At 42.4% G+C, this 144,179-nt stretch overlaps 4 protein-coding genes, 1 long non-coding RNA gene and 1 pseudogene across 6 annotated transcripts; 4 read left to right on the top strand and 2 right to left on the bottom strand.

The window, feature by feature from the left end:
- Positions 1–4,428: 4,428 nt before the first annotated feature.
- Positions 4,429–15,372, bottom strand: LOC119912745 (L-amino-acid oxidase-like). Its single transcript, XM_038732037.1, has 8 exons — positions 15,332–15,372; positions 14,880–14,944; positions 14,082–14,305; positions 13,133–13,245; positions 12,569–12,770; positions 12,061–12,129; positions 7,641–7,777; positions 4,429–5,290 (listed from the first exon to the last, which is right to left on the bottom strand). The coding sequence occupies exons 2-8, from the start codon at positions 14,908–14,910 to the stop codon at positions 4,483–4,485; spliced, it is 1,584 nt and encodes a 527-aa protein (XP_038587965.1). The 5' UTR covers positions 14,911–14,944; positions 15,332–15,372; the 3' UTR covers positions 4,429–4,482.
- Positions 15,373–53,406: 38,034 nt separating this feature from the next.
- On the top strand, positions 53,407–62,927 carry LOC119912608 (zinc finger protein 850-like). The gene is made up of 2 exons (XM_038731882.1): positions 53,407–53,667; positions 57,870–62,927. Exons 1-2 carry the CDS (start codon positions 53,599–53,601, stop codon positions 60,312–60,314), a joined length of 2,514 nt encoding a protein of 837 aa, XP_038587810.1. The 5' UTR covers positions 53,407–53,598; the 3' UTR covers positions 60,315–62,927.
- A 5,951-nt stretch (positions 62,928–68,878) lies between these two features.
- On the bottom strand, positions 68,879–87,630 carry LOC119912615 (L-amino-acid oxidase-like). Of its 2 annotated transcripts, none has more exons than XM_038731894.1 (8): positions 87,367–87,630; positions 85,253–85,317; positions 84,680–84,903; positions 82,378–82,490; positions 81,764–81,965; positions 81,053–81,121; positions 73,261–73,397; positions 68,879–72,402 (listed from the first exon to the last, which is right to left on the bottom strand). In XM_038731894.1, the coding sequence occupies exons 1-8, from the start codon at positions 87,432–87,434 to the stop codon at positions 71,616–71,618; spliced, it is 1,665 nt and encodes a 554-aa protein (XP_038587822.1). In that variant the 5' UTR covers positions 87,435–87,630; the 3' UTR covers positions 68,879–71,615. The 2 variants fall into 2 exon arrangements, with proteins under 2 accessions (XP_038587822.1, XP_038587823.1); XM_038731895.1 differs by lacking the exon at positions 87,367–87,630 and adding an exon at positions 85,730–86,106.
- LOC119912770 lies at positions 87,084–87,678 on the top strand. Its single transcript, XR_005446223.1, has 2 exons — positions 87,084–87,251; positions 87,357–87,678. It is a non-coding gene; the product is annotated as an uncharacterized LOC119912770 (long non-coding RNA).
- Positions 87,679–104,144: 16,466 nt separating this feature from the next.
- On the top strand, positions 104,145–116,885 carry LOC119912039 (annotated as a pseudogene).
- Positions 109,948–139,553, top strand: LOC119912751 (zinc finger protein 658B-like). Its single transcript, XM_038732041.1, has 4 exons — positions 109,948–110,296; positions 121,288–121,543; positions 125,550–126,412; positions 138,232–139,553. Exons 2-4 carry the CDS (start codon positions 121,475–121,477, stop codon positions 139,259–139,261), a joined length of 1,962 nt encoding a protein of 653 aa, XP_038587969.1. The 5' UTR covers positions 109,948–110,296; positions 121,288–121,474; the 3' UTR covers positions 139,262–139,553.
- The last annotated feature ends 4,626 nt before the right edge of the window (positions 139,554–144,179 follow it).

The following is a 144,179-nucleotide window of genomic DNA, read 5'->3' as shown; positions in this document are numbered from 1 at the left end:
TGAGACACCTGTAGTTAGGCCTACTGGTGGTGCAAAGTGCCGTCCCCTCACGAAAATCGTACAGTTAAGTATAAATAAAGCATAATTGCAAACGATAGATGTCTTTCTGTCGTCAAAGGAGAGATAGGCTATCGTCATGGGGTGGTGATGGCGCAACGAATAATACTCATACCTTTGGTGTGAGAGACCCGTGTTCAATTCCCCACTGTTACCCATCCACCAAGGTGTCCCTGAGCAAGACACTTAACCCCTTGTTGCTCCAGAGGCGTGCGACCTCTGACATATATAGCAACTGTAAGTCGCTTTGGATAAAAGCGTCAGCTAAATGAATAAATGTAAATGTCGCACAGCCCTAGGTGCCTTTTAATACCACAGGGCACAGAAGTCTGGGGCAGCTAAACAAAGGAAGGAGAAAGGAGTTGGTTACCTGGCTGAGAAGGTGGAGGTGTGCAGCCTGTCTCATGCAGCTCTTTTTGCTCCTGACTGTTACGCTGTTGACTGTTGAAAACGACTGTTGTCTTGTGGAGACGCATTTTTCATTGAGAGCAGTCAGCGCTAATCCCACTTACTAACAGCATTGACTGACTGCATTTCCTGATACTGCTTCAAAATAAACAGGGTACCCGCAGAGTCTTAAAAGTATTAGTCTTAAATTTCATATTCCAAAAATAAGGCCTTAAAAGTATTCAATTTAATTTACAAAGTATTAAATTTCGTTTACCAAGGCCTTAAATTGTTTCTTGTCCTTTCATAGGATTTAATTAATGCCGTAACGTCATAAATGAATACTTTGTGTGTGAGACTTCATAATACACTGTTTGGTGTGACTCTGATGTTATACGGCAGTACAGGTAACGTTACTGTTTACGTCAGTGTTTACCTTTACGCTCTGGACTGTGAAGTGTTCACGGTGCAAGAGCTCTGGCATCAAAGCTCTGCGCGAATCAATCAGTTGTTAGAAAAGAAAACGTCTCTGACGTGCTACTAACGTAAGCTCAACGACTCAGAATGGGCAAGTGTCTGAAATTCAGAAAGCCAGAGATACGAACAAGTTGGCGGACGATGCTGAGGTTAGCACGACAAGCTGATCGACGTGCGTTATGTGGATGGAAACATAAAACTAATGCACATTAAACTTACATCACCCAGATGCGCCAATCACGGGAACGACGGAAAAACAAACCGGAGCCCAACTCCTTATCCCCGCTGCTTTCAAGCCAATACTATATAATACTATATTTCAAGCAGCTTTAGAAGCTTTAGATGCTTTAGAAAAACAGAACAGGATGAATAATCACTGACGCAATTGGCATATTATATTACATTACCTTATCTAGTCGAGGTGTAACTAACTGTAACAACTCATAGCACACAATTTTTATTTATTATTATTTATTTGCACAATAGAACACATGCAATGGGCGGCTGTGGCTCAGGAGGTAGAGCGGGTTGCCCGTTAATCGGAAGATCGGCAGTTCAATGCATTTCGAAGTGTCCTTGGGCAAGATACTGAACCCCTAATAGCCCCTGGCGGCTGTTCCACCAGTGTGTGAATGGTGAGTGGTCTAGAAAGGCGCTAAACAAATATGGAGTATTTACATTTAGAATGCAATTTAAAGAGAAAAGAAACAAATCTGCATTGTCCAAAAAACGTTTACGCTAAAAAAATCTCAGTCACTGTATTTAAATAAAGACAAGTCTATCATCAGTTGGTGCAGAAAATGTCTTCAGAATGCAGGAAAATAAGTGTTTAGTGCTCGAAATTTTCTAGGCGTGGACCCCCAGACACCCCATTTAAATATATTTCAGCATTGAATATTTCATCAAATTGTGAAATATCATCATGTCTTGTTCTCATGAACCCAATATTTTAAATTAAGCATATGAGTGAAACGTCACACCCCTAATCTGAACCTCTGTCCCCACCACTTTTCCCAGCAGCGGGAAATCTTCAGGTTGCATTAGCAGCATCGTAAAACTGCATTTTTTTCACAGCTTACACTGCATCATAAAGCTGTTGCACTATTGTCTCTTGCACTTGAAACCAAAGCGGTTTTAAGATTTTTCTTGCACTTTACTCAGTAACGAATGTGACTGAAAATGTAGCGAATTCTTGAAACAAAACATAAGTAAAAGTAAAATTGCAGATTTAAAAAACTACTCAACTACCTTACAATTGCTATACATATCAGAGGTCGCACGCCTCTGGAGCAGCTAGGGTTTAAGGGTCTCGCTCAGGGACACATTGGTAGATGGGTCACAGTGGAGAACTTGCTCCACTGTGACATCTCACTTACTGTGTTTCTCTCTGTTGATATAGTGAAAGAGAAAAAGAGAGGGACTCAAATGTCACCGCTGTCAGCACTGTGACAAATCCTTCACAAAAGCTGGAAATTTAAAGGTTCATCAAAGAGTGCACACTGGAGAGAACCCGTACAGCTGTGACCAATGTGGAAAAACTTTCACTTACATTTGTTCTCTTAGGAGACACAAAAGCATTCACACTGCATCGTGCTGAACATTTTGTTTTAGAGCTCCTCCCATTGCCCTGAATCCAACCACTTGTTATCATGTGACTATGGAGTAGTGTCATGTGATGACTAGGGGTGTGACGAGACACTTAGCGCATGTAATATCATCCTTGCTGAGTCATGATTTAGTCTTCCCACCTCTTTGTGTCTTTGTTTGGGGAAGTAACCTCTTTGAATGTGCACATGGCTCCTTTTCACCTCAAATAATTAATTTTAATTCAGTTAGAAAAACGTGAACTTTAATAGCTCCTGTGTTTCAGCAGGTTTCCTGCTCATGTTCAAATGTTTCTGCACATTTGGAATCTCTCCCACATATCTGTCTTCTCTGACATGTCCAGAAGTATAACGTCATCATTTAGTGAGAATTCATAATATTTTAAGTCTACTTGCACTTAACTCTGCTGTGCATTACGTTTTTGCCCTGCTGGTAGCTTTCAGACCAACTGACCGAACCAGTTTGGGACTTCATGTTGGTCTGGTAGAAATCTTTCCACCAACTTCAGCACCTCGATCAAGTGCAGCTCACGGTCCCAACCAGAGCAAAGTATTCCAGTTACGTTACCACTCGGTCACAACTGTAGGAACCTGCATCGTCTGGTTGCAGTTAATTTGCTCCACCAGTCGATGTTATCAGTTATACATTTGTTTTCCCCTGTGAGATAATTAATCAGAATCACGTTATACTCACTTTTGTGAGATACTGTACTTGTGAAAGGGGGGTCGCGGTGACAAAGCCCACATGAATTCCTGACAGGTTTCAGTGCTGGCCAAAAATCCCACTTTTCATGTAATTTGTGAGATTTATTTTATTATCTGAGATGTTACTGTTAAGCCACATTTCAGAGATTAATGATGGGACAAGACTCCTAATATTCAACTGAAAGATTCCTTTAATATTATCCATTCAGGAAAAAAAACTTAAAAAAAACATTTCTGCTGTCACCGATCAAACATGGGTTTGATCCAAAAATGAGTAGAGATAACAAGATTCATTTGTTACAGTAAAACAAACACCACCCATAAAAACACACAAACCACACCCTTTTAGAAAGTCCCAGCAAACCAAGACACCATATTCCAGACCATTTCGGTGTATAATCCAAAGTGTTTATCATTAGACTGTCTCTTGCTATTCACAAGAACTCAACTCAACAACATAACACTTTGCAGCCATTAGTCATCGTTGTAGTTTTATTTCTGTGAGGTTAGGTAGAGTCAAAGATCACAGCCACAACCATTGAATTATTATGTATAATACAGAAATGTTGGGGTGGAAAACCAAGGCAAGAAAAGAAATAAAAATGAATGAACTGTCACTTCAAATCCATTGTCTGGTTGGGTTCTTTCTTGCTCTGGTGTTCTCCCTCCCACAGTCTAAAGCTTGATTTATACTCCTGCATCGCCATGCATTTATATTTGTGCGTTGGTGTCACCGTGATTCTGCATTTACACCGCCAAACGCTCGGCTGCTGTAGCGTACAGCGTCCACTGCGTAGCCCCCTACCCTAGCCCCCTACCCTACGCCGTCACCTACGGCGTAGGGCAGAGGCTACGGCGTTGATTCAACGCAGAAATATAAATTACACTTAAAGACGTACAGGTTAGGTTATCTGTTGTCTGTAGGTGTGAATAGTAACATAAATGGTTGTCAGTCCTCTTATATAGTGACAATCTGGCAATGTGCACTGGGATAGGCTCCAGTATCCCGCAACCCTGCCCCGGATAAGACGGAATAGCTCATGGTTGGGCAAAGGGGGGAAAAAAGTGTATTGTCAATGTACAGTATTGGAATCATTTTTTTTCAATCTAGTTTAGAAATATGTAATTTCTCTTTTGTGTACACTTAAGTCAATTAAAGTGGTATTTAACATAATAGGCATTAGCTAGAGATATTACAGCTTTTGGTATTCTTTTTATTTTATACCATAATACTAAATCAATTCTTCAGACCCTAGAGCTCATCTCCTCTTGGAAATTTAGCTGAGTCTTTGAGCACCACATTGTTAATGTTGATAGCAGCCCTGATTGCAGATTTCATAGACGTCTCCATCCAAGCGTGAGGGAAGGCTGTGTGTTCACCAGCAAAGTGCACCCGGCCTTCACTTCTGAAGAGCTCCTCAGCGTACTCTAAATGTTGGTAGGGCGTGAAGAGGGCGAAGGCCCCCAAACTGTAAGGATCCAAGGTCCACTTCTTTACCACCACCCCTGTGCAAAGAGACCTAACATGGTCGCCGTGGATCTTTGACAAATCTCTCAGAGCCAGCTCTTTCAGGGCTTCATCGCTCGCTCCCTGGAAGAGGAGGGAGTCATCAGCCCAGGTGTAGGAAGCCAGGAGGACGCCGATGGTCTTATTGTTTGAGAAAATGTGGCTTGGGTAGTAGATGAAACGAGAGGGACCGTCAGTGATGCTCTTTCCTCCGAGGCCGTTCTTCTCCCAGAATTTCTCGCTGAAGGTGAGGATGATTTTAGTAGAGCTGTCATAGTGGACCCCCCTTAGGGCCTCCATCTTTTGGATGGATAGAGGTGGATTGAAGTCCATGAAGAGGGCTGCTTTCGCTGTGGTTGTTACCAGGACAATGTCAGCTGGAAGGTGAGTAAAAGAGGGCTGTTGGCTAGGATCTGAGGTCTGGTACGATACATTTACACCATTATCAACCTGGCTGATGCTCTTAACTGGGGAGTTGAGGAGGATGCGGACATTAAGGACTTTGAGAAAAGCTTGAGGGAGAAGGTCTGATCCACCAGTCACTTCATAGTACCTTAAAAACAAAAACACACATTTTTAGTGTCATTGAATTGAGCACAAATGTATCTACATGGTTGCCTTGTTTGTATGTATTATATGATTTCAAAACTGTTTAAAAATATATAAAAAATATATTTGTATAATTTTATGAATAAAATTATAAGTAGTAGTTTGCAGGTGTTTTGAGTTAATTAGCTGATTAGAGTGTGGCACCAGGTGTCTTCAATATTGAACCTTTTCACAATATTCTAATTGTCTGAGCTACTGATTTTGGGATTTTCATTAGTTGTCAGTTATAATCATCAAAATTAAAAGGAATGAACACTTGAAATATATCAGTCTGTGTGGAATGAATGTAAACATTATACAAGTTTCACTTTTTGAATGGAACAACTGAAATAAATCCACTTTTTGATGATATTCTAATTATATGACCAGCACGTGTGTGTGTGTGTGTGTGTGTGTGTGTGTATATATATATATATATATATATATATATAATTAGGGGTGTGCATCTTCACTGGTCTCACAATTCGATTACGATTATCAGGTCTTTAATTCGATTCTATTTTCCGATGCGTCAGTTCAAGGGTGTGAATTTCTGGGCACCTCATTGTCTCATCTAGTGTAGTTACATGTTTGTGTCCTGTAAGTTGATTATTGTACCATCTACTATTGAGCACCATGGGCCTTGAGAAATGGCACTTAGTTCATTGTGTACTTGATGTGTGGATGAATGACAACAAATGAAATAGAACTAGCAGCAAAAAAGCGTCCTGCTCAGCTTTCAGACCGCAGTCTGCAGCCTGAAGAGGACATGTTAGCGAACTTAGCGCTAACTACCTTCACATTTCCAGCAGTTGGAAAACAACAGACAGAAACGGACATGCTTTAACCTAACGTTACACTGTAGATTTACAGCCAGACTGAAACGTAACGTTCATCTTTTCCTCTGCTCCGCTACTTTCACCGTCACCTACTGCCGCCTGTCACCTAGCTGTCCTTTGAAGAATGAGCAGAGGACGCTAGCTGGGCGCTACCGAGCGGCACAGTGTGCGGGTGAAAATCATTAACATTAGTTGCGCATTGATTTTATTGATCGTGTGTTAGTTTAGTAGCAGCCGTTACTCATTTAATCAACAGCTGTCTGTGCCGAACAGGGAGAACCACACGTCTACATTGTGTGCACCGCATAAACGGTCCGGAGCTGCACTTCCGCATTTCCGAGTTCCACCTTTTTTGTTCTGTCAACATTATGTTATCAATTAACCTTTAGAGAATTGATTATTGACATTTGTGAAGCGATTCATAATTGTCCAAGTCTGCATCGCAATGCATCTATAAATCAATTATTTTCCACACACCACACCCCTAACAAATAAATAAATAAATAAATATATATATAAAATTAGAGTTGAAAAGTAACAAATTACATTTACTCGTGTTACTGTAATTGAGTAGCTTTTTTGTGTACTTGTACTTTTTTAAGTTGTTTTTATAAGACACAGCCAGGGAGAGACGTCAGTGATCGTTCCCTCTGGCTGGATGAAGTCTGACACTCCTCATTTTACACAGGATCCATGATGATACGGAAGATTTTGAAACGAATGGCAAAAGTAGCATGTGATGGGTTATAAAGAGGAGCCAAGCTCCCCCGTAGTTCGCACCCTGCTTGGTAAAAGATGTTTTCATAGTTTGGTAAGAGTCTTTGCTCAAATTAGCCAAAAACATATTGGTGCATGACATCGTTAATGTCAGTTGGCACCTGCTGGTTACTAGTTAATAATGCTTAGGCAAAATTTATGCTAATGCGTATGAAGGCACATTCAAAGTACCACCTGTTTTAATGTAGCCTAAAGAGGGATATGACTTCATATACAGTGCAGTGTTTCCCGTTTTCCCAGTCCAGTGCGGCCCGCCATAGTTTAAATTGTTCCGCCACAGTTTCATAATGAAGCAAAAACATTCACTAAACTTCTCATAATAACATAAAAGTTCTCTAACGTTGTTTTGCGCCATTGCTTTAGCAAATAATCTGTCAAACGAACTGATCTGACATTGTGGCCTCAAGACTGTGATTTATTTAAATAAGTATAATAAAAAGAACTATAAATAAGATATTAAATCAGTATATATGTTTAGGAGCTTAAAAAAGTAACTAAGTCACTCCAAATTTTAATGAGCTACATTTTACTTTTACTTAAGTAGATTTTAGTAACTTTACTTGTACTTAAGTAAAAGTTAATCAGTATAACAGTAATTTTACTTAAGTACAATATTTTAGCACTCTTTCCATCTCTGATATAATACACTGTGCAAACAATGTGCCTTTTGAATAGACAATGTAGGATGTAGGGCCTCACCTCACGTTGTCATTGATATCTGACTGGTCATAGATCATCTCAGTCAGCGCTGTGTACATAAGGCTCTGTTCGTTAAGCAGGTCTCCAATCATCCTCACAGCTTCTGGACTCAGATTTCCTACTTCTTTCAGATACTCCTGTTAAACAAAGTCATGCAGTCAGAAAGAGGGATTAAAAGGAATTAAAAGGTCAGCAGACTCATTGAACTCCTTTAAGTCCATTCTTAAAATATACTGTTATCAATAATAGTAATAATAATGAACCTTTCCTGATTATATTTTCCTTTTAACTTTTAATTAGTGGTTTTTATCTGATTGGTTTTCACGGCCTCCCCGTGTGGATGAGCAGTGTAGGGTTCCTTCAGGGTTGGACTTTCCTTCCGGAGGTCCCTGTGGTCTGATTTTATTTTTGTATAAGTAAGCACATCGTGAGTAATGTGCAATCCAGAGTCAAAGGCTGCCTTGCCTCTTTTATATGCTAGAAAAACTCTTTTATGTTAATAACTGAAGTCCTTTTTGAAAGACTATTAATATAGGATTGTATGAAAGTGTGATCAGTAGTGAGGAGCTAACTCACCAAGGTATTCTCGTGCTTGTTAAGGACTAAGAGGTGCCCCCCCCCCCCCCTCCATTTTATGTTGCTATCTTGTTATGCCATTTATGAAACTGAAACTTACACCAACGTTACCTATAAATCATTGAGCTACATTTTAATTATGTATAATGTATCAATACATTTTTCAGATTTTTATAATTAATACTGATAATAATTGACACTGACAATATAAATTTGGTGAGGGGGTCTCATAGACGCACCCGGTGCGTCTCACACCGATGCTAAACTGTACCTTCAAAATCAAATAACTGCGGATTGTCACTTTTTCTGAAAACATTGGTATTGGACATCCTGCGATGAGAGCGGTCTGTTTATTGGCCTTTCTCTTTCTCTCACTCACTCACTCACTCAATCACTCGCACAACAATATTGCCAAAGCTATATATACATTCCATAAGGACAATTGATTTCATACATTTCAGTACATAAGTAAATAAAAGAGTAAAAGTTATGTTTGTGTGTAGAATAATAAAAACAGTAGGCTAAGTGTGTGTGTGTGTGTGTGTGTGTGTGTTAATGCGTTAATCCCTTTTTATGTGGACGCTCTGACCTACAGAGTTTTCATTTAGCAACTTATACGCACACAGAACGGCAGGAAAGTGAGCTGTTTCTGAGAGCCACATGGTCAGTTAGCCGCAAATCTGGAGTGCACTCCTATATGAGTATTTACGGTAAATGCTCCCACACGGAGCAGCTCATTGCTCTGCTCAGCTGCTGTTTCAACAAAAACGCCATTCAGGGTGAAAATTCAACCGTGGTGTTGCGTCGGGAGATGCAGTAACTTCACCAGCGGTGAGTAAGAAATATGAATAATACATGTAATCTGTTAAGATATGAGGAGAGTAAAAGTCCGCTAGCCGTTAGGGTTATTTATGTAGTGCTAATATCATATAGGCTAAAGCTCTTCAGCTAGTGGTGGTGACTAACAAATAAACTAATCTTGACAGTTACTACTAAGAAGAATTTTATGCTTCTGTTAAATGTGAAATGAGCCGTGTTTTGTGTGTGGTGGTGAAGTCAATTTAAAGTTAACTTTACTGCACTTAACCAGTCAAAATTATTTAATGAACGCTAACGTTAGTTACTGTACTTCTATGTCTTACACAGAAAACATAGGAGGAGGCATGCGGAGAACATAACCATATTCTTCAGAGGAAAAGAAGGAGGAGAAGGAGAGCAACAAATAACCCCCAAACAATAAAATAAAGTCCTTTTATATTTCCCTGCCTTGTTGTTTATGTGTACATACAGAGGAAGAATGTGAGAACAGCACACATTTCATCGTTACTGTGTGTTAGAGCATGGGAGAACAGTGGATACTTTTAATACAGCCCACACCCCTAATACTGTGTAACTATAACAAGTAGAGAACAGAAGAAAAAGATGTTCTTTCTTTACAACTGTCTGCATAGCTTATTCATATTGTGTAATGAATGAAAATAAATAGGCCTACTAGGCTTCTCTCTACTTTGACATTTAAGATTAGCTTGTTTGATCCACCTTCATACACATGTGACATTACTGTACAACTTGAGAAAGGTGAGTTGTTTTCTGCTCCAGCCTGCCTAAAAGAAAAGTGTTTTTGGGATTAAATGGACTTTATTAGCTGCTGCAGTGCAGGATGAACTCAGAATAGACCCATTTCTCACCTTATTATTCTAAATCATGCAACGAAGAAGAAGAAATGCATAAGAAATCCTGGGACAAAATCTGTAGTCAAAATCTGTCCACAGCATGTAGTCTGATGAACAAGACTTGTGTTATAGCTGACTTGGGCAGTGAAATGTTTAATTTTTTAAATTCATGTGGTCATAGTTGTCCACAGCTCAAATCAGAATATAAGAAGAAATGTTTTATACCACCTCAAGAAGGCTTCCTATCAGAAAGGTAGGAAGGTATTTCAAATGTAAAACTGCAGTCCTGAAATCTAAGTAAAGTAATTTCCCTGACATTTTTGTGTTACTTTACTTTTAATAGACGCATGTAACAGGTTTTATACTTCCTGTGAGTATAATCCAATCAATCTTATTTTCATACTGTATATCCGTTGTGTAATTTGATAAATTGTGTTGTATGTCGTGCTCGCATCTCAGAGAAGACTCTGACTGCAACATGCGTCTTTGTAAAGAGAGAAACAGACAGAAAAAGTCTCTAACTCTGCCTGTCAGCTCGCTCTGCTCCGTTAAAACTGAATACAGAATTGAATACGAGTGCACTCCAGATTTAGCTGCAGCCAGCTGACCGTGTGCTTCTCCCTATACCGCAGTTCTGTGTCCATGCATGCAGCAAACTGAAAGCACTGTCTGTCGGAGCGTCTACGTGAAAAGAGAAGGAAGACATGGCTGGTAGTGTCTTCAGAGTTGTTAAACACCTCAGCGCACTGAAGGAAGCCATCTGACTGTGTGAGGGGCAAGATCGTTGATGTCTGCAGGCAGAGTAGGAGCTCTCCTGTCTGACTGGTCCACCAATAGCAGAGAAGATGACCCCTTGAGACACAGCCCCTCCTCATTTGCATAATGAGGCAGAAATGCATACAGAAATGTAAAAAGGACAGGCAGAAATAAATACCATTAGAGAAATAAATAGGGTAGAAAATGCAACGGAAGAATAAAACGCACACATAAATAAATACATTTTAAAAAAGAAGTAATTAACAAATAAAGTTGAAGATTATAACGGACAATAAATAAATAAGGTAATTATTATACATTATTACAAAGGTGAATAAATAAAGCTAATTAAAATAGACATACTCATGTCTCCTTGTATAATTTAATTACTGCCTACATTTATTTATTTACTTTATTTTTTTGTGCATTTAATCAGATGCTTATTTATTAATTGAGCATTTATTTATTTCTGTATTTATTTCTGAATGTCAGAGTCAGTCCTCCATACTCAATGCAGGTGTAGTCCAGAAAGTGGGTTTACTGACAAGTTTGTTAACAAAGAGAAGAGGGAAACACTGCGTTCTCGGTTCCAGAAAGAGCAACTTAAACTCCCCTCACAGCCCACTGCAGTGAGAGAAGATAATCTGCTCAGACTGGGAACTGATCAAATAAGTTATAAATTCCTTAGTGCTGATCCCAAATAGTCTATGCTTCCATGGGTGGAGCCTGATTGAACTGCCAATCTAACGTGAGATCTTCGCAGCGGCATTAGGAAACGAGAATCATACCATTTTTGTCACGAACCCCCCGGTCTTGACCCTGACCTGCCTGTTGGTATGTGTGTGATTGTACTCTTTGAGTTCTTTTCCCCTTTGGTATGGCTGCAGTGTGCTTGGTGTGTTTTGTTTTTTTGTCTGTCTCTGTGTTCTGCTTTCTCCCTCATGCTCTGGGGCTGCATCCTGTCAATTAGCACACCGGTGTCTCATCCTGCAATCAACTCACCTTTAAGGACTCAACCAGCTCAACCTTCCAGTCACCGACGGATCGTTGTACCATACAGTACGAACACGCCAGCCTGTTTTTTGTCCTGAACTACCAGCATCAAGTCTCTGTCTTCTGCTTAGTCATAAGACTGGGCGGTGCAGTGGCAGTTAAACTGTTTGCTTTTTTAATTATTGATTCGGTTTACTTTTTCAGGTCAAAGCATGTGACTCACCATAGTCAAGCATTAACATGTAGTAGTAACCTGTTTTTCAGATATAACGTTAAGCTCAACTAAAGGTGTTTTCTTATTCAAGTTAACTATTAGTTGACTGTATGGCAAACATTTGGAAAGGGCATTTGCACTAAAAGAAAGCCAAGTCATTCTCAACACACAGTTTTCTTATTTACAATGAGATCATGCCGTGTTTTACCTTCACAGAATAATGGTCGTATTTTCTCAGGTATTCCTCGCAGCCATTAGTCTCCACATAATCTTTAACCTACAAAAAAAGAATAAGATTATGCAAATTCCATAATTATCATCTCCAAACATATTGCATGTAATCCTGGACTCAGGGACAACGTGTCTCTGTGGGAAGATATGCTTGATGCTGAAGCTCTCCTTACTCACGTGTTTGCCTGAGCTGTTTATTTGAAAACTCAAATTGCCATCACAGTGTTTAAGGATCAACATTTTCAGGAGGAGGAGGCCCAGACCCCCACTTAATGTGTGACCCCTCAAATGTTGAAGCTAAACCTGCGCTCTTGCTTTTTAACTAGAAAATGACTCACTAGAATGCAAGAAAACCGTCTCTGGGATGACAGGTTTTCTGAAGGGAACAGTGGTTAAGTTTCATCACCCAGTTTAGGCAATTATGTCTTGAAGTTGGCAAGTATGCTGTTCATAATTATTCATCACTGACCGTGATTATTACATACCTCCTGCAAAGCTTGCTGTAGCAGCTCTTCAGCTGACTTCCCTTTCTCACTTGGGCTCACATTGTATTTCAGGACATCAGGGTTTTTTTTCACTGTGGATGTTTTCTCCAGCAACCCGTTAACCAGATAAAAGGTGTTATCGTTAACCATGATGAAGTCATTAAGTGGGACCCCCAGATCTTTAGCAACCCAGAGGACGATCCTGTTGACAGAGGTGATGGTGGCAGAGTCAGCTGGTGACTGCAAGTGTTCTGTACTGTGTTTGAGCCAAGACAGTAAATGAAAAAGATTCTTCTGATGCTTAGCGGCTACATTTCTACATCCCCTTTGATCTTTTAGTTAAGTAACAAACACAACAGCGACGACCTCTTCTGGATTCTATCAAGCTCCATTTTCAGCTTACCTTTAATGTAAAAATAAATTGCTAGTATCCATGTTTGGATGGTATCTTTGCAAATCAACCTCATAAAAAGCTGGAATGCCAATTTGTACACTTTTCAATGTAGCTTCAAAAGTTTCTCTTTTACACAGTCATGTTGGTCTGAGATGGGGAAATCAACTCACTTGTGAAAACTTGGGATCATCATGGCTCCCAGTTCAGTATACCAGCCCTCTTCTTCATTCCTGTAGGTCTCCACCCGTCCTCCAACACGGCCGCTAGCCTCCAATATCGTTACCTTGTCAGTACAGGTGAATATAAACAGATATTACAAATGAGGCAGGTCAAGTAATGTTTCAAAGGTACTAGGTGTGGTTATACTACCGCTTTTGCTTTTCCTACTGCTTCTGGTACCACAATAACTATCGCTACTATTACTAGTCTTACTACAACTATTAACAACTTCTGCTACCAGTACTGAAAATAATTATACTGCTAATATTGCTGCTGATTCCAACACTACTGTTAATGCTACTACTACATTTGATGGTGAAACTACTACTAGAAGTAATAATCCTGTTGTTGAATCTGCCATTGTTATACTACTTGTACTACCACTGCTGCTACTACTACTATTCTACTAAACTGCCACAACTACTGCTGCTGGTACTAATAATGCAGTTTTTACTATGGCAAATACTGCTACTACTAGTATTGCTTCTGCTGCTGTAAAACATTTGCTGTCACTATTCTAACTATTCTTGCTACCTTCGTTACTACTATTAAAAATAATTACCCATAATTTGTTTTCAAAAAAGTTAGATGTCCCTGATTTAAAAAGCTACATGTGTAACGGCTCCAAAGGCCGTGAATTAGTTTGTGGTAATTTGATTTATTGTAAATGTAAAACACATAACATGAAATGAATGGCAGGGCCCTTAACATGGCTCCTGTGTCAAAATCTAATTATTGCAAATTATCATAAACCAGTGTGGTTACAGGGGTTAGGGAGAAGTTAAAAGGAGCCCTGCATGTAATTTATTCCCCCTAGACTCCATATTGGGTTAATCTGCAGGCCCCCAAACCCCCAAATATTTTGGTAGAAATATTATCTGTGTATGTGTGTGTATGTACCGTGTGTCCGGCGTCTTGCAGTAACTTGGCAGCTGTCAGTCCAGCCATGCCAGCTCCAACAATAACAACATGATGAGGTGTTTTAGTTTTTGGAAGGCCCGTCTGCACAGTCTGCAGCAGCTCATCGTAGTCATCATCGTTCAGACAATCATCCAGTTGTTGCTTCAGGTTGTTTGCAGAAGTGTGACTGGGGTACAGTGTGAGCAGCAGCACACTGACAGCAACTGGAAAACACACACACACACACACACACACACACGATCCAACTTTAATCAAATTATTTTTAATTTTTATTGATTCACTGTAGTTGCTTTTTCCGCTGAAGCAAAGTTGTAGAGCCAAAATCTAGTTGAGCCGCTACACCAGAGACACTCAACTGTACTTGACCCTGTTTGCATCAAATTTACAGTGAATACGTTTCTGTTCCGACATTTACAGGCTGGAGTTTCCTCGGTCGAATCTAATTCTTCTAGACAAGCAAAAATTGACCTCTCGTCATTTAATCATAAACTGATGAAAACCAAACTGTAGAAGTATAAACCTCACAGAGCAGAAGTATAACTGTCTTCAGTGGGTTTGAATCACAGGGAAAAAATCAAAGGACTGCAGAGAGGAAATGTGCACTTTCAGCACATATTCTCTTTTAGGCTACTCGTGGACAGAACTCGACACTATTTACTACCAGCCAGATCAGGTTGCCAAAAGTGTTTACAGAACAAAGTGTTTCAAAGACAGTAAAAGTTAAAAAAATTAAATAAAAGTGTTCCTTCAATATTAATTTTGCTAGAAAATACTCACAGAATTTCCATTTTGGCTCTTGCAGATCCATCTCAGTTATTAAGACTATTACGTCTTCTTTCCCTCTTCGGTGACATGAAGAGGATGGAAGAAGAGAAATATACACAATAGACAGCAGGTTTTAATCCTGGAACATTGTGACTTGTCTCTCTGACAAAACTGTGTCATTTTGTCAAAGACATTTACTTTTGCATTCAATGTAATTTGATGATCATATTATTCAAACATGTACAGAATTTATTTAACAAAAGAAAACCTGAAGAAACTCTCAAGAAAAACACAATCATGTGATTGTGAGTGTAACTTTACGTTTTGAGAAAATGTTATGGATTTTACAAATTCTGTAAGTTCCTTAAATGTACATATTTGCTGTTAAATTCAATATATGTTACTATTTGCACATTTGAATTATAGTCTAAGATAAAATTTCGGGAAAAATTACATATTCTTACCCTTTGAAGAGCTAAAATGTCAGAATCTGCCGTTAGAGTAACTTGAAAGGAAACCGTGGCCTCTTAAATACGTTCTTGTCAGTCAAGCATGACTGCAAATGTTATGCCCTCGTGTTTTTTTATAAGTTTGTCCTGGTATGCATTATTCACCATCCATCCATCCATCCATCCATCCATCCATCCAGCCAGCCATCCATCCATCCATCCAGCCATCGCCAACCGGTTAATCTGCGTACAAGGGCGTGGGTGCATTAGTCACCAATTCCTCAGAATCAGGTGAGAGAGAACAACCAGTCTAGAAAAACTAAAACTTAACATTATCAACAAGGCTGTGTGTCATCTCATGAAAACTCTACCAAACATGAACTGAAAGGAGTAAATAAAGTATTATTTCATTTACTGATAATTCTTGCTCTTTTCAGCTAACCACATGCTTGTCATTCATGTCTTTTTTTGTACACTTTGTATTTAGTTTAACTGTCCTAGCCTCCTGATTCCATCTCTGTGGATACTAAATGTTTACTGATCACCTGACAGCGGTAAATGGTGGCAATATAAAGGCTCGTGCCTCATGACTACACGATTTTCAGCGTCGGACGATGGCCGTGCTGTTCACACTACACAACTTGCCGACTTGTGACGGGAGTCTTGAAGTCATTGTGGCGTTCACACTAAATGACTGATCGGTGGCAGAGGGTCACACACTACACGAGCTGACACCGGCTCTGTCACCCGACGCTGGTCCACAAACCACTTTTTGTCAAGTGTTGTGAACTCAACCAGACGCACTTCAAAGAAGGTCAGATGGTGTCAAAAGAGGGAGGGAAGTTTCCCGCCCCGAGAGTTGACCTTTTTCACATGTAAAACCCAGAGACATCGCCTGGTGTTGGTAAGGACCGAAAGAGACTCAATCAGACAATGAATCGCTTAAGGATTGTGTATTCAAAGAGCCTTAGTGAACCTTTCTAGCCGTAAAGATGTCGCTAAAGACAGTCCACAGGACAGGAAAATGGGGGGGTTTGACCCCTTCTCCCTCCAGCAGGTCACCTCCAGCTCAACCTGACTCTTTTCTCTCCACAGAACGGCTGAGCCATAAACCACCATTTCATTCTCTGATAACCGGTGCGATAAGCCAGGAATGCAGAGAAGAAAGACCATAAAAACCCCTGTTTCTCGAACCAAGCAAGGTTCCAGTATAACTGTGTTTATTCTGTTTAAATAATAACCTTGCTAAGTGAGCAGCGGTGTTTGCCTCTGAGTTTAGTAAGTAATGACCCTGTTGTTATCCTTTAGTGATGTTTGAAGACTAGCAGACCCATAAGAAAGTAATCTTGAACTAGTTTTCTAACCTTTTTTCTGTGTTGTCTTAAGTCATCCCTGTTACTCCCTAGTAATCACTGTCTATTCAATGCTAACTAATGCTTTAGTTAAATGTTTCATATACAATTTCTTACTAAATTATCCATGGAAACGCTCGTAGGCATCACCAGCCTCTCAGTTAAAGTGGAATGTCTACTCTTTTCTTGTGTGACCCGAGCGCCACCAAGGGGACAAGAAAGGTATAACATGCAAGTGTTTAAAACTCGGCTTACACTGACAGAATCGTTAAGTAGGCCTAACTATCACCATGTAATTGCATAAACGAAATTTTACTGTCATGCTTACATCTAAATTGTCTCATGAGTTAAAACCAGTAACCAGCAAGTATACTGAGGACATGTAATCAAGCTTTGTTACGTTTTATATGACCATTATAACCTTTTTCCATAGTGTTTAGCCTTGTTTTAACTGTCTTTATCCAAATGTTTAGAACTAAGTATTTTTCCAAATGTCGATATTGTGGAGAGACAGATCAAAGAGAAATACACGCAACGTATATTTCTTTATCCCAAAAAGTTAACACCTTAGCGACGTTTGGGAGACCATCCCCAAAATTGACGTCACTACCTAGCGGGATCAATAAAAAGGCCCTGCTGTCTTTTGTTCCAGCTTCTTCCTCTTCAAAGAAAACTTTTTAACTTTCTGGAAACTAAACGTATACGTTCTCTTAACTTCTTTTACTTTTGAAATTCCGATTTTCGTTTCGTACTTAAATCTCCTTCAGATGAGCTGAGAAAGCTACGACCCTGAATCCCCAAATTTCTTAGCGGGAGATTTGATTTTTTTTATTCTGTTTGGAGCTGTCTGTTTAACCTCAGCAACATTAAATAGCCTATATTCCCGAGGCCTTGGGAACCTACGGTGAATGTGTGAGTTTATTTGATTTTGTTGTTGCAACCTCATCCGACCGTTGTGAGCAACTTTGGACCAGAAACTCAGAAGCCTTCATTTATGGCCTTGAATAAATGAAACCACGGCTCTGACGACAGAACCCTGAGTGGCCCTATAGCGACACCAAACGAACTGAGATCAGACCAAAAGCCTTGGCTGACAGCCCCGTTGCTGCAAGCGCTTCCCACAAGAGGACTCCGGACCCAATCCACCGGTTTCAACCCAACTCGAAAACGCCACTGGGGTCGGGCCAGAACCGACTTCCCGAGCCAACCGGCAGTCGAGCCTCGCCACGGGACCTGCGGCAACGGTAGGCCAAAACAAACAACGGGGACTCCATCCACAGTTAATAACCCTTATATTAGACAAATTAAATCTGCAACCCAATTTTGGTCATTCATTCCCTCATACTCGTAGAATTCTCTCCCTCTACAATATAAACTGAAATTCAATCGAACCTTACACAGGCTACCCTGTTTTAGTACCTCCTGGTTGTCATATTAACTGTTATCCCTGTAATATCACCACATTTACCCACTATTGTACCCTCTTTTGTTAGTTAATAAATTCACCTTGAGCACAGCGACGTATGTGTGTGTGTTATTCAGAATCTAGAGTCCCTATACATAGAACTTACGCTCAGATCTGAGACTGACTGATTGACCTTACGATTTCAGAATAACAACTAATGAATTAACCGAACTTCGTATATTTCTCAGGTTATACTCAAGGACCTAAAGCCTTGGGCGGACAAGCAAATCTTTAGGTGGTGCTCCTAATTTCGAGGTATAAATTAATATTCCCGGAAATATTATTTTTCATAACTGTATTAAAATTTTACGTAGCCGAGGTCTGCTACAAATGGTTCCCCCCGTGAGGCGTGTAAAAACTCTTAACTCTGATAGTACACACACATCCTTGACGCTGTGAAATTATAAATTGAAATACTGAAATTCTCCCACATATATTGGGTTTTAATACCAACAGTTAACCAATAATGAAGTCGCTCCTCAGAATGCTTTCTCTCTGCTAGATGTCTGACCTATTGCTGAAATGTGTGTGTAAAGTGGCCCTCTACTCCTTAACCTGCTTTTGAAATTTAATGCAATTGAATGGCCGCCGCGCCTGTGTTTATGATTCAATAATCTGTAATTGAGCTAAACTGTACCGCGTTCCAGCCGCGGAACTAATGTCTGATTGAGTAAGTTACGGTAACCGTATGAGATTGACCTACATTTAATTGTCTGCTGACGAGTAGCTTTGACGAAATAAATTCGAGAACTAAGATTGTGAATTCACTGTGAATTAAGGCTGGTTATTGTTTTGGCAAAAATTATAGCTGCGCTGCGCCAGTATAATTTGTTTGCAGCTATAAATAACGATTAGACGCGCGGAGCCGTTGATCGTTAGGTTATTAGCAACTACTCCCGTTTCTATTTAAACTAGCTACTTAAATAGTAAACAGCTGCTTGCAGTGGAGTTATACAGCGTCCGAAACTTGACAAGGAGGCGTTCCTGCCCCGAGCCAAGCTACGCTAAAATTGAGGCTTGGATCAAGCTGAATTAAATAAACGGGAGACAATCCCCTTTTGACCCCGCGAACGGGACTTGTATCGAGAGCTGGGGGGAACTAGTGCGAACTCTGATTGGTGAACTATTGCGTTGCCACGGCAACGATCTGCTAACTGCGTTAGCCTGAGGCTAACAGCTACTGGGTCCGAGGACCATAATCAGAGAGGAAGCCTCTCTTCTTCTGCTATATCGTGAAACGAACCGACCCACAGCGCCCCAAGTGGCAGGTCAGGTCCATTGAACGAAACAGCCCTAAGCTGCGCCACAGCTCCCCTCTGGGCTGGCGGAACAAATTACATGCTCTGCACTAAATCGATTTCTACGTCCCTAGTGGCAGAAGTGAGACTATAGAGTCTGGCGAATTACACCAGACTTTTGTGATCAAATTTGGATAACTGACTTTCAGACACATAAGCCAGTGTGTTAAGTTAATTTGGAGTGTTGCTCCCTGAGTGCAGGATAGAGCCCAAGCTCTCCTTCTTTGAATACCTACTAATTTTAAAGATCTCTTAGGTGTTGCTTTAGCAAAAGGACTGAGCCAACTTTGCACCCTAACCGGGAACTACACTGAATAGTTCTAATAATTTGATGCAATCTTTTATTCAAAGTTGGCTTAGCAAATTTAGATCCAGCTATGTTGGAATAAAAGTTTATTCTCACTACTGCTGCAATATCCCTGATTTGAACTTTCCCATTTTGAAGCCTTTTCTGTAGTGCTATTTTTGATCCTGGCAGGAATAAGATAAATACAGAATAACATCTTGATTTGAATTTTGTTAACCTTTTGTTATTTGGACTGTTGGAATTCGGAAGCCCACATTAAGCTTGATCATTTGGATTGATAGCTTTCTCACTAGGCTTTCTTTAATCCCCATTCATTATAAATGTAATTTGGACTCTGACTTTTATAGCAATTGGAATTTTGATAACTTGATAATTACCAAAGGGTAATTAAGACTTTCAGTTTAATCAGTTTTGATTGTATCTTAAATTTAACCCACATTAATCAACTTGGGGTTTTTGTTAATTTGACTCTGAACTTTGATTTTAGAAACCTAATTTTAATCTCAAATTGTATTTTAATAATCTTTCTCTTCAATTTGGAATTTGATTTTAGAAATTTCATTAGTTTTAATCTCAGAATTTTAATTTTTCCAATTTTGAACTTGATTCCAAAATTTAATTATTATTTTTATTTAATCTCAAACAATTTTTTTCCTCCATCTTTGACTTTGATCATTAAGGACTTTGAGCTTTGATTGCCAAACCAGTTGTAACCTTAACTGTGAGTTGATCTAGAGCATTTAACTTTAATCCCAAGTGTGATTTAATTTCATAATTTTTCCATATTTGTTTTATTAATTTTAAAGTTTTATATTTCTTTTATTTTATTTTCAGTCCAAATTTGTTTTGTGTTACAGTTAACCATTCAAGTCTGATTTGAAAGTCAGCTTTCTCCAACCTGACACACCTTTTGTTTTCCCCAACTAGTAAACACACTGCGGAACTAACATACTCAGGCCTGCTGTACCAGCAAACACCTGTAGTTCACTAGATTCCCTTAAAGCAAGTTGTATAATTGAGAGTCCATAGATTTGATTTCAACACTTCTTTTCTTCAGATCCCCACCTTTCAAAATAACTAAAGGACCGAATACACAAGTCCAGTAAGCCATAGCAGCAACACCCCTTTTAATTTAAGAACATCTCCTCTGAGTTAACACACTTGCTTATTGTTGGGTTGAGACCCAAAACAAAATCCCTAACCAGAAGGTGCGATCACCTGTTTTCAACATGGCAAACCAAGGCACATCGGAAAAATCTGTGAGCAGTGGGGGAGACCCGCTGGACAACTTAGATCCAGCACTGGCAGACATGACTGATAATTTGATACCTGGCTACTCAAATGACATCCAAAACGTTGATGCTGTTGAACTTGAAACGATTCTGGCACAGCTGGTATCAACTGCACTAGTCACTCCACTGAAAGACAAAGCCCTTGCCCAGATGCTTGGGAAAATGGCGATTGTGACGTCCGCACAATCTAAACACACACATAAACTGTTAGCACAGTCAACAGCCGCACAAAAATCTGCCCTCCAGGAAAATCGAGCCCTTAAACAACAGCTGGAAAGCACCCAACAGCTGCTCAATGAAGCACAAGAATGCATCACTGAGTTGCAAGCTCCTTGTACCTCCCAAAGCGATGACGAGGATGACGAGGAGAAATCTGAACTGAAGGGAAAGAACTCCCAGCTTGAACATTTACTCCATCAAAAAGAACAGGAGTTAGAAATAACTAAATCAAAACTTAACGACACAACTAAGACCCTTGGCCGATCAGAGACCCTCCTTAAACAGGCAGCTGGAGAAATAAAAGACTTAAAATCACAAGTCAAAGTCCACAGTAAACACAGAGAAGCTGAACAAAAACGCACACACGATATGCAAAAACAGCTAGGGACAGAATAGCACAATTACTGCGACAGCAGGAGATCAAGGAGGAGGAGTTGGCCGACGCCAGAAGAGAGATCCAACTCTCACTTGAAATAGGCCAACATACAAACTCCTTTTTGCAGCCCCTGCCTGAAAGGGACAGTCCTCGCTCCCCTTTACCAGACTTAGAAGACTGGTCCTCACAACCACTCCCCCTAATCCCTACAGACCACATGACTGAGCCCCAGGTAAGGAGACCCCCACCGGCTCAGGTTAAAACGACTCACCTACCTCGGCCGCGTCCACCGCCCGCTACTGACCACAGTTTGAGCCCTTCTGATAGGGACCTCGACAAAATCGCTCGCCATATAACGCGTTTCCAACCTAGCGCTGGGGGCTCAAACGAAACCAACATCTATCTAAAAGACATCGACTACTACTTACGTAAATTCCCTGCTGCCACAGTAGATGATAAGATTTACCTCATCAAGGTAACCTCTAGTCGAGAGGTTAGTAGTTTCATCGAACGCCAACCTAGGTATGTCAGAGAAGATTATGACATACTCTGCCAAACGCTGGTGGAAGAATATTCTGATTTGGGATCACAGGCAGGGTTGGCAGCTGCAATTGCAGTTAAGCAAGAGCGTTCAGAGCCTCCTCAGCAATACTATCACCGTTTGCAACAAGCGTACTTCGGTACCAAAAATGAGCCTGAAATGGAGGAAGAGGTAAACTTTAAATGCCTTTTCATTCAGAATCTCCATCCTACAACTAGTCACCATTTGGGTGTCGCGGCATGCCCCCGCACCCAAACAAGTAGGCAGCTACGTGAGTTAGCCACAAAAGGTTTCGAAAAGCAGAGACATACCATGACTCGGCACTCTGAACCTCGGGGCGTCTTAAACGTCAACGTTAAGTCCCCCCATATGGAGCTGGAAGGAGCTTCGGGTGGCGAACCACCTGCCTCTGCCACCCATCCCTCACAAGCTCCCCAGCCGACTCAGGATCAGAGGCACGCACCGCCTCGCCGACCTGAACAAGGTTGGGGCCACTCGTGGCCACCCTGGGCTGATAAGAACCAGAACTACCAGAGGTCTGAGTTCCACCGACCTATGCACACGGCCAACCGCTGGGGCAATCGGCCCTTTCACGAAAGAGGGGGGAGATACAACCAGCGCGAATCCCAAAACATTTCTAGCTGGAACAGGCGATCGCAAGGAAACACACGCCCAAGATTCCCCAATAAGGACAAAAATAAAGACGACACTGAAGGTAAGTCTGACGCACCTGCACTCAGTGGGGAGGAGCTTAAAACCCTCAAACGGTGGCTCCAAACTCTGCCTAAAGATGACAACAAAACCGTGCACCGGTGGGGGAAAATAACTCCCCCTAGCGCAATCCTTGTGCTACAGTCCGATTCAAAGGGAAGCCCTCACAAAGAAAATTCCCCAACCATTCAAGGCAGCCCACCTTTTCAACAGTTCTTGTGTCACCTGACTGAAAAGGGAGTGGCACGAAAATTCTTTCTCTCAATCACACTTGAGGATGAACTGATGCATGAAGCACTCCTTGACACCGCTGCAGACATTACCTTAATGTCCTATGCTCTTTTTAACAAACTGCAGGCCATGGTTCGAGCCTCTAACAGAAACCTGAAACTACAGACTTGCGCCCTTGAGGTCCAACCATATGGTCCCGCAGGGACCACTCTAACAGCCATGGCATTGATTCGAATGACCATTGGCCCGATGGTACTCGTTCACCCGGTGTACGTGTCTCCTTTTAATACCATTCCCCTGCTCATCAGGAAGGATTTCCTCAACCGCTTTGAACCACTTCTTGACTTCCAGAACTTGAAATTCTGGGCACAGGTCAGACAACCTCTGCCGATCTCGCTTACTCAACCCGCCACAGCTCACTGCTGCATCCTCGAAACTGATGCCTTGCAGGCCCCCTTGTGGCCTCAAAATGAACTTCTGGCCCAGCGCGAGACCTTCTTGTGCGCATTCACTGCCCCCAAAGGGACAAATATATACCAAACCCTCTGGGGCTATTGCTATCTTTGCCTCCCTGCCACTAAACGATGACTTTGTTTGCAGAGTCGACCTTAATCACGACAGCCACATGGTTCTTGAAACAATCAGCGTCACGGCTATTAACGTGTTGCCAGAACCACAGTCAATGCCCCTCCCACAACACATGGGAAGAGGGCCCGGCGCCACTCCACATGATGTCACTGCTGAACTTGATGCAAAGTTTACAGCTCAGGTAGACCAAATCGTGGTGGAAGCCAACGCCTTGCATACTGATGAAGAACGCACAAAACTCCGCGACCTCCTGTTCAAATACAAAGCGTCCTTTGCCAAAGATTCCCTTGACTGTGGTCTAACCACACTTCATTCGGTGCGCATTCCCACTCCTTCGGACGCACCACCAACTTTTGTGCGTCAGTACAAAATACCACTCGCATCTTACAAACCCGTTCAGGAAATCATAGACGACCTGCTGGAGAAAGGGATCATCCGACCCTGTAACAGCACTTACTCGGCTCCACTCTGGCCGGTGGTGAAACCAAATGGCAAATGGCGACTGACCATTGACTACCGCCGGTTAAACCAACAGGTTCCCCTGTCCAGGTGGCCCATGACTCAGTTGGGCCAAGAGCTCCCTAAAGTCAGGGATGCCAAATACTTTTCGTCAATGGACGTTGCTTCTGGATTCTGGACTGTTCCAGTCCATGTCGCAGACCAACACAAATTGGCTTTCACCTTTGCAAATAAGCAATACACCTTCACCAGGTGCCCGTTTGGCTACGCCAACTCACCTGCTGAATTCAACATCTTCCTCAACAAGGCGTGTCCCGATGCCGCTAGTCGAGGTACTCTCATATGTCGATGACATCTTGATGAGGAGTTCTACTCTGGACTCCCACTTGCTGGAAATAGATCACGTGCTCGGACAGCTAACCGCCACCGGCGCAAAGATCTCACTCTCCAAATGTCAATGGTGTAAAACCAAAGTCAACTACGTCGGCCTCCTCGTAGGCTCCGCTGGTGTAGAGCCACAAGCAAGTCGCGTACAGGGCATCTCCAATATCAAAGCCCCTGCGAACGTGTCAGAACTCCACAGCTTTCTGGGAGTCTGCAAATATTCCCGAAAGTTCATTGAAAATTACGCAGACCTAGCCAAACCGCTAACAAATTTGCTCAGGAAAGATGTCCCCTTCACCTGGGACAAACCACAGGAGCACGCCATGCAGGCGCTAAAGGAGAAACTTGGTACAGCTCCCTGTCTAGCTTACCCCGACTGCTCCAAAGAATTTCACTTGGAAGTGGGGTTTTCTGCCCACTGCTTGAGCGCTGGCTTGTACCAACTGCATGACATGGACAAACAAGTGGTTGCATATGCCAGCAAAACACTGCTTGCCCCAGAACTGAAATACACTGACTGCGAAAAGGCACTTCTAGCCACGGTGTGGGCCGTCAAAAACCTTTCCAACTATCTCGGTGGTCAGAAGGTAATCATTGAAACCCATCACCACCCGGTGACTTTCCTTAGCCAACGCATTAGGGATGGGCCCGCGTCGCCTCGTGGTTGATGGCTCTTCAGAGTTTCGACATAGAGGTGCGTTATGCACAAAATAGGAAATCACCTTTGGGCACAGAGCTAGCAGCCTGCTGGCGCTGCTCTGACGATGCCCTCTCACATGCCGCGGTACTTTGCAACCCCGCACCCCCCAGGGTCACACGCCACCACTACTTAGATGATAACGTCTGCAAAGGCATGATCATGGCATATGTGGACGGCTGTTCCTTTCACCACGAGACACATGTCGGTGCTGGCGTGGGCGTGGCATGGATCCATGACACCCCATACGAACCCCGCCGGTTCCACTTGGGATCTCAGTCATCCCAATACGCTGAAATAGCGGGCGTCCTGATCACACTTGAAATGGCAGTTGCACACAACGTCAAAACTCTTGTGCTGTGCACCGACTCCAACTATGCACGCCTCAGTTTCTCTTGTCACTTACCAACATGGCAACACAACGGTTTCCTGACAGCAGGACGGAAACCGGTCAAACACAAAGAACTGTTCATAGCTTGCGAATACCTAGTAAACACACATGACTTGCGAGTTTACTGGAAGAAAGTTAGGGGCCACTTCCGAGTCCCTGGCCAGGACAAAGACCTGAACGATTTGGCAGACGCATTAGCCAAACAAGGCACCATCGACGGCACACCCTGGCAGTTCCAGGCAGACTCATGCCCGAACCCGCCCGCCCATACAGTCTGCGCGGTCACCAGGTCTCAAGTGGTCCATGTGCCTCAGACAACTGCCCCTCAGCCAACTACGGTCTCCGTAGCTCCCGCCTTCACAAACTCAGTCTTGGTCACTCTGCAGGCTCAGGATCCTGCCATTCACAAAATGGTACTCTGCCTTACTGAATCGGAAACTCCCAGCACCTCGGTCAATGACCTTGCTTCCGTGCCCGGTCTCAATGATCTCTACCGCGTACGCCGGTCTCTCCGCCTCGTCAAGCGCCTCCTTGTGTATGTCTCTGAGGCCCTCACTTCACCTGCGTTCGTGGTACCTCAGAGCCATAGGGGGGTTATGCTAATACACGCCCATGACTAGCCATGCGCGGGCCACAAAGGCACCAACGCAACACATCACGCACTCAAACAGGTAGCGTATTGGCCACACATGCGAAAAGATGTAGCAGACTACATCAAAGGCTGCCTGGTATGCTGCCAATTCCAACCTGCAACACCGCTTCACAGAGTCCCGTTACAACGGAAAGGCATCTCTTTCCCCTGGTCAGACTAATGTCGTGTAAAAATTGAAGACTTGGGCCAGATAAGAAAGCTTGAACCTTTACCAACATTTTTATTATCAACAAAAACAGACACCAATTAGAATACAAAAGTTCCACCGGAGTGTGTCAGAGATCGGTGCAAAATAGAGTCCCATTCTGTTACCAGAACAGAGACCCGAGTCGACATGAAAACCATGTAACGACTGACTTTCACCTCCTTTTGGACCTCCTTTTATAGCTCTGTTTCTTGGCTTTACATCATCTCTGGGCTCTCTTTCCTACTGCACCTGGGTCTGGGAAAGTCCAAGATTTTCACGTGCCCAAGCATTTGGTGGGAAAGTCCCTGACTGCCTGCTCCTCCTCTCTGTGTATTTTGCATGCACTCTGCTTGATCATGCCATTTCTTCCATAACCTGACTTTTATGGAATAAACTGGTGTTGTTTGTGCTCTGTGCTAGAAACAGGACATTCTTACTGTGATGGACTATATTGATGTATGTTTTGTTATACAATTTGCACAAAATCTGCTTCTATAGTTTACTTTGCAGGTATTTTTGATGCTATCTTACTGTGCTCCCTCCCTTTTCTCCCAAAGCACACGAACTTGCTCACACACACACACACACATGTGCCTGGGCAGTTAGATACAGAAAGGAGCACACACACTCAGAGCTGTAGAGTTTTAACACTGTGATCCTAACTTTACACTATAAAATAACACTTTAAATGATGACAATGTAGAACATTACTCTAGTAATTAATGATAACAATTTAGGCTATAATGCTCCAAATTAATTCACAACAAGACCTACAGATCGACTGGGTGGGGCCTCTAACCAAATCAGCCAGAGGAAATAAATATTTCCTCACAGTCACTTGCGCATTCACCAAGTGAGTGGAGGGCTTACCGGCGCCTAACGATACGGCCCAAACCACCGCATACTTGCTAACGAATCACATCTTTTCACGATTTGGTCTCCCCTGTCACGTTGACTCAGACAGAGGCACGCATTTCACAGCTGAGGTCATGCGACAGCTGTGGCAGCTGCTCGGTGTGGAAGCCAACTTCCACATCAGCCACCACCCTCAGTCCTCTGGCCAAGTGGAGCGAGCAAACCGAACAGTGGTCAACATATTAAAGAAATATGTGACTGCTAATCACAAGGACTGGGATGTAAAACTGCCCCTGGTACTGATGGCAATCAGAGCGACACCCCACACGACAACAGGGATCTCTCCCTTCAAAATGATGACAGGCAGACAAATGACTCTCTCATTGCACCTGCTCTACCAGCCAGGCGAAGCTAGCATCGCCACTGCATATACTGTACGACACACCAGTATATGACCGATCTAAGTAAACACCTCAGGGACACGTTCGCCTTTGCCCAACAAAACTTGAACAAAAGTGCAGAAGGGAGAAAAGCCTACTACGACCAAAAGGCGTCCCACCATGAGCTCCAAGTGGGAGACAAGGTGTGGTATTTCAATTTCGCCCCACTAGCGCAAAGGGACAGCCAGAATGTAGGAAGGCGTGCTCGCAAGTTGTTCCCCCACTGGACAGGCCCTCATGTGGTCACAGACAAACTCTCACCAGTCGTGTACCAAATCAGAGTACAAAAGGGTCACAAGGAAGGGCCACCTTCAAATGGGTTCACCGCAACCAAATCAAGCCACACCAAAACCCCATGGGACACGTCGGGGACGCCAGCGTCCATTTGAATTAATAATTAATCAGTAACGAGAGCGGGTAGTGGTTAAAGAAAGAGATTCTTTGTGCGTGCCAGGTTAAAACCTAACATTGAGAAGCCAGGTATCTCTTACTCGGGCTACCATTAACAGCTCTAACCACTGCCAAGGATTCCTCTGCGAGGAGTCCACCCACCACTCAGGTACGAGTGGGGGGGTTGTCTAATCAAACTTCGAAACACACAGATTCCCAGAATTCACGATCTCGTAGGTAACCTCAAGCTCTCATACGGGCCAAATAAAGGAAAGGGGGGAAACTCCAGCCAATAGAACCAGTGAAATCCATTAAGACTGACTTGTACTATACATTCAAAATGGCCCTAACCGCGTGCGTTCTTTCCAAACAGATGACGTTTTTGCTTGTTCTGCTGACACTCAACCTGGCAATCACCACCATCCATCCTGGGATTGTGGAGCCAGGGCCGAATTCTGGGGTGGTACTTAAAGGACAGCCTGGGCTGTTGATTACCAATTGCCGCCTGCACACACAGAAAGTGTTTGTAAAACTGAGACCTAAGGAGGTATGTAAGAAAAACCTCCCAACCTCGGCCAAAGAGGCCTCCTTCTACACCAGCCGCTGGTCCAGAGTGGTCGCAGAACACACGGAAGCAGATATAACACACGTGTTGCGGCAACTGCAAAAGTTCACCCTAACCCAATCAGAACTAGGGGGTACAATCACCGATCCAAGCGGTTCATCGGAGGGCTGCTCACTGCAGCTGCCGCCGTTGGAACCCTTTTCAGTATAGGACTTTCCTCAGTCAACGCCGTTAGTCTAAACACAATCAGGCGCCACGGCGAACTAGAGTCTGAACTCCCAGAGATCAGGAAGCAAGTTTACTACCAGCAGCGGCAAGTAGAAACTCTAGGAAAGACCTTAAAGGACACCATTCTAGTCGTTAACACCCACAGTGAAGCTCTAAACAGAACCCTGCTAGCAGTAAACGATCTCATCCTGGCAGTCAGGGCAGATTATGCCCACACACTATTGGTCAGCATGCTAATGGCAGACATGTTGCGAGAGACTAGCTCCTCCGTGGATCAATTGGCCATGGGAAAAATCCCACCTTACTTAGTGTCGGTCTCTCTAGTGCAGGACCTACTAGCGGCTGCCACTAGAGACACTATTACCCCACTCCAAACACACTTGGCTTACACGCTGGGTAGTGCCGTGCCCATCCACGTTGACCCGGAAGAAAGGGAAGTAGCCTTCCTCGTCAATCTTCCCATAATTAACTCGGAAAACATCTATAGACTCAAGGATGTGGTAAACGTGGGGCTCTGGCAAGGTAATACACACGTTAAAGTGGAGACACCTGCTGTCGTTGCCTACCATGACAGCGACCCTGAACTACACCTAGCTCCAAATTTACATATGTGCACCCTCACCAGAGAAATCCACTATCTGTGTCCCAGTAAGCCGTTCCTTCGCCACAACACGGATGGGATCTGCGGCCTCAAACCCATGGCGGAACACACCCGGTGTCCCACAACACTCACACCCCGGGCCCAAGTCACTAAGACTCAGGCCGAAATAATTGGGAACCGCTGGCTAGTAAATACCCCCGCTAGAACGGCCACCCTGACCTACGACCTGCATGACACCGCCACTCGTATCCAACTACCCGACCAAACCATGTGGGTAGACGTACCAGAGAATGCCATTCTACACATAGAAGAGGTAGCCCTCTATCATTTGAACCCAGAGCAATATGAGAGCGAGATTGAAGTACCTGACTTCTTTGGTACCCGCTCTCTAGAGTTGAACCCTGACACTATCACTCAGATACAATACAAAGGAGCCCAAACAATTGATGTGACCCCTATTGATGACATGCTCCGTGAAATTGCCACCACAAATTACACCCTTAGTCAACCCCTAGCCCACTCATGGTCCGGGCCCGACTCAATCTTAGCCACCACCATCATTCTAGGTTACTTGTTCATTTTTTGGGTTGGCTTTCTTCTATATCAAGCGTACCCAGGCTCTGCAAGGCAAACTAGACAAATGCACCCGGGGAGTGGCCGCCCTAGTAGGTAACAGGGCCTCTAAACGAAGACCAGCTGCAGATCTAGAAATGGTGGAGGAGGACCGTGAATACAGCAGACCAGAAAACATAATGGCCCCTGCTATTCTAGAATTAGTATAATAGAGCCACTCAACACTTAGCGACTCTAGAAGGACACCAACCTGATCCCAGACGTTGTTGTGTTTTGCCACCTGTTCTCCCCTGCTTGATCCCTTCTAACTCACCAGCATCTGACCAACACCTGATCAACACCGGACCAGCATCTGACCAACACCTGATCAACACCGGACCAGCACCTGTGCTGGTTGCTCCTCATCTTCGACCCGGCGAATACCGGCTCGAAAGGGGGGACTGTTGTGAACTCAACCAGACGCACTTCAAAGAAGGTCAGATGGTGTCAAAAGAGGGAGGGAAGTTTCCCGCCCCGAGAGTTGACCTTTTTCACATGTAAAACCCAGAGACATCGCCTGGTGTTGGTAAGGACCGAAAGAGACTCAATCAGACAATGAATCGCTTAAGGATTGTGTATTCAAAGAGCCTTAGTGAACCTTTCTAGCCGTAAAGGTGTCACTAAAGACAGTCCACAGGACAGGAAAAGGGGCGATCTGACCCCTTCTCCCTCCAGCAGGTCACCTCCAGCCTCAACCTGACTCTTCTCTCTCCACAGAACGGCTGAGCCATAAACCACCATTTCATTCTCTGATAACCGATGCGATAAGCCAGGAATGCAGAGAAGAGAGATCATAAAAACCCCTGTTTCTCGAACCAAGCAAGGTTCCAGTATAACTGTGTTTATTCTGTTTAAATAATAACCTTGCTAAGTGAGCAGCGGTATTTGCCTCTGAGTTTAGTAAGTAATAACCCTGTTGTTATCCTTTAGTGATGTTTGAAGACTAGCAGACCCATAAGAAAGTAATCTTGAAATAGTTTTCTAACCTTTTTTTGTGTTGTTTTAATGCATCCCTGTTACTCCCTAGTAATCACTGTCTATTCAATGCTAACTAATGCTTTAGTTAAATGTTTCATTTACAATTTCTTACTAAATTATCCATGGAAACGCTCGTAGGCATCACCAGCCTCTCAGTTAAAGTGGAATGTCTACTCTTTTCTTGTGTGACCCGAGCGCCACCAAGGGGACAAGAAAGGTATAACATGCAAGTGTTTAAAACTCGGGTTACAGTGACAGAATTGTTAAGTAGGCCTAACTATCACCATGTAATTGCATAAACGAAATTTTACTGTCATGCTTACATCTAAATTGTCTCATGAGTTAAAACCAGTAACCAGCAAGTATACTGAGGACATGTAATCAAGCTTTGTTACGTTTTATATAACCATTATAACCTTTTTCCATAGTGTTTAGCCTTGTTTTAACTGTCTTTATCCGAATGTTTAGAACTAAGTATTTTTCCAAATGTCGATATTGTGGAGAGACAGATCAAAGAGAAATACACGCAACGTATATTTCTTTATCCCAAAAAGTTAACACCTTAGCGACGTTTGGGAGACCATCCCCAAAATTGACGTCACTACCTAGCGGGATCAATAAAAAGGCCCTGCTGTCTTTTGTTCCAGCTTCTTCCTCTTCAAAGAAAACTTTTTAACTTTCTGGAAACTAAACGTATACGTTCTCTTAACTTCTTTTACTTTTGAAATTCCGATTTTCGTTTCGTACTTAAATCTCCTTCAGACGAGCTGAGAAAGCTACGACCCTGAATCCCCAAATTTCTTAGCGGGAGATTTGATTTTTTTTATTCTGTTTGGAGCTGTCTGTTTAACCTCAGCAACATTAAATAGCCTATATTCCCGAGGCCTTGGGAACCTACGGTGAATGTGTGAGTTTATTTGATTTTGTTGTTGCAACCTCATCCGACCGTTGTGAGCAACTTTGGACCAGAAACTCAGAAGCCTTCATTTATGGCCTTGAATAAATGAAACCACGGCTCTGACGACAGAACCCTGAGTGGCCCTATAGCGACACCAAACGAACTGAGATCAGACCAAAAGCCTTGGCTGACAGCCCGTTGCTGCAAGCGCTTCCCACAAGAGGACTCCGGACCCAATCCACCGGTTTCAACCCAACTCGAAAACGCCACTGGGGTCGGGCCAGAACCGACTTCCCGAGCCAACCGGCAGTCGAGCCTCGCCACGGGACCTGCGGCAACGGTAGGCCAAAACAAACAACGGGGACTCCATCCACAGTTAATAACCCTTATATTAGACAAATTAAATCTGCAACCCAATTTCGGTCATTCATTCCCTCATACTCGTAGAATTCTCTCCCTCTACAATATAAACTGAAATTCAATCGAACCTTACATAGGCTACCCTGTTTTAGTACCTCCTTGTTGTCATATTAACTGTTATCCCTGTAATATCACCACATTTACCCACTATTGTACCCTCTTTTGTTAGTTAATAAATTCACCTTGAGCACAGCGACGTATGTGTGTGTTATTCAGAATCTAGAGTCCCTATACATAGAACTGACGCTCAGATCTGAGACTGACTGATTGACCTTACGATTTCAGAATAACAACTAATGAATTAACCGAACTTCGTATATTTCTCAGGTTATACTCAAGGACCTAAAGCCTTGGGCGGACAAGCAAATCTTTAGGTGGTGCTCCTAATTTCGAGGTATAAATTAATATTCCCGGAAATATTATTTTTCATAACTGTATTAAAATTTTACGTAGCCGAGGTCTGCTACAAATGGTTCCCCCCGTGAGGCGTGTAAAAACTCTTAACTCTGATAGTACACACACATCCTTGACGCTGTGAAATTATAAATTGAAATACTGAAATTCTCCCACATATATTGGGTTTTAATACCAACAGTTAACCAATAATGAAGTCGCTCCTCAGAATGCTTTCTCTCTGCTAGATGTCTGACCTATTGCTGAAATGTGTGTGTAAAGTGGCCCTCTACTCCTTAACCTGCTTTTGAAATTTAATGCAATTGAATGGCCGCCGCGCCTGTGTTTATGATTCAATAATCTGTAATTGAGCTAAACTGTACCGCGTTCCAGCCGCGGAACTAATGTCTGATTGAGTAAGTTACGGTAACCGTATGAGATTGACCTACATTTAATTGTCTGCTGACGAGTAGCTTTGACGAAATAAATTCGAGAACTAAGATTGTGAATTCACTGTGAATTAAGGCTGGTTATTGTTTTGGCAAAATATTATAGCTGCGCTGCGCCAGTATAATTTGTTTGCAGCTATAAATAACGATTAGACGCGCGGAGCCGTTGATCGTTAGGTTATTAGCAACTACTCCCGTTTCTATTTAAACTAGCTACTTAAATAGTAAACAGCTGCTTGCAGTGGAGTTATACAGCGTCCGAAACTTGACAAGGAGGCGTTCCTGCCCTGAGCCAAGCTACGCTAAAATTGAGGCTTGGATCAAGCTGAATTAAATAAACGGGAGACAATCCCCTTTTGACCCCGCGAACGGGACTTGTATCGAGAGCTGGGGGGAACTAGTGCGAACTCTGATTGGTGAACTATTGCGTTGCCACGGCAACGATCTGCTAACTGCGTTAGCCTGAGGCTAACAGCTACTGGGTCCGAGGACCATAATCAGAGAGGAAGCCTCTCTTCTTCTGCTATATCGTGAAACGAACCGACCCACAGCGCCCCAAGTGGCAGGTCAGGTCCATTGAACGAAACAGCCCTAAGCTGCGCCACAGCTCCCCTCTGGGCTGGCGGAACAAATTACATGCTCTGCACTAAATCGATTTCTACGTCCCTAGTGGCAGAAGTGAGACTATAGAGTCTGGCGAATTACACCAGACTTTTGTGATCAAATTTGGATAACTGACTTTCAGACACATAAGCCAGTGTGTTAAGTTAATTTGGAGTGTTGCTCCCTGAGTGCAGGATAGAGCCCAAGCTCTCCTTCTTTGAATACCTACTAATTTTAAAGATCTCTTAGGTGTTGCTTTAGCAAAAGGACTGAGCCAACTTTGCACCCTAACCGGGAACTACACTGAATAGTTCTAATAATTTGATGCAATCTTTTATTCAAAGTTGGCTTAGCAAATTTAGATCCAGCTATGTTGGAATAAAAGTTTATTCTCACTACTGCTGCAATATCCCTGATTTGAACTTTCCCATTTTGAAGCCTTTTCTGTAGTGCTATTTTTGATCCTGGCAGGAATAAGATAAATACAGAATAACATCTTGATTTGAATTTTGTTAACCTTTTGTTATTTGGACTGTTGGAATTCGGAAGCCCACATTAAGCTTGATCATTTGGATTGATAGCTTTCTCACTAGGCTTTCTTTAATCCCCATTCATTATAAATGTAATTTGGACTCTGACTTTTATAGCAATTGGAATTTTGATAACTTGATAATTACCAAAGGGTAATTAAGACTTTCAGTTTAATCAGTTTTGATTGTATCTTAAATTTAACCCACATTAATCAACTTGGGGTTTTTGTTAATTTGACTCTGAACTTTGATTTTAGAAACCTAATTTTAATCTCAAATTGTATTTTAATAATCTTTCTCTTCAATTTGGAATTTGATTTTAGAAATTTCATTAGTTTTAATCTCAGAATTTTAATTTTTCCAATTTTGAACTTGATTCCAAAATTTAATTATTATTTTTATTTAATCTCAAACAATTTTTTTCCTCCATCTTTGACTTTGATCATTAAGGACTTTGAGCTTTGATTGCCAAACCAGTTGTAACCTTAACTGTGAGTTGATCTAGAGCATTTAACTTTAATCCCAAGTGTGATTTAATTTCATAATTTTTCCATATTTGTTTTATTAATTTTAAAGTTTTATATTTCTTTTATTTTATTTTCAGTCCAAATTTGTTTTGTGTTACAGTTAACCATTCAAGTCTGATTTGAAAGTAGCTTTCTCCAACCTGACACACCTTTTGTTTTCCCCAACTAGTAAACACACTGCGGAACTAACATACTCAGGCCTGCTGTACCAGCAAACACCTGTAGTTCACTAGATTCCCTTAAAGCAAGTTGTATAATTGAGAGTCCATAGATTTGATTTCAACACTTCTTTTCTTCAGATCCCCACCTTTCAAAATAACTAAAGGACCGAATACACAAGTCCAGTAAGCCATAGCAGCAACACCCCTTTTAATTTAAGAACATCTCCTCTGAGTTAACACACTTGCTTATTGTTGGGTTGAGACCCAAAACAAAATCCCTAACCAGAAGGTGCGATCACCTGTTTTCAACATGGCAAACCAAGGCACATCGGAAAAATCTGTGAGCAGTGGGGGAGACCCGCTGGACAACTTAGATCCAGCACTGGCAGACATGACTGATAATTTGATACCTGGCTACTCAAATGACATCCAAAACGTTGATGCTGTTGAACTTGAAACGATTCTGGCACAGCTGGTATCAACTGCACTAGTCACTCCACTGAAAGACAAAGCCCTTGCCCAGATGCTTGGGAAAATGGCGATTGTGACGTCCGCACAATCTAAACACACACATAAACTGTTAGCACAGTCAACAGCCGCACAAAAATCTGCCCTCCAGGAAAATCGAGCCCTTAAACAACAGCTGGAAAGCACCCAACAGCTGCTCAATGAAGCACAAGAATGCATCACTGAGTTGCAAGCTCCTTGTACCTCCCAAAGCGATGACGAGGATGACGAGGAGAAATCTGAACTGAAGGGAAAGAACTCCCAGCTTGAACATTTACTCCATCAAAAAGAACAGGAGTTAGAAATAACTAAATCAAAACTTAACGACACAACTAAGACCCTTGGCCGATCAGAGACCCTCCTTAAACAGGCAGCTGGAGAAATAAAAGACTTAAAATCACAAGTCAAAGTCCACAGTAAACACAGAGAAGCTGAACAAAAACGCACACACGATATGCAAAAACAGCTAGGGACAGAATAGCACAATTACTGCGACAGCAGGAGATCAAGGAGGAGGAGTTGGCCGACGCCAGAAGAGAGATCCAACTCTCACTTGAAATAGGCCAACATACAAACTCCTTTTTGCAGCCCCTGCCTGAAAGGGACAGTCCTCGCTCCCCTTTACCAGACTTAGAAGACTGGTCCTCACAACCACTCCCCCTAATCCCTACAGACCACATGACTGAGCCCCAGGTAAGGAGACCCCCACCGGCTCAGGTTAAAACGACTCACCTACCTCGGCCGCGTCCACCGCCCGCTACTGACCACAGTTTGAGCCCTTCTGATAGGGACCTCGACAAAATCGCTCGCCATATAACGCGTTTCCAACCTAGCGCTGGGGGCTCAAACGAAACCAACATCTATCTAAAAGACATCGACTACTACTTACGTAAATTCCCTGCTGCCACAGTAGATGATAAGATTTACCTCATCAAGGTAACCTCTAGTCGAGAGGTTAGTAGTTTCATCGAACGCCAACCTAGGTATGTCAGAGAAGATTATGACATACTCTGCCAAACGCTGGTGGAAGAATATTCTGATTTGGGATCACAGGCAGGGTTGGCAGCTGCAATTGCAGTTAAGCAAGAGCGTTCAGAGCCTCCTCAGCAATACTATCACCGTTTGCAACAAGCGTACTTCGGTACCAAAAATGAGCCTGAAATGGAGGAAGAGGTAAACTTTAAATGCCTTTTCATTCAGAATCTCCATCCTACAACTAGTCACCATTTGGGTGTCGCGGCATGCCCCCGCACCCAAACAAGTAGGCAGCTACGTGAGTTAGCCACAAAAGGTTTCGAAAAGCAGAGACATACCATGACTCGGCACTCTGAACCTCGGGGCGTCTTAAACGTCAACGTTAAGTCCCCCCATATGGAGCTGGAAGGAGCTTCGGGTGGCGAACCACCTGCCTCTGCCACCCATCCCTCACAAGCTCCCCAGCCGACTCAGGATCAGAGGCACGCACCGCCTCGCCGACCTGAACAAGGTTGGGGCCACTCGTGGCCACCCTGGGCTGATAAGAACCAGAACTACCAGAGGTCTGAGTTCCACCGACCTATGCACACGGCCAACCGCTGGGGCAATCGGCCCTTTCACGAAAGAGGGGGGAGATACAACCAGCGCGAATCCCAAAACATTTCTAGCTGGAACAGGCGATCGCAAGGAAACACACGCCCAAGATTCCCCAATAAGGACAAAAATAAAGACGACACTGAAGGTAAGTCTGACGCACCTGCACTCAGTGGGGAGGAGCTTAAAACCCTCAAACGGTGGCTCCAAACTCTGCCTAAAGATGACAACAAAACCGTGCACCGGTGGGGGAAAATAACTCCCCCTAGCGCAATCCTTGTGCTACAGTCCGATTCAAAGGGAAGCCCTCACAAAGAAAATTCCCCAACCATTCAAGGCAGCCCACCTTTTCAACAGTTCTTGTGTCACCTGACTGAAAAGGGAGTGGCACGAAAATTCTTTCTCTCAATCACACTTGAGGATGAACTGATGCATGAAGCACTCCTTGACACCGCTGCAGACATTACCTTAATGTCCTATGCTCTTTTTAACAAACTGCAGGCCATGGTTCGAGCCTCTAACAGAAACCTGAAACTACAGACTTGCGCCCTTGAGGTCCAACCATATGGTCCCGCAGGGACCACTCTAACAGCCATGGCATTGATTCGAATGACCATTGGCCCGATGGTACTCGTTCACCCGGTGTACGTGTCTCCTTTTAATACCATTCCCCTGCTCATCAGGAAGGATTTCCTCAACCGCTTTGAACCACTTCTTGACTTCCAGAACTTGAAATTCTGGGCACAGGTCAGACAACCTCTGCCGATCTCGCTTACTCAACCCGCCACAGCTCACTGCTGCATCCTCGAAACTGATGCCTTGCAGGCCCCCTTGTGGCCTCAAAATGAACTTCTGGCCCAGCGCGAGACCTTCTTGTGCGCATTCACTGCCCCCAAAGGGACAAATATATACCAAACCCTCTGGGGCTATTGCTATCTTTGCCTCCCTGCCACTAAACGATGACTTTGTTTGCAGAGTCGACCTTAATCACGACAGCCACATGGTTCTTGAAACAATCAGCGTCACGGCTATTAACGTGTTGCCAGAACCACAGTCAATGCCCCTCCCACAACACATGGGAAGAGGGCCCGGCGCCACTCCACATGATGTCACTGCTGAACTTGATGCAAAGTTTACAGCTCAGGTAGACCAAATCGTGGTGGAAGCCAACGCCTTGCATACTGATGAAGAACGCACAAAACTCCGCGACCTCCTGTTCAAATACAAAGCGTCCTTTGCCAAAGATTCCCTTGACTGTGGTCTAACCACACTTCATTCGGTGCGCATTCCCACTCCTTCGGACGCACCACCAACTTTTGTGCGTCAGTACAAAATACCACTCGCATCTTACAAACCCGTTCAGGAAATCATAGACGACCTGCTGGAGAAAGGGATCATCCGACCCTGTAACAGCACTTACTCGGCTCCACTCTGGCCGGTGGTGAAACCAAATGGCAAATGGCGACTGACCATTGACTACCGCCGGTTAAACCAACAGGTTCCCCTGTCCAGGTGGCCCATGACTCAGTTGGGCCAAGAGCTCCCTAAAGTCAGGGATGCCAAATACTTTTCGTCAATGGACGTTGCTTCTGGATTCTGGACTGTTCCAGTCCATGTCGCAGACCAACACAAATTGGCTTTCACCTTTGCAAATAAGCAATACACCTTCACCAGGTGCCCGTTTGGCTACGCCAACTCACCTGCTGAATTCAACATCTTCCTCAACAAGGCGTGTCCCGATGCCGCTAGTCGAGGTACTCTCATATGTCGATGACATCTTGATGAGGAGTTCTACTCTGGACTCCCACTTGCTGGAAATAGATCACGTGCTCGGACAGCTAACCGCCACCGGCGCAAAGATCTCACTCTCCAAATGTCAATGGTGTAAAACCAAAGTCAACTACGTCGGCCTCCTCGTAGGCTCCGCTGGTGTAGAGCCACAAGCAAGTCGCGTACAGGGCATCTCCAATATCAAAGCCCCTGCGAACGTGTCAGAACTCCACAGCTTTCTGGGAGTCTGCAAATATTCCCGAAAGTTCATTGAAAATTACGCAGACCTAGCCAAACCGCTAACAAATTTGCTCAGGAAAGATGTCCCCTTCACCTGGGACAAACCACAGGAGCACGCCATGCAGGCGCTAAAGGAGAAACTTGGTACAGCTCCCTGTCTAGCTTACCCCGACTGCTCCAAAGAATTTCACTTGGAAGTGGGGTTTTCTGCCCACTGCTTGAGCGCTGGCTTGTACCAACTGCATGACATGGACAAACAAGTGGTTGCATATGCCAGCAAAACACTGCTTGCCCCAGAACTGAAATACACTGACTGCGAAAAGGCACTTCTAGCCACGGTGTGGGCCGTCAAAAACCTTTCCAACTATCTCGGTGGTCAGAAGGTAATCATTGAAACCCATCACCACCCGGTGACTTTCCTTAGCCAACGCATTAGGGATGGGCCCGCGTCGCCTCGTGGTTGATGGCTCTTCAGAGTTTCGACATAGAGGTGCGTTATGCACAAAATAGGAAATCACCTTTGGGCACAGAGCTAGCAGCCTGCTGGCGCTGCTCTGACGATGCCCTCTCACATGCCGCGGTACTTTGCAACCCCGCACCCCCCAGGGTCACACGCCACCACTACTTAGATGATAACGTCTGCAAAGGCATGATCATGGCATATGTGGACGGCTGTTCCTTTCACCACGAGACACATGTCGGTGCTGGCGTGGGCGTGGCATGGATCCATGACACCCCATACGAACCCCGCCGGTTCCACTTGGGATCTCAGTCATCCCAATACGCTGAAATAGCGGGCGTCCTGATCACACTTGAAATGGCAGTTGCACACAACGTCAAAACTCTTGTGCTGTGCACCGACTCCAACTATGCACGCCTCAGTTTCTCTTGTCACTTACCAACATGGCAACACAACGGTTTCCTGACAGCAGGACGGAAACCGGTCAAACACAAAGAACTGTTCATAGCTTGCGAATACCTAGTAAACACACATGACTTGCGAGTTTACTGGAAGAAAGTTAGGGGCCACTTCCGAGTCCCTGGCCAGGACAAAGACCTGAACGATTTGGCAGACGCATTAGCCAAACAAGGCACCATCGACGGCACACCCTGGCAGTTCCAGGCAGACTCATGCCCGAACCCGCCCGCCCATACAGTCTGCGCGGTCACCAGGTCTCAAGTGGTCCATGTGCCTCAGACAACTGCCCCTCAGCCAACTACGGTCTCCGTAGCTCCCGCCTTCACAAACTCAGTCTTGGTCACTCTGCAGGCTCAGGATCCTGCCATTCACAAAATGGTACTCTGCCTTACTGAATCGGAAACTCCCAGCACCTCGGTCAATGACCTTGCTTCCGTGCCCGGTCTCAATGATCTCTACCGCGTACGCCGGTCTCTCCGCCTCGTCAAGCGCCTCCTTGTGTATGTCTCTGAGGCCCTCACTTCACCTGCGTTCGTGGTACCTCAGAGCCATAGGGGGGTTATGCTAATACACGCCCATGACTAGCCATGCGCGGGCCACAAAGGCACCAACGCAACACATCACGCACTCAAACAGGTAGCGTATTGGCCACACATGCGAAAAGATGTAGCAGACTACATCAAAGGCTGCCTGGTATGCTGCCAATTCCAACCTGCAACACCGCTTCACAGAGTCCCGTTACAACGGAAAGGCATCTCTTTCCCCTGGTCAGACTAATGTCGTGTAAAAATTGAAGACTTGGGCCAGATAAGAAAGCTTGAACCTTTACCAACATTTTTATTATCAACAAAAACAGACACCAATTAGAATACAAAAGTTCCACCGGAGTGTGTCAGAGATCGGTGCAAAATAGAGTCCCATTCTGTTACCAGAACAGAGACCCGAGTCGACATGAAAACCATGTAACGACTGACTTTCACCTCCTTTTGGACCTCCTTTTATAGCTCTGTTTCTTGGCTTTACATCATCTCTGGGCTCTCTTTCCTACTGCACCTGGGTCTGGGAAAGTCCAAGATTTTCACGTGCCCAAGCATTTGGTGGGAAAGTCCCTGACTGCCTGCTCCTCCTCTCTGTGTATTTTGCATGCACTCTGCTTGATCATGCCATTTCTTCCATAACCTGACTTTTATGGAATAAACTGGTGTTGTTTGTGCTCTGTGCTAGAAACAGGACATTCTTACTGTGATGGACTATATTGATGTATGTTTTGTTATACAATTTGCACAAAATCTGCTTCTATAGTTTACTTTGCAGGTATTTTTGATGCTATCTTACTGTGCTCCCTCCCTTTTCTCCCAAAGCACACGAACTTGCTCACACACACACACACACACATGTGCCTGGGCAGTTAGATACAGAAAGGAGCACACACACTCAGAGCTGTAGAGTTTTAACACTGTGATCCTAACTTTACACTATAAAATAACACTTTAAATGATGACAATGTAGAACATTACTCTAGTAATTAATGATAACAATTTAGGCTATAATGCTCCAAATTAATTCACAACAAGACCTACAGATCGACTGGGTGGGGCCTCTAACCAAATCAGCCAGAGGAAATAAATATTTCCTCACAGTCACTTGCGCATTCACCAAGTGAGTGGAGGGCTTACCGGCGCCTAACGATACGGCCCAAACCACCGCATACTTGCTAACGAATCACATCTTTTCACGATTTGGTCTCCCCTGTCACGTTGACTCAGACAGAGGCACGCATTTCACAGCTGAGGTCATGCGACAGCTGTGGCAGCTGCTCGGTGTGGAAGCCAACTTCCACATCAGCCACCACCCTCAGTCCTCTGGCCAAGTGGAGCGAGCAAACCGAACAGTGGTCAACATATTAAAGAAATATGTGACTGCTAATCACAAGGACTGGGATGTAAAACTGCCCCTGGTACTGATGGCAATCAGAGCGACACCCCACACGACAACAGGGATCTCTCCCTTCAAAATGATGACAGGCAGACAAATGACTCTCTCATTGCACCTGCTCTACCAGCCAGGCGAAGCTAGCATCGCCACTGCATATACTGTACGACACACCAGTATATGACCGATCTAAGTAAACACCTCAGGGACACGTTCGCCTTTGCCCAACAAAACTTGAACAAAAGTGCAGAAGGGAGAAAAGCCTACTACGACCAAAAGGCGTCCCACCATGAGCTCCAAGTGGGAGACAAGGTGTGGTATTTCAATTTCGCCCCACTAGCGCAAAGGGACAGCCAGAATGTAGGAAGGCGTGCTCGCAAGTTGTTCCCCCACTGGACAGGCCCTCATGTGGTCACAGACAAACTCTCACCAGTCGTGTACCAAATCAGAGTACAAAAGGGTCACAAGGAAGGGCCACCTTCAAATGGGTTCACCGCAACCAAATCAAGCCACACCAAAACCCCATGGGACACGTCGGGGACGCCAGCGTCCATTTGAATTAATAATTAATCAGTAACGAGAGCGGGTAGTGGTTAAAGAAAGAGATTCTTTGTGCGTGCCAGGTTAAAACCTAACATTGAGAAGCCAGGTATCTCTTACTCGGGCTACCATTAACAGCTCTAACCACTGCCAAGGATTCCTCTGCGAGGAGTCCACCCACCACTCAGGTACGAGTGGGGGGTTGTCTAATCAAACTTCGAAACACACAGATTCCCAGAATTCACGATCTCGTAGGTAACCTCAAGCTCTCATACGGGCCAAATAAAGGAAAGGGGGGAAACTCCAGCCAATAGAACCAGTGAAATCCATTAAGACTGACTTGTACTATACATTCAAAATGGCCCTAACCGCGTGCGTTCTTTCCAAACAGATGACGTTTTTGCTTGTTCTGCTGACACTCAACCTGGCAATCACCACCATCCATCCTGGGATTGTGGAGCCAGGGCCGAATTCTGGGGTGGTACTTAAAGGACAGCCTGGGCTGTTGATTACCAATTGCCGCCTGCACACACAGAAAGTGTTTGTAAAACTGAGACCTAAGGAGGTATGTAAGAAAAACCTCCCAACCTCGGCCAAAGAGGCCTCCTTCTACACCAGCCGCTGGTCCAGAGTGGTCGCAGAACACACGGAAGCAGATATAACACACGTGTTGCGGCAACTGCAAAAGTTCACCCTAACCCAATCAGAACTAGGGGGTACAATCACCGATCCAAGCGGTTCATCGGAGGGCTGCTCACTGCAGCTGCCGCCGTTGGAACCCTTTTCAGTATAGGACTTTCCTCAGTCAACGCCGTTAGTCTAAACACAATCAGGCGCCACGGCGAACTAGAGTCTGAACTCCCAGAGATCAGGAAGCAAGTTTACTACCAGCAGCGGCAAGTAGAAACTCTAGGAAAGACCTTAAAGGACACCATTCTAGTCGTTAACACCCACAGTGAAGCTCTAAACAGAACCCTGCTAGCAGTAAACGATCTCATCCTGGCAGTCAGGGCAGATTATGCCCACACACTATTGGTCAGCATGCTAATGGCAGACATGTTGCGAGAGACTAGCTCCTCCGTGGATCAATTGGCCATGGGAAAAATCCCACCTTACTTAGTGTCGGTCTCTCTAGTGCAGGACCTACTAGCGGCTGCCACTAGAGACACTATTACCCCACTCCAAACACACTTGGCTTACACGCTGGGTAGTGCCGTGCCCATCCACGTTGACCCGGAAGAAAGGGAAGTAGCCTTCCTCGTCAATCTTCCCATAATTAACTCGGAAAACATCTATAGACTCAAGGATGTGGTAAACGTGGGGCTCTGGCAAGGTAATACACACGTTAAAGTGGAGACACCTGCTGTCGTTGCCTACCATGACAGCGACCCTGAACTACACCTAGCTCCAAATTTACATATGTGCACCCTCACCAGAGAAATCCACTATCTGTGTCCCAGTAAGCCGTTCCTTCGCCACAACACGGATGGGATCTGCGGCCTCAAACCCATGGCGGAACACACCCGGTGTCCCACAACACTCACACCCCGGGCCCAAGTCACTAAGACTCAGGCCGAAATAATTGGGAACCGCTGGCTAGTAAATACCCCCGCTAGAACGGCCACCCTGACCTACGACCTGCATGACACCGCCACTCGTATCCAACTACCCGACCAAACCATGTGGGTAGACGTACCAGAGAATGCCATTCTACACATAGAAGAGGTAGCCCTCTATCATTTGAACCCAGAGCAATATGAGAGCGAGATTGAAGTACCTGACTTCTTTGGTACCCGCTCTCTAGAGTTGAACCCTGACACTATCACTCAGATACAATACAAAGGAGCCCAAACAATTGATGTGACCCCTATTGATGACATGCTCCGTGAAATTGCCACCACAAATTACACCCTTAGTCAACCCCTAGCCCACTCATGGTCCGGGCCCGACTCAATCTTAGCCACCACCATCATTCTAGGTTACTTGTTCATTTTTTGGGTTGGCTTTCTTCTATATCAAGCGTACCCAGGCTCTGCAAGGCAAACTAGACAAATGCACCCGGGGAGTGGCCGCCCTAGTAGGTAACAGGGCCTCTAAACGAAGACCAGCTGCAGATCTAGAAATGGTGGAGGAGGACCGTGAATACAGCAGACCAGAAAACATAATGGCCCCTGCTATTCTAGAATTAGTATAATAGAGCCACTCAACACTTAGCGACTCTAGAAGGACACCAACCTGATCCCAGACGTTGTTGTGTTTTGCCACCTGTTCTCCCCTGCTTGATCCCTTCTAACTCACCAGCATCTGACCAACACCTGATCAACACCGGACCAGCATCTGACCAACACCTGATCAACACCGGACCAGCACCTGTGCTGGTTGCTCCTCATCTTCGACCCGGCGAATACCGGCTCGAAAGGGGGGACTGTTGTGAACTCAACCAGACGCACTTCAAAGAAGGTCAGATGGTGTCAAAAGAGGGAGGGAAGTTTCCCGCCCCGAGAGTTGACCTTTTTCACATGTAAAACCCAGAGACATCGCCTGGTGTTGGTAAGGACCGAAAGAGACTCAATCAGACAATGAATCGCTTAAGGATTGTGTATTCAAAGAGCCTTAGTGAACCTTTCTAGCCGTAAAGGTGTCACTAAAGACAGTCCACAGGACAGGAAAAGGGGCGATCTGACCCCTTCTCCCTCCAGCAGGTCACCTCCAGCCTCAACCTGACTCTTCTCTCTCCACAGAACGGCTGAGCCATAAACCACCATTTCATTCTCTGATAACCGATGCGATAAGCCAGGAATGCAGAGAAGAGAGATCATAAAAACCCCTGTTTCTCGAACCAAGCAAGGTTCCAGTATAACTGTGTTTATTCTGTTTAAATAATAACCTTGCTAAGTGAGCAGCGGTATTTGCCTCTGAGTTTAGTAAGTAATAACCCTGTTGTTATCCTTTAGTGATGTTTGAAGACTAGCAGACCCATAAGAAAGTAATCTTGAAATAGTTTTCTAACCTTTTTTTGTGTTGTTTTAATGCATCCCTGTTACTCCCTAGTAATCACTGTCTATTCAATGCTAACTAATGCTTTAGTTAAATGTTTCATTTACAATTTCTTACTAAATTATCCATGGAAACGCTCGTAGGCATCACCAGCCTCTCAGTTAAAGTGGAATGTCTACTCTTTTCTTGTGTGACCCGAGCGCCACCAAGGGGACAAGAAAGGTATAACATGCAAGTGTTTAAAACTCGGGTTACAGTGACAGAATTGTTAAGTAGGCCTAACTATCACCATGTAATTGCATAAACGAAATTTTACTGTCATGCTTACATCTAAATTGTCTCATGAGTTAAAACCAGTAACCAGCAAGTATACTGAGGACATGTAATCAAGCTTTGTTACGTTTTATATAACCATTATAACCTTTTTCCATAGTGTTTAGCCTTGTTTTAACTGTCTTTATCCGAATGTTTAGAACTAAGTATTTTTCCAAATGTCGATATTGTGGAGAGACAGATCAAAGAGAAATACACGCAACGTATATTTCTTTATCCCAAAAAGTTAACACCTTAGCGACGTTTGGGAGACCATCCCCAAAATTGACGTCACTACCTAGCGGGATCAATAAAAAGGCCCTGCTGTCTTTTGTTCCAGCTTCTTCCTCTTCAAAGAAAACTTTTTAACTTTCTGGAAACTAAACGTATACGTTCTCTTAACTTCTTTTACTTTTGAAATTCCGATTTTCGTTTCGTACTTAAATCTCCTTCAGATGAGCTGAGAAAGCTACGACCCTGAATCCCCAAATTTCTTAGCAGGAGATTTGATTTTTTTTATTCTGTTTGGAGCTGTCTGTTTAACCTCAGCAACATTAAATAGCCTATATTCCCGAGGCCTCGGGAACCTACGGTGAATGTGTGAGTTTATTTGATTTTGTTGTTGCAACCTCATCCGACCGTTGTGAGCAACTTTGGACCAGAAACTCAGAAGCCTTCATTTATGGCCTTGAATAAATGAAACCACGGCTCTGACGACAGAACCCTGAGTGGCCCTATAGCGACACCAAACGAACTGAGATCAGAGCAAAAGCCTTGGCTGACAGCCCGTTGCTGCAAGCGCTTCCCACAAGAGGACTCCGGACCCAATCCACCGGTTTCAACCCAACTCGAAAACGCCACTGGGGTCGGGCCAGAACCGACTTCCCGAGCCAACCGGCAGTCGAGCCTCGCCACGGGACCTGCGGCAACGGTAGGCCAAAACAAACAACACTCTGTGACTCGTTGGTGTTCTATGGGCTCCATCCACAGTTAATAACCCTTAGATTAGACAAATTAAATCTGCAACCCAATTTCGGTCATTTGTTCCCTCATACTCGTAGAATTCTCTCCCTCTACAATAATCTGAAATTCAATCGAACCTTACACAGGCTACCCTGTTTTAGTACCTCCTTGTTGTCATATTAACTGTTATCCCTGTAATATCACCACATTTACCCACAATTATACCCTCTTTTGTTAGTTAATAAATTCACCTTGAGCACAGCGACGTATGTGTGTGTGTTATTCAGAATCTAGAGTCCCTATACATAGAACTTACGCTCAGATCTGAGACTGACTGATTGACCTTATGATTTCAGAATAACAACTAATGAATTAACCGAACTTCGTATAATTCTCAGGCTATCCTCAAGGACCTAAAGCCTTGGGCGGACAAGCAAATCTTTAGGTGCTGCTCCTAATTTCGAGGTATAAATTAATATTCCCGGAAATATTATTTTTCATAACTGTATTAAAATTTTACGTAGCCGAGGTCTGCTACACAAGAAAACGGGAAATATGAAACGGGAAAAGACACGAACCTACAGAAAAAACAGCTGTTGTTTGTTATTATAAAGATAGCAATTATAAAGACAAAGAATCTGGGTGAAGGATGGATTAGCACATGCATGTAGCAGGGATTGTCTGAGCTACAGAGAGAGCTGGAGGGGAGTTAAATGGGTTTTGCGTTGAAAAGAAGCTGCCTGCTCTCATTGGCTGGATGTGGATGTCCAGTCGGCCGATTCCTCCAGATATTTGGCCTGCTAGATATCTGGCAGACGTTGCCGATGTGTCAGAAAAGTGTCGGGGAGCTGTTCTGATGCGTTGTTGAGTAGTTCAAACATAATGACTTGCGACCGCCGGTCAACCGCTGAATTACTCCCGACTACAGCCTGATGGTCGCTGAGCTCGCTGATCGGGCTAAAATTCGTGTAGTGTGAACTAGGCTTAAGTGATTGGTATGCTAATTCCAGTTGTGTGGATGACCAATTATTGTGAAAATCATAAAATCTCTTGACGTGAACTAAATGATTTCATGTGAGCTTCTTATATGTAACGTGGGCAAACGCTACACAGCTGAGTCACCACAGGTGACACAAAGTAAGCAAACTGCACAGCAGACTTACCTGGGTACAAGGAACCCGATCCTGGATCACAAGCTGGTTGGTTTGAAACGGGACTACAGTCCTTTTCCTTGTTGTCGACAGAGGAGTATGATGCCGGTAGTGCTGTGGAGACTGCTTTGTTTGGGTATACCACCCCCTTGTGGTAGGAAAATGATAATTATCAACGCTAGGCTAGCCTTCCTTGCCATCTCTGACTCAAGGCTAGGTGGCCAGGTGAGCCCAGATAGTAACCACAGTCTCAGAGTCTTTGGTAGGAGATGAATCCCCTCGACCAGGGGAAGCAGGCAAGGGGTCAGGCAGGCAGGCGGGCAAAACAGACTGGTGGCTGGCCACTAACACACTAGAACGCAGAGGAACTAACAGAACAGGATTCAAGCCGGTCAGGCAGGTGGCCACTAGCTAGCATACAGCAAAGGGCAAGGCTCCAGCAGGCAACTAATAGGCCGAGATCAGGAGGCCTGACGCTAGCTGGCAACCTCTTTGCTGATTGATGGCTAACAGGTTGAGGAGCCAATGAGGACAGTACAGGCTGAGGGGCAGAGGTGTGGATGAAACTCACAATCCACTCCAGAATTGAGTCTCTAAACCAGGCTTTGAATCCACAATTCTCTGGGCCATAGCCACTATAGCTACCTTATGGCTATCATAGCTGCATGCTTCTAAGCTCTAGCCAGTTCATACAAAGTTTATGAAGTTCATCAGATATTGTGTCTGCTATGTCCATATGTGGCTGGATCATTCTGTTGGGGGTTTTGATGTGCATGAGAGAGGTTTGGGACCCAAATGCAGGACACTAGAGGATTTATTAACTGTACTTTTTACAGTCCTGGTACTTCATTATCGGTTAAAGAAATCCAGGAAATGTTGAACACACATCACCGAGCCTTGGCCAACCATGATCCTGTCACCAGTTCACCCCTTTTTCTTCCTAGGACCACTTTTGGTACTGACCACTGCAGACCGAGAACATCACACAAGAACTGCAGTGTTGAGATGCTCTGAACCAGTCGTCTAGCCATCACAAATTGGCCCTTGTCAATGTGGCTCGAATCTTTATGCTTGCCCATTTTTCCTGCTCCTAACACATCAACTATATGGACAAAATGATCACTTTGCTGCCTAATATATCCCACCCACCCACATGTGCCACGGTAACAAGATAATCAGTGTTATTCACTTCACCTGTCTGTGGTCATAATGTTATGGCTGATCGGTGTACATTGTGCGTACATTTATTTTACTGTGGACTTTTACAATATAGAGTACTTTCCTGTGAATTTATGACCTGTTTTAGAAATCCAGGAAATGTTGAACATGCTGAATAAAAGGTCCAAAATCTGCCCCATTCCAACTCTCACCCTTTCACTGCTTTGTTCCTTTATTTTTAAAGATATGAGTGTATTGTCTGCACACACATGTCAATTTGAGACTTCGGAGTTTATCAGCTCAGAGTTCAAGTTCAGACTTGGTTAAAGCAGCTCTCTGAAATGAGTCCAGAAAGCCCACATATCACTTCTCAGAAAAGAGGAGGAGCATCAGTTTTCTCATGTTTTTCAGACCTGTTGGTCCAGTTTCTGTCAACATGAAGCCGCTTCTGACTGCAGGCCATTATAGCTTTATCTTGGAGAAAAATCGATGTATCCCCAAAACATGTATGAGTGGTACAGCATGGACAAGTTGCCAGTTCATCACATGTTCATCACAAGGCTGTCACAAACATTCACACAAACATTCACACCTAAGGGCAATTTAAAGGCACAAATTAAGCTATGCATGTCTTTGGACTGTGGGAGGAAGCCAGAGCACTCCAAGAGAACCCAGGAAGACACGGGATGAACATGCAAACTCCACACAGAAAGGCCCAAGATGACCAAGGTTCGAACCCTTAACCTTCTTGCTGTGAGGTGAGAAGGTTCGCTTGCCTGTATTCGAACACCCCGGCGCATATTTAATTGTTTGTTAATATTGTATGTGTGTGACATACATGCAAAATTTAATTTAAAAAAGAAAGCCCAGCAGAGGATGTACTTCCCGCAGCAGCTGAAACAGTTTAATTTTTGATAACAATGGTGCACTGCGAACACTGGCGACCTGTCCAGCGTGTACCCCGCCTTGCGCTCGATGCCAGCTGGGATTGGCTCCAGCCCCAACCTAACCCCAACCTAAATTTGTTTGTGTCTATGTGTGAGACTGTGTGTGTCTGTGTGTGTGTGGGTGAATGTGTGTGCGCATAAGCCTGTTAAAAATGTAGTGATTAGTGAGAGAGCCACACCTACCCCAGCAACAGGCAGGCAAGAACCACAGTAGCCAATAGGGGTGGGAGAAATAAATAAATAAATCAAAACAAAAAAATAAGACTCCCAGATGCACCGCGATGCAAACGCGGAAGACCCCGAGCCAACCAACAGACGCCCCCCCAAAAAAAATTAATTAAAAAAATAAAATAATAATATACAGGGGGATATTTGTGTGAATTAAACAGCTGTCTGTGCAGATTAGCTTCATGTCCCAGGATAGCCTAAGGGAAGGGAAACAAAATGCATGTGGCCGGTGACAAATCAGAATATAAAAATATTATTGAATATAATGCAGTAATCAGCAGCTTGTTTTTAGTTGGACAAGGCAGATCTGTTTCTTCTAGATTTACGTTGCATTTCATGCTTTTCTATTGAGCAAGTAGTTCTCACAGAATCTGTATTAGTTATTTAACCTAACATTTCACGTTGAGAGCTAATTTTCAGAAAACCTTTAGCAAATGCTTCCAACAAGTGGTGAGGACATGTCCCCAGTGTAAATGACACCTCTGTGATTACACTGTCGCAACCTTAATTTTAAGCTGGAAAACAGTTTCCCATCGATGGTCAGTGTCCAGACCTGGGAAACACATGAAGCACATCACAACTTTGTGCGCGCATTAACTGAGAGCAGCGCTGGTTTGAGTTTTGGCCGATAAATATGTTTATCTACCTGCCATCTTTACTGAGAGCTGCTGAAAAACAACCAAACTATTGTTTCACATCAGCGCTGCCTGAATGTAAGTTTTAGGAAGCAGCGTTGGTTCATGATGTTTCTGAAGTTGTTTTTGAGACATAAACATGTTTCCACTGCTCGAGAACTCAGAGAACATATTTAAACCTGAGGCTGTGATTTACAACATGAAACATCTTTGAGTCTTTACTGTCTGCAAATGAAGGAACGAGCTGTAATGAAACCATCACAGAGGCTGCTTCAGGTTCAGGTTTTGGTTTCAGGGTTTCTCCTTTGTTGCACTTAAAGGGTTATTTAGTTTGGACAAACGTGCTAAAGATCATCAGTGTGTCATGTCAACCCTCCAGCCTCTCTGACTGTGAGTCCCAGCAGCTCTCAGCTGTTTGAAGGAGAGTCTGTCTCTCTGAGCTGTGAGGAGGACGACAGCTCTGCTGGATGGACGCTGAGGAGGAACACAACCAGAGGAACCAGGACTCAGTGTGGAGCTGACTGGGGAAGATCAGCTGGTTCTTCCTGTAACATCAGCTACATCTTCCCATGGGACAGTGGAGTTTACTGGTTTGAGTCCAGAGAGGGAGCAACCAGTAACACCATCAACATCACTGTCACTGGTAAGATCAGACTGTGGAGTTAGTGTTGATGAAGCTGTGTGTAAATGATGAAATGCTGTAGTTTGTCTCTGTGTTGAGGTGGACCAGTGATCCTGCAGAGTCCTGTCCTCCCTGTGATGGAGGGACATGATGTCACTCTGCACTGTAAAACAGAGACCCCTCCCTCCAACCTCCCAGCTGGTTTCTATAAAGATGGCTCCCTCATCAGGACTGAGCCTACAGGTCACATGACCATCCACCATGTTAACAAGTCTGATGAAGGCCTCTACAAGTGTAACATCAGAGGTCGTGGAGAGTCTCCATCCAGCTGGATCTCTGTCACAGGTGAGGAGGTTACCTTTGATTTCAGGACTTATTCCATCCAGAGATTCACCTGATGAGCTTGATATGTCAAGTATGAATAAATGGGAATGGTTCAAACACGAAATTAAACAATAAGCAATTTAAAAAAAAATAAAAAAATCAATCAAACGTACAAGTAGTCTTGCCAGATTTAAAGATCGGACAAATGCAAATCAGCGATAGGAAGTGCAACAATAAATCTATTCGCAAAGCCTTCACTCTTAAATGTTTTCATGATTATGCAAAAAAAGCAAATATTAAAAAAATAGATAATAAATTACTAATCATAGATAAATATTTAAAATACCTGAAATGGCTGATTTCTCTAAAAATAAAATAAATGCAATTTAAAATTATTAATGGTTATTATCCAGCCGCAGAAACACTGAGAAGAAGATTCAGATTTGAAGTTGACCTCTGCTGTTTCTGTCTGGAAGAGACAGAAACTAATGAACATCAAAACGTGAAAGACTGGCTTAATGTCAGGATAAAGAACATAAATAATTTTGATAACCTGTCTAAGGAAATATGTGAGATGGTCAACATTATAATTATGGGAAAATATCATATTCACGTGTGCAAATGGAAGAAGCAAAAACCCATGTTGAAGTGTTTCAGGAATGAATTAAAGATTTATTTATCTTCCCTACAAGTACTGTCAGATACACACCAGCCAATACAAAAACTGTGTCACACTATGCTGCAATATTTAGTGTTTAATTTAGGATAAACAGATACAGCTGGATTACCTGTGTTATGGGTCTGGACTGATAACTGGTGTCCTCAGAACTCAATGTAATCTGTAGTTATACACAATCACCAGTATGTCTCCTCTCAGATAAAACTTTAGATAGTTTTTGTTTTGTAACTCATGACTCAAGACTCTCAAAACTACAATGTATGACATAGTAAAGATCAGGTGACACAGAAGGAAGAGCTGAACAAGAACTGTTGAATGACTGGAAATAATGTGCTTTCATTATAATTTCATAATTATCTATTTTATTTAAATCTTGCAGTGCAGAATCAAAAGTGCATTACTTGGTACACCAGGTTTAATTAATGTCGTAGGAAGAACGTGAAGTTTTGTGCCAACATTCGATCCGGGAACCGAATCGACCAGATCTAGTGACACACGTCCACTAATACTGAAGCTTGGTTTGGTGTCTGGTCTGCTTCTGCACCCCCTCCTCTCTTTCTGACCTTCTCAGGAGAGAAAACCTTCCTGTGAGCTCGAGAATATGGACAGAGCATCAAGACTGTCGTGATCTTATTTAACCTTCTCACTCACTTCCTGTATAAATCTACATGCAGCCTCTACACGTGTGTATAAATAATAACAGATGTAATAACAGCCTTTTATTTATTTTTGTCACACCATAAATTGTAGAAATCACAGCCCATCACAGAAGGCTACAAAAGAAGAAGCTACTTTGTTTCAAACAGGCTGTGAATCTGCTGCCTTAGCGACAGTAACTAAGGGGCGGGGCGAGACGCCGTGACATCGCGAGAACACTCCGCGGGATCCCGCAGCGCTCCTGTTTCTCAGCCTGAAGACCTCCGAGACCAGAATCCAGACTCAGTCCAGGACAACACGGCCCACCAGTCACAGCGGAGACCTGCAGGACGATGGAGAACCAGAACCCGGACCGCAGGAGCCAAACAGCAGCCTCGTGCTCTGATAGCACCGATGTTCAGGTCAGTGTTCATGACTTCATCACGAGACTAAAGACACGAGGAAGAGTCTCGAGGGTCCGTGTATCATCCGTTCATTCTGTTGTTAGAGATCAGAGCCTGAAAACCCGCTCCAGGGTTTGTGTTGAGGTGGTTTGATTTCCAAAGTGTCTCCGTGGTTCCTGTTTTCATCTTGAAGAGAGGAAGCTGAAAGAAACATTGTGAGTTTTCTTTCAGTTTCCTCTCTTCAAAATGGCGTTTCTCTTTTCTTTGTTCTGTGGGTTTTCCCGCGCGGCGCATGCGCGGTGCAGCCCGTGTTGTGTCGGGAGCGCGCAGCAGAAACAATGCTGGTGAAAAGTGAAGCAGAGTCATTATATTTCCTCGTGTGTTGGTGAGTTTATCACAGTGACAAACAGTCTGCCTGCGTTATTATTCTCTGAATGATCGTCGTGCAGGTTTCTGCTCTAAATAGTATCTGTGGAGATCAGAGTCTGTCTGGAGTTTAGTTTTCCTCCACTGGTGCTCAGCTTTTCAACACATCCTCTTTTGAGGTTTGGCCTATGTGATGTTCCTCCACTGGGCCTTTTGGCTGTTTCACAAAAGATAGCAGATGTCCAGATATCCTGGCTGAAATAAACCGTGACTCGGTTTCACATAAGCAGTAGCACATAAGTTACCATGGCAGCTAGCCTGCTCCAGACCAGGCTAACGGACAGGCCGAGTTAACCCTGGTGCATTATCTGCATAATTTCCTTTTGTTCCATGTTCTTATATATGTGCTTTGCATATTAGCAGTTTGTGGTTATTAGGTTTCATAATTGGAGAAGATGTGTGCACCATACTTTGCACACAATGAGCATCAGCGAGTAGGTTTACGTGGAATTAAAGCCCATGTAAAGAAAAACTATAAATAAAAGAAAGTAACACGGGCACAGCAATAAGGCAGCATTTATATTAGGTTGCCACTTAATGTAATGACCCCCCCCCCCCTTTGAGTGGCACCCTGAAATATATAGATATATAGATATATATATATATAGATATATAGATATAGATAGATATAGAGATATAGATATATATATATATAGATATATCGATAGATAGTTTATTTTTTCATTAAGTTTCATAATTGTATAGTAGTCCTAAATTATAGTCCCACTTCAATAAGGAGGCTACATTGTGCACTGTTTATTCATGAAACAACAGGGAGAGCACACCACAATGTTTTGTGAGTTTTCTTCTCTCCCTGGGATCATCTGCTGCGAGCTTGAGAGAAAAAGATGAATACCTTGCGTTACAGTCAGGCTTACAGTGTGCTTTGTATTGATCAGTTCTCTTTCTAGTTGCTGGATTTCCAATTTCCTCCCTCCCTCCTCTTTTTATCCACATATCTATATCCACGCCCTGCCGGGGTTTTATTGATATTTAATTTTGTTAATTTTTTCAAGTGTGTGCAGTTCAGACATCAATTCCTTCAGGTAATACTTACTACATTGCCAGACTGGCTGTCAGACTGTAGGACTACAGCCTCAGTCCAAGTTACAAATATGATACAGTATTTTCTATGAGCACCATACAATTTACTACTTTTCTATTATCCATATTGACTAAACAAGTACACCATTTCACACAAAATTGACCAATAGATAAAACGTGGAATGTACACATCACCTGCCAGCTGAATTTTGCTTCCTTTTCATATAAATATATTTCCACCAGAAATTGATGCAGAACACTTCTCCAGAAAACGTCTGGGGGAGGACTCTCAAACTCCCCACTCACATGTCTCAGGATCAAATTTTACTTCAAAATAGGGTTAAATGGTTAAAAGGTGTATCGTCACACCCCAAAACTGAGCCCTTATGTCCCCACCACTTTAAACACAAAGTTACTATTGCTGCTCTATAAATAAAAATTAAATTGAATAGACTCGTGGTTCTAATTAATAAGTTTGCGGAGTGACATTAACGTCCACTGCTTAGTTTTGAGGAATATTACGTTACCATTCATGGTAACATTATGACAGCTTCAGTTTAAAGCAGTGATACTTTTAGCTACTTACTTATTAAGTGGCCCATCTGTTGTCTGCCACGCCCTTTTCTCGCTGTTCTAATACTGCGGCTGTGTTTCTTTCTATATCTCTTTAATATTGTTAGCATTTCTTCATCATACACCTTTTTACACACAGTGAGTAAAAGCGAATAAAGTACGCTGCACACGTCTTTTCCACTTCAACACCAATGAATCTGAAGAAAGCTGTTGATGTCCATTTATCTGAATTACTTACTACCAGAAATATGATCTCAGAAAAATAATTTAGGATTTACCTGTCTGTAGTCTACAGGACAGAGCTGTATGCTACACCAGTCTAAGTTTGTACGTGATGTTGGACAAAAAGGTAGTAATAAAAATACAGCTACCAGCAGTGTTAGGCAAGCTACTTGGAAAATGTAAACATACTCAAACTCGCCAAACTTTGCACACATGTCAGAAGTGGTGAAAAATTTCGTATTTTATTTGCGCATGGGCATGGCAAAATGGCTCGCTAGCGCCCCCTACTAAATTAGAAAAAATTAGCCCCTCAGCCACGTTCAACCTACATGCACAAACTTTTCTGGGGGCGTGTATGTTATTAAGACACACAAAAAAGCCTCAAGAACCCATATCCCAAACTCAACAGGAAGTCAGCCATTTTGAATTGAACTTTATTACTTTTATTTTTGGATGATTTACACACTCCGTACTTTAACTAACTCCTCCTAGGGATTTAGTCCGACCGACTTCAAATTTGTGCTGTGCCTTCTAAAGGCATTGACGATAAGTTGTGCTATTTGCAAATTTTCGTCAATGGGCGTGTCCGTGGCGTGGCACAGGAAGTTCTTGTAACTTCAGTGTACATGCTCACATCTGAAACAAACTTTACGTGCTTGATAACTCTCCCACCCCGCAGACATCTACACACCAATACCGATTTATATTCATAGCGGCAAGTGCTATGTAGCTCCACATAGGGGACACAGGAAGTGACATATAACACCTTCATGCGGCGTCATAACCGCGTAACACATTCACAGCCGCACCGGCAGAGCTCCAGAATATGCAACTCGGCCGAGTCACGCGCGGACGCGCTACAAGTGCGAGGGCCCGCCCAACGCTGCTTGCAGCTTTAATTTTGTTAATTTTGTTTTTCCTCTTTCTTTAGTTTTTATAATGCAATTATTATTTATATCATTTTTTGTTTATAATAGAGCACTTTATTTGTGCTCTGGCAACATTGTTAACCTAAACATTCATGGTAATAGGCCTAAAGCAGAGAGAGAAGCTTTGTTCTGTTAACATCGCAATAAAGTGAATTTGAATGATTTGAGTTATTTCTCTCCATTGAAACAAGTTCAACAACAGAAATACATTTTCAGAAACACTTAAAGTTTTAAGGTTCTAAGGTGCTTTATCAGGATGATTGAATAAAATATTGATTAATTGGCAAAAAATATTTTCCTTTTAGAATACACAAAATAAGTCGTTAGATTAATCGAAAAATAATTAAGATTAATTTGAAAAATAATTATGTATAGCCCTACTTTAAATTTCTACCTAGCAAGCAAGTTTGGTTAAGTAACTTAAAAAAATATAACGTAAACTTACTCAAATCCCTTCTGCCGCCCACTAAAAGTGGCTTCGTTGCCAGTCCACCATCGGATCAGGGCATCTGTGTCCTCATCTTGATTTGAGTTACAAATCATAACAACATTAAACATTAGCTTGGTAGACTTTGCATAAACGTTAAAATGTGACCTACCATCTGGGTATATTTGCCACACTGAAGATGTAGCTTTTGTTTCCATACTACATTTAGGTCGAATCAGTACATACTACTAGTATAGTAGGCAGTTTAAAATACAGCCTTAGTTTGTTGTATGGGTCAAGTTTCAACAGCACGGGACCCGTTTTTTTAAACCATGATGCAACTCCTTAATGGGATGTGGCTCAATTATTAAGAAATGTCGGTATCTGTGATGATCAGTCTGATTCCTATAGAGGTCCGTGCCACCCGAGGCCCCTCTGTGGACACCCCTGCAGTTGGTTGTCACAAGTGGTAATGCATTAGTCAAACTTTACCATTGTGGGTTTTGTTCCACAGACATGCTCTAAATGTAATTTATGGTTCTAGATAGCTCGCTCCACCTTACTGTCTTTTTCTCTGTATGTCTGTCTGTCTGATATAGAGAGGGAGAGATGGGCTCAAACGTCATCAATGTCAGCACTGTGACAAATCCTTCAAAACATCTGGAAATTTAAAGCTTCATCAGAGAGTTCACACTGGAGAGAAACCGTACAGCTGTGACCAGTGTGGGAAAGCTTTCACTTTATCAGGTAACCTAAAAAAACACCAACTTATTCACACTGGAGAGAAAACGTACAGCTGTGACCAGTGTGGGAAAGCTTTCATTACATCAGATCGGTTAAAGGTGCACCAACGTGTTCACGCTAGAGAGAAACCGTACAGCTGTGACCAGTGTGGGAAAACCGTCACTACAAAGAGTGCCCTGGCTAAGCACAGATTCATTCACACTGGAGAGAAACCATACAGCTGTGACCAGTGTGGGAAAGCTTTTGCTGGATCAGATGGGCTAAGGGAGCACCAGCGTGTTCACACTGGAGAGAAACCTTACAGCTGTCAGCACTGTGACAAATCCTTCAAAGGATCTTCAACTTTAAAGATTCATCAGAGAGTTCACACTGGAGACATGCACAGCTGTGACCAGTGTGAGAAAACCTTCACTACAAAAGGTGCCCTGGCTAAGCACAGATTCATTCACAGTGGAGAGAAACCGTACAGCTGTGACCAGTGTGGGAAAGCTTTCACTGCATCAGGTTGCCTAAAAAGACACCTACTACTTCACACTGGAGAGAAACCGTACAGCTGTGACCAGTGTGGGAAAGCTTTCACTGCAGCAGATCAGCTAAAGGAGCACTACCGTGTTCACACTGGAGAGAAACCTTACAGCTGTGACCAGTGTGGGAAAGCCTTCACTACAAAAGGTGCCCTGGCTAAGCACAGATTTGTTCACACTGGACAGAAACCGTATAGCTGTGACCAGTGTGGTAAAGCTTTCGCTAAATCATATCAGTTAAAGGTGCACCAACGTGTTCACACTAGAGTGAAGCCGTACTGGTGTGACCAGTGTGGGAAAGCTTTCTCTGACTCAAGTTACCTAAAGGTGCACCAACGTGTTCACTCTGGAGAGAAGCCGTACGGCTGTGACCAGTGTGGGAAAACTTTTACTCGATCACATGACCTAAAAATCCACCAACGTGTTCACACTGGAGAGAAGCCGTACGGCTGTGACCAGTGTGGGAAAACTTTTACTCGATCACATGACCTAAAAATCCACCAACGTGTTCACACTGGAGAGAAGCCGTACGGTTGTGACCAGTGTGGGAAAGCCTTCACTGCAAAACGTGCCCTGGTTAAACACAGACGCATTCATACTGGTGAGAAACCTTACAGCTGTGACCAGTGTGGGAAAGCTTTCATTGCATCAGATCGGCTAAAGGTGCACCAACGAGTTCACACTGGTGAAGAAACGTACAGCTGTGACCAGTGTGGGAAAGCTTTTGCCACATTAGGTTGTCTAAAGGGGCATCAACGTGTTCACACAGGAGAGAAGCCGTACAGCTGTGACCAGTGTGGGAAAGCTTTCACCACATTAGGTTGTCTAAAGGGGCATCAACGCGTTCACACAGGAGAGAAGCCGTACAGCTGTGACCAGTGTGGGAAAGCTTTTGCTTCATCAAGTTATTTTAAGTTGCATCAACGCGTTCACACACGAGAGAAGCCGTACAGCTGTGACCAGTGTGGGAAATCTTTTGCTTCAGTGGGTTATCTAAATGTCCACAGACGCTTTCACACTGGACAGAAACCATACTGGTGTGAAAAGTGTGGGAAAACTTTTACTACATCAGGTGGTCTAAAGTATCATGAACGCGCTCACACAGGAGAGAAGCCGTACGGCTGTGACCAGTGTGGGAAAGCGTTTGCTACAGAAGGTTATCTAAAAATCCATAGACTCATTCACACTGGACAGAAACCATACTGGTGTGGAAAGTGTGGGAAAACATTTACTACATCAGGTAATCTGAAGTTGCATCAACGCATTCACACAGGAGAGAAGCCGTACGGCTGTGACCAGTGTGGGAAAGCTTTCACTGCATTAGGTTGTCTAAAGTTGCATCAACGCATTCACACAGGAGAGAAGCCGTACAGCTGTGACCAGTGTGGGAAATCTTTTGCTTCATCAGGTTATTTTAAGTTGCATCAACGCGTTCATACAGGAGAGAAGCCGTACAGCTGTGACCAGTGTGGGAAAGCTTTTGCTTCAGTAGCTAATCTAAATGTCCACAGACGCTTTCACACTGGACAGAAACCATACTGGTGTGAAAAGTGTGGGAAAACTTTTACTACATCAGGTAATCTGAAGTTGCATCTACGCATTCACACAGGTGAGAAGCCGTACGGCTGTGACCAGTGTGGGAAAGCCTTTACTACATCAGGTGGTCTAAAGTATCATGAACGTGCTCACACTAGAGGTCTGCAAGCCCGTCGGGTTCCGACGTGCCGCTTCAGCACCTCTAAAGTACGCTCCGTCACAGCGCCCTTACACAAATAAAATCCGAGACTTCATCTAGCCTGATAGGGTAAGTCTAATGGATTTCCTTATTTACTATTAGGTTTGGTAGCTAATAATGGTTTCTGATCACCCTTTAAAACAATGTGCAGGTACGCCTTGCATTTAAATAGGCCTAATTAATTATTTGGTAGTAACTTAATAATTAGGCGGATGGCACGTTTCAGGCGCTCCGGCACCTAATAATTTACAAACTAGTATTATTCAGCATGGTTGTATTGAATATATTCTAAATAGCCTAAGCAATAGGAACATAGGCTACTTGTGCGTTACTATACACGTGACGTTGAACATGCAGAGCAGTGAGAAATTGGAGTGTGTTTAGGCCAATGTGTGCGTATATCCAAAATAAGCGCGCGACAGGCAGCTGAAGTTGATGTCGGGCTCGGGTCGTGCTGAATAATTGCAGATGTTATCGGGTCGGGTTGGGCTTTCCGAAGCCGTACAGCTGTGACGAAAGTGATTCAGTGCAACAGGATGCAAGGGCTCAAAAATTCTGTAAACAGGAACGGGACAGCCCTTTGCCCCATAATCACGTTACCTTGATGACGCTGAAACATGTTGCACACTTTTTATTTCGAGTGGTAGCTAGATTTTTAGGTATTGCAGTTCTTGTCCTACAGAGTAGAGGAGAGGTAAATGTCAATAAACCTTTGTCAATAATTAATGCACTATTGTCGGTTAAATAATTGAATAAACTGTGTGTAATAAGGTGATTGCTTTCCTCTGACTTCATGTGTTCTATGTAGGCTACAGCGTTGGTGTTGATGCTTGTTTGTTCACCATATTTCTTTTGTTATTATGCGGATTTGACGTGATTTTACTTTGCTTCCAGGCTTCCCCTGGTAACCCCCGTGTTTTGCGTCATACCGCTATAAACTGGGCAGTTCCCTCACGCAGAGTCTGCAGAAATGCGGACTTACGAAAAGGGCTCAAAAAGGGTTTAAGAAAGGCTCAAAATGTCAGCGAGAGCCCTCGCGCACATGACGATTTGACAGCGGGACAGCCTTAAGCCCTCGTGGACTTCCCGGGAATGCGCCTCAAAGTCTGAGGGTGAACATTGCGATTGGTCCTAGTAGTGTGACGAGACACTTGGGTCACATGAGAAGACACAAGATCGGCTTCACTAGAACGAGACATGATTTTAAGACTATTTTAAAAGAAATCAAACTGAATTATATGAACAGTTTGAGCATTAAACATTTAATTTCCTGTGTTCTGGTTAAAATGACAATTTTAATAATAATAATTGAGTGGAATCCATGCGACCCTGAACTTTAGACTCCCAGTACCGCCACTGGCCACACAGTCCCACAGCATGATGGAACCTCCACCAATTTTTACTGTGGGTAGCAAGTGTTTGTCTTGCTCGCACTGTATTCTTTTGCCGCCATGCATAACGACTCATGTTATGACCAAATAACTTAATCTGTGTCATTCATAAGTCTACAGCACCTTCTTCCAAAATGAAGCTGGCTTGTTCAAATGTGCGTTTGCATACCTCAAGCGACTCTGTCTGTGGCGTGTGTGTGCAGAAAAGGCTTCTTCCATATCACTCTCCCGTACAGCTTCTCCTTGTGCCAAGTGCGCTGAATTGTTGAACGATGCACAGTGACACCATCTGCAGCACGATGATGTTGTAGGTCTTTGGAGGTGGTCTGTGGGCTGCCACTTCTGGCCTTAACAAGAACTGTGCCTGTGGTCTTCCATTTTCTCACTACGGACACTGACAGCTCGCGATGGCTTTTTGTAGCCTTCCCCTAAACCATAATGTTGAACAATCTTAGTTTTCAGGTCATTTGAGAGTTGTTTTGGGGCTCCCATGTTGCCACGCTTCAGAGGAGAGTCAAAGAGAACAACAACTTGTAATTTAAATATGTTTTCTCATGATTGGATGCACCTATGAAGTTCAAGGCTTGATGAGCTCACCAAACCAAATGTGTGTTCCAATTAATCAGTGCTAGTTAGTTACAGGTTTTCAGATCAACACAATGGCAAAGGTGCTCAAATTTATGCATCTGTCGAATCTTGTGGCAACTTTGATTTTGACAAAACTGCTTAAATTAAATATGTTTTGATTCCCTAGCTTGCTCACTACTGAAGAATGTCTCTGTTCTACAAAAACAGCTGAAGCTAATTTCTTTTGTTTACTAATGATGTGTCTACTTAAACGGTAAGATGAGAGCATTCATTGATGAACTGACTTTTTTTTTATAAACTCAATGTGACAATGGATCGGCCAAAGGGGGAACTGTAATGGAAACAAATATATTTTACCTCTATGTACTTTTATTAATCCTCTATATGTCATTCTTATGTTCTTTGCTCATCCCTATGTACCACTTAGTGTACCAGTGTTTTGATATAACAACCTTCTGTGAGATTTTGTTTCATGCTTTCCTGTGAGAAAGGAGTTTCCACTGTGGCTCAAGGCTGAGAAAGGCTTTTCTGTTGGACTCCGCAATTATTCTCTAGCATTAAATGTCTTCTCTGTTTCTCTGGGTCAGACTCTCTAACAGCCCTCTGGTGTAGGAGCTCTGCCCTTCAGCTGAATCACTCTGTTATTCTTACTTTAATAAATATCACAAAGACACCTGTTTGTTGTAATGTCTTTATTTCTTCAAAAGGAAATTTGCCATTTCCACTAAAAATCAGTTGGCGTAACCTCAGACCCAGACAATTTTCTAGTTGACCTTCAAAAGTAGGGATGCACCGAAACGAAAATTCTTGGCCGAAGCAGAAACTGAATAAAATGAGAAAATTTGTACATTCAAATTTTTTTTATCCTTTGCATAAATGATATAGTCAAAGTGCTTTTTACTCAGTGTAAAGTAGATTACATGCCTTTCTGTGAATATAATCCAGTTAATCTTATTTTCATACTGTGTAGACGCCTTATTTTGAAAACCAGATGTCGCACGTGTATCCTCGAGCTACATTTATCAAGTCTGACCCAGTTTGATAAATAATATTATATGTGGTTCTCGTTTCACGTAACATGAAGACTTCACAGCCTCTCTTCAGGTAGGACTCTCATACTGCAATACTTGTCTTTGTAAAGAGACAAACTGACAGGATAAAGTCGCTGACAGTCAAAAGGTCTTTTGACTTATTGGGCCGAACACCGAAAGTGCTATTTGTTACCATTTTCGGACGATTCATTTCTGTGGCGGAACAAGCGGTGCATCCCTTATTAAAAAGACAAATACAGCTTATATATACACTCACCTAAAGGATTATTAGGAACACCATACTAATACTGTGTTTGACCCCCTTTTGCCTTCAGAACTGCCTTAATTCTACGTGGCATTGATTCAACAAGGTGCTGAAAGCATTCTTTAGAAATGTTGGCCCATATTGATGGATAGCATCTTGCAGTTGATGGAGATTTGTGGGATGCACATCCAGGGCGCGAAGCTCCCGTTTCACCACATCCCAAAGATGCTCTATTGGGTTGAGATCTGGTGACTGTGGGGGCCATTTTAGTACAGTGAACTCATTGTCATGTTCAAGAAACCAATTTGAAATGATTGGAGCTTTGTGACATGGTGCATTATCCTGCTGGAAGTAGCCATCAGAGGATGGGTACACGGTGGCCATAAAGGGATGGACATGGTCAGAAACAATGCTCAGGTAGGCCGTGGCATTTAAACGATGCCCAATTGGCACTAAGGGGCCTAAAGTGTGCCAAGAAAACATCCCCCACACCATTACACCACCACCAGCAGCCTGCACAGTGGTAACAAGGCATGATGGATCCATGTTCTCATTCTGTTTACACCAAATTCTGACTCTACCATCTGAATGTCTCAACAGAAATCGAGACTCCTCAGACCAGGCAACATTTTTCCAGTCTTCAACTGTCAATTTTGGTGAGCTCTTGCAAATTGTAGCCTCTTTTTCCTATTTGTTGTGGAGATGAGTGGTACCCGGTGGGGTCTTCTACTGTTGTAGCCCATCCGCCTCAAGGTTGTGCGTGTTGTGGCTTCACAAATGCTTTTCTGCATACCTCAGTTGTAACAAGTGGTTATTTCAGTCAAAGTTGCTCTTCTATCAGCTTGAATCAGTCGGCCCATTCTCCTCTGACCTCTAGCATCAACAAGGCATTTTCGTCCACAGGACTGCCGCATACTGGATGTTTTTCCCTTTTCACACCATTCTTTGTAAACCCTAGAAATGGTTGTGCGTGAAAATCCCAGTAACTGAGCAGATTGTGACCCGTCTGGCACCAACAACCATGCCACGCTCAAAATTGCTTAAATCACCTTTCTTTCCCATTCTGACATTCAGTTTGGAGTTCAGGAGATTGTCTTGACCAGGACCACACCCCTAAATGCATTGAAGCAACTGCCATGTGATTGGTTGATTAGATAATTGCATTATTGAGAAATTGAACAGGTGTTCATAATAACCCTTTAGGTGAGTGTATATATACAGTCTCTGATCAGTAGTTGGTGTACTTTACACTGTAAATTTCCAACTAAACTGAGGCTTTGTTGACCATTTCCTCTCTGCTCGCCTGTCATTCAGCGGTCTTGTGACGAGTTTGCATGCCGTGCAGCCGACAACTTCATGCATGTTGTGGTTCCCCGTAGGTCTATTTTATGCTATTTAGAAATGATATAATATACTGTGTGTGGTATCAATGGTGATAAATAATCCTTATGTCCTGCAAGGTGCAGACAACTCTGCACAACAGGCTGCGTCCCTTCAGCACGTGTTCCTCTTCTGCCACTGCACATGCGCACTGACGTCCCAGGGTTAGGGGAAGGGCTTTGGTTTTATACACGCACATTTAGTTAAAGCTTGCTTTTTTTCACATTTTATTTAGAGCATTATACAGTCCAAAAGTATTGGAATGGTAAGGCAAATTCATTGTTTTTGTTGTTCACTGAAGACATTTGGATTTAAGATCAAAAAATGAGCATGAGACAAGAGTTCAGAATTGAACCTTTTTAATGGTAGCAGGGTTGAGAAATCAATAGAATGGCTCAAACACCAGCTGAGAAACTGAGGCGTATTGCCAGAGATGAGATGCAGATCTAGAGATGGGACAGAATTACTTAGAAATAGAACACGTGTGATGGAGAAAATGGGAAACTGGACTGTATATAAAGTCATATCCCTATTTAGGCTACAATCAAACAGGTTGTCATTTTAATGTGACTTCATGGGTGTTGGCATAATCATTTTTTTATTAACATAGGCCTATGCATAATTAACCACTAGTTAATTATGCAGGTTGCTAGTGCCAGCCAACATTAGCGATGTCATGCACCAATGTCTTTTTGGCCTTGTACTAAACTATAGCTAAACTTCTTTTACCAACTATCTGTGGTACAAGCAGCGTGTAAACTATGGGGGAGCTCGGCTCCTCTTAGTGAACCATGGCATGCTATTTTTGCCATTGCCTTTTCTAAATCTTCCATATAATCATGGATCATGTGTAAAATGAGGAGCATCGGGCTTCATCCAGCCAGAGGGAATGATCAGTGACGCGATCTCCTCCCAGGCTGAGGACGGATTGGATGATGGTTACCATGATGTCATCACCGCTGTCACCACAGAGCCTCACTTCGGAGCTGATCAGAAATCAAAGAGAGAAAAGTTGTTTTCAAAGGAGCATGATGAAAGTGAAACGTCCTGTTTTGATCCTGCAGTCACAAACCGTTAACTTCTACTTCTAACTGCAGCAGCACCAAAACAAGCGGTGGAAGCTGATTTACAAAGGTGGAAAACCTCTTTATCGTCTTCTCACTCTCACATTACTTATTAAATATCATGTTTTCTAATGAACTGCATCACGTGTGGAAAACAAAGCCCACTCTTTGGCCTCTGAGTCTGTTTGGGGTCAAAAGAAACCTCCAGACTTTCACTCTGTCCTTCAGAGTCTAACAGAGCTTCCAGAGGTTTTGTTGAAGAGTCAGACTGTGTTTGAGCGCCACCTGCTGCTCATTAAGCAGACAGACCAATAAAGATGAAGAATAAAGAGAACAGAGTGCTGCTGTTCCTCCATCTTCTGCTCCATTGTTTTACTCTCTCTGGATGCTGCTGTGCTCCGACAGGAAATCACTGACGTTTAGTGGCTGAACGAGCAGCTTTGATTTGTTATTGAACTTTCTAATGTGTCTGTTAGCTCACATGTCTTTGACCTTTACACCTCAGCTCATGTCAGCGTTGATGTTTCCTCCCTTACTGTAACGTACAGAAGCTGATGTGCTTCCTGCAGTAGTTTGGCTTGTATCTGCTGTAAGCTGCAGTTAATAATTAGATCTGTTCTGGCTCTATTATTACTGAGGGATTCTCTGTTGTTTGACTCTTATGGCCCAGAAAAGGTAAGAATTAACAAAATAAAAGCTCCTGTGGTGAGTCAACAATTTTCAAGTACTGAGATTTTTTTTTATACCAGAACTGAGATGAAAATATGATAGTAAGTTACTTCATATCTCATCAGTAAGACTCAGTGAGTGTTGATTTTTTTCATAATGTATAAACTGTTGGGAGTTTAACTCATAACTATATATATATATATATATATATATATATACACTAAATATGAACTCTTCATGTGTTTGTGTGTAAACTTCTTAATTTGTAAACCAGTAACTAAAGCTGTCTGATAAATGTACAATATTTCCCTCTGAGATGTGAAGTAGAAGTAAAAAGTAAAGTACAAGTATCTGTGTTATGGTGGTGTGGTGTGGGGACAGAGGTCACCCAAATGCAATCCTCAGGTTTAACTGCTTTTATTAAGGATAAAAGGGGTGAGGGATTGGAGTTGAGGGAGAGGTGGATGCGGACGGAGAACAGAGGGCCGGGGGACACTGGGGCAGAGGAAGAAAGGAGGCACGGGAGAACTGGGAGGACACCGTGGGGGAAGCCCGAAGGGAGGGGTCAGGTGTCCGGCTGGTGTGGGTCCAGGGTCCGAAACAAGACGAGACACAAGGGACTTAGAGAGAGGGTCAGGCAGGGCAGAACTGAGGAAATAGGGCCAGACTGGGAAGGTCAGGAATTCGAGAGCCTGAGCTGAGTTCCACAGGGGGCCGAGCCGCGGGTCAACATGGAGGTCGGTTAAGTAGTAACCTCTCCGGAGTTCGGGCTAAGGGACGACTGGGATGAGGGCGAGACCTCTCCAGAAGCCGGAGAGTTGGGCTGGAGGCCGGCAGCGAGACAGCAGCAGGGGGATTCAGGGATGGGACTGCTGGGCTGAGGGCCTTGGTGCGAGGAGCAGGGGTCGGCCTGACTGCCGACCAGTCATGGGGGGCCGGCTGAAGGGTAGCGGCACTTGCAGGCCGGGGAACACGAGGGACAGGCTGGTAGCTAGCTGCGCAAGCGGGCCGGGGATCAGGGACCAGACTGAGGGCTATTCGGCATCCACCTCTCCCTCAACTCCAATCCCTCACCCTTTTTCTCCTTAATAAAACCAGTTAAACCTGATGATTGCATTTGGGTCCACTCTGTCCCCACACCACACCACCATAACAGAACTCACTTCCCTTCGCTGATAAGAACGGCCGTGGACAGATTGTTTCAGGCTTTGAACCAGACTGAGGAGCTTCTTGAGAGGCTGCTGTTAGTGACCACGGTCTCTACACCTCTATCCCGGTTTTGGGAGGTTCTCGGTGCGGCGAGGGCTATTTGGGAGTTGGATCTCGTCGCCACCACCATTACATTTTTCCTGTCAAGCTCCACCTAGAGGAAGCAGATTCACCCCAAGGGGTACCCACACCTCACTTTGGGAATCGCTGGCCTAGGCCATCTTTATGCAGAGCAAAAATTGTTTTTTTTAGAGTTCTTTCTCATGGGGTGCCATGTTGAACTTCCAGTGACCAGTATGAGAGCAATAACACCAAATTTAACACACCTGCTCCCCGCTTTTATCCAAAGCGAATTACAATTGCTATCCATGTCAGAGGTCGCACAAGCAACGAGGGGTTAAGTGTCTTGCTCAGGGACACAATGGTGGATGTCTCACAGTGGGAATCAAACCCGGTTCTCCCACACCAAAGACAAGCATCTTATCAATGCGCCATCACCACCCCACTAACGAGTCACATGACACCGGGGAGGGAAAATGGCTGTTTGGGCACAATTTTAACATTTTCACTTAGGGTTGTTCTTACTTTTGTTGCCGGCGGTTTAGACATTAATGGCTGTGTGATGTGTTATTTTGAGGGGACAGCAAATTTACACTGTTATACAAGCTGTACACTCACTACTTTACACTGTAGAAAAGTGTCATTTCTTCAGTGTTGTATATAAGTGTTGTATAAAATATAAGATAATTATAAATAAATATAATATAATTGGATATTTACAAATATGTGAGGGGTGTACTCACTTTTGTGAAATACCGTACATGTGAAAGCCTGCACTACACCTAGGGGAGAGGGAGGTCACGGGGGCAACACTGACAGACAAAGCCCACATCAATTCCCAACAGTTCCTGACAGTTTTAAGTGCTGACAAAAAATCCCACTTTTCATGCAGTGTAATTTCTGAGATTTATTTCATTATCTGAGAGAGTAATGATGGGACAACACAAGAATATTTAAATGAAAGATTTTTAATCATTTTACATCATCTATTCAGGAAAAAACTAACATTGCTGCTTTCACCAATCAAACATGGGTTTAAAAATAGCTGGATCCGAATCTGCAATACAGAGTTGAGTTGAGATTACAAGATTCATTTGTTAAAGTAAAACAATCACACACTACCCATAAAAGCACATGTAAATAAACATACAAAACCCTTCAAGAAAGATCCAGCAACCCAAGACACCATATTCCAGACCATTTTGGTGTATAATCCAAAGTGTTTACCATTAGACTGTTTCTTGCTATTCACAAGAACTTAACTCACCAACATAACACTTTAATTTGTCCGTGGCAGGCATTAGTCATGGTTGTAGTTTTATTTCTGTGAGGTTAGGTAGAGTCAAAGATCACTGCCACAACCATTGAATTATTATGTATAACACAGAAATATTGGGGTGGAAACCAAGGCAAGAAAATACATAAAAATGAATCCGCTGTCACTTTGAATTCAAATCCATTGGCTGGTTGGGTTCTTTCTTGCTCTGGTGGCCACTGCCAGGGTGTTTGTGTGTGTGTCTCTGTCTGTGTTTTGTTGCAGGGTCAACTTCCTGGGCCCTGTTTCAGAAAGCAGGTTCAACAAACTTTGATTGTAAACCTGAACTCTGGGTTGACGAACTCTAAACTGTCAAACTCCGAGTTTACCGTTTCAGAAAAGCTGATAAAAATAAGTTCAGTCAACTCTGAGTATGTTCAGCCTGATGGAAGCGCGTGCGTGGGGATGAAAAAGCGGATGATTATTAGTTGACCCATAAAGGTAGAGGTGTGGATGCATGCACGCGTGCCTTGGCTAGTGGAGACGCTGTGCCTGCTGGAGGGATGTATTTCTCTAGGCGGTCAGGTGGAGGTTTTCCTCAGGAGCAGAGAGTTGATAATGGAGTCTGTGACTCCGAGTGTCATTGCTGTCATAAAAAAGGTCACTGGAAAAGAGACTGTATGGCGTCATGGAATAGGCAAGATGTGACTCGTGAAGCCGGTGGCTTTAGCGGCGCCAGTTTCCAAAGTGTTTTCAGACCAATCGAGTGTTGAGTTACCAGCTCTGGTGTGAAAGCCTGACTTAAGCTTGTACTTGCATTTTATTTTAAAAGGACGTGTGTCTTTGATTGGAAATAATGAGTGGATGCCAGTGACTGTATTACGGGACACGGGAGCATTTGATTCATTTGTTCTGGCGTCTGCTTTGCCGTTTTCTGGGGAAATGGATACTGGAGTAGTCCAGTACATCCAGTGGTGGTCCCAGTACCGCTGGTAGTAATGGCCCTGATGAGAACGAAAAGCAGTTTCCTGAAGTGTTCACGGCTTACGGTGTGAAGCGGGCCACTGACAATGCAGATTCTGTAGTGGTGGAAAACTCAGAGGGTGAGGCATCTGCGTTGTCTGTAATGTCTTTGTCTTACACTCCCTTTCTGTCTCCCATAGTGAGTTGGCACGTGAGCAAAGAGCCGATGTAACACTGAAGGAGCTGTTCCAGTCTGTGGGTGGATGAGATGAAATATCAGGCACATGGTTACTTTGTACAAATTGACGTACTGGTTCCGAAGTGGGCGCCACATGGTGAGGGTTTTGTTGGAGATCCTGTTTATTAGTTTGTCGTGCCCTCCAAATTTTGTGATGTGGTTCTGCGTGTTGCTCATGATGAGTCGGGGCACATGGGGGTTGGTAAAACGTATGATCGTGTTGGTAAAACGTATGATCGTGTGCTACATCAAAACGTGCCACACTTGTCAGTTAACTGGTTAGCCTAATCAAACTATTAAAGTGGCTCCCCTGTATCTGATTCCTGTTGTGAGTCAGCCATTCGAGCACCTGATTATTGATTGTGTAGGCCTTCTCCCTCGTTCAAGGTCAGGTGCGATGTATTTAACTGTTATGTGCAATAGCACCAGATACCCAGCAGCATATCCCTTTCGCACGCTGACGTCAGAATCAGTGGTGCGTGCTCTGGGTCAGTTCATGTCCATCGTTGGCATTTTCTTCAGTGGTTTCAAGCAACGACTTTACTCTGCTACAGAGTTAGCCAAGGAAAAGTTGGCCTCGGTACAGAAGAAAATAAAATGTCTGTATGTCCGCAGAGCTGAGCGATAGTCAAACAACTTAGATATACATCATGTAAAGGGCAGAGATAACATTGTTGCAGATGCTTTTTGCAGAGCCCCATGCCAGTGATTGTTCTATATTTCTTCATTGTGGTGTCTCTATCTCACTCTTAAATTGCTTCCATGTACCAGTTGCAGGGATGAGATGTGAGGCTGCAGGATGAAGGAGGGATGAGCAAGTGCTGTTCAGGTGACTTTGTATTGAGTGTAGTGACAGTTATGTGTAAGTAACTTTGCTTTTCTGGTAATCCCTTAAGCGTGGTTTCCTCTATTTGTTGTGGCCTCTGAGCCAGGTCATAACACAACCCTGCACTGGATAAGACGGTAGCCTGTAGCTCGTGGTTGGGCAGAGGGGGAAAAAGTGTATTGTTAATGTACAGTACTGGAATCATTTTTTTTCAATCTAGTTTAGAAATATGTAATTGTTCTTTGTGTACACTTAAAAGTTGAAGTTTACAAATTAAAGTAGTATTTAACTTAGATTTCTGTGGCATTAACTAGAGATATTACAACTTTTGGTATTCTTTTTATTTTATACCATAATACTAAATCAATTCTTCAGACCCTAGAGCTCATCTCCTCTTGGAAATTTAGCGTCTAGAGTCTTTGAGCGCCACATTGTTAATGTTGATAGCAGCCCTGATTGCAGATTTCATAGACGCCTCAATCCAAGCATGAGGGAAGGCTGTGTGTTCACCAGCAAAGTGCACCCGGCCTTCACTTCTGAAGAGCTCCTCAGCGTACTCTAAATGTTGGTAGGGCGTGAAGAGGGCGAAGGCCCCCAAACTGTAAGGATCCAAGGTCCACTTCTTTACCACCACCCCTGTGCAAAGAGACTTAACATGGTCGCCGTGGATCTTTGACAAATCTCTCAGAGCCAGCTCTTTCAGGGCTTCATCGCTCGCACCTTGGAAGAGGAGGGAGTCATCAGCCCAGGTGTAGGAAGCCAGGAGGACGCCGATGCTCTTATTGTTTGGGAAACTGTGGCTTGGGTAGTAGATGTAACGAGAGGGACCGTCAGTGATGCTCTTTCCTCCGAGGCCGTTCTTCTCCCAGAATTTCTCGCTGAAGGTGAGGATGATTTTAGTAGAGCTGTCATAGTGGACCCCCCTTAGGGCATCCATCTTTTGGATGGATAGAGGTGGATTGAAGTCCATGAAGAGGGCTGCTTTCGCTGTGGTTGTTATCAGGACAATGTCAGCTGGAAGGTGAGTAAAAGAGGGCTGTTGGCTAGGATCTGAGGTCTGGTACGATACATTTACTCCATTATCTAACTGGCTGATGCTCTTAACTGGGGAGTTGAGGAGGATGGGGACATTAAGGACTTTGAGAAAAGCTTGAGGGAGAAGGTCTGATCCACCAGTCACTTCATAGTACCTTAAAAACAAAAACACATTTTTAGTGTTATTGAATTGAGCACAAATGTAACTACATAGTTGCCTTGTTTGTATGTAGTATGTGATGTCAAAACTGTTTTAAATATATATATATAATATGAAATATTTGTATATATATAGACCCATATTTGACCTATGAACAATCACATTAATTTGGAAAAAAGTAGTACACTATCCTGTGTACCAATGGTATTATGTCAGCTAAATGCAGTAATGTAGTAATGAATAACCCCCCCACTAAAATATCACACAATCATCAATATCAATTCACATTGCGCAAGTTATGATTTTAACTCGCACACTGTGAGCATGGTGGCACTTGACGCTTGGCAGCTCCCTGCGTGTCCTGTGTGTGAAGCTGAGCGAGTGAGAGAGAGAGCAGGCTGGCTTTCAAAAATCTACTAAAAACCCAGCTCTTTACCAAAGCATTCAATCCTAAATTACATTTTGTTGTTCTGTCACTATGTGTAAAGAGTCCTATTTTTTTATTTATGTAACGTTAGCTAAATTAGTAACAAAGTAATATTTATTATCAGCTGTGTGTCATTAGTAACTAACCTACTAGTCAAGTGTTGAGAACATCAGGTACAAGCTTTTTTTTTTTAAGGCAAATTCCTTTGTTTTTGTTGTTCACTGAAGACATTTGGGTTTAAGCTCAAAAGATTATGAGATACAAGAGTTCAGAATTTCAGCTTTGATTTTGTGGTATTCACATCTAGATGTGTTAAAACTCAGGACATACCACCCTTTGTTTGAACCCACCCATTTTTCAAGTGAGCATATATATTGTGCCAACAATGTGCCTTTTGAATAGACAATATAGGATGTAGGGCCTCACCTCACGTTGTCATTGACATCTGACTGGTCATAGATCATCTCAGTCAGCGCTGTGTACATAAGGCTGTGTTCGTTAAGCAGGTCTCCAATCATCCTCACAGCCTCTGAACTCAGATTTCCTACTTCTTTCAGATACTCCTGTTAAAGTCATGCAGTCAGAAAAAGGGATTAAAATGAATTAAAAGGTCAGCTGACTCATCGAACTGCTTTAAGTCCATTCTTAAAACATACTTTTATCAATAAACCTTTCCTGATTATATTTTACTTTAATTTACCTTTTAACTGATCTGATGGTTTTTCAAATGTGTAATGTGATGCACTTTGTAACATGGATTTTCAACAGTGCTCGATAAATAAAATCTATTATTATAAAACAATAATGTGTTATTTGACAGGAGTGGGTGGGCTCAGTGGAAGGACAGTATAAATGGTGGCGTAGTGTGCCAGTGTGTGAGGGAATGAGGGTGTGTGTATTGTATTTCTGTACATGTATATGCCTTTCTTTCCTTCTTTTTTTTTGTTTCTTTTGTTCTTTTCTCCTTTTTTCTGTCTGTTAATATGAAACCAAATAAAAATTGTTCACAAAAAAAACAACAAACAAACCCAACATGTTTTCTGTTATATTAAGATTGATACCAATGGACATTATAATTACCTTTCTGCTATTAAAATCAGCATGAACAGATGAACTCAGTCTCTCTCTATCACAACAGACTAGTGGTCATACTGTCATAGCTAAATACACAGATACAACAATAATAAACATAGGCCAACAATGTGTGACAGTGAGAACACCAAAAAACAGTATGTGAATGTCATTAATCTATTAAATCAACGTGTTCATAACTTATTTATAGATAAGTTAAAATAAATGCTTTGATGAATTTTATTTAAAAGACTTTTGCAAAGGATTTTCCATGAACATCATGAGCATGAGTGGATTAGAATTAGTAGGCCTTGTGTGCATAGTCGAATTAGAATCGTCAAGTCCTGCCTATAGTCGAATCATGTGTTTTTGTGCACGCCGATTGCAAACTCAAGGGCATGTGATGGGGTGGGGGGGGGAATACGGTAGCTCCACTTTAATCTTGAAAAGCTGCAATCACTATTCATTCAACTTACACTGTAAATTTCCTTTTTGAAGACCCTTTTCTCTAACTCTCTCTCTCTCTCGCCTGCCATTCACCAGTCTTCTGCAGAGTTTTGCGTGCATGCTGTGCTGCCAACAACTGCATGCACGTCGCGGTCCCTCGCGGGTCTATTTCAAGTAGCCGGCTGTTTAAAACCGATATAATACTCTTTGTGTGGTTCATCAACGGTGATAAATTATCCGAAAGTCCTGCGAGGTGCGGACAACTCGGCACAACACCAGTGAAGCCGGGGCTCCGTCTCTTCAGCAAGTTTTCCTCTGCTGCCACCACACACATACACGCTACACCTACACAAGGGCACCCATATGGAGGTAAATCGGTGCCAAAACCATTGAAAATGGACAGACTAAAAGTCACAAATAGATATTACAACTTGTAAACACAACATAATCTACAAACAGACTCTTTATGATCCACAAATATTTGTTTTTCCAATTAAAAACTCTACAAATGTCCCCCTCACAATTTGCAAACAAACACAGTCTAACTTGTATTTTCAAATCACTGTAAAAAGACATTCTAACACATTCTGTGCAAAGCTCAGCATGCAAATGTTGAATCTGTGTTTGCAGATCCCAGGGCATTCACAGATCCCTCTGCACACGTCTACAGATCTTTTTGGCACTATCTTTCTGCCGAGTGTGTGACTAAGATCCGCACGTTTAGTCAACCAATCATTTTCTTCAATGTGATGTCACGTCCCTTCAATAAGCCCTTTTCAAAATAAGAGTTGACACTTCTCGGATGGGTGGGCTGGGCTCATTGCCAGTTGCCGTTGCCGGTGTCACAGCGCTGTCAGGCGGGCAGAGCCTCTGCAGCTGGGCAGCGCTGGGGAAAGACGGACCGACCGACGCTCACAACTTGGGTTGTCAGGTAAGTAATTATGTGACATTTAGTTAGCCTAAAACTTGTCCAACCAACGTAATATCACAGCATATGAACAACAGCACACACAGGTAGCTAGCTAGCTAGCAGATGTCTATGAAGATTCTCAGTCATCCAGGTCATAGTTATCCAACGAAGGTTAAAATCAAGGGCTAGCTAGCTAGCAGTTCTTGCACCTATAGAGCCATACCAGAAAAAACAAACGTTCGTCGGGACCCCCGCCGAAATCTCGACCTTATTACTGGGAACTAAACGGCACTGTTTCCCCGTAGCATTTATTTTTATGGCATGGCAAATATGTAATGACACACCAAACAGAGCATTAACGCTAACTAGCAGGACCCCTCAGTGTCACGCTGCCATTTAAGTTATTATCAGTGACTGGAATTTCAGCTGGTTCGTTGGGCGCTACCCTGTCTGTATGTGAGTGTATTATTTTTTCATGAAAGTGCTTTAGTGAACAACAAATCCGTGTTGGAAATAACGTGGGTAGTAACCGGCGTGCAGCTATCATTAGTCTCTGGTGTGTGTTTACAGCTGAGCTGCCACAGCCTTAGCTCCGGTTAGGTGCTCAGTGTGTTTTTAGTTCAGGAATTCTTCAGTGTCAGATAGTTCAGGAGGTTTCTACCGGGAGCCGAATTAACACAGAGGTCGTGCCCTGTCCAAAACATACATTAAAACATTAAAAACACTGCATGAAGCAGTTTCATCCTTAAAACATTAGTGTCTCTTCAACGAACACTGGATGAGCGTCAGCGAGCCATCTGGAATTATTTTAATGTCAGTCGGCTCTTATGTATAACAGGTAGAACGCAACAGAACTTTTACTCTTTATTGATCAATACAGTGGGCTGTTGTATCGCAGCTTTTGTCTGGTAAACAACCTCCTAACTTAGTGTTTTGGAAAGCGATGTGCTCATGTCCCCCTCCCCCTCTGTCTGCAGAATCCGGCGCCCAATCCGTATCCAGACCTGCCAAACTGCTGTGGTTGTGTGTTTTTGTTTCTCTGTGCTGGAGTTTTTTTAAGAACTTGATGGCTTTATCCAATTTCGAAACTGTACCACAGAGTGCCTAACAGTCACACCTCTACATGTGTCTGACCACTATTTCATTCAGTTCACGGTATGCCTACAGGAAAAACCCATTCTTCCAACACCATTGGTCTCACACCGCCGCAACCTGTCTCCCGCTCACTTTGCCTCAGTGGTAGTTTCTGCTCTACCTTCCCTCAACACATTTTCCTCACTTGAGGTCAATAATGCCATACAATCTCTGTGCTCTACACTAGGTTCGTGCCTGGATAGCCTGTGTCCTCTATCCACCAAGCCTGCTCGCCCAAACCAGTCCCACCCGTGGCTAACTGATACCATCCATGGACTCCGTACTGATCTCAGTAAGTAAGTAGAAAGAAAATGGCGAAAAACCAAAGACCCTGCCAACCTTAACCTCTATAATGACAGAATTAGCAGTGCCACTGACTCAAGGAAATTATTTTCCACTTTTAAAGCGCTACTAAATCCTCCTCCACCTCCACCACCCACAAACTTGTCTGCTGATACCTTTGCTGCCTTCTTCACAGGCAAAGTGGCGGCTATAACTAGCCAATTCTCTGAAACATTCAAACTCAACCATTGTAGCAGTCCTACTACATCTTTTCCTCTGCCCTCCCAGGTCAGTGGTTCTTCACTCTCCTTGTTTACTCCTCTCTTGACCCGTAGCCGTCCAACTACATGCCCACTGGACCCGATTCCTACGAATCTCTCCAAGCCATATCTCCTACCGTGGTCCCAACAATCACTCATGTGATAAATACTTCTCTGGCTTCAGAAACCTTCGCGACCACTTTCAAAAGGGCCCGGGTTACACCCTTGCTCAAAAAGCCCTCACTTGACCCATCTCAAGTTGAGAACTATCGACCAGTGTCTCTTCTACCATTTTTATCCAAAACTATTGAACGGGCAGTATTCAAACAGGTCTCAGAATTCCTCTTACGGAATGACCTCCTAGATCCATACCAGTCTGGTTTTAAGAGTGCCCACTCTACTGAAACGGCTCTTCTATCTGTAACAGAAGACCTAAGGTCATCTAAAGCTGCAGCCCAATGCTCGGTTCTTATCCTGCTTGACACATCAGCTGCCTTTGACACAATCAACCACAGGATCCTGCTATCCGCTCTCTCAGCCATGGGCAACTCAGTAAAGCACTCCTGTGGTTCGAATCCTACCTCTCGGGGCGTTCCTACAATGTTTTGTGGCAAGGACAATTATCCTCCCACTGCCTCTCCACAGGGGTGCCCCAAGGCTCAGTGCTAGGGCCCCTTCTCTTCTCAATTTACACCACCTCACTGGGGCCGATCATTCGCTCGCACAGCTTTTCTTACCACTGCTACGCAAACAATACGCAACTCTACCTATCCTTCCCGCCAGGTAATCCCACCATCTCTGTGCGGATCACGGACTGTCTCTTGGACATATCTGCATGGATGAAGGCTTGCCACCTTCAACTAAACCTCTCTAAGACTGAACTCTTGGTCATTCCAGCCAAGCAATCTATCCACCATAACATCACACTACAAATTGACTCCTCAACCATCACTCCAACCAAGGTGGTGAGAAACTTGGGTGTCATGATTGATGACCAGCTGTCCTTTTCAGACCATGTTGCTACTGTCTCCCGGCCATGCCGTTTTGCTCTATACAACATAAGGAAAATCAGGCCCTACCTCACTCAGTACGCCACCCAGCTTCTGGTACAGGCCAAAAATACTCATGTCACTCCATTACTCAGTGACCTCCACTGGCTCCCCGTGGCCTCCAGAATCAAATTCAAGTTACTAATGCTGCATACAGACAGACAGAGGATTTTGTATCTATTTATAGATCTTGTTTTACATTTGCGGATCATGAGGACTTTGTTAGCGGAATTTTAATCTATTTGTAGATTATGTTTTGTGTTTACAAGTTGTAATATCTATTTGTGATTTTTAGTATGTCCATTTTCAATGGTTTTGGCACCGATTTACCTCCATACACCCAGGGTTAGGTTACAATTTTGAATTTATTTACGCACTTTAAAACATTTATTGAAAGTTTTATTCTTTTTACATGTTTATTTACAGCATTAAATGTTGAAATGTATATTGTAATAGGCTGTATATTAACTTAATGGAGGAAAACTGGTAGTTCTATGTAAAATCTAAAGCTACGGTGACTGACATACACAAAAGGTGTGTCTTCTGAGACAGCAGAGAGTGGGCAGTCAAGAAATGAGGTTTCTTTAGGTATATTTATTAAGAAATGATATTTACTTAATTATTCAGTAAAACCATATGTTACTGTGATTTGGCCACTGACAGATAACATGGAAAATGTAAGACAAGAGTGTGAAACACTCTCACTGTTTCTGCACCACAGTCCATTACAAACCACATATTAAATAAAGTTTATACAAACATTGACAAGGAAAAACATTCATTCTCTCTGTGATTGTGGACCCTCGCCAAAACTGCTCACCAACAATAATATAGGGGGGTGGTGATGGAACAATGGATAAGACACATGAAGACCCAGGTTCAATCCCCCACTGTGACCCATCCACCATTGTGTTCCTGAGCAAGACACTTAACCCCTCATTGGTCCAGAGGTGTGCGACCTCTGACATGTATAGCAATTGTAAAAAAAAGTGTTAGCTAACTGAATAAATGTAATATAATGTAATATTCGCAATACTATATGGTGGCTCAGGAGGTAGAGCGGGTTCGCCGTTAATCGGAAGGTCGGCGGTTCAATCCCTGGCGTGAGTGTGAATGTTAGTTTCCGTTTGAGCACTTAGGCTCAGTGTATGAATGTGTGTGACTGGTGAATGCAGAAGTAGTGTAAAAGCGCTTTGAGTGGTCAAAAAGACTAGAAAGGCGCTATACAAGCATTTTACTGAACAGTTATGTAAATATAATTTCTTAATATATTAAAGAAATCTCATTCTTGACTGGCTATTCTCTGTTATCTCAAAGTGAGCAGTTTGTTGCAATTCGCAACCCTCACCACTAGATGTCAATAAAACTTACACACTGAACATTTAATGTGAGGTTAAATGTACATTTAATATTGAGGTCTCACATTAACATGATATTAAGTATGTATATATATGTGCAAAGTGAGCATGTATATATTTTTGAGGGGTCCATAGCACAGTGGATAAGCATCATACCTTTGACGTGGGAGACCTGGGTTTGATTCCCACTCAGTGGCAGTGTCATTGCTCTTCGTACAGCAGGTCTGGGGATTAAATCTCTGTCATGAAAACTTTCTCTTAATTTTTGTGGGGACAAAACTGACTGCCAAATGAGTAAATTTACATGGAAGAGGAAATGTCTTGCACGTTTAATAGTAGGTGAAACAATGTTAGCTATCTTACTATGATTCTTACCCCTGTGTGATTTTCACAAATTAGCAGTGTTGTTTTTTCATTTATTTCAGCTGACACTTTTATCCAAAGCGACTTACAATTGCTATACATGTCAGAGGTCGCACGCCTCTGGAGCAACTAGGAGTTAAGTATCTTGCTCAGGGACACATTGGTGGATGAGTCACAGTGGGGGATTTAACCTGGGTCTCTCACACCAAAGGCATGTGTCTTATCCATTGCGCCATCGCCACCCCACATGTTCAGTGTCTTTATATTTTCAGATGAATGTAATCTAAGCTGTACCCTTGTATGGAGACCTAATGATATTAACAGGTTGTGCTGTCTGTCAGCCTCTCAGCCCCAGGAACTGTTGCTGACGGGCGGCTGCTTCTGAGGACGAAGACGCTCGATGCAGGTGTAGTCCAGAAAGTGGGTTTACTGACAACTCTACCTTTGTTACAGTTGTTAACAAAGAGAAGAGGGAAACACTGCGTTCTCGGTTCCAGAAAGAGCAACTTAAACTCCCCTCACAGCCCACTGCAATGAGAGAGGATAATCTGCCACTCACAGACTGGGAACTGATCAAATAAGTTATAAATTCCTTAGTGCTGACCCAAAATCATCTATGCTTCCATGGATAGACCCTGATTTGACTTTCAATCTCACTGTTGAATCTTCGAAGCGGCATTATGAAACGATAATCATACCATTTTTGTGATATGGTGGGTGCTCAACATGTGATTTTACATATAACTGACGTTTTTCTCCCAATAAGTTAATATACTGCCTATTATGATAGAAAAATTAACATATAATGCTGTAAATACAAATGAGAAAAGATATAAGCCTTGAATAATAATTTTTAAAATGCGTTAATAAAACCAAAATTGATCATTTATCACCATTGTTTAGCTGTAAATGCACAGTATAAGTTACAGCAGAGGCTAGTGAATAGTGACTGCAGCTCTGCAGCTTCTCAAGATTAAAGCGGAGCTACAGTGTGACAGCAAAAAGTGTGAAGGTTTAAAACCAGGGGACTAATTCTGCACACTCATAAGACTGGGTGGTGCAGTGGCAGTGAAAATGTTTGAAGGTTTTTTATTCAAGTATTGATTCGGTTACTTTATCAGGTCACCGCATGTGACTCGCCATAGTCAAAGATTAACATGTAGGACAACCTGTTTTTCGAATAGAACGTTAAGCTCAACCAAAGGTGTTTTCTTATTCAAGTTAACTATTAGTTGACTGTATGGCAAACATTTGGAAAGGGCACTTGCACTAAAAGAAAGCCAAGTCATTCTCAACACACAGTTTTCTTATTTACACACTCAATGAGATCATGCCGTGTTTTACCTTCACAGAATAATGGTCGTATTTTCTCAGGTATTCCTCGCAGCCTTTAGTTACCACATAGTCTTTCACCTACAATAAAGAATAGGAAGACTTGAGAGAATTGATGCATGTTAAATTCAACATTTTGGTCCAGAGTAAGTATTGAATTACCTGCAATGAAATATGGTAGAGAACTATTGTTAGTAGGGGGTTAATGGTGCCATTTCTATCTGTCACATGCTAAATGTTACTGCTGAGCAGTTAGCATCTAAACTGCATATAACCAGCATATAAGAATGCAGGAAATTAAGTGTTGTAATGCGAATTCCATAATTATCATCTCCAAACATATTGCATGTAATCCTGGACTCAGGGACAACGTGTCTCTGTGGGAAGATATGCTTGATGCTGAAGCTCTCCTTACTCACGTGTTTGCCTGAGCTGTTTATTTGAAAACTCAAATTGCCATCACAGTGTTTAAGGATCAACATTTTCAGGAGGAGGAGGCCCAGACCCCCCACTTAATGTGTGACCCCTCAAATGTTGAAGCTAAACCTGCGCTCTTGCTTTTTAACAATGACTCACTAGAATGCAAGAAAACCGTCTCTGGGATGACAGGTTTTCTGAAGGGAACAGTGGTTAAGTTTCATCACCCAGTTTAGGCAATTATGTCTTGAAGTTGGCAAGTATGCTGTTCATAATTATTCATCACTGACCGTGATTATTACATACCTCCTGCAATGTTTGCTGTAGCAGCTCTTCAGCTGACTTCCCTTTCTCACTTGGGCTCACATTGTATTTCAGGATATCAGGGGTTTTTTTCACTGTGGATGTTTTCTCCAGCAACCCGTTAACCAGATAAAAGGTGTTATCGTTATCCATGATGAAGTCAGTAAGATTGACCCCCAGATCTTTAGCAACCGTGAGGACGATCCTGTTGACAGAGGTGATGGTGGCAGAGTCAGCTGGTGACTGCAAGTGTTTTGTACTGTGTTTGAGCCAAGACAGTAAATGAAAAAGCTTCTTCTGATGCTTAGCGGCTACATTTCTACATCCCTTTGTGATCTTTTAGTTAAGTAACAAACACAACGGCGACGACCTCTTCTGGATTCTATCAAGCTCCATTTTCAGCTTACCTTTAATGTAAAAATAAATTGCTAGTATCCATGTTTGGATGGTATCTTTGCAAATCAACCTCATAAAAAGCTGGAATGCCAATTTGTACACTTTTCAATGTAGCTTCAAAAGCTTCTCTTTTACACAGTCATGTTGGTCTGAGATGGGGAAAGGTTGCATACGTATTTATATATTTAAATGCTCAATTTAAAAAAAATACATTAACTCACTTGTGAAAACTTGGGATCCTCATGGCTCCCAGTTCAGCATACCAGCCCTCTTCTTCATTCCTGTAGGTCTCCACCCGTCCTCCAACACGGCCGCTAGCCTCCAATATCGTTACCTTGTCAGTACAGGTAAATATAAACAGATATTACAAATGAGGCAGGTCAAGTAATGTTTCAAAGATACTAGGTGTGGTTATACTACCGCTTTTGCTTTTCCTACTGCTTCTGGTACTACCACAATAACTATCGCTACTATTACTAGTCTTACTACAACTACTAACAACTTCTGCTACCAGTACTGAAAATAATTCTACTGCTAATATTGCTGCTGATTCAAGGTGACCACATTTCTGAAATGAAAACCGGCTGGGCGACAACATTAGATGCTGCGCACGCTCACACGGATGGCAATCACCTTTCGGCACAACACTTGTGTGCTCTGCTGTCCATTCTTTCTAACCACGTAAAATCTGATTTCATGTCTGTTAACACCTTATAAAGTCTATGATTAACACACAGTTCAAAACAGAGACGTCTGGTCACCCTATGCTGATTCCAACACTACTGTTAATGCTACTACTACATTTGATGCTGAAACTACTACTAGAAGTAATAATGCTGTTGTTGAATCTGCCATTGTTATACTACTTGTACTACCACTGCTGCTACTACTACTATTCTACTAAACTGCCACAACTACTGCTGCTGGTACTAATAATGCAGTTTTTACTATGGCAAATACTGCTACTACTAGTATTGCTTCTGCTGCTGTAAAACGTTTGCTGTCACTATTCTAACTATTCTTGCTACCTTTGTTACTACTATTAAAAATAATTACCCATAATTTGTTTTCAAAAAAGTTAGATGTCCCTGATTTAAAAAGCTACATGTGTAACGGCTCCAAAGGCCGTGAATTAGTTTGTGGTAATTTGATTTATTATGATATTATTATTATTATTATAAATGAATGGCAGGGCCCTTAACATGGCTCCTGTGTCAAAATTATTGCAAATGATTAGGCCCGCCATCAGGGTGGGTCAAAGAGTACAGATGACCCCGGCCCGAGGCCTAGAGGGGGCCCATGCAAAAGTCTATGGTTAACCCATAAATGGGATCAAGTTAGACTTATTGTCTTTTATAAATAATACAACTTTTTATATGTATTTACATGATAAATAAATGTATTATTATCATTAAAACACATTTCAAACTTGTCATCTGATAATCCGCTCCCTGCTGTTATTGTGAAAATGGTACGGTCGAAACATTTGGCAGTTCAGATGTGCAGGACCCGTAAATGTAAAGCGAGTCGCTTTAAGCGAACGCTGCAGGCTGTCAGGGGCCCAGAAAAGAGCAGCTGAAACAAACAGAGAAAAATAAAAGCATAGGGAGGCAATGGCCAAATCTCTGGCCAACAATGTGTTCACAAGCACCATGTATGTCTGACTGGTAAAGGTGAGGAGCAGGGAGACTAGCAAAACTTTGCTTTAAATAATAAACCTTTAAATAAAGTAACACCAGAGCTGCCAACTCTCAGACGTTGAGAGTGCCTCTCATGCAGTAACTAACTGAAAGGGTTTTGCAAAATAAACATCTAAAATCTGAGGAGTAGACCTCCTCTGTTTGGGACCTTGAGCTGCACTTTATCTGAGTGGCTGAAGTGAACATTTGTGTGGATTTGTGGTGATATTTCTGCCTGATCAGAAGTGTTTTCAGTAGGTTTAGTTTATCCACCTCCTCCTCTCATCCAGTAGTACAGTCCCAAACGTTTCTGTGTCTGCAAACGGTCTGCACGGGCCAAATCAGCAGAGCAATAATGCAGGCTTGTGCACAGCATAGGGCAGGTAGACTGTTTAAAAATATTATGAATTCTCATTAAATCATGACGTTATTCTCGTACAACTTTTTTCTGGACCTGTCAGAGATTCTAAATGAGCAGAAACCTGCTGAAACACACGAGTTAAAGTGATGGAGTTTCTAATTGAATTAAAATTATTTAATATCAGAGGTTATTTCCCCAAACAAAGACAAATACATGATAAAATATTTTTATACACATTTAATGTGTATTCAAATTGGCCAAGAGCTTCTTTGAAATTGTTTGGAAAATGTTGTCCCCCTGTCCAAAATTCCCAATGGCCTTCAAATTATCACAAACCAGTGTGGTTACAGGGGTTAGGGAGAGGTTAAAAGGAGCCCTGCATGTAATTTATTCCCCCTAGACTCCATATTGGGTTAATCTGCAGGACCCCAAACCCCCAAATATTTTGGTAGAAATATTATCTGTGTATGTGTGTGTATGTACCGTGTGTCCGGCGTCTTGCAGTAACTTGGCAGCTGTCAGTCCAGCCATTCCAGCTCCAACAATAACAACATGATGAGGTGTTTTAGTTTTTGGAAGGCCCGTCTGCACAGTCTGCAGCAGCACATCGTAGTCATTATCTTTCAGACAATCAGCTAGTTGTTGCTTCAGGTTGTTTGCAGAAGTGTCACTGGGGTACAGTGTGAGCAGCAGCACACTGACAGCAACTGGAAAACACACACACACACACACACACACACACACACACACACACACACACACACACACACACACACACACACACACACACAAACAAACACACACGATCCAACTTTAATCAAATTATTTTTAATCTTTACTGATTCACTGTAGTTGCTTTTTCCCCTGAAGCAAAGTTGTAGAGCCAAAATCTAGTTGAGCCGCTACAACAGAGTCACTTAACTGTACTTGACAGAACTCAACACTATTTACTACCAGCCAGATCAGGTTGCCAAAAGTGTTTACAGAACAAAGTGTTTCAAAGACAGTAAAAGTTTAAGTGTTCCTTCAATATTAATTTTGCTAGAAAATACTCACAGAATTTCCATTTTGGCTCTTGCAGATCCATCTCAGTTATTAAGACTATTACGTCTTCTTTCCCTCTTCGGTGACATGAAGGGGATGAAGAAGAGAAATATACACAATAGACAGCAGGTTTTAATCCTGGAACATCGTGACTTCTCTGTCTGACAAAACTGTGTCAATTTGTCAAAGACATTTACTTTTGAATTCAATGTAATTTGATGATCATATTATTCAAACATGTACAGAATTTATTTAACAAAAGAAAACCTGAAGAAACTCTCAAGAAAAACACAATCATGTGATTGTGAGTGTAACTCAGTTTTGAGAAAATGTTTACAGAATGTTTTACACATTCTGTAAATTCCTTAAATGTACATATTTGCTATTAAAACCTAGATTGTTTTCTTTTAACTGAATTATATGTTATTATTTGCACGTTTGAATTTTAGTCTAAGATAAAAAATAAATAAAATGACTGATGATTCTTACCCTTTGAAGAGCTAAAATGACAGAATCTGCCGTTAGAGAAACCTGAAGGGAAACTGTGGCTTCTTAAACACGTTCATTTAGTGCTGGCCTTATATCTCGTCAGACAAGCATGACTGCAAATCGTATGACTTCATGTGTTTTTTTAACATTAGCATTATTCACCAATTCCTCAGAATCAGGTGATCAATAACAACCGGTCTAGAAAAACTAACATTCACCTGTTTAAAACAAACACCCTTTTCCAGGAAACACACTTAAAATAACAAACCCAAAATGAATCAGGAATAACTCTTCAATCATTTGGCCTAAATGCATAATTCTGGTCTCCTTTGAAAGGTCAGAAGCTAAGGAATATAAATCCCCATTGTACATTAACATATTTATTTTACCATTACAGACTACATGGAGATGAAATACAGAAAAAAATATGATATTTTTAAAAAGCTATATTTTAATGCAATAAACCATCAAAACTGTTGCTCAGGTCGCCCCCCTGAACCCCCTGGTCCCTCTGCTCCGCCCTCGGGACACCCCCCTGAACCCCCTGGTCCCTCTGCTCCGCCCTCGGGACGCCCGCCCGAACCCCCTGGTCCCTCTGCTCCGCCCTCGGGACACCCCTCTGAACTCCCTGGTCTCTCTGCTCCGCTCTCGGGTCGCCCGCCCGAACCCCCTGGTCCCTCTGCTCCGCCCTCGGGACACCCCTCTGAACTCCCTGGTCTCTCTGCTCCGCTCTCGGGACGCCCGCCCGAACCCCCTGGTCCCTCTGCTCCGCCCTCGGGACACCCCCCTGAACTCCCTGGTCTCTCTGCTCCGCTCTCGGGACGCCCGCCCGAACCCCCTGGTCCCTCTGCTCCGCCCTCGGGACACCCCCTGAACTCCCTGGTCTCTCTGCTCCGCTCTCGGGACGCCCGCCCGAACCCCTGGTCCCTCTGCTCCGCCCTCGGGACACCCCCCTGAACTCCCTGGTCTCTCTGCTCCGCTCTTGGGACACCCCCCTGAACTCCCTGGTCCAGCAGCTCTGCCATCCAGCATCCCGTCTGGCCCTGTTCCCTCAGTTCTGCCCTGCCTGTTCGCCTGACCCTTCCCAGCTCTGTCCCCCTCTCTGTGTCTCGTTTCTTTTGGACCCTGGACCCCCGCCAACCGGATCCCCCCCCTGGACTTCTTCCCAGCCAACTGGGAGGTCCGCCTGGAGGCGTCCATTGAGGAGGGGGCCCTGTTGTGGTGGCAGCCCGGCTGACGGTGAGTGTCCTGGTTATTTCTCCTGTTTTATCTGTGATTCTGTTTTCCCTGGAGTTTTCCTGTACTCTGCCTGTCTCCCTGTGTCTCCTCCCCTGCGTGTGCTCTCTCCCTCTCCCCCTCTCTCTCTCCCTCCACTCCTGAGCCCAGCTAACGACCTGCACCTGCACCTCATCAGCCACCTCCTCTGCCTGCCACACCTGCCAGCAATCAGCCTCATCTCCAACAGTACTTCTGCCCTGGTTCTCCACTGCATTGCTGCTTGATCGTCGTTGCTCCTAACCCGGTGCCGCTTGATCTCTCAAGTTATCACATAACCTGCATGATCTGTCTCACTGTCCTTGGTTTTTCCAGAGCCACTAACCTTGTTTGTCTGTCTGTCTCTCCCCAGGTTCACTCACCCTCGTCCTCTGTCAAGTCGGCTGGGCTCGCTCACCTGCCCTCTCCCCTCGGACTTTCCCCACGGCATCCTCCCAGTTCTCCCGTGCCTCGTCTCTTCCTCGGCCCCCAGTGCCCCCCGGCCCTCTGGTCTCAGTCTCCTCGGTTACCCGTGCCGGCGTCTCCCCGGCTTCCACCTCTCCCCTCAACTTCAGTCCCTCAACCCCTTCTTTCCCCTAAATAAATTAATATCCACAAGGTTGTGTGTCCTGTCACCTCATGGGAACCCTGTCAAACATGAACTAAAAGGAGATAATAAAGTTTTATTTCAGTTATTGATTATTCTTGCTTTTCTCTACCCACATGCTTGTCATTCATGTCTTTATTGTACATTGGAATTGGTATGGTATTTTTTAACTGGGGACAGCTGAAAATAAGCCTTTTTGGCTAACTCTGGCATATTTTCAGAAATGTTATCAATATCCATTGTCCTTATCAAAGTAACTTATTAAATTATTAAATCCTTTGGTCGACATTAAAAAATAATGTGTTTAGCAAACTTATCACTTGTATTTTATAGTAACAATATTTTGTCGGGATGTCAGTTAATTTCAATTAAATGTGCTTGATCAGTTCTTTCATTCGTGGGTGTAAGTAAGTTAAAGTATAGTAAATGTTCACTAAAGAGGAAAGGTTTACAGGCAGGGAGACTTGACTTTGAATGGAAGCTGATTTATAACAGCTCTCAAAATGTCTCCCACAGCCAACACAAACACTTGCCATGTCACCCTATAGCCTACATATGCTTCACATGACACCTCAGCAGCTCCTACACACAGTAGGTATAGCTTTAATTCTGCTCTCTTTGCCTTCACTTCTAATATTTCCACACAAGCACGGAACATACACCTCTGCTGCAAACAAAGCAGCTTGCCCTACCTATTTCCTCTGGCATATGCCAGAATTTCCGGGTGGCCAATCCGCCCCTGCTCTTTCTGTATTATCAGGTACAGCAAGGTGTACAACAAAAAGTCCAGGAAGGTGGAGAAGGACGACAGATACATTGCAAACAGAGGTGGATCTAGAAAAATATTTATGGGGTGGCGAGAGGGTGGCAGGAATTTTTGAGGGATGGTAACATATGGCAGATGTGTATATATACTGAATTTAATCACAGTTATCACAGTTTGATGAGAAATAGTATGTACACACTACAAAAGGGCACAGGCTGCAATTTAGGGACTCAGACACAGACAAACTTAATATCATGCAATCAATGTCTTGCATTTGAGGTTTCATGTCAAACTGTTCATATTAGGAATAAGTGATCATACAATGTGATCTCACTTAATAGGAGATAGAAGTATGATAACACTACTTCAGGTGGGGCATTATCACAGGAAAGGCATTAAGGTAAGACACAGGTGCTGAGTCGCAGTGTGAGATTGTTTTTGACAGAAAGACAGCATTGCAGCATTTGCACAAGAAGAAACCAGAGATGGGGACTCGAGTTAGAGACTCGGACTCGAGTGTGACTTACAGTGGGGGAAATAAGTATTTGACCCCTTGCTGATTTTGCAGGTTTGCCCACTTACAAAGAATGCAACAATCTACAATTTTAATCATATGTACATTCTAACAGTGAAAGACAGAATCCCAAAGAAAATTCCAGAAAATCACATCATATGAATTTATAAAAATTGATAACCATCTGATGAGGAAAAACAAGTATTTGACCCCCTGGACAAACAGCATGTTAATATTTTGTAGAAAAGCCATTATTGGCCAGCACAGATGTCAAACGGTTTTTATAGTTGGTGACAAGGTTTGTGCACATTTCGGCAGGGATGTTGGCCCACTCCTCCCTGCAGACAGCCTCCAAATCATTCAGGTTCCGAGGTTGTCACCTGGCAACTCGAATTTTAAGCTCCCTCCAAAGATTTTCAATTGGATTCAGGTCTGGAGACTGGCTAGGCCACTCCAGAACCTTGATGTGCTTCTTCTTCAGCCACTCTTTTGTTGCTTTGGCGGTGTGCTTAGGGTCGTTGTCGTGCTGAAACACCCATCCTCGACCCATCTTCAGCTCTCTCACTGAGGGAAGGAGATGTTGGTCCAGAATTCCACGATACATGGCCCCGTCCATCCTCCCCTCAATACGATGGAGTTGTCCCGTCCCCTTGGCTGAAAAGCACCCCCAAAGCATGATGTTGCCACCACCATGCTTGACGGTGGGGATGGTGTTCTTTGGGTTGTACTCGGTGTTCTTTGCCCTCCAAACACGACGAGTTGCGTTGAGGCCAAAAAGTTCTATTTTGGTCTCATCTGACCACATCACCTTCGTCCAGGCCTCTTCTGAGTCGTCCAGGTGGTGAATGGCGAACTTCATGCGGGCCTGTACATGTTTCTTCTTGAGCAGGGGGACCTTGCGTGCGCTGCAGGATTTCAATCCATGACGGCGTAGTGTGTTACCAACCGTTTCTTTTGTAACTGTGGTCCCAGCTGCCTTCAGTTGATTCATCAGTTCCCCCCTTGTGGTTTTGGGATGATTCCTCACCATTCGCATGATCAAGGACACCCCACGAGGCGAGATCTTGTGTGGAGGCCCAGACCGAGGGAGGTTGTCGGTGGTGTGGTGCTTCTTCCATTTCCTGATAACTGCACCGACAGTTGATCTTTTCTCTCCAAGTTGCTTTCCGATTCTCTTGTAGCCCATCCCAGCCTTGTGCAGATCAACAATCTTGTCCCTGATGTCCGTAGAAAGCTCTTTGGTCTTGCCCATGGTGCTGATGTTGGATGCTGGTTGTTTGGGTGTTGACAGGTGTCTTTTATACAGGTAACGAGGTGAGGCAGGTGTATTTGATGTAGATAATTGGTTGGGATTGGGGCTGTGTCTTAAAGAAAGACTAACTGGCTTGTAGGAGCCAGAATACTTGCTGTTTGGTAGGGGGTCATATACTTGTTTTTCCTCATCAGATGGTTATCAATTTTTATAAATTCATATGATGTGATTTTCTGGAATTTTCTTTGGGATTCTGTCTTTCACTGTTAGAATGTACATATGATTAAAATTGTAGATCGTTGCATTCTTTGTAAGTGGGCAAACCTGCAAAATCAGCAAGGGGTCAAATACTTATTTCCCCCACTGTAAGTCGCGAACACAGTGACTTCAGACTCAACTTGAGACTCAACTTGAGACTCGTCCTAAAAAGACTTTAGACTCGACTCGGACTCGAGGTGCGGGACTCGTGAACAATGTTTATTTTTTAAGAAACGTCTGATGAGCTTGCTGTTATTCCCCTCCCTCCGTTACCTATAACCTGCCTACGTAACACGTAGCATCTGCTGCCCGGCCGCACGTGAGAGAGGACAACAAACACCGGCAGCTGCTGAGTCATTCATCATAAACTTTGGCTTTAAAACTTCATACAACAAGACCCAAACAAAGACGCGCTGAACGCAAAATAGGTTAGAAACCTGTGGTGAGTAAACATGTTTAGCTCAGCATCGGCCATCTAACGTTACCTTGCTTCAGCTACGAGAGGTTCACTCTGACTGTTGTTCGTTATGCAAAGATGAATGAGCGTTTGTTTACTTGTGGTAGTCGATTAACATAATTATTTAGGTCTGCCATCACCTTAATTATTGCCGTTGGTTGGAAAGAGGTTACAGGTTTATTGTTAATCAGGTAACCTTACTTTTATTTAGTTATAACGTTACACTGGTTTGTGAGTCTGCAGGATGTGTTGACTTGCAATAGTTTAAGCTGTCATTGACTGTAGACGCATTGTACATTAGGCTACGTGGTTTGTTCTCTGTAAATTAAAAACAGGTTACAGGTTTGTTGTTGATTATGCAACGTCACAGTTTTATTTAGTTAATGCTACACTGGGTTTAAGAGTCTGGGGAGTGTTTTGACTTACAGCATTTAATAAGCCATCAATAATTGCATTGCACGTTACATGGTTGTGCTCTGTAAATGAAAAAACAGGTTACAGTTATAGAATTCCTTATAGCTATGCAGTTTTATTAGCAACCTGGATTGAACGCAGCAGGTGTTACAACATTCATAATAACCACGAGAGACTTGACTTGTGAGCATCTCTGGAATAAACTATAGAAAGAAAAACATACCCATTAGAGATCTATGGACTGAGCTGTATGAAAGTGAGCATAACTACACTGTAAATAAATGGGTCAAGGCACTCAAACAAGGTACTGGACATCACTTTTATTGTTACGGTTAGTGGTGGTGTGTCCTCAGGCGGGCGGCCTGAAGGCAGAGCAGGGGGAGAACAGAGTTTGGAAGGTCGTCTGAGCAGGCCAGGGGGACAAAACAGTTCAGGAGGTCGTCCCGGAGGGCGACCCAGACGGCCGTGTAGAGCAGAGGGAAAACAGAGTTCAGAGGGTCCACAGAGTTCAGGAGGTCGTCCGGGGGGGTGACCTCCTGAACTCTGAGGACCACGGACGAGACAGCTGGGCTGAGGACCACGGACGAGACAGCTGGGCTGAGGACCACGGACGAGACACGAGGAGCTGGTGCGAGGGAGGCAGAGAGACAGCAGGAAAACAGAGATGCAGGCAGGCAGAGACAACAGGGGGTAACAGAGAGAACACTTAGACAAGCAGACATGGGTGAATAACCAAAAATGCACAAGTACGAGCTAAACAGAACCAGTAAATGAACAAGGGAAGACACAAGACAAAACCGGGAACACAAGACCAGGAGTAAACACAAAAGATATTAACTAATGTATAGGACTAGGAACTAACTGAACAAGACTACACAGAGAAACACAGAACCTAAAACAGACTTAAACAGGAAAGACATGAACACAAAAACCACACTCCTAACATTTATTGTTTACTCAGAACACACATTCTCCCCATTTTGTCCCTCAGTAGCTTGATTTTCCAAGTACAGTATATACAATATTCACAGCAGTTAAGGTGACATGAAAGGGACATTTCATGCATGTAAATATGAGCTGTTGTATCAACAAATCAACAAAAAGGCTCACAGAGTTACAAAAGGGTATGTTACATCAAAATCTCCACAACCCTGAAAAGAAGTCACATAAAAATACATTTTGCTCCCAGTCTGAAAAACTACAAAACATTTTGTGAGTAGGTTCGTACAGGCCTTTCCTGGATAGTTTCATACTGTATATACAAAAAAAGAACATTAAAAAACAACAATAATAACAACACTGCTTCATGTTCAGCAGGATTTACACCAGTGTCACATTTTTAACTTTGTTTCTCACGCTTTTGGTTTTATTGAAGGTAATATCAGATTTTATCAGTTGCCAAAACAAAGATCTAAATACAGAAATTTAAAGTACAGATTATGTTAAGGTAATCTTTTTAACAGATTTGTAAAGGTTCACCAGTGAACATAACATGAAGTTACCATGCCTATAACAGCTGAATGCGGCGATTTTCATGTTGCTCAGCAAAACGCTTCACAAATTTATCTAGCTCTAATGCCTTTGTGTGTTTTGATTCAATGCTGAGGACAGCCAAACTCGATAGTCTCTTTTCTGTCATAGTTGACCGCAAATAAGTCTTTATGAGCCTGAGAGATGAAAAACCTCGTTCACAGGATGCACAAAACAACCTTGCTCTCCTTTTCCCCCTTTTGTCTGTCTAGTACTCTCCTTGTCTGATGTAACTCGTGTTTGAGATCCTAAATATTTGAATCATAAGCTTTAGCCAGTAACAGAACAGCCTCCTCTCTCAAAAAAGTTGGACGGATTTAGTGCCTGTACACCCTGCATAATGTTACAATTTGTGTTAGAAAATCTTTTTCCTATTTCTCCAATCATGTTATCCAGAACTGGATAGTACACAGAGACACAAAAAGTGTGTTTGCTATCCTGAACTACATGCTGTCTATCTTGGCCTCTTTGGTTTTTGCTGAGTTGTATCAATGTTGCTTCATTGACATAAATCAAGTGTTTCACTCCACATTTCCTCAAAAGAGGCTTGACTACAGTACTGGACCAGTGTCTCTTTAAGTGCTTCATTAAGTTCAACAGCCTTATCATAGTCCACTGTTTTAGACTGAAGTGTGTCTGATAAAAAATTGGAGTCACTCAGGACCTTTCTGAACAGAACAAGACATCCAGCAAAATTCAGATCAATTTGAGCCAGTATCCCTCTTGCTTATACAGCTCTTTGTGGATCGTTCTCAGATGCGATCTCTTCAAGCACCTGTACTATCGCAGGCAACCTGTCCATAACATTGCGACATGCTATGTGCCTACAGGCCCAACGTGTATCACTTAGCTGTTGGAGTTCCCTTGGTACACCATCAAACATCTCCCGCTGCACTTCTAGCCATTTGGTATGTACATAATACATAATACATACAGTCGTTCCAATAATGAGAAGAAGTTTCCTGCATCTGCCACACTTTTTACAGCGTCTACTATAACTAAGTTCAAGCAGTGTGCACTACAGTGAACATAGAAGGCATGTTTGGCTACTTATTTTATTTTTGCTTGAACACCTACATGTGCCCCGCGCATCACTGCTGCGCCATCGTAGCCCTGGTCTACAAGGTTTTTCATGAACCACACCGTTGTAAAACTATCTCAGAACAAATGACATTTGCTCTTTTTTCTGAACATCTTTAGTTTCATCAACAATAACTGAAAACTGCTTGCTCATTTTAACTTCCTGGATGATTTCCTCTTTGACCATTGCAGCCAAGCACTCAAGTATTTCATTCTGTATTGTTTTACTCGTGTATTTTGCATTATTAGCTTGTTGTTTGAGTCTTTTTTTAATGATGGGGTTATGGTTACCCAGCAGGTCTAACTAAAGGGCAGAGAAGTGTATTAGACTGCGACTCTGCCTCCTGGTCTCAACTCTGGGTTGTCATGGATTTGGTCCACTAATAAACTTGGCCAGATTTCTAGAAATGAGAGCTGCTCCTTCCCAAGTGGGATGGATGCCGTCTCTCCGAATCAGACCAGGTCTTCCCCAGAAAGTCTACCAATGATCAACAAAGCCCACATCGTTTGCTGGACACCACCTCGACAACCAGCGGCGGAATGACGACATGCGGCTATACATGTCATCACTGGTCAGATTTGGCAGGGGTCCAGAGAAAACTACGGTGTCCGACATTGTTTTTGCATATGTACACACCGACTCAACATTAATCTTAGTGACCTCCGATTGGCGTAACCGGGAGTCATTACCGCCGACGTGAATAACAATCTTATTGTATTTACGTTTATGCTTAGCCAGCAGTTTCAAATAAGACTCAATGTCGCCCGCTCTGGCCCCAGGGATGCACTTAACTATGGCCGCTGGCTTCGCTAACTTCACGTTTCTCAAAATGGAGCTGCCAATGATCAGAGTTGGTTTCTCAGCGGGTGCGTCGCTGAGTGGGGAAAATCTGTTAGAAACGTGAACAGGTTGATGGTGCCCCGTGGGCTTTGAATGCTTATGACTATTCCTCCTTCGGACAGTCACCCAGCCCCCCCTTCCTGGCTGCACCGGAGATGCCGGGGGACGGCTACCAGAGGCTAACTCAGGCCGACCCGCACCAACTACCGGGGACTGGCTAGCTACAGTAGCTAAAGACTGATCTACCAAGGTGCGGAGCCGGACTTCTAAATCACTGAGCCTTGCCACCACATTTGATGTGCTGCAGCAAACCTTTCAAAAGTTGAACTCATCGTTCTGCATAAATAGTTATGATTATTGATGAGTTAGTAGCCTACTTGAAATTAAAGTTGGAGACTAACTACCATGCAGCCTAGAGCATTTTAATGCACAAAGTTAATGAGTAACAAACAACCCCAAAATTAAACTGCAGTAACTGGAATTAATATTATAATATTAGTAAGCTGTATAATGTACTATTACAGTGACTATAGTAACATCATATATATAATATTATCAAACTAACAGTTTATGATTATATTAATAATATACTTTTAATATAATGTTATTATATAACTCTAATAAACTCATTTATACTAGCTCCTCTTCCAGGTTGTGGGTCGAGCCTCTGCAGTGGACAGATGTAGATATAGCCAGGATGCCGTTGTGCCAATATGTGCTCCTTCTAGCCGCCTCCTCCTGAGAGCAACATGTTCTCCTTGTTCTATTATACATTTATAGAAAATACTGCTTCCTGCTTTCTTACAGTGCAGACGCTTTGCTGCTTGCTCTTGCCTCTGCTTGCATTCTTTTGCTTAAACTCTCTTTTTTTCTGCTAGAAATCAGCAGCTCTTAAATACTTTTAAATCACTGGGACTGTCAGATAAAGTTGGCTCTTGCCATACTTAAATACAAAAACATACAAAAAAATTTATGATCTTAGTGCTACGCGAGTGCGGCCTATCAATAGCACTAGCCTGTACTGCAGTGACTGGAGCTATAGCTAATGCTAATTAGCAACAAGATGCCCCCCTTCTCCACGGACGACTTCTACAAACTTCTACAGAAAATTGCAGTGCTGGAAACCAAGATCCACAGGTTAGAAGTGAAAGTGGAAGTGAATGGACTACTGTGGGAATGACACCACTTTACGGTGGACCCAATACAGTGGACAAGAGCATGCTAACACACAGCTAATTAGCAACAACAAGACTACCAAGAAGCAGGAGGCCTGTGTACTGGGTAATAAATCTAAAAGTGGGAGTCCTCCCTGGAATGCTCTTGGTGCAAAGCCTAAGGGTAAATCATTTCCTGGGGAAATGGGAGGACGAGTAACAGGCAGAACCCAGCGCCCTGAGATTTATGATGCGACTGGCTGGCCTGCATTATCATCCAGGCAGAGCGCCTCTTCAACCCCTGTTCTTGGTAGGACACAGCCGTGGACAGCTGCGAAAGGGAGAGTTGGCAACAAACCTCCCCAACAACCGAGTGTGCAACAGCAGAACAGATTTTCACCACTATTGCAGGAGCCTAGATCCTCGTCTAATGACCTGGATAACCTCCCGTCCTCACACAGCAGGGTAAGGACTGAGAGTAAATTAGAAAGTAAAAGGCTGCAGGGAAAGCTAACGACTGGGCCTCAAACTCTGATTGTGGGAGACTCTGCTGTTAACAAAGCATGTGCAGTAAGAACACCAAAGTACTCAGAAAGAATCCTGCATATCGTGGCTGAACAACTACCGTGAAAAACATCATAATGCACATCGGGACCAATGATGTTGTGTAGCAACAGTCTGAAGTGTTGAAAGAGGATTTTAATAATCTGATGAACACGGTCAGCTCTTTGAATGCTGAGGTGTTTATCAGTGGCCCTATACCTCCAATCCGAAGAGGAGCTGAGAGATTCAGTAGATTGATGGCATTGAACACGTGGCTCTCAACGGCCTGAACTGTCCATTCAATGCATTTCATCAAAAACTTTTACTTTGTGTGGGACCGCAGACATCTTTTTAAGGCAGATGGACTTCGCTTTAACAAGTCAGGAGTAAAATTGTTCAGCTCCAACCTGTTTTACTTTCTGCGTCACTCATCTGTTCCATCTGCCAAGGACAAGAGACAAGAGGAATCTAAACAAGAAGAAGACCTAACACAACACGCCAGAAACCCTGAAGGAGAGCCACCTCAGCCCCCGCCGGAAGAGAGCTCTGATCACGGGAGACAACTGAGCCAAGTGGAAGAGTCTCCACCTCCCTCACTGTAAACCAGTAGTGAGGATTCATCATCTCTACCCCCCCAATCCCCATCTAGGTCACCCTCATCTCCAGACACCCTTTCTCCCCTCTTCTCCCTGTTGGACTTCACTGATCACATGGAAGACCTGGTTAGAGCTGGGACAAAATTTACTCCCGTAACTTCCCTCACTCCACTCCCATTTTCTCTACCATAAACCCCCTCACCGTCCACCTCCACTACAGCGCCCAACCCGTCCTCCCGCTCCACAATGATGAAAAAGCCCAGTAAGCTCTGTCTGATAAGTGCTGGGTCCAGGCTACAAGGAAAATAGCACTCATGACTCTTCCATGACTCTCATGAGAAGCCGGGGCCCAATGTGCTGGTAGTCTTCTCCATCCCTGTCTTGATAGGTAACAGAAAAAGCATGGTGAATGTGTTAAGAAACAGGAAGCACTCAACAGATCCTGCAAATTTAGTATTAATTCCTCATCAGCCACAGCCTGTCGGAAAAAAGTGGGCCAGATAATGTTTTTAACACACTAAAATTAGCTTTGTTATACGGAAAAACATTTTTAATCAATGATTTTATAATCACTCACAATCTTAATTTCATGTTTTTAACTGAAACTTGGTTGGACCGAGATAACAGTGCAGCTGTCCTTATCGAGTCTACCCCTCCCAACTTCAGTTTTATGAGTGAAGCTAGAGTGCATAAGAGAGGAGGTGGAGTTGTCATTTTGTTTAATGACTCCCTCCAATGCAAAAAGATATCTTATGGGAAATTTGCTTCTTTTGAATATGTGGCTGAATTCCTCTTCTTGAGCAATTACAGGCACCCTGAATACTGTGCAAACTTTTTTGATGACTTTGGTGAACTGCTGTCTATAATCTGTATTGACTTTGACTTTGAGGTTATTGTTGGTGATTTTAACATCCATGTTGACGACCCCCAGGACAGAGGGATTAAAGAACTGTGTTGTGTTCTTGATAATTATGGACTGACTCAACATGTGACGAGGCCCACGCACAATAAGGGGCACACTTTGGTCATCTCCAAGGGTCTGGATGATGTTGCTCTCTGATCATTCCAGTGTTTTCTTTGAGAGTGCTATCTGCGTGCACACAAATGTTAAAACAGAGGTGATCACAAAACGGCATATCACTGAAAACAAAAATTTATTGAGGCTTTCTCCTCAACACCCGCCCTCTCACGGGTCTCAGTCAATGAGCTTGTAGATAATTTCAGTTCTAAAATTACAAATGATATTGATGCCATTGCACCAGCCAAGGTGAAGGTGGTCTCTGGTAAGAGAAGATCTCCATGGAGAAATGCCACGCTGGTTAGAACTCAAAAAAAGAGTTTTGAAAAGCTGAACGCAGGTGGCGGAAAACAAATCTCCAGGTTCATTATGACATCTATAAAGAGAGACTTCGCATTTATAATTTAGAGCTGAGAAATGCAAGGCTGTCCTTCTTCTCTGACATCATCACCAAAAACACTAATAATGCACGTTTGCTACTGTCGACAGGATAACCAACCCTCCTGTGTCTGTAGCCTCTGAACTTCTATCCACCAGGGCCTGCAATGAATTTACCTCCTTCTTCACAGACAAAAGTCAAACAATTAGACAAGCAGTCAGTGCCTCCATGTCAGTAACAGGATATGTCTTGTCCCCGTTTCCACTTAAAAACAATTCATATAGCATGAGACAATTTGATTCTATTAACCATAAAAACCTGGAGGACATAATACAACATCTGAAATCCTCCTCATGCTGCCTTGATATTCTGCCAACAGGTTTTTTCAAAAATGTTTCTAAATGCATGGCCTCAGATTTACTACAAATTGTCAACATGTCTCTCCTCTCAGGTTAAAAAAAAGAGCAATCTAGACAGGTCACTAATGAGCAATTATAGATCCATATCAAATCTCCCATTTTTAAGTAAAATCATTGAAAAGGCTGTTTTTTAACAGCTTAGTGCTTTCTTGGCACTAAATAACTGTTTTGATGTCTTCCAGTCAGGTTTTCGACCACACCACAGCACTGAGACGGCTCTTGTTAAGGTCTTCAATTAAACACTGACAGTGGCAGAATTTCAGTCCTAGTATTATTGGATCTCAGTGCTGCATTCGACACGGTCGACCACAACATATTACTAGACAGACTTGAAAACTGGGTTGGACTTTCTGGCACAGTACTAAAATGGTTTGAATCCTACTTAAAGGACAGGGACTACTTTGTGTCTATAGGTAATCACACATCTGAGCTGACAAAAATTACATGTGGAGTTACCCAAGGCTCCATTCTGGGGCCTCTTTTGTTTAACATTTACATGCTTCTACTGGCTCAGATTATGAAAAACAACAAAATATGTTACCATAATAATGCAGATGACACACAGATTTCAGACAGACAGAACCATTTCACCAGGGGACTATGATCGCCAAAACGGGGTTAGGAACTGTATTGAGCAGGTCAACGATTGTTGTTTGACCCTTATGGCCCAAAAAAGGTAAGAATTACCAAAATAAAGGTTGTGTTGTGTTAATGTACCGTTGCACAAGTATTATTCCCAACTACCAGCATTTATTTATTAAGTGAGCATCACATCAACATGTTGTTGTTATATTTCTAATTTCTTCTGTATTAACGGAGACTAAAGAGGTTTGCAGGCTACATTCACAACACACAGTTTTCCTTCAGTGGCTTTGTGTTTGCATCTGTTTGGGCTGCTCATTAATTACATTTACATTTATTCATTTAGCTGACGCTTTTATCCAAAGCAACTTACAATTGCTATTTGTGTCAGAGGTCGCATTAAAAATTAAATTAAAACTCTGCTCTGTATGAAGCACACTCCCTCATACACATAAATATGATCAGCTGGTTTCAGGAAACCAACTAACTAAACTTCATCTTCTGCCTGAAATCAAGGAGCCATGTTTCTAAACGGCCTTAGCGACAGTAACTAAGGGGCGGGGCGAGACGCCGTGACATCGCGAGAACACTCCGCGGGATCCCGCAGCGCTCCTGTATCTCAGCCTGAAGAGCTCCGAGACCAGAATCCAGACTCAGTCCAGGACAACACGGTCCACCAGTCACAGCGGAGACCTGCAGGACGATGGAGAACCAGAACCCGGACCACAGGAGCCAAACAGCAGCCTCGTGCTCTGATAGCGCCGATGTTCAGGTCAGTGTTCATGACTTCATCACGAGACTAAAGACACGAGGAAGAGTCTCGAGGGTCCGTGTATCATCCGTTCATTCTGTTGTTAGAGATCAGAGCCTGAAAACCCGCTCCAGGGTTTGTGTTGACGTGGTTTGATTTCCAAAGTGTCTCCGTGGTTCCTGTTTTCATCTTGAAGAGAGGAAGCTGAAAGAAAAACTCACGAGCGTTTCTCTTTTCTTTGTTCTGTGACTGTCGGCATTTTCCCGCGCGTGCAGCGCGTGTCATGGCGGAGCGCGCAGAACAAACAATGATCCGTCTGATCTGTGAGGAGGATTTCTTGTTAACTTCACTGCTGCTTGTTTTGAGATAGACTGCTTGAATCTCATGTCATGAAATCACAATTTGTTTTGGTCTAAAATGGGACAAACAACATGTTTCTGTTGTGCAAAAATCAATTAAGTTTGTACCTTTTTAAAAGATCAGATGTTTGATCCTACATCTCACATTTGACTTGACGTACAGCTAAACATGTTGTCCACTTTGTAGAAAATACCGATATAGTTCTCATTTGGGAATTCAGCCTACAATTCAGCCAGATTTCCGGTAGATATCGGCCAGTCCTACTTCTAATGTCCTACCTAGAGCGTTTGTGTCTTGAAGCTGAGTTTGCGTAGTGTGATGACCAGAGTGTTGACAGTTCACCTCAGGACCCAGAGGCAGAGCAAACCCCTGTCTGATGCTTTGTTTGTTTGACAAAGTTGTTTCCAGTTTTGAAGCTTAGTTTCTTTGCAGTTTGGGCTTTTCTGAATTATGAGAACTTTGCTTTTGGGTTGGTTGTTGGCTGTCAGGACCCAGGTTGACAGGATTTCAGTAGTCATAAGTGTTGCTGTAACCGCTGCACTAAAGAAACACATCACAATATACCACATAAGTCACATATCAGTAATTAAATGTGAGCTGATGCACCAGAAGTGTGATCGTGTATGTAGATGTTGACTATCAAAATAAAAGCAGACGTTAATTTATCTACCGAGTCCTTTTCAGCTCGGCTTACTGATGGAATCTTTATTAAAGAATTGCTGAACAGAGCGTCACTAGTTTTTAATAATGTGGATATATAACCCAACTTCAGTTGGGTTTTTGTGTGTGAAGTCGCTGTAGTGAACAGACTGTGCTGTCAGGAGCACTGAGACACAATCAGATTTGGCTTCTCACTTCAACTCACCTGACACATCTTCATCACATATGGACGGTGTAAATGAACAAAGTGACAGCTCTCGCACAGTCGCTACACCCGTGCGTAATGCTGCATGGTGGCTGCACAAAGGTACTGCAGGGGACAGTGCAAGTTCAAATCTCCCAGGAGTTCATCATTCTGTATCGCAGTAAGAAAAAAAAAAAAATACTCAGCTTGAGGTTCAGTTCAAACGTTGGCCAACGAAAATAAAACTAAGTGACGCCTCTTGTATTTAATAGACAAGCTTAGTAATTCTCAGACAACACCGGAGTTCCCCCGCAGCCTCCGATGGTGGTGAGCAGAGCACTGGCTGTAACTCAGGACAGACTGGGCCTCTTAAGGACTTGTGCGTTTGGAATCAAAGTCGGTCTTTTAAAAGCTATCCAATATTAACATGCTAGCTTGATAGTGAGCAATGTATGCAATATAATGTATAATCAATAATTTTGTAATGATAAAGTTAGATGTTTTCTTACCCCTGATGTGAGCCGCTGCACTGCACTGGGGGCGTGGCTTTGGAAGGAGCCCAGAAGGGAGGCGGTGGGAGTTTCTCTGTTGGATACTTTCAAAAAACCAGCAGTTTCTTGCTAGTTTCTCAAACTTACCTACCCTGCCTTTAAGGTGGGTTTTGATAAGTGCTTTGAAAGAGTCCATGTCGCTGCAATCTAGGATGTGTATGGGTAAGGAGTTTCATAGGGAGCGGGCTGCAATGGTGAAAGCTCTGTCGTTCAAGACAAGCTGTTCACGGTGTATTCCTCAGAGAATTAAACACTTTTCCACAGTAATACCAAGAAAGAGGGCGTCAATTTTCTAGATGTGGTTAAAATTGTACAGATGATACTCTGACTTCCCGTTCCCATGAAGGCAGCACGGAGCTGCACCACATGTAGCTGACGGGGGAAAAAAATATACTCTCGTCAGTCGCAGTTGACTAAACTGGCAGGTTTTAATGTTGCAGAACACAGTTCTTTTGCAAGTAGTTTAAACTCGTAATGTTGTGAATCTTTGGTGTAAACTTCCAGCGACTTTGTTTATGTAATTCTGTTAAACTCTCTGAATTTTATGCATCAAACAATAATGCTTTATGACTTCCGTCTCACAAACACCTTAATTTCTGTATCAAAGAAACTCTTTCCCATCTTTGATGACATCTCAGACCATGTTTTCTTTATTCCAGCCATTATGAGTTTCTGAGCCGGCTGCATTGACTGCCATTGTGACACTAATGCCACTCTGTTGTTTTGCGTTTGTTGGTGATCAGAGTTATTTCTTCTCTCCTCCACGTCAGTGATCAGCACCTTGATCTTACGCTAATTAGTGATGCACCGCATGTTCAGCAACCGAAATTAATTGACACACAATAGCAAAAAAAAGCACTTTCGGTGTTGAGTCAAAAGACCTATTACATATTACCGAACAATTACGTTGACATGTCGGCATTGTGGAAGCATTTAAAGTGTCACAGAAAGACACACAAATTGCCATTTGCAGACTCTGTTCTGGTAAATTGTCTCCTAGCACATCCACTCCATCTGTGGCTGACTTTTTAGAAAAACTGAACAAACTGTCTGACCCGCTTTTGAGTGTTTCTGTGAAGGCAATTAATATAGCTGCACCTAAATTTGGAGTGCACACGTATTCAAGCCTTTATGGTAACTGCAACGGACCACAGCGAGCTGACCGGAGCTGACAGGCAGGTTAGCGACTTTTTCCTGTCAGTTTCTCTTTACAAAGGCATGAGAGTCCTTCCTGAAGAGAGGCTGTGAAGTCTTCATGTGACGCGATACAAGAACCACATACAACATTATTTATCATATTGGGTCGGACTTGATGAATTTAGCTCGAATATACACATGTGACAATGTCCGGTTTTCAAAATAATGCGTCTATACAGTATGGAAATAAGATTCATTAGATTACATTCCAAAAAAGTATAAAACATATTACATGTGTACATTAAAAGTAAATGGACACATGGAATTTACACGGAGTAAAAAGCACTTTACGACTATTTAATGTGAATGTACTTGTTCTGTATTTTGTTTTCCAATTATGTTCGATTTCGGTGCATCCCTAACACTTTAAGTTTGTTGTTTTGTAGCAGGATTGGCTTTTGTAATAAGGACGTTAGGAGAAATACTGTCGTATTTATGGTCATTTGCGTTGTAGTTTATGGGAGGAGCAAAGGCGGAGTATGTGGCTCGTGCATGTGCGCTCAATCAGGGTTCCCGCAGCTCCTTAAAGTCTTAAAAGGTCTTAAATTGAAATCAGGGAAATCAAGGTGTTTAATTTTAAATTTGCTTTAGGTATTAAATGGCTGGCGGGACAATTGTCATGCACAGTCGCCTAATTAGCCTAATTAACCTCATAGCGCCATAGCATAGTCCCTTCAAAGATGCAGCCCCTGCAAACTTAATCCCCAAGATGCACAAACATTTTGTGCTACATGTATCATCCCAAGACGCACAAAAAAGCCTATTAAAGCCATACCTGAAATCAGACAGGAAGTCATTTTGATTTGAATGTGCAATTACAGCCCATGTATGGCCTTTTTACAAGGTCTTTACTTCAACGATGAAAAGTTGTGCTATCTGTGAGGTTTCATTGATGGGCGTATCTGTGGCGAGATGACTGTTGATGGTTTGCTATAAAACAGGAAGTTTGTGCAACTTAACTGTACATGCTCAGATCTCTACAAAATTTCACACATTTAATAAGGGTCACGCCCTGAACACATCTACATGCAAATATTCACTCAACGGCATGCCGCCACCCACTGGTAACTACTCCTTAGTGACAGCTCCAAAACGCGCAACAATTCAGGCATCTCCACAACTCCTGCCGCCACAGCACGTTCACGTAATGCGGCGCGGTCACATTAAACGCCGCGTGCGTCACAGCGCAAGGGCCTGGCAATTTTTGTTGCAATTTTTTACTTTCCACCCCTGTCATTTATTTAGTATGCAGTACATACTGAGTGCGTATGACTGACTATGTAATAGACAGTACATAATCACTATGTGGTACTGTATGTTAGTATGGGATTTCAAAAATGTGCTGTAATGGTTTTAGAAAGCTCACTACCTGATTGTGCACTGTAATTTTTACTGTTCTGTTTTACCCTGTTTTTAAATGTGCTATACAAATAAACTTGCCTTGCTCCACCATGACATCTCATTTACTGTGTTTCTCTCTGCTGATATAGGGAAGGAGAAGAAGAGAGGGACTCAAACGTCACCGCTGTCAGCACTGTGACAAATCCTTCACAACATCTGGATATTTGAAGATTCATCAGAGAGTTCACACTGGAGAGAAACCGTACAGCTGTGACCAGTGTGGGAAAACTTTCACTACATCTGGTCACCTAAAAAACCACCAACGTGTTCACACTGGAGAGAAACCGCACAGGTGTGAACAGTGTGGAAAAACTTTTGCTGAATCACGTAACCTTCAAAGGCACGAACGTGTTCACACTGGAGAGAAACCGCACTGGTGTGAACAGTGTGGAAAAACTTTCAGCAGATTTGATAGGTTACAAATCCACCAACGTGTTCACACTGGAGAGAAACTGCACTGGTGTGAACTGTGTGGAAAAACTTTTGCTCAATCAGGTCACCTACAAATCCACCAACGTGTTCACACTGGAGAGAAACCGTACTGGTGTGAACAATGTGGGAAAGTTTTCACTACATCAGTTCACCTAAAACACCACCAACATGTTCACACTGGAGAGAAACCGTACTGGTGTGAACAGTGTGGAAAAACTTTTGCTGAATCAAGTAACCTTCAAAGGCACCAACGTGTTCACACTAGAGAGAAACCACACTGGTGTGAACAGTGTGGAAAGACTTTTGCTCAATCAGGTCACCTACAAATCCACCAACGTGTTCACACTGGAGAGAAACCGTACTGGTGTGAACAGTGTGGGAAATCTTTCACCTATCAAGGTGCCCTAAAGGTGCACAAACGTGTTCACACTGGAGAGAAACCGTACAGCTGTGGCAAATGTGGCAAATCTTATACCGACAGAAGAACCCTTAAAGGACATAAATGCATTCACAAAGAATCAGTGTGACAGTTTTCACAGAGCCAAGCTAGCTGTTTCCTGCTGCCCTGAATACAACCACCTTTTATCATGTGACTGTAATAATAACAATAATAAACAGAAGGATTAGTAACAATTGAAGTGGGGGTGTGTTATCAGACATTAGCAAAATTAAATAAGGTTGATTGAGGAACTGACAGTTTGTTATAAAGTCATTGTGACCATGGCCAAGCCATCAAAAAATTGATTTTACCTATATCAGTGTGTCTGGGGTCTTAAAGTCTTAAAAAGTTAATAAATCAATTTTGGGAAAATTAAGGCCATTAAAAATGATTTGTCTTAATCGCCATTTAACAAGGTATAACATTTTGTAGATACTGGTCAATGTGAAAACCGAATATTATGGAAAAACTTTTCCAAACAAGTACATTCACATTTTCGCCTTCTTTTTTTTTTTTTACCATTGCATAGGGTTAGGGTTAAAAAGTGCTTTTACTCCGTGTAAAGTAAATTACATGTGTTCATTTAATTTTAATGTACACATGTAATATGTTTTATACTTTCTGTGAGTGTAATCTTTTTTTGACTTATTAGGCTGAACACCGAAAGTGCTATGTTTGCTATTTCCGGAAGATTAATTTCGTTGCATCCCTAGTTACAACAGAACGTAATCTTCCACTTAGTCGGTCTGAGCGCTGACCGAACAGCCGCGTTACTCAAACTCAAGAGCAAGATCCGCCATCAACAAGTGATCAGTAAGACCGAAGACGACAGGGAAAATAGTAACGTTTGGAATTGGCTAACGTTAGCTGGCTATTTAGCTAACTGTGCCTTTTATTGAAACACTTTCACCTTTTCATAAAGCCGAAGCACTCGTCAGTGTCACTTTTTGTGAACAGATCTATCACAGCCTGAATGGAGCGGGACATAAAGAAGTTTGATGTGCTACAGAAAACTTTTCAAATGTTGAACTCATCGTTCTGCATAAATAATTATGATTATTGACGAGTTAGTAGCCTACTTGAAATTAAAGTTGGAGACTAACTACCATGCAGCCTAGAGCATTTTTCTTGAACAAGTTAATAAATAACAAACAACCCCAAAATTAAACTGTATTAAATATTATATAGTGGTAAACTGTATACTATTATAATAAATATAGTAACATCATAAATAATATATTATCAAACTAACAGTTTATGATTATATTAACAATATACCTTTAATATAATGTTATAATATTATACTAATACACTCATTTATACTAGCTCCTCTTCCAGGTTGTGGGTCGAGCCTCTGCAGCGGACAGATGTAGATTTAGCCAGGATGCCATCGTGCCAATATGTGCTTCTTCTAGCCGCCTCCTGAGAGAAACATGTTCTCCTTGTTCTATTATACATCTGTTTTATGGAAGTTATTGTTATAAAAATGGACACAAATAAGCTTTAAGATGCCGCCTACACTACCAACGTTATCCATCACTCTATTTATTCTCTTCAGCTTTGTTCCCTTCTGCCGTTTTTGAATTATGTTGTATTGATACAGTAGTTGATGAAATACTGTTTACTTTTACAGTCTCAAAATCAATTTATAGTAAATAAAATTAAAAAGTAAAGTGTTTGCATGCAAGCAAACATTATCTAGTTTGAAACAACTAATACACAAAATCACACTGTTCACATGATTTTCAGTAATGTTGCAAACATAAACGTCATAGTCGATTTAAGACAATGGATTTTTGCAGGAAATTTGACCAGTTCTTCACAAAGATAACAGGCCTATACAGACTGAGAAGGTTGGTGAATGCCTCAGCTTTTAGAAGAGATTACAACCTGGTCACATATAGGCCATAAAAATTTGAGTATATTTAAATTTCACAATTCCTCTTTTACAGGTGCATTGCTGACTTAATCGGTTACAGCTCAAAGTGGCGTCTGTCTTATAATATGTTGAAAAGGTCTTAAAAGGTGTTGAATTTTACTTCAGGATACTTGTGTATATACCCTGTATATGTACTTTTATTAATCCTCTATATGTCATTACTTTATGTTCTTTGCTCATCTTATGTGATTTTATAATTTCCACTTAGTGTACCAGTGTTTTGATATAATGACCTTCTGTGAGATTGTTTTGTGTCATGCTTTCCTGTGAGAAAGGAGTTTCCACTGTGGCTCAAGGCTGAGAAAGGCTTTTCTGTTGGACTCCACAATTATTCTCTAGCATTAAATATCTTCTCTGTTTCTCTGGGTCAGACTCTCTAACAGCCCTCTGGTGTATGAGCTCTGCCCTTCCGCTGAATCACTCTGTTATTCTTACTTTAATAAATATACCAAAGACACCTGTTTGTTGTAACTTCTTTATTTCTTCAGAAGGAAATATACCAAACCTCCAGTCAAACGTACTGTGACATGTTCACCATCATCCCGTCAGGTCTGTGAGGGCACCGGATTGAAAATAAATCTATAAAATTTTATAAATTACTCTCAAGATTTGTACCACAACCTGGGACTGCATTAAGCTGCAGCATCAATGAGCATCTGTCTGCAAGAAAAAACTGGCAGATGAAGGATTGGATGATGGTTTCCATGATGTGATCATGATGAAAGTGAAACGTCCTGTTTTGATCCTGCAGTCACAAACCTTTAACTTCTACTTCAGATTCTGATGTCGTCTGTGCAGCAGCACCAAAACAAGCGGTGGAAGCTGATTTACAAAGGTGGAAAACCTCTTTATCGTCTTCTCACTCTCACATTCCTTATTAAATATCATGTTTTCTAATGAACTGCATCCCTTGTGGAAAACAAAAGCCCACTCTTTGGCCTCTGAGTCTGTTTGGGGTCAAAAGAAACCTCCAGACTTTCACTCTCAGTCCTTCAGAGTCTAACAGCTTTGGCCTCTGAGTCTGTTTGGGGTCAAAAGAAACCTCCAGACTTTCACTCTCAGTCCTTCAGAGTCTAACAGCTTCCAGAGGTTTTGTTGAAGAGTCAGACTGTGTTTGAGCGCCACCTGCTGCTCATTAAGCAGACAGACCAATAAAGATGAAGAATAAAGAGAACAGAGTGCTGCTGTTCCTCCATCTTCTGCTCTTTCCTTCATTGTTTTACTCTCTCTGGATGCTGCTGTGCTCTGACAGGAAATCACTGACGTTTAGTGGCTGAACGAGCAGCTTTGATTTGTTATTGAACTTTCTAATGTGTCTGTTAGCTCACATGTCTTTGACCTTTACACCTCAGCTCATGTCAGCGTTGATGTTTCCTCCCTTACTGTAACGTACAGAAGCTGATGTGCTTCCTGCAGTAGTTTGGTTGTATCTGCTGTAAGCTGCAGTTAATAATTAGATCTGTTCTGGCTCTATTATTACTGAGGGATTCTCTGTTGTTTGACCCTTATGGCCCAGAAAAGATAAGAATTACCAAAATAAAAGCTCCTGTGGTGAGTCAACATTTTTAAGGTACTGAAATACAGGATTTTACTGCTGTAGTTGTTGAGCTGGAGCACTGTCTGTCTGTGAGCATCAGACTGTAACTGATGATTGTCTTCATTAGAGATTTTCAGTAGTAGAGTCTGGTGTGGAGGATTTACATCGTGTAAAAAAAAACTTAAAATAATAATTATATAAACTTTTGGGAGTTTAACTAATAACAAAACACATTTAAACACTAAAAAGTCCTAATTTGTAAAGTAACTAGTACCTAAAGCTACCAGATGAATGTAGTGAAGTAAAAGTTCAATATTCCCTCTGAGAAGTGGAGCAGAAGTAGAAAGTAAAGTACAAGTACCTGAGTGTTGTACTTTAGTACAGCAGTGTAGTAAATGTAGCTGTTGTGTTAATGTGAATGTTTTGTGAGGAGCTCTCCAGTTTGTCCTGAGGGACGAACAGACTGACAGTGACAGGAAGCAGCCAGCAGGAGGCAGCAGAGGAGCTTCAGTTTGTTCAACAGATGATAGTTTTCACTTTAAAGTCACTGGAGGAGCAAACTGTGTGCAGAGGGTTTGTGTCCTGTTACCTTTAATAGAAACAACCAGTCCTGCTATAATGGAAGATCAGCAGCCCAGTAAGTTGTTGTTATTCACAGATTTTAACAGCACAAACATTTTACATTTCACATTAATGACTCTGAAGCTGAATAAACAAACGCTCGTCTGACAGCATCTCATATTTATTGTGTGTTGCTCTGTTTGTATGTTTGTACTCTGTGCTTTTAATACCCAACGCTGCCACAGAGAAGAGATCCTCCACAAATATTATTCCCAACTACCAGCATTTATTTATTAAGTGAGCATCACATCAACATGTTGTTGTTATATTTCTAATTTCTTCTGTATTAACGGAGACTAAAGAGGTTTGCAGGCTACATTCACAACACACAGTTTTCCTTCAGTGGCTTTGTGTTTGCATCTGTTTGGGCTGCTCATTAATTACATTTACATTTATTCATTTAGCTGACGCTTTTATCCAAAGCAACTTACAATTGCTATTTGTGTCAGAGGTCGCATTAAAAATTAAATTACAACTCTGCTCTGTGTGAAGCACACTCCCTCATACACATCAAATATGATCAGCTGGTTTCAGGAAACCAACTAACTAAACTTCATCTTCTGCCTGAAATCAAGGAGCCGTGTTTCTAAACGGCCTTAGCGACAGTAACTAAGGGGCGGGGCGAGACGCCGTGACATCGCGAGAACACTCCGCGGGATCCCGCAGCGCTCCTGTATCTCAGCCTGAAGAGCTCCGAGACCAGAATCCAGACTCAGTCCAGGACAACACGGTCCACCAGTCACAGCGGAGACCTGCAGGACGATGGAGAACCAGAACCCGGACCACAGGAGCCAAACAGCAGCCTCGTGCTCTGATAGCGCCGATGTTCAGGTCAGTGTTCATGACTTCATCACGAGACTAAAGACACGAGGAAGAGTCTCGAGGGTCCGTGTATCATCCGTTCATTCTGTTGTTAGAGATCAGAGCCTGAAAACCCGCTCCAGGGTTTGTGTTTACGTGGTTTGATTTCCAAAGTGTCTCCGCGGTTCCTGTTTTCATCTTGAAGAGAGGAAGCTGAAAGAAAAACTCACGAGCGTTTCTCTTTTCTTTGTGCTGTGACTGTCGGCATTTTCCCGCGTGGCGCATGCGCGGTGCTGCACGTGTCATGGCGAAGCGCACAGAACAAACAATGATCCGTCTGATTGATCTGTGAGGAGGATTTCTTGTTAACCTTCACTGCTGCTTGTTTTGGGATAGACTGCTTGAATCTGTCATGAAACACAATTTGTTTTGGTCTAAAATATGTCTGATGCTTTGTTTCTTTGACAAAGTTTTTTTCTAGTTGTGAAGCTGGTTTAGCTTCTTTGCGGTTTGGGTTTTTCTGAATTATGAGAACTTTTGGGTTGGTTGTTGGCTGTCAGGACCCAGGTTGACAGGATTTTTTTCAGTAGTAAGTGTTGCTGTAACCACCCCACTAAAGTTCAATAAAAAACATATTATTTTCTGTTAGGAACTTGCTGAGCATCATCAGTGCATTTACTGTTCACATTCCAGAAACGCATCACAATATACCACACATCACATATCAGTAATGTTGTAAGTAAATAAAGTTGGAAGATAAGCTTGTGATTAGGGCTGAAACAAATCGATACAATTACTAATTTGCATTGACGCAAATTCTGTGTTGACGGTTCATTTAATCCATATAAATACAGCGCACACGGTTTTGACATTTATTACTGTCGCACATTGTGCTTACGCTGTGAACCGTAGCTCTATAGCTATAGCTGCAGTCTGTAGCTCTATACTAGTGGTGTCCATGATCACAGTGTTGTCAGAATATTTGATGTATGTTATACCTGGGTTAGTGCTACTGCAGTCATTACTGTGTATACAGAACCGGTGAGATTACAAAGCCTTGTGGGGCTCCGGTGGAGTGAAGTGACTGTTGACTTCAGAATAGGGTTTGCCGGGTACATCTTCACATACGAGGAATTTGCCTTGGTATGAATTGGTGCTTACAGTACACATAAAAGAAAATGGTCATATATAAATAAGGAGATCAAAAAAATGTACAAGAATACAAAAAATATCATACTATAATACAATGCTGACAAGTATGTGCAAAAGTTGGCAACATGAGCATAAAGCATAGTTGCTGTAAAGTGTGGGGTCAGATGAGTGTGTGTGTTTAGGAGGGGGGCATGAGAGCCAGTGACAGTGGGGACCTGGGCCTTTTTGAGGAAGCCCACTACCATCGTGAAGAAGCTTTTTGTGTGTCGAGAGGTTTTGGTCCTGATGGGCCGCAGCCTCCTGCCAGAGGGGAGAGTCTGAAACAGTTTATGTCTGGGATGGGCGGGATCAGCTGCAATCTTTCCTGCAGGCCTCAGAGACCTGGAGGCATACAGGCCCTGAAGAGAAGGAAGATTGCAGCCAATCATCTTCTCTGCAGAGCGGATGATACGCTGCAGCCTGCCCTTGTCCCTGGCGGTGGCAGCAGCGTACCAGATGGTGATGGAGGAGGTGAGGATGGACTCAATGATGGCGGTGTAGAAGTGCACCATCATTGTCCATCAGGACCAATGAGGTGATGTTTAGGTCCCACTTGAGGTCCCGGGAGATGATGGTGCCCATGAAGGGGAAGGAGTCCACCGTGGTGACTGAGGAGTCACACAGGATGATGGGGGAGGGTGGGGCTGGGCTCTTTCTGAAGTCCACGACCATCTCCACTGTCTTCAGAGCGTTGAGCTCCAGACTGTTCTGGTTGCACCAGGTCACCAGATGGTCCATCTCCCACCTGTAGGTGGACTGATCCCCACCTGAGATGAGCCCAATGAGGGTGGTGTCATCCGCAAACTTCAGGAGCTTGACGGATCGGTGACTGGAGGTGCAGCTGTTGGTGTACAGGGAGAAATGCAGAGGGGAAAGAATGCAGCCCTGAGGGGAACCGGTGCTGATGGTCCTGGAGTCAGAGACATGTTTTCCCAGCTTCGCGTCTGCTTCCTGTCCGTCAGGAAGTCTGTGATCCACCTGCAGGTGGAGTCAAACATGCTCACCTAGGAGAGCTTGTCCTGCAGCAGGGTCAGGATGATGGTGTTAAAAGCAGAGCTGAAGTCCACAAACAGGATCCTGGCGTAGGTTCTTGGGAAGTCCAAGTGCTGGAGGATGAAGGGAAGGGCCATATTTACAGTATCATCTACAGACCTGTTGGCTCTGTAGGCTTGGACACAGAGCTCTGTGAACAGCCAGCCTCTTTAGCAATGACCTTTTGTGTCTTGCCCTCCTTGTGCAAGGTGTCAGTGGTCGTCTTTTGGACAGCTGTCAAGTCAGCGGTCTTCCCCATGATTGTGTAGCCTACAGAACTAGACTGAGAGACCATTTAAAGGCCTTTGCAGGTGTTTTGCTTTAATTAGCTGATTATAGTGTGGCACCAGGTGTCTTCAATATTGAACCTTTTCACAATATTCTTATTTTCTGAGATACAGATTTTGGGGTTTTCATTAGTTGTCAGTTATAATCAAAATTAAAAGGAATGAACACTTTGAAATATATCAGTCTGTGTGGAATGAATGTATACATTATCCAAGTTTCACTTTTTGAATGGAATTACTTAAATCAACTTTTTGATGATATTCTAATCATATGACCAGCACCTGTAGTGTTTATCTTTCTACTTAAAGACCATGACCATGTTTTCTTTATTTCAGCCATTATGAGTCTCTGAGCCGGCTGCTTTGACTGTCATTGTGTCACTAACACCACTCTGTTGCATTTGTTTGTGATTTAGTCATTTCTCCCCTCCTCCACATCGGTGATCAGCACCTCAATCTTGCACTTATTAAAGTGTGGTGTTGTTTTGCAGCAGGATTGGCTATTATAATAAGTAGTGTTGTACTCAAGACGAAGACCGCCCAGAGACCAGGTCAAGACCAGAGTTTATCGAGACAAAGACAAGACCAAGACTTTTAGGGGCTGAGACCAAGTCGAGACCAAGACCGACGGCGGGCGAGACCCAGTCAAGACCAAGATCAGTTCCCCACATTACATGACACAGAATAAAATGTGGAATGAGATTGTACTTCTCAAATTCATCTGAAGTATCCATATTGCCTTTAAAACACCCACATACAAACACTTAGAGCTGAAATCAACATAAGCATCTTTATTCAACACTCCTTTCCCATGCTTACCATGTCGTTAACGGTAACAACACCTTCTTAATTAGGGTTATTGGTTGCATTTGCATTTAGCTGACGCTAATATCCAATTGCTATACATGTCAGACGCCTCTGGAGCAACTAGGGGTTAAGTATCTTGCTCAGGGACACAATGGTGGATAGGTCACAGTGGGGGGATTGAACCCACGTCTCTCACACCAAAGGCAGGCATCTTATCCATTGCACCATCACCACCCACAATACGCTTTACATCTAATCAAAGTTAGGATGTTAGAAAATAAATCAGACAATGCAAAAGCAATTCATTGATATTCCCAAAGTTATGGTCTTGACTGGTCCAGAGTCCTCAGTGTCTGAGACCGAGACAAGACCGAGTGCAAATGTGGTCGAGTCCGAGACGAGACCTAGACCATCAAAAAGTGGTCTTAAGACTGGTCTCCAGTACTACAATACTAGTAATAAGGATGTTAGGAAGTGATGCTGGCGTATTTATGGTCATTTACATAGTAATTTATGGGAGGAGCCAAGGCGGGGTATGTGACTCGTGCATGTGCGCTCAATTTCACGTTGATTGGAATCATAAGACTCTATGTAAGAAGTGGATGTAGTCATCGTGATTTCGCCTGTTGGTTTGTGGACTGCCGTTTAGAAGCCTCGTGTTTGGCTGCTAAGGCATTGCCATGTTTATTTGCAACCAACGGCACCGGATGTGACCATAGTTGGACAAGACGGTGGAGCTAACTGCTGTGTGCAGCGCTAGCTAGCTTGCTTAGCTATGTGCATCTGTAATTGACGTTAATTGTCATTTTAACCGGGATAATAATTTTGTCTAGTGAACAGGCTTAAAACTAAATGTACAAAGGAGTGGAAAACATTTAACTGTTGTGTGTGGGGCTGGACAATAATTATCACAATATATTTTTTTTCAATAACAGTATAACAAATGTTCAATAAATATTCAATAAATGTTTGATTATATTCACTTCAATAATACACGAATTAGGACTTAATTTTTCTTAAGATGTTTATTCTGTTGAGGAAAAAGGACTGAAAAAGGTTTTGCATAATTTTACTTAAAGATATTTGTTGACAAAGATTTTATCATAAATATTTTGAATGTTCTATCTCAGATTTGTGATGTGATCCACTATATCGTGATAACATTCTTGGCCATATCATCCAGTGTGTGTGTGTGTGTGTGTGTGTGTGTGTGTGTGTGGCCAGTCTTCCTCTGCACAATTGATGGCTCAGTGTCTTGTGGGCCGTGAACAGGGCATGGAAGTTTCTATTGGGTCAATTAAGGTGTCAACATGGAGATGTTTTTGTTTACATGCTAATTGTAGTTAGGCTGATATAAAGCGACGCAACAGCAGTACATGTGTATTTATTGAAATAACAATGCGTTGGGACTAAATATTTTACTGGATTGGATCTTCTGGACCTTTACCAACATTAACATGGCCATCTTTGTCAGTGTGATCCACCGGTGGAGCACGACTTCACCGAGAAGTGGTGTCAATTTTGATAACATGCGGTGCTTGAAGTGGGCCACCGATACCAGCAAGGTACTTCTACATTTTACTCTTTGGCGTCTTGGGACATTTTTTGCATACTGGTGGGCTCTATGTGGGACTCATCTGTTCCTGTTCTAGCCTGTTTGATAATCTCTGTCAGTGGAGACAGAGCAGGTAGAAGCTCGGGTGCCTTTTATGCAGCCGTGAGCATAAAGAAGCTGTCACAGTAACTTTTCAGGAACCGACCAATCACAGCCTGGCGAAACATTAAAGTATGGTGATATAATTTTCCTCAATAACAATAGAAGAAATGTTTTAGTAAGTGTTTGATTAAATTCATTTGAATGATGAAAAAAATCAGCACTCAAATTCATATATTGATATGATTATTCATATTCAATAATCATAATTACTTTGAATGTCCTAAAAATGTCTTGCTTTAAGCCCTGTACTCATCATGTGGTACAGTAAGTTAGCATGTGATTTCAAAGATGTGCTCTAATTTATGGTTATAGATAGCTTACTCCACCATGATATCTCACTGTCTTTCTCTCTGATATAGAGAAGGAGAGGAAGAGATGGACTCAAACATCATCGCTGTCAGCACTGTGACAAATCCTTCACAACATCTGGATCTTTGAAGATTCATCAGAGAGTTCACACTGGAGAGAAACCGTACAGCTGTGACCAGTGTGGGAAAACTTTCACTACATCAGGTCACCTAAAAACCACCAACGTGTTCACACTGGAGAGAAACTTTCCAGCTGTGACCAGTGTGGGAAAGCTTTCGCTACATCAGGTAACCTCAAACAACACCAACGTGTTCACACTGGAGAGAAACCGTACTGGTGTGAACTGTGTGGGAAAACGTTCGCTCTATCTGGTGACCTAAAAATCCACCAACGTGTTCACACTGGAGAGAAACCGTACAGTTGTGACCAGTGTGGAAAAGCTTTCACTACATCAGGTAACCTAAAAAAACACCAACGTGTTCACACTGGAGAGAAACCGTACAGTTGTGACCAGTGTGGGAAAGCTTTCACTACATCATGTGACCTGAAAACACACCAACGTGTTCACACTGGAGAGAAACCGTACTGGTGTGAACAGTGTGGGAAAATCTTTTCTCGATCAGGTGCCCTACAAAACCACCAACGTGTTCACACTGGAGAGAAACCGTACTGGTGTGAACAGTGTGGGAAAATCTTTTCTCGATCAGGTGCCCTACAAAACCACCAACGTGTTCACACTGGAGAGAAACCGTACTGGTGTGAACAGTGTGGGAAAACTTTCACTACATCAAGTCATCTAAAAATCCACCAACGTCTTCACACTGGAGAGAAACCGTACAGCTGTGACCAGTGTGGGAAAGCTTTCACTATATCAAGTGACCTGAAAACACACCAACGTGTTCACACTGGAGAGAAACCGTACAGCTGCGAACAATGTGGAAACACTTTCGCTCAATCAGGTACCCTAAAAAAGCACCAACGTGTTCACAACAGGAGAACGCTGACACAAGGCATCAGTGTGACAGTTTTCACAGAGCCAAGCTAGCCGTTTCCTCCTGCCTTTCCTCTTTCCTCATGTGACTGTGCTTGACTAACGTCATGTGATGACAGCTGAGGAAGTTTGATTTGGAAAGAGCTGGAAAGTGTCAGTCCAGAGGGTTTATAAATTCAATTCAATTTTAAGAGTACAATAGATTAATGTTTCATAAGGCAATGAGTAATCCTGTTAAATAATTGTGATCTCAATATTGACCAAAATAATTAGCAGCCCTACATGAACATTTAATTTAATTCATGAAATTATAGAACATTTGTTGTGTGAAACTGCTCCTCTGCCTTCTTTTTGTACAGGCTAATGCTTCATTCACTAAATTTTTTTTTTTTTTTTTTTTAACTTGATAAAACTTTAGAATTTTTTTTTTATTTGGTGAAGAGCGCATTATGACTTGTTAGGACTCGAAACTCAAAGTTTAAGACTTGGACTTAGTTGGAGACTAACTACCATGCAGCCAAAGCATTTTAATGCACAAAGTTAATAAATAAAAAAACAACCCCAAAATGAAACTGCAGTAACTGGAATTAATATTATAATAGTGGTAATCTGTATACTATTATAATAAATATAGTAACATCATATAAATAATATATTATTATCAAACTAACAGTTTATGATTATATTAACAATATACCTTTAATATAATGTTATAATATTATACTAATAAACTCATTTATACTAGCTCCTCTTCCAGGTTGTGGGTCGAGCCTCTGCAGTGGACAGATGTAGATATAGCCGGATGCCATCGTGCCAGTATGTGCTCCTTCTAGCCGCCTCCTGAGAGCAACATGTTCTCCTTGTTCTATTATACATCTGTTTTACTGAAGTTATTCTTATAAAAATGGACACAAATAAGCTTTAGGATGCCGACAGCATCCTTATAATTTCCACTTAGTGTACCAGTGTTTTGATATGACCTTCTGTGAGTTTGTTTTGTGTCATGCTTTAATGTAAGAAAGGAGTTTCCACTGTGGCTCAAGGCTGAGAAAGGCTTTTCTGTTAGACTGTTTCTCTGGGTCAGACTCTCTAACAGCCCTCTGGTGTATGAGCTCTGCCCTTCAGCTGAATCACCCTGTTATTCTTACTTTAATAAATATCACAAAGACACCTGTTTGTTGTAACTTCTTTATTTCTTCAGAAGGAAATATACCAAACCTCCAGTCAAACGTACTGTGACATGTTCACCATCATCCCGTCAGGTCTGTGAGGGCACCGGATTGAAAATAAATCTATAAAATTTTATAAATTACTCTCAAGATTTGTACCACAACCTGGGGCTGCATTAAGCTGCAGCATCAATGAGCATCTGTCTGCAAGAAAAAACTGGCAGAGGAGGGATTGGATGATGGTTTCCATGATGTCATCACCGCTGTCACCACAGACCGTCACTTCTGAGCTGATCAGAAATCAAAGAGAGAAAAGTTGTGTTTTCAAAGGAGCATGATGAAAGTGAAACGTCCTGTTTTGATCCTGCAGTCACAAACATCTGTGCAGCAGCACCAAAACAAGCGGTGGAATCTGATTTACAAAGGTGGAAAACCTCTTTATCGTCTTCTCACTCTCACATTCCTTATTAAATATCATGTTTTCTAATGAACTGCATCACTTGTGGAAAACAAAAGCCCACTCTTTGGCCTCTGAGTCTGTTTGGGGTCAAAAGAAACCTCCAGACTTTCACTCTCAGTCCTTCAGAGTCTAACAGCTTCCAGAGGTTTTGTTGAAGAGTCAGACTGTGTTTGAGCGCCACCTGCTGCTCATTAAGCAGACAGACCAATAAAGATGAAGAATAAAGAGAACAGAGTGCTGCTGTTCCTCCATCTTCTGCTCTTTCCTTCATTGTTTTACTCTCTCTGGATGCTGCTGTGCTCGACAGGAAATCACTGACGTTTAGTGGCTGAACGAGCAGCTTTGATTTGTTATTGAACTTTCTAATGTGTCTGTTAGCTCACATGTCTTTGACCTTTACACCTCAGCTCATGTCAGCGTTGATGTTTCCTCCCTTACTGTAACGTACAGAAGCTGATGTGCTTCCTGCAGTAGTTTGGCTTGTATCTGCTGTAAGCTGCAGTTAATAATTAGATCTGTTATTTCTGGCTCTATTATTACTGAGGGATTCTCTGTTGTTTGACTCTTATGGCCCAAAAAAGGTAAGAATTACCAAAATAAAAGCTCCTGTGGTGAGTCAACATTTTTAAGGTACTGAAATACCTTTTAAACCAAAACTCAGATCAACATATGACACTAAATTAGTTTATATCTCATCATTATGATTCAGTGAGTGTTGATCTTTTAACATTTAAGATGTTAATTGTATGAAGTTTCTGTTATTTTAATGACTCATTAATGTAAAAGCAGGATTTTACTGCTGTAGTTGTTGAGCTGGAGCTCATTTTGTCAGACTGTAACTGATGATTGTCTTAGAGATTTTCAGTAGTAGAGTCTGGTGTGGAGGATTTATATCGTGTACAAGAAAAGTTATAATAATTATATAAACTGTTGGGAGTTTAACTAATAAAAAAATATTTTAAACACAAAATTTGAATGTTTCTTTTATGTTTGTGTGTAAAAGTCCTATTTTGTAAAATAACTAAAGCTGTCAGATAAATGTAGTGAAGTAAAAGTTCATTATTTCCCTCTGAGATGTGGAGTAGAAGTAGAAAGTAAAGTACAAGTACCTGAGTGCTGTACTTGAGTACAGCAGTGTAGTAAATATAGCTGTTGTGTTAATGTGAATGTTTTCTGAGCTCTCCAGTTTGTTCTGAGGGCCAAACAGACTGACAGTGACAGGAAGCAGCCAGCAGGAGGCAGCAGAGGAGCTTCAGTTTGTTCAACAGATGATAGTTTTAACACTGAGTGAGATATTCAAACTAGATCCTACATGCAAATGTTGTTTGTAAGGTTTTTAAATCATTTTGAAAGGATGTCGTTTACAAGATGTTGAAACAAGAGAAGGACACTTTTTATCTTTCAACTAAAACCAAACGTATCTTACACGACTGGCAAGAAGTTTTTTTCACGTCTTTTCTGTTACATTTTGCTGGACGGGTTTATTATTGTACTGTTTGCAGCAAATCTACCTAATATATATTCAGCAGGTCTCAGATGAAGCTCTTCCTTCATGGTTGTGATGATGTTGTTGGAACTAACAACTCGTCCTGTTTCACATTGGAGCTGGAAGTAAAACCCAGAGTTAACACAATCTGTCCATAAACAGCTTCAGTATCCTGGTTATCCAGGACAGTCTTGTTAGACTCATTGAGACCAGATCACCCAGAGAGACTCTGTTAAACCAGCTTCAGGATTAAGGCCCCAGATGGGAAGGAGCAATAAAGATTTATTGCATTAAGACATTTCTGATTTGGATTCCAAACACATGGAATTATTTCCATTTGCTGAATCATCATGAAGACGTTCAGAGCCTCTGCTGCTGCTGCTGCTCCCTTTTACACTCCTGGAGGAATATTAATATTAGAATTTCCACTTTTACTGTCCATCAGATCGGCCGACCAATCAAAAAGCAGCCTGTTTCTGCCCCGTAACAGACGTCCTCATAGGATCCAGCTGGGGCTCCTCTCTGCTCTACCTGTGAAAGTGAGGGGAACATCCTGGATGATGGAGGAGCTCAGTGGATCTCTGGGTCACCGGCTGGAGGACGGAGGAAGCAGAATGACCCAGAGACAACATGCTGCCTGTGAGGACGTCCCAGCAGAGACATGGAGGGGAGGGTTACACCATCACTACACATCTGTGTGTGTGTGTTGAAGAACAAACATCACATGACGCAGCAGTCTTTCTACAACACTTCCTCACTGACATCAGCTTGTTGTGTGGAGACATGTGTCTGTCCAGCTTCCTGTTGTGTGTTTGACTCTACTGTTAGCGGAAGGTGCTGACTGTGATCAGAGCTACAAGCCATTGTTATGTTAGAAATGCATTACAATGTTTGACTGGGGGCTCATTCACTCACCAGCATAAGCTTTGTACAGTGGGCACTTCACATCACTGGTTTACACACTGCCATATCATTTTTATCCTCTCGTGCAATTCCCTGTAATGTGCATTTATTTATGAAGTGAGCAACACATCAACATGTTGTTATATTTCTAATTTCTTCTGTATTAACGGAGACTAAAGAGGTTTGCAGGCTACATTCACAACACACAGTTTTCCTTCAGTGGCTTTGTGTTTGCATCTGTTTGGGCTGCTCATTAATGCAGCTGAATAGCCAGCTGATGTCCACATGTTCAGCTCTCTGCCTCCTATTCAAGCTGATCACCTGAAGAGAGGTGAAAATGTGCGTCAGTCGCCTTTTCAAGCAGCTGATACCCATTTGAATAGAGAACCACTTTAGAAACTCTGTGAAACGCTGTCTACGACAAATTCTTAATGATTCTGCCTTCTTGTAAATTCAACCTTGAATGTGACATGAAGTTATTTCTTTCTTTGTGTAAAAACATGATGTATAAAAAGCTTCAGCAGGATATTTTTCATGATCCTGTGATAATAACAAGCGCTTCATTAAAACTCTGCTCTGTGTGAAGCACACTCCTTCATACACATCAAATATGATCAGCTGGTTTCAGGAAACCAACTAACTAAACTTCATCTTCTGCCTGAAATCAAGGAGCCATGTTTCTAAACGGCCTTAGCGACAGTAACTAAGGGGCGGGGCGAGACGCCGTGACATCGCGAGAACACTCCGCGGGATCCCGCAGCGCTCCTGTATCTCAGCCTGAAGAGCTCCGAGACCAGAATCCAGACTCAGTCCAGGACAACACGGTCCACCAGTCACAGCGGAGACCTGCAGGACGATGGAGAACCAGAACCCGGACCACAGGAGCCAAACAGCAGCCTCGTGCTCTGATAGCGCCGATGTTCAGGTCAGTGTTCATGACTTCATCACGAGACTAAAGACACGAGGAAGAGTCTCGAGGGTCCGTGTATCATCCGTTCATTCTGTTGTTAGAGATCAGAGCCTGAAAACCCGCTCCAGGGTTTGTGTTGACGTGGTTTGATTTCCAAAGTGTCTCCGTGGTTCCTGTTTTCATCTTGAAGAGAGGAAGCTGAAAGAAAAACTCACGAGCGTTTCTCTTTTCTTTGTGCTGTGACTGTCGGCATTTTCCCGCGTTGCGCATGCGCGTGCAGCGCGTGTCATGGCTGAGCGCGCATAACAAACAATGATCCTTCTGATTGATCTGTGAGGAGGATTTCTTGTTAACCTTCACTGCTGCTTGTTTTGGGTTAGACTGCTTGAATCTCTGTCATGAAATCACAATTTGTTTTGGTCTAAACTTTATTAGCTCATCTGTTAATAACTATAAAGGTGGGTTTTGATAAGTGCTTTGAAAGAGTCCATGTCGCTGCAATCTAGGATGTGTATGGGTAAGGAGTTTCATAGGGAGCGGGCTGCAATGGTGAAAGCTCTGTCGTTCAAGACAAGCTGTTCACGGTTTATTCCTCAGAGAATTAAACACTTTTCCACAGTAATACCAAGAAAGAGGGCGTCAATTTTCTAGATGTGGTTAAAATTGTACAGATGATACTCTGACTTCCCGTTCCCATGAAGGCAGCACGGAGCTCCACCACATGTAGCTGACGGGGGAAAAAAAATACACATCTCATCAGTCACAGTGGACTAAACTGGCAGGTTTTAAAGTTGCAGACCACAGTTCTTCTGCAAGTAGTTTAAAGTTTAAACTCGTAATGTTGTGAATCTTTGGTGTAAACTTCCAGCGACTTTGTTTATGTAATTCTGTTAAACTCTCTGAATTTTATGCATCAAACAATAATGCTTTCTGACTTCCGTCTCACAAACACCTTCATTTCTGTATCAAAGAAACTCTTTCCCCTCTTTGTTGACATGTCAGACCATGTTTTCTTTATTTCAGCCATTATGAGTTTCTGTACCGGCTGCATTGACTTCCATTGTGACACTAATGCCACTCTGTTGTTTTGCATTGAACTTTGACGACACGCTGTCATCTGAAAACTCACAAGATCCACAACATAGAATCATCAATGTGTTAAGGCTGTTCTGGGACTATTTTGAAGCAGGTGAGGCAAATATGTTTGGAGTAGTACATGACAGCGTACAACTTGACACTTCCTGTTGCCAGCAGGTGGCGCTATGACATTGTGTTTTTGTTGGCATATGGATGTGTTCAGGGTTGGACTCTCATCCTACATGTACTGTTTGGTGCAGATATGAGCATGCACACTGAAGTTATAACAACTTCCAGTTTCACGGCAACTCATCGATTTTGGACGCCACACCACGGACACGCCCATTGATGAGAACTCACAGATGGCACAACTTTTCATTGTCAACTTTTCATAGGATTTGAAAATCTTTGAACGATACCCAGCCCTACTCATACTGCAACACTTCTCTTTGTAAAGAGAGAAAATGACAGGATAAAGTCGCTAACCTGCCTGTCAACGCGAGCTGGTCCATTTCATTGGATTTACCATTACCATTATTACCATTCATGTCTTAAATATGTGTGCACTCCAAATTTAGGCGTGGCTAGCTTAACTCACAAACGAGTGACAGAAACCCCCAAAACCCCCCAAGGTCCGAGGTCCACCCACCATAGTCTCTTAATATCCTGTGGGAAACACTGATTGTTTTAACGATTCTTAACCCTTTCTCTACTTTTTTGTGTCATTAAAGTTACTTCTTTTTAGCTGTTCTGTAACATGATTCATTATTATAATATAGCCTTTTATATTTTTTGACACTCTGGATCGGAAATTCACCAATAGGTTTCAAAATCAAACTTACCGTAATTTTTAAAAGTTCTACATGCATAATTTGACACCGTTAAAACTCAAACACACACAATTGTATTGTAAGAGAATAACATAGGGTAACATATCAAACATAAGTATATAGTGTTATAGACTTGGTGTCTACTACAGTGTACATGTCATGATCTCATTCACTGGTTACGTGACCTGCAGCAGGTGTCGATGATTCATCCTTACTACTACATTGTATATTATCAGATCCTTAAGCAAATACTGTGCGACATTACCTAGGGGTTGAGCAAACATTACATCACTTTATCTGGTACTCTAAGCAAACAGTACCTGCATACATTAGCTAGTTTTATTGCATATTCCCAACTTGACATGGTCTCAGTAGCTTCACTTCACATGTAGAGACATTGGAAAATTATTGATTATTTAGCAGCCTATCATCCTTAGGCAAAAAAAAATTACAGAAGTGCTGATAGTGAGTTAGTTAAAATTACCTTATTATCATCGATAGGCGATCCAATTGGCACAAGCCTACTTTGACTCTCTATAGAGTAGCCTTTAGGGATGGTGATCGTAAGGAGCCTGTAAATCACCGGTCTAATTCTCTTGGAGGATGTCGTTAAAGTACGAAGTGTGTAAAATTACCATTAAATCCAAAATCGACTTTCTGATTGGTGTGGGGCATTGCTCCAAGAGGCGTTTTTGTATGTCTGGACCTAATACATAATCCATAGAAATTTTGTACACGTAGGTAAAACTTTTGGCCGGGGGCTGCCATTTTGCCACAGCCATGTGCGAGACCTATAAAATATTAAATTTTCCGCCCCTCCTGAGTTATGTGCAAAGTTTAAACATGTTTAGGCCTCCAAAAATCAGCTCACTTTGCAGAAGAGAAAAAAAATTCCATCAGTTCCAAAAGGGTCCTTGCATGTTTTATGCTCAGGCCCTTATTATAAGAACTGACAACATGCATTTGTTTGCCTTAAGTAGTGACACACATTTTGCTCAGGAAAAACATTTTATTTATGTTTCTTCACTATATTAATCTGAATGATTTTTTTGCACATTTTGCAGAGAAACAACTCTATTATTTCAAGAAAACCCATTCTCACGGTGGCTTATTAATGACGCAGCCTATCAAACAACTTAAACCAACATCTGCACCCTGTGTGTTCACTGCAGCTTTACCTGGTCCGTGCATAAAATATCTTAATGTAAGTTAAGTCTAGTCTGTGAAGTCTGTGCGAAAACACATAGACATAAGACAACTGACCATACTTCTCGGTGTGAATGCACTCAAAATAGTAAGTACAAGTATGGAAGTGCACAAATTGATACACAGAGAGAGAGAGACTTTTATTTAAATGTCCCTTATTTTCAGATCTCAATGATGACAGTTGTGACTCCTCTCTCCTCTCCCTCTCCCTGCTCCTCTCTCTCCCCCCTAAAACCCACAGAACCTGCCAGAGCTTTCCAGAACAAAAAACAGCTACCTCAGAGTTCATCTTCGACTCATGATGCCTGTGCTCCTTTGTCTCCTACATATTTGGGCTACAGCCTTTTGTTGCAGTTTTTATAATTGAAGTAAATTTATGAAGATGCTGTTTATTCTGTTTTTGTAGTTTATTCCAGGGGAAAGCTATAATTGTCAAGCTATAAGATGTTCACAGTAACCAGGCAAAGGCTTCTATGGTTTAAGTCAGAGGGGGTGGAATTTGTTGCCCATGTTTCCTGGCAATAAATTAAACAGTTGTCATTTCATGATGCTTTAATATCTGTTAATTTTAATACTTAATAAATTGTTTTTTTGACTAATTAAATAAATATACAGTATACTGTATAATGCTACATGATAAATAATAGGCTTTAAATAGATTGGTCGATACTGCTTTCAGCAATCTGTGATTGGCCCAAAAAATCCTGATTGGAGCACCTCTATAGTATACTAATTGTTCATTTTGTACGCATTATGCAGTGAATACTGACTGAGTAGTAGGCAGTATGTTGGTATGCAATGTCGAACACAGACATGCTCTAAATGTTGTTTTATGGTTCTAGATAGCTCGCTCCACCATGGCATCTCACTCACTGTCTTTCTTTCTGTATGTCTGTCTGTTGATATAGAAACAAAGAGGAAGACATGGACTCAAATGTCACCGCTGTCAGCACTGTGACAAATCCTTTACAACATCTGGATATTTAAAGATTCATCAGAGACTTCACACTGGAGAGAAACTGTACAGCTGTGACCAGTGTGAGAAAGCTTTCACTACATCTGGTCAACTTAAAATCCACCTACGTGTTCACACTGGAGAAAAAGCGCACAGCTGTGACCAGTGTGAGAAAGCTTTCACTACATCAGGTCAACTGAAAATCCACCTACGTGTTCACACTGGAGAAAAAGCGCACAGCTGTGACCAGTGTGGAAAAGCTTTCACTCAACCAGGTCAACTTAAAATCCACCAACGTGTTCACACTGGAGAGAAACCATACAGCTGTGACCAGTGTGGGAAAGCTTTCAGTACAACAGGCCACCTAAAAAGCCACCAACGTGTTCACACTGGAGAGAAACCATATTGCTGTGACATATGTGGAAAGGCTTTCACTCGATCAGATCACATTAACAAACACAGACGTGTTCACACTGGAGAGAAACCCTACTGGTGTGAACAATGTGGGAAAACTTTCGGTCGGTTTGATAAGTTAGAAAAACACAGACGTCTTCACACTGGAGAAAAGCCGTATTGGTGTGAACAATGTGGGAAAACTTTCCGTGGGGCTGATAAGTTAGAAGTCCACCGCCGTGTTCACACTGGAGAGAAACCGTACTGGTGTGAACAATGTGGGAAAAGTTTTGCTCAATCAGGTAACCTAAAAGCCCACCGACGTGTTCACACTGGAGAGAAACCGTACAGCTGTGACCAATGTGGGAAAGCGTTTAAAGAGCGTCGTACACTTAGAAGCCACAAACTCATTCACACCACATCGTTGTGAATTCTTTTTTAAAGTCAAGTTAGCCGTTTCCTCATGCTTATCCTCCCTGTGTCCCGTGCAAGAGAGTGAAAGACTAGAGTACCACTCAGCATAGTTGCCACAGAGGTTGCGGTGTAGATATTATCTAGATATTTTCTACGTTACATTAGCATGTAGCTGACGCATTTAGCCAAAGCTTATAACTTACGCTTACAACTGCTATATATGTCAGAGGTTGCACGCTTCTGGAGCAACTAGGGGTGTAATGCTATCAGTGTGTAATGCTATGTTAAATACATCATTTTTTAATATTTGACTACACAGATAAAATCAGAAGAAAGGAAACAGATGTTTGTTGTTGTTACTCCGGTTTTACACACAACGCAAATTTTCAATTTCCGTTGCACGAGTTTGACCGCTGGACTACTCGCACAAGTTTTCCACACTCGACAATGCAACAGCATAAATAAACAACCTGCCATTACTACAGCTGTATGAACACAAACTGAACATTTTGCTGTGATGTAGTTGCAACAAATGGATCAAACGGATGACGAAATAATAAAAAATAAATAAAAAATATCATGATGCCCATATGTGTTAAAAAAAAAAAAAAGTAATTATAATGCATTATCAAGATTTTATATTTTATATTGTTAATACAATGACCCTGTGCAAGATAGATATGGGTGAGCAGCCTACACAATATACACACAGAGGTGTCGGCAGTAGGGAAGCATTTTAAATTGTCGGAGAAAGACGCAAATATCGCCATTTGCAGACACTGTTCTGCTGAATTGTCTCCTAGCACATCCACTATCTGTGGCTGACGTCTTAGAAAAGGCAACAAACGATCTGAACCACTTTGAGTGTTTCTGTCACTTGTTTATGACACGCCGATTAAGCTAGCCACACGTATTCAAGCCTTTATGGTAACTGAAATGAACTAGAGCGTTCTTTTTGCACAAAGACGCTAAAAGTGTGTGTGTGAACGTATATATTTCTATTGCATAGCCAAAATTACTAGATAGGCAGGGTGTAACGACTGTGTGGTGTAACGTTAGGCCCAGGGTTTTATAGTGCGAGCATTTCACTCTCATATGCCCCCTAAAAATACATATTTGCGAACCGGAAAACTGATGTACGGGTCACAGTTGCAACTGTACGTAATCTTCCATTTTGTCGGACCGAGCTCTGACCGCTTGAACAGCCCTGTTACTCAAACTAAATTATGATATAAAAAACTGCGCAGCGCATCAACATAGCTCTGTGCAATTAATAAAATTTTGATCTCATTTAAACTGGCACACAGCTTGTCCGAAGCGCGCCTGGCCGCTCCGTGATCTCCTGGCCCTGTCCGCCCCAGCGACCCACTCCCTCTCCGGTACCTACAATGAGTTGTGTAGGAGGCCTACTACCGGCGTGCTATGAACAGTTTGTGATCGTTCCCTCTGGCTGGATGAATTTTTTGCACATAATCCATGGACAACAACTGGGGGCCTGACGCTAAATTCCACGATCTCACGGAGAAAAGAAAGGTGAGGTCGAAACAGTGTAGAGAGACTGCCGCAGCTGTTGTTAAGCTGCTTCCACCAATTATCAAAACAAGTTAATTAAGATAAAACTATAATTGGCGGGGAGCCGTTTCACGACACTTGTTTTGTTTTATAAACCCAGCGCACCCCTTTCCTTTACAGCTGAGCCTCTTGTCCCTCCCTAAAAGGTGTGTTCAGTGTTGCTTTACCTGATCGGTTCTTGTAAAGTATCCACTGTGTTTGCATCTTCTAATGTCATAGCGATTTATAGTTTTCTCACCGTTGGTTTATGTCACTGTATCTCCCGACAAAACACCGCGGTTTTATTTCAGCATTCTGTAACGTAACTTTGTCAACTCAAGTAGTTCACCTGTCACAAGGCGCTATACAAGTACGGAGCATTTAAATTTACCTGCTCTGCTCCCCTCCGTGTACTCACACACACTGAGCCCTCTCAGTGACCCATCCTTCACCCAAACAGGGATGGAAATTAACACCAGCTAAATGCGGGTGGATTTTCCGTTTGGCTGCCAAATGTCTGAATGGTGACCCGCCACATTGGCTGTTAAAAATATCAGTCATATAATTTCTATTTGACGATAATTAGCAGCAGACCAGCGTTCTTGTTATGTCGCACTTAAATTGGTCCCTGATGTTAGATGATATCTAAAATTGTGTAACACACGGATTAGATGCATTCATTGGTTGGTGGCTGGTAAATTTCCACCCCTGCAACTTGGGGGAAACTGATGTCGTCCTCTTGCGCTCTAGATGCTGGTTAAAGTTAACAATGATTATTGTTTCTTATTTCCTGGGTTATTTTGGAGTAATGTACATATATCCTAGTTTTTAAAAAGAAAGTATTACATTTTAAGAGTTCAATAGATTAAGGTTTCATAAGGCAATGAGTAAACCTGTTAAATAATTGTGATCTCAATATTGACCAAAGTAATTAGCAGCCCTACATGAACATTTAATTTGTTGTGTGAAACTGCTCCTCTGCCTTCTTTTTGTAAAGGCTAATGCTTCATTCACTACATTTTTTTTATTCTTAACTTGAAAAAACTTTAGAATTTGTTTTTTAATTTGGTGAAGAGCGTATTATGATTTGTTTAGGACTCAAAACTCAAAGTGTAAGACTTGGACTTGACTTGGGAATTGTTGGTCCTTGACTTAAGACTTGACTCGGACTTGCCAGTCATGATCAGTCTGGACTTGGGACTCAACTCGACTTGACTCTGACTTGTAAAATGATGACTTGGTCCCACCTCTGCAGAAGACAACAGGGAAATTAGAAACAACGTTTGGAATTGGCTAACGTTAGCTGGCTATTTAGCTAACTGTGCCTTTTATTGAAACACTTTCACCTTTTCATAAAGCCGAAGCACTCGTCAGTGTCACTTTTTGTGAACAGATCTATCACAGCCTGAATGGAGCGGGACATAAAGAAGTTTGATGTGCTACAGCAAACTATTCAAATTTTGAACTCAGCGTTCTGCATAAATAGTTATGATTACTGACGAGTTAGTAGCCTACTTGAAATTAAAGTTGGAGACTAACTACCATGCAGCCTAGAGCATTTTAATGCACAAAGTTAATGAATAAAAAACAACCCCAAAATGAAACTGCAGTAACTGGAATTAATATTATAATAGTGGTAAACTGTACACTAAACTAACAGTACAAATTATAGTAAATAAAATTAAAAAGTAAAATTGCATGCAAGCAAACATTATCTAGTTTGAAACAACTAAAACACAAAATCACACATTTCACATGATTTTCAGTAATGTTGCAAACATAAACGTCATAGTCGATTTAAGACAATGGATTTTTGCAGGAAATCCGACCAGTTCTTCACAAAGAAAACAGGCCTATACAGACTGAGAAGGTTGGTGAATGCTTCAGTTTTTAGATTACAACCTGGTCACATATAGGCCATAAAAATTTGATGAGTATATTTAAATTTCACAATTCCTCTTTTACAGGTGCGTTGCTGACTTAACCGGTTACAGCTCAAAGTGGCGTCTGTCTTATAATATGTTGAAAACGTCTTAAAAGGTGTTGAATTTTACTTCAGGATACTTGTGTATATACCCTGTATATGTACTTTTATTAATCCTCTATATGTCATTACCATATGTTCTTTGCTCATCTTATGTGATGTTATGATTTCCACTTAGTGTACCAGTGTTTTGATATAATGACCTTCTGTGAGATTGTTTTGTGTCATGCTTTCCTGTGAGAAAGGAGTTTCCACTGTGGCTCAAGGCTGAGAAAGGCTTTTCTGTTGGACTCCACAATTATTCTCTAGCATTAAATATCTTCTCTGTTTCTCTGGGTCAGACTCTCTAACAGCCCTCTGGTGTATGAGCTCTGCCCTTCCGCTGAATCACTCTGTTATTCTTACTTTAATAAATATCACAAAGACACCTGTTTGTTGTAACTTCTTTATTTCTTCAGAAGGAAATATACCAAACCTCCAGTCAAACGTACTGTGACATGTTCACCATCATCCCGTCAGTTCTGTGAGGGCACCGGATTGAAAATAAATCTATAAATTTTATAAATTACTCTCAAGATTTGTACCACAACCTGGGGCTGCATTAAGCTGCAGCATCAATGAGCATCTGTCTGCAAGAAAAACTGGCAGATGAAGGATTGGATGATGGTTTCCATGATGTCATCACCGCTGTCACCACAGACCGTCACTTCTGAGCTGATCAGAAATCAAAGAGAGAAAAGTTGTGTTTTCAAAGGAGCATGATGAAAGTGAAACGTCCTGTTTTGATCCTGCAGTCACAAACCTTTAACTTCTACTTCAGATTCTGATGTCGTCTGTGCAGCAGCACCAAAACAAGCGGTGGAAGCTGATTTACAAAGGTGGAAAACCTCTTTATCGTCTTCTCACTCTCACATTCCTTATTAAATATCATGTTTTCTAATGAACTGCATCACTTGTGGAAAACAAAAGCCCACTCTTTGGCCTCTGAGTCTGTTTGGGGTCAAAAGAAACCTCCAGACTTTCACTCTCAGTCCTTCAGAGTCTAACAGAGCTTCCAGAGGTTTTGTTGAAGAGTCAGACTGTGTTTGAGCGCCACCTGCTGCTCATTAAGCAGACAGACCAATAAAGATGAAGAATAAAGAGAACAGAGTGCTGCTGTTCCTCCATCTTCTGCTCTTTCCTTCATTGTTTTACTCTCTCTGGATGCTGCTGTGCTCCGACAGGAAATCACTGACGTTTAGTGGCTGAACGAGCAGCTTTGATTTGTTATTGAACTTTCTAATGTGTCTGTTAGCTCACATGTCTTTGACCTTTACACCTCAGCTCATGTCAGCGTTGATGTTTCCTCCCTTACTGTAACGTACAGAAGCTGATGTGCTTCCTGCAGTAGTTTGGCTTGTATCTGCTGTAAGCTGCAGTTAATAATTAGATCTGTTCTGGCTCTATTATTACTGAGGGATTCTCTGTTGTTTGACCCTTATGGCCCAAAAAAGGTAAGAATTACCAAAATAAAAGCTCCTGTGGTGAGTCAACATACTGAAATATTTTTATAACAAAACTAAGATCAACATATGACAGTAAGTTACTTCTTATGTCATCATTATGACTCAGTGAGTGTTGATTTTTTTTAACATTAAAGATATTAATTATATAAAGTTTCTGTTATTTTAATGACTCATTAATGTAAAGCAGGATTTTACTGCTGTAGTTGTTGAGCTGGAGCTCATTTTGTATCAGACTGTAACTGATGATTGTCTTAGAGATTTTCAGTAGTAGAGTCTGGTGTGGAGGATTTATATCGTGTACAAGAAAAGTTATAATAATTATATAAACTGTTGGGAGTTTAACTAATAAAAAATATATTTTAAACACAAAATTTGAATGTTTCTTTTATGTTTGTGTGTAAAAGTCCTACTTTGTAAAATAACTAAAGCTGTCAGATAAATGTAGTGAAGTAAAAGTTCATTATTTCCCTCTGAGATGTGGAGTAGAAGTAGAAAGTAAAGTACAAGTACCTGAGTGTTGTACTTGAGTACAGCAGTGTAGTAAATGTAGCTGTTGTGTTAATGTGAATGTTTTGTGAGGAGCTCTCCAGTTTGTCCTGAGGGACGAACAGACTGACAGTGACAGGAAGCAGCCAGCAGGAGGCAGCAGAGGAGCTTCAGTTTGTTCAACAGATGATAGTTTTCACTTTAAAGTCACTGGAGGAGCAAACTGTGTGCAGAGGGTTTGTATCCTGTTACCTTTAATAGAAACAACCAGTCCTGCTATAATGGAAGATCAGCAGCCCAGTAAGTTTGTTGTTGTTCACAGATTTTAACAGCACTAACATTTTACATTTCATATTAATGACTCTGAAGCTGAAGAAACAAATGCTCGTCTGACAGCATCTCATATTTATTGTGTTCAACTTGTTCCAGTTCTTGAAGTTCAGCAATATGATGTTAACACTGAGTGAGATATTCAAACTAGATCCTACATGCAAATGTTGTTTGTAAGGTTTTTAAATCATTTTGAAAGGATGTCGTTTGACTGGCAAGAAGTTTTTTTCACGTCTTTTCTGTTACATTTTGCTGGACGGGTTTATTATTGTACTGTTTGCAGCAAATCTACCTAATATATTCAGCAGGTCTCAGATGAAGCTCTTCCTTCATGGTTGTGATGATGTTGTTGGAACTAACAACTCGTCCTGTTTCACATTGGAGCTGGATGTAAAACCCAGAGTTAACACAATCTGTCCATAAACAGCTTCAGTATCCTGGTTATCCAGGACAGTCTTGTTAGACTCATTGAGACCAGATCACCCAGAGAGACTCTGTTAAACCAGCTTCAGGATTAAGGCCCCAGATGGGAAGGAGTAATAAAGATTTATTGCATTAAGACATTTCTGATTTGGATTCCACACACATGGAATCATTTCCATTTGCTGAATCATCATGAAGACGTTCAGAGCCTCTGCTGCTCCCTTTTACATTCCTGGAGGAATATTAATATTAGAATTTCCACTTTTACTGACCATCAGATCAGCCGACCAATCAACAAGCAGCCTTTTTCTGCCCGGTAACAGACGTCCTCATAGGATCCAGCTGGGGCTCCTCTCTGCTCCACCTGTGAAAGTGAGGGGAACATCCTGGATGATGGAGGAGCTCGGTGGATCTCTGGGTCACCGGCTGGAGGACGGAGGAAGCAGAATGACCCAGAGACAACATGCTGCCTGTGAGGACGTCCCAGCAGAGACATGGAGGGGAGGGTTACATCATCACTACACATCTGTGTCACATAAACATCACATGACACAGCAGTCTTTCTACAATACTTCCTCACTGACATCAGCTTGTTGTGTGGAGACATGTGTCTGTCCAGCTTCCTGTTGTGTGTTTGACTCTACTGTTAGCGGAAGGTGCTGACTGTGATCAGAGCTACAAGCCATTGTTATGTTAGAAATGCATTACAATGTTTGACTGGGGGCTCATTCACTCACCAGCATAAGCTTTGTACAGTGGGCACTTCACATCACTGGTTTACACACTGCCATATCATTTTTATCCTCTCGTGCAATTCCCTGTAATGTGCATTTATTTATGAAGTGAGCGTCACATCAACATGTTGTTATATTTCTAATTTCTTCTGTATTAACGGAGACTAAAGAGGTTTGCAGGCTACATTCACAACACACAGTTTTCCTTCAGTGGCTTTGTGTTTGCATCTGTTTGGGCTGCTCATTAATGCAGCTGAATAGCCAGCTGATGTCCACATGTTCAGCTCTCTGCCTCCTATTCAAGCTGATCACCTGAAGAGAGGTGAAAATGCGCATCAGTCGCCTTTTCAAGCAGCTGATACCCATTTGAATAGAGAACCACTTTAGAAACCCTGTGAAACGCTGTCTACGACAAATTCTTAATGATTCTGCCTTCTTGTAAATTCAACCTTGAATGTGACATGAAGTTATTTCTTTCTTTGTGTAAAAACATGATGTATAAAAAGCTTCAGCAGGATATTTTTCATGAGCCTCTGATGTGATAATAACAAGCGCTTCATTAAAACTCTGCTCTGTGTGAAACACACTCCCTCATACACATCAAATATGATCAGCTGGTTTCAGGAAACCAACTAACTAAACTTCATCTTCTGCCTGAAATCAAGGAGCCATGTTTCTAAACGGCCTTAGCGACAGTAACTAAGGGGCGGGGCGAGACGCCGTGACATCGCGAGAACACTCCGCGGGATCCCGCAGCGCTCCTGTATCTCAGCCTGAAGAGCTCCGAGACCAGAATCCAGACTCAGTCCAGGACAACACGGTCCACCAGTCACAGCGGAGACCTGCAGGACGATGGAGAACCAGAACCCGGACCGCAGGAGCCAAACAGCAGCCTCGTGCTCTGATAGCGCCGATGTTCAGGTCAGTGTTCATGACTTCATCACGAGACTAAAGACACGAGGAAGAGTCTCGAGGGTCCGTGTATCATCCGTTCATTCTGTTGTTAGAGATCAGAGCCTGAAAACCCGCTCCAGGGTTTGTGTTGACGTGGTTTGATTTCCAAAGTGTCTCCGTGGTTCCTGTTTTCATCTTGAAGAGAGGAAGCTGAAAGAAAAACTCACGAGCGTTTCTCTTTTCTTTGTGCTCTGACTGTCGGCATTTTCCCGCGTTGCGCATGCGCGTGCAGCGCGTGTCATGGCTGAGCGCGCATAACAAACAATGATCCTTCTGATTGATCTGTGAGGAGGATTTCATGTTAACCTTCACTGCTGCTTGTTTTGGGTTAGACTGCTTGAATCTCTGTCATGAAATCACAATTAGTTTTGGTCTAAACTTTATTAGCTCATCTGTTAATAACTATAAAGGTGGGTTTTGATAAGTGCTTTGAAAGAGTCCATGTCGCTGCAATCTAGGATGTGTATGGGTAAGGAGTTTCATAGGGAGCGGGCTGCAATGGTGAAAGCTCTGTCGTTCAAGACAAGCTGTTCACGGTGTATTCCTCAGAGAATTAAACTCTTTTCCACAGTAATACCAAGAAGAGGGCGTCAATTTTCTAGATGTGGTTAAAATTGTACAGATGATACTCTGACTTCCCGTTCCCATGAAGGCAGCACGGAGCTCCACCACATGTAGCTGACGGGGGAAAAAAAATACACATCTCATCAGTCACAGTGGACAAAACTGGCAGGTTTTAATGTTGCAGACCACAGTTCTTCTGCAAGTAGTTTAAACTCGTAATGTTGTGAATCTTTGGTGTAAACTTTGTTTAGAATAATGTAATTCTGTTAAACTCTCTGAATTTTATGCATCAAACAATAATGCTTTATGACTTCCGTCTCGCTATATGTCATTACCTTATGTTCTTTGCTCATCTTATGTGATGTTATGATTTCCACTTAGTGTACCAGTGTTTTGATATAATGACCTTCTGTGAGATTGTTTTGTGTCATGCTTTCCTGTGAGAAAGGAGTTTCCACTGTGGCTCAAGGCTGAGAAAGGCTTTTCTGTTAGACTCCACAATTATTCTCTAGCATTAAATGTCTTCTCTGTTTCTCTGGGTCAGACTCTCTAACAGCCCTCTGGTGTATGAGCTCTGCCCTTCAGCTGAATCACTCTGTTATTCTTACTTTAATAAATATCACAAAGACACCTGTTTGTTGTAACTTCTTTATTTCTTCAGAAGGAAATATACCAAACCTCCAGTCAAACGTACTGTGACATGTTCACCATCATCCCGTCAGGTCTGTGAGGGCACCGGATTGAAAATAAAACTATAAAATTTTATAAATTACTCTCAAGATTTGTACCACAACCTGGGGCTGCATTAAGCTGCAGCATCAATGAGCATCTGTCTGCAAGAAATAACTGGCAGAGGAAGGATTGGATGATGGTTTCCATGATGTGATCATGATGAAAGTGAAACGTCCTGTTTTGATCCTGCAGTCACAAACCTTTAACTTCTACTTCAGATTCTGATGTCGTCTGTGCAGCAGCCCCAAAACAAGCGGTGGAAGCTGATTTACAAAGGTGGAAAACCTCTTTATCGTCTTCTCACTCTCACATTCCTTATTAAATATCATGTTTTCTAATGAACTGCATCATTTGTGGAAAACAAAAGCCCACTCTTTGTCCTCTGAGTCTGTTTGGGGTCAAAAGAAACCTCCAGACTTTCACTCTCAGTCCTTCAGAGTCTAACAGCTTCCAGAGGTTTTGTTGAAGAGTCAGACTGTGTTTGAGCGCCACCTGCTGCTCATTAAGCAGACAGACCAATAAAGATGAAGAATAAAGAGAACAGAGTGCTGCTGTTCCTCCATCTTCTGCTCTTTCCTTCATTGTTTTACTCTCTCTGGATGCTGCTGTGCTCTGACAGGAAATCACTGACGTTTAGTGGCTGAACGAGCAGCTTTGATTTGTTATTGAACTTTCTAATGTGTCTGTTAGCTCACATGTCTTTGACCTTTACACCTCAGCTCATGTCAGCGTTGTTTCCTCCCTTACTGTAACGTACAGAAGCTGATGTGCTTCCTGCAGTAGTTTGGTTTGTATCTGCTGTAAGCTGCAGTTAATAATTAGATCTGTTCTGGCTCTATTATTACTGAGGGATTCTCTGTTGTTTGACCCTTATGGCCCAAAAAAGGTAAGAATTACCAAAATAAAAGCTCCTGTGGTGAGTCAATATACTGAAATACTTTTTATAACAAAACTAAGATCAACATATGACAGTAAGTTACTTCTTATCTCATCATTATGACTCAGTGAGTGTTGATTTTTTTTTTTTTTAACATTAGATATTAATTATATAAAGTTTCTGTTATTTTAATGACTCATTAATGTAAAAGCAGGATTTTACTGCTGTAGTTGTTGAGCTGGAGCTCATTTTGTATCAGTGAGGTGGTTGTTATTCACAGATTTTAACAGCACAAACATTTTACATTTCATGTCATGAAATCACAATTTGTTCAGCCACCAAAATTAATTGACCCAAAATAGCAATAAAAGCACTTTCGGTGTTGAGTCAAAAAAACAATTAAATATTACCGAACAATTACGTTGACATGTCGGCATTGTGGAAGCATTTTAAAGTGTCACAGAAAGACACACAAATTGGGCGGGTCCTCGCACTTGTAGCGCGTCGGGGTGTGAGCCGGCCGAGTTGCATATTCTGGAGCTCTACTGGCTTTTTTGTGCGTCTTGGGATGATAAATGTACCACAAAAATCTTGGTGATTCAGTGTGCATGGGCTGCATCTTTGAAGGGACACTTCCTTATTCCAGCAGGTGGCACTATGAGGTTGGGTGAATTTTGTCCTGTAGATGTGTTCAGGGCATGACCCTTATCAAATATGTGAGAGAGGAATGAACTTTGACGACACGCTGTTATCCGAAAACTCACAAGATTCACAACATAGAATCATCAATGTGTTAAGGCTGTTCTGAGACTATTTTGAAGCAGGTGAGGCAAATATGTTGGGAGTAGTACATGACAGCGTAAAACTTGACACTTCCTGTGGCCAGCAGGTGGCGCTATGACTGTGGGTGAATGTCGGCATGTACATATGTTCAGGGCGGGACTCTTATTAAACATGTAAAATTCTGAGCATGTACAGTGAAGTTACACCAACTTCCTGTGTCAAGGTGAAGCGCGGAACTTCGCTGCCAGGTTTTACAACATGACCTCATCAATGTCTTATGGTTTTCCTGGGTAGACGGGTATTTTTAGGCCCCCAAAATTGAGGTTGCTTCCCAGACGAGAGAGAGGAGAAAAAAAATTCTTCAGTTTCAATACTGATATCATAATAAATTCATTTTATGGCCTATGGTACTGAAAATGTAGCTCAATGATTTATAGTTAAGCTGGGTGTAAGGTTCAGTTTGACAAATAGCATTACAAGGTAGCAACAGAAAATGAGACAACTGATAGCGTTGCTGAGGAGAGATAGGCTATCGTCATATTGTCAGATTCTATGTTGTGAATCCTCTACCAAATTTCACACATTTCATAAGGGTCACGCCCTGAACACATCATGCAAATATTCACCCAACATCATGGCGCCACCCACTGGTAAGTGGTATTTTACCCTTCCCAAATTTATATTTTAATGTGCATTTTTTTTTCAATTTCTCTGTTGCTTTTATGTTTAATGTAAAGCACTTTGAATTACCTTTGTTGTTGAAATGTGCTATACAAATAAACTTGCCTTGCTACACCTTGACATCTCACTTACTGTGTTTCTCTCTGTTGATAGAGGAGAAAAAGAGAGGGACTCAAACGCGACAAATCCTTCACAACATCTGGATATTTGAAGATTCATCAGAGAGTTCACACTGGAGAGGAACTGTACAGCTGTGACCAGTGTGGGAAAGCTTTCACTACATCAGTTGCCTTAAAAATCCACCAACATGTTCACACTGGAGAGAAACCGTACTGGTGTGAACAGTGTGGAAAAACTTTTGCTCGATCAGGTGTCCTAAAAATCCACCAATGTGTTCACACTGGAGAGAAACCGTATTGGTGTGAACAATGTGGGAAGGTTTTCACTAGATCAGTTCACCTAAAACACCACCAACGTGTTCACACTGGAGAGAAGCCGCACTGGTGTGAACAGTGTGGAAAAACTTTCAGCAGATCTGATAAGTTACTAATCCACCAACGTGTTCACACTGGAGAGAAACCGCACTGGTGTGAACAGTGTGGAAAAACGTTCTCTCAGTCAGGTCACCTAAAAAACCACCAACGAGTTCACACTGGAGAGAAGCCGTATTGGTGTGAACAGTGTGGAAAAACTTTTGCTCGAGCAGGTGTCCTAAAAAACCACCAACGTGTTCACACTGGAGAGAAACCTCACTGGTGTGAACAATGTGGGAAAGTTTTCACTAGATCAGTTCACCTAAAACACCACCAACGTGTTCACACTGGACAGAAACCATACTGGTGTGAACAGTGTGGAAAAACTTTTGCTGAATCAGGTAACCTAAAAAGGCACCAACTTGTTCACACTGGAGAGAAACCTCACTGGTGTGAACAGTGTGGAAAAACGTTTGCTCGAGCAGGTGCCCTAAAAGTGCACCAACGTGTTCACACTGGAGAGAAACCGTACTGGTGTGAACAGTGTGGGAAATCTTTCGCTCATCCAGGTGCCCTAAAAGTGCACCAACGTGTTCACACTGGAGAGAAACCGCACTGGTGTGAACAGTGTGGGAAAACTTTTGCTCAATCAGGGGACCTAAAAAAGCACCAACGTGTTCACACTGGAGAGAAACCGTACAGCTGTGGCAAATGTGGCAAATCTTATACCGACAGGAGAACCCTTAAAGAACACAAATGCATTCACAAAGAATCAGTGTGACAGTTTTCACAGAGCCAAGCTAGCTGTTTCCTGCTGCCCTGAATACAACCACCTGTTATCATGTGACTGTATTAATAACAATAATAAACAGAAGGACTAGTAACAATAATTGAAGTGGGGGTGTGTTATCCGACATTAGCAAAATTAAATAAGGTTGATTGAGGAACTGACAGTTTGTTATAAAGTCATTGTGACCATGGCCAAGCCATCAAAAAATTGATTTTACCTATATCAGTGTGTCTGGGGTCTTAAAGTCTTTAAAAAGTTAATAAATCAATTTTGGGAAAATTAAGGCCATTAAAATGATTTGTCTTAATCGCCATTTAACAAGGTATAATATAGATACTTTGGTCAATGTGAAAATCCTTTTTGCACAAAGAGTTGGTGCGCTTAAAATCTGTGTCAACGTATTTACTTTTATATTGCATAGCCAAAATTACTAGATAGGTAGGTTGTCACAACTGTGCGATTATTTATTTTTTTGTTGTTTTTGTTTTTTCCTGTGTTGTGTAACGCTAGACCCAGGGATCTACAGTGCGAGCATTTCACACTCATATGCCCCTAAAAATAGATCCTCCAAACTTTACGAGTCACAGATACAACTAGGGATACACCAAAATGAAAATTCTTGGCCGTAGCCAAAACCGAATATTATGAAAAACTTTGCCGAACAAGTACATTCACATTTTCGCCTCCTTTTATTTATTTTTTTTACCATTGCATAAATGAAATGGTCAATAAGTGCTTTTACTCTGTAAAGTAAATTACATGTGTCCATTTACTTTTAATGTACACATGTAATATGTTTATACTTTCTGTGAGTGTAATCTTTTTTTGACTTATTAGGCCGAACACCGAAAGTGCTATGTTTGCTATTTCTGGCCGATTAATTTCGGTGCATCCCTAGTTACAACAGAACGTATTCTTCCACTTAGTCGGACTGAGCGCTGACAGTTTGAAAACCGGCGTTACTCAAACACAAGAGCAAGATGCGCCATCAACAGGTGATCGGTAAGACTATGGCTAACGTTTAATATGTTATAATATACTAATACACTCATTTATACCAGCTCCTCTTCCAGGTTGTGGGTCGAGTCTCTGCAGTGGACAGATGTGGATTTAGCCAGGATGCCATCGTGCCAATATGTGCTGCCTCCTCCTGAGAGAGACATGTTCTCCTTGTTCTATTACAGGGGGCTGGGTATCGAGTTCAATACTTTTTAGGCACCGACCGAATTGCGAGTATCAAAAATGCCTTGTCTTTTGGCACCAAAGTTCGAAACCTAAAGGTCCTTGTTAACGCCAATAAGCATGCAGCATTCTTGATGTGGCCACATCTAAAAGTGATTGTAATGGCTGTGGTGATGTAAACACGAGTTCACGCGGAGACGTGGCTCGTGGATGTAACTAAAAGACGTGGAGAAAATCAAACATGTGGCTTGGTGCAACAGCGTGCGATGTAATATTTGTGACGTAAGATAATTGCTGCCAAGAGCGGCGACGCGACAAACCTGGTGAAGCCCTTGACTGTGCATGGAATAAACTTAAGAGCAGAAAGTTGCTCCGTCTTTGCTGCAACAAGACAGAGACAGAGTCATCGTCTCAGCTGTATGTGCAGCCGGCAGAAGCGCTTCCGCGTGACTGTGACATCACGTACCGATCCTTGGGCTGATGTCTGCGACTTTGCTGCAGTGGATTAAAGACACGCGCGGCTGAGTTTACTTTCTATTGTGATAGTTGTTGCCTGGACAGCTCTTCCTCTAGTGAGGTGGAAACTTTGTAGTGGCAGAAACTTGTTTCCATGAGAAGAGATTTCTCTCTCTTTCTCTCAGGCCTGTTGCCATGAATGTTCAGGTTGCAATGTTGCAAGAGCACAAATTCACATAAATAATAAAAATATATAATAAACAATGAAATGACATTATAAAAACTAAAAGAGGAATAAAAACAACAAAAACACAATATAGGCCTATGTTACACTGAAAATATGTCTTGGTTTTGACAAGCAGTAGCATTTTTCAAAGAAACAATTATTAAAATGAACTATTAATGATAATGTCATAATTAAGTTGGTTTTGACAAGCAGTAGCATTTTTCAAAGAAACAATTATTAAAATAAACTATTAATGATAATGTCATAATTAAGTTACTTTATCCAAACAACAATGGTTCTCCGTTTGTTGAGAATAAAATTGGTATCGAAAAAAGTATCGTTCAGGAACCGGTATCGAAGTCGAGGTATCGAAAATCTTTTAACGATACCCAGCCCTAATTATAAATCTGTTTTACTGAAGTTATTGTTATAACTTTTGGGGCGGCTGTGGCTCAGGAGATAGAGCGGGTTGGCCGTTAATCGGAAGGTCGGCGGTTCGATCCCTGGCTCCCCCTAGTTGCGTGTCGAAGTGTCCTTGGGCAAGATACTGAACCCCGATTTACCCTTGGCGGCTATTCCGCCAGTGTATGAATGAGTCTGAATGTTAGTTTCCGTTTGAGCACTTAGGCTCAGTGTATGAATGTGTGTGAATGTAGTGTAAAAGCGCTTTGAGTGGTCAAAAAGACTAGAAAGGCGCTATACAAGTACGGAGCATTTACATAAAAATGGACACAAATAAGCTTTAGGATGCCGCCTACACTACCAACGTTATCCATCACTCTAGTTATTCTCTTCAGCTTTGTTCCCTTCTGGCGAAAGAGTTTTTACTTTTACAGTCTCAAAATATATTTATGTAAATGTAAGTTAAAGGTGCGTTGTGTAGTTTCTAGTGGCTTCTAGCAGTAAGGGTTCAGATTGCAACCAACAGTTCACCCTTTCCATATTTCTGCCTGAAAATAAATTACAACTATGTCAGGTAGTTATCCACTGGTCAATGCATGCAAGCAAACATTATCTAGTCTGAAACAACTAAAACACAAAATCACACTGTGGTTCACATGATTTTCAGTAATGTTGCAAACATAAGCGTCATAGCTGATTTAAAACAATGGATTTTTGCAGGAAATCCGACCATTTCTTCACAAAGAAAACAGGCCTATACAGACTGAGAAGGTTGGTGAATGCTTCAGTTTTTAGATTACAACCTGGTCACATATAGGCCATAAAAATTTAATGAGTATATTTAAATTTCACAATTGCGTTGCTGACTTAACCGGTTTTAAAATGTATTGAATTTTACTTCAGGAGACCTGTGTATATACCCTGTATATGTACTTATTAATCTGCTTTTATGTCATTACCTTATGTTTTGATATAATGACCTTCTGTGAGATTTTGTTTCATGCTTTCCTGTGAGAAAGGAGTTCCCACTGTGGCTCAGCCAAATCACTCTGTTATTCTTACTTTAATAAATATCACAAAGACACCTGTTTGTTGTAACGTCTTTATTTCTTCAGAAGGAAATATACAAAAAAATACAAAACAGTCATACTTACTGTGACGTGTTCACCATCATCCCGTTAAGTCTGTGAGGGCGCTGGGGCTGCATTAAGCTGCAGTATTAACGAGCAACGATACTACTGTCAATGTTGGAGAGATTAGTGTATGATGATCTTGGTAAAGAGAGATTTTGTGGAAAACCTCTTTATCGTCTTCTCACTCTCACATTCCTTATTAAATATCATGTTTTCTAATGAACTGCATCACTTGTGGAAAACAAAAGCCCACTCTTTGGCCTCTGAGTCTGTTTGGGGTCAAAAGAAACCTCCAGACTTTCACTCTCAGTCCTTCAGAGTCTAACAGCTTCCAGAGGTTTTGTTGAAGAGTCAGACTGTGTTTGAGCGCCACCTGCTGCTCATTAAGCAGACAGACCAATAAAGATGAAGAATAAAGAGAACAGAGTGCTGCTGTTCCTCCATCTTCTGCTCTTTCCTTCATTGTTTTACTCTCTCTGGATGCTGCTGTGCTCTGACAGGAAATCACTGACGTTTAGTGGCTGAACGAGCAGCTTTGATTTGTTATTGAACTTTCTAATGTGTCTGTTAGCTCACATGTCTTTGACCTTTACACCTCAGCTCATGTCAGCGTTGATGTTTCCTCCCTTACTGTAACGTACAGAAGCTGATGTGCTTCCTGCAGTAGTTTGGCTTGTATCTGCTGTAAGCTGCAGTTAATAATTAGATCTGTTCTGGCTCTATTATTACTGAGGGATTCTCTGTTGTTTGACTCTTATGGCCCAGAAAAGGTAAGAATTAACAAAATAAAAGCTCCTGTGGTGAGTCAACAATTTTCAAGTACTGAGATTTTTTTTATACCAGAACTGAGATGAAAATATGATGGTAAGTTACTTCATATCTCATCAGTATGACTCAGTGAGTGTTGATTTTTTTCATAATGTATAAACTGTTGGGAGTTTAACTCATAACAATATATATATATATATACACTAAATGTGAACTCTTCATGTGTTTGTGTGTAAACTTTTTAATTTGTAAACCAGTAACTAAAGCTGTCTGATAAATGTACAATATTTCCCTCTGAGATGTGAAGTAGAAGTAAAAAGTAAAGTAAAAAAAAAGGTAAGAATTAACAAAATAAAAGCTCCTGTGGTGAGTCAACATTTTTAAGGTACTGAAATACAGGATTTTCAGTAGTAGAGTCTGGTGTGGAGGATTTATATTGTGTAAAAGAAAACTTATAGTAATAATTGTATAAACTGGTGGGGGTTCAACTCATAACAAAACGTTATATTTTAAACACTAAATTTGAATGTTTCTTTTATGTGTTTCTAAGTAACTGGTAACTAAAGCTGTCAGATAAATGTATTCAATTCAATTCAATTCAATTTTATTTATATAGCGCCAAATCACAACAACAGTTATCTCACAGCGCTTTTCATAAAAGAGCAGGTCTAGACCGTGACTCTATGATGGTATTTACAGAAGCCCAACAGTTCCCACCAAGAGCAAGCACTAGGAGACAGAG

The sequence above is a fragment of the Micropterus salmoides genome, unplaced genomic scaffold (assembly GCF_014851395.1).
Source record: "Micropterus salmoides isolate LMB-PRFRI ecotype aquatic unplaced genomic scaffold, ASM1485139v1 Ms_hic_scaffold_2, whole genome shotgun sequence".
Taxonomy (NCBI): domain Eukaryota; kingdom Metazoa; phylum Chordata; class Actinopteri; order Centrarchiformes; family Centrarchidae; genus Micropterus; species Micropterus salmoides.
The sequence above is the reverse complement of the archived record's forward strand: the minus strand, read 5'-3'. Positions and strand labels throughout refer to the sequence as shown.

Bases quoted from the DNA above. Each gene is read 5' to 3' on its own strand.
- LOC119912615 (XM_038731894.1), bottom strand. From the start codon at position 87,434: ATGCCGTGGGGAAAGTCCGAGGGGAGAGGGCAGGTGAGCGAGCCCAGC. The intron at 84,904-85,252 runs GTGAGTATTTTC...TGTGTTTTCCAG, and splicing joins AGAGCCAAAATGGAAATTCT to TTGCTGTCAGTGTGCTGCTG. The intron at 81,122-81,763 runs GTATGTAATAAT...TCTTTATTGTAG, and splicing joins TACAGCAAACATTGCAGGAG to GTGAAAGACTATGTGGTAAC.
- LOC119912751 (XM_038732041.1), top strand. From the start codon at position 121,475: ATGGAGAACCAGAACCCGGACCACAGGAGCCAAACAGCAGCCTCGTGC. The intron at 121,544-125,549 runs GTCAGTGTTCAT...CTGTTGATATAG, and splicing joins CTGATAGCGCCGATGTTCAG to AAACAAAGAGGAAGACATGG. The intron at 126,413-138,231 runs GTTGTGAATTCT...GATTCATCAGAG, and splicing joins AAACTCATTCACACCACATC to AGTTCACACTGGAGAGGAAC.
- LOC119912608 (XM_038731882.1), top strand. From the start codon at position 53,599: ATGGAGAACCAGAACCCGGACCGCAGGAGCCAAACAGCAGCCTCGTGC. The intron at 53,668-57,869 runs GTCAGTGTTCAT...TGTCTGATATAG, and splicing joins CTGATAGCACCGATGTTCAG to AGAGGGAGAGATGGGCTCAA.
- LOC119912745 (XM_038732037.1), bottom strand. From the start codon at position 14,910: ATGGATCTGCAAGAGCCAAAATGGAAATTCT. The intron at 12,771-13,132 runs GTGAGTTGATTT...CTCTGTCAACAG, and splicing joins ATGATCCCAAGTTTTCACAA to GATCGTCCTCTGGGTTGCTA. The intron at 7,778-12,060 runs GTAAAACACGGC...TTTGTTTAACAG, and splicing joins ACGACCATTATTCTGTGAAG to GAGTATCTGAAAGAAGTAGG.